The sequence below is a fragment of the Grus americana genome, chromosome 4 (assembly GCF_028858705.1).
Source record: "Grus americana isolate bGruAme1 chromosome 4, bGruAme1.mat, whole genome shotgun sequence".
NCBI classification, from domain to species: Eukaryota; Metazoa; Chordata; class Aves; order Gruiformes; family Gruidae; genus Grus; species Grus americana.
Genome location: NC_072855.1, coordinates 34,707,129 through 34,851,307, shown reverse-complemented (window position 1 = coordinate 34,851,307; position 144,179 = coordinate 34,707,129). Strand labels below are relative to the sequence as shown.

Here is a 144,179-nt window from a genome sequence, read left to right as displayed (position 1 = left end):
CTCTGATCCCCCTCCTGGTCTCTCACTGCTGTCAGTTTTAATTCCTTTATTGCCTCTAGAGCTTATTGCTCCATAATATATATGTGATCTCCAAGGATTAAAGAGTACAAGAAAGTGCTCCTGATCTGAGAGTTCACAGCTGGAGGAGCAAGCCATGTTATCCCAGATTTAACTGTTCAGACAGTATATTTCATGGACATAGACAAAAGAGTCCACAGAAAGACAGTGACATAAGACTTGGTTTACCTACCCAGAGGTAGGCATACCTGAGCGTCAGTAAGCAAAATATCTTTCTTCTAGTTATTGTCTAGTTGGCCAGTGACAGCTGCATCTGCATTATATACTTCCCTGTGCTTCAAGACTGTAAATCACAATACAAATAAGGATAAAGTACAGTCAGTCCCTCTACAAAATAAATGCAAAATCTAAAAAATAGAAAAGATAGTTCCCTCATACCCATAGGGGAGGCTTTCAAAACTCTGCAGACTGCAACATTCTGCATTGTGAATGAAAACATTCATTTAAAGTCCTATGAGTCATTTATTCCTGTGTTAGAAACGCTGCTTGGCAGATGGATCTGAGCACAGCTATGGTAAAGAAAGGACAGTGACTGCTTCTAGCGTGAGTGGCGGCACTTGGTTAATAAGTTTCTGAATCAACTGCTCTTAAAGATGTTGCCTTTCTGGAAATCGCCTGATTAACAGACCCTTAGGAGGTCTGATTATTTCTCAATGTACTTGTTGCTCTTAGGCTATGGAACAACCCTGCTACTGTTCTCCTACCTATTTTAATACATCTTCCATTGTCTTCCCTCTGGAGAGTCACTACTTCATTCCTAATAATCAAAAGAGCAAAGATGTCAAGTTTCTTTTGAAATAAGAAATGGAACAACTAATGAAAGCATGGGTGCCTATGCACTAGAAAAATAATTTAAAAGAGAGAAAGTGTTTGTGAATATAGAGTAGATGGTGCTAGGTTCACTGAGATTGACCATGAGGCATGTGAGTAGGCACACAATTGCCTAATAGAGTGGGATGAAAGCATATTAAGTAGATAAGTAGAAGGGAAAATGAAAATATAGAAGGATAGATGTTCACATAAGATCCTATGTTGTTGAAACCTCCACCTCCTTGAGAAAACCTCACCAAACAAAATTTGAATAGCTCTTTGATCCACAAGCTTCATGGATACTGACATCCCCCAATCCAAACATAAAAAAATATTTGAGTAAAACTCATCAGAAAAAGGCAGCATACTAGAGATGTGGCCAATGCTGTAGCTGTAATAAACCACCAAATATTGAGATGGCTAGTAGAGGTACGAATTGCAACATTAGAATACTATCTGAACAGCAAGGTAAGAAAACAGCAAAATCTGTGTCTGTATAAGGGAGTAAGTCTTTGCAAAGCAGAAGCTTTCCTACCAAAGAACTGGGAGCAAAAAAAAGTGTTTGCAGGGCTGTGAATCTTTCATCAGTCATTTTACAGAGAAAACAAGATGAACCAGGACTCTGAAAAGGCAATTTCTCCATATTTCCTACATACAGGAGGAAGGGAGAAGAAGATGGAGGGAGGATTCCTTAGGGGCTTAAAATAAACTACTCACAAAGGAAGTTGATACAGGATACATATGTATGTATGTATGTATGTTGGCCTTTGCTTTGTCTAACTTTGTATTGTTCTGAGACTGTCTAAAGACAAACCTCCCTAATTCTGAGATACTTTCAGAGTGCTTTCAGACTCAAATACTCATCTATTTAATTCAACCACATATTCTCAAAAAGCTGAATTGTAAAGAACCGAGAAGAGTATGTTTAAGCTTGTGGGAAGTTCTACATTGAGTTGTAAAACAATAACAGAAAAAGAGCCCTTAAAAATGTGCTGAAGAAATAGAGAAAAAGTAGTGCTTCAACAGAGCCATAGAGGAAAGATTAAACCATAAAGTCTACATCGATGAGGACAAAACTGGTCTTCCAGAAAAAGAATTTATTCACTGAAGTATGTAGTTTTAAGGCTGTTCAAACTATTTGCTGTATAATTCCAATAAATGGAAAGAAAAATATTTAGGAAAATAGCATAAAAATATGTTATTGCTGACAGATTTTCAAAGGAAAGTGTCTCAAGTTTTTATTTGAACTGTAATTCCCCTTTTTAACTTTAAATTCAGTTATTCACATAATACTTGGTGGCACAGAAACATAGCAGCCTCAAGAATATTCAGTTGGTAGAATCAGCAGACAAAGCAGACTCTTGCGTGAGATGAGTTTTACATCTCTCTGTTTATCAAAAGCATCAGAGCTTCAACTAACCTAAACACTCATTCATACCTTTCAATTTTTTTGAAGTTTGAAGTTAAATAGAGTCACTGTACAAACCACAAAGCAGGGATATAACTGATATCTCAAGTGTTGAAACATGTTTGCAAAGTGTTAATACACTGCACAACAGCTATTTCACAATCATCATTGAGTTGACTAGAAAATTAGGATGGTATTTTCAATGTGAATTATGTAGTTAATTACATTGCATTATGAACTGCAATATTTCAAAGATAATATGAAAAAAAAAGGATGCTGTCACAAAATAAGAATTTTCAGGGTAAGATAAATATCAAGAAAGTAATTCATTCTAAATCTAAAGACATTAATTCTGTTACAATTATTTATTAAAAGGACTTTATTCTATTACAAGTGATGGATAGAAACATAATTTTCTTGTCCCATAGGTGATTGCAAAGTAGCACAGTATTTTCTCAATGGGTCATTTTTATAAAGACACATTTTAATTGGTCTGCAGAGTGAATAGCACTGAAATGCAAGTATTTGAAAGACTCTCCACAACAATTGACTGTTTTTTTTCTCCAAGGTATACAGCATATTTTCTTGTGATGAAGCTCTGAACAAATTTACTCTTCAGCACACATATCCATGACAACCCCTGCCCCCGCCTCAGTAATTGATCTGAATGGCTAGAACAAGTGCCATCTTTTTATCTAAACGTTATCTGTAATTTTTTTTTTTTTTAACCAGATAACCTCCAAAATAAGTATATTAAAAGTTCCAACTAGCAGTGCAATAGTTCTCAGAGAATTTCTTAATTTGTCATGGCTTTTGCAGGAGAGGGAAATCTTTGAATTAGTGTTACATTCAAGTAGCATTTGCTAGTTGCAAAATGCTCTCTTGTCACATGATTCAACTATTTTCCAGTGCAGGTTAAGTGTTTGGGAAGGATACTCAGCCACATGCCCTGAAAAGCAAACTGTGGTCTCAAGATAATCATATGACATGTAATTACCTGACATGACTTTTCATGCCATTACTTTCTTTTTATCAGTCCTCAAGCAATCATAATAGACTGTGTGACTGCTGCTCATGAGCTTCTGTGAAAATCCAACAGGGTAGACACAAACCTTTAAGGCATCAGGATTGAGAAATGGATTGACAGCAGCGCTGAAGAGAAGGACTTGGGGGTATTGGTGGACACTAAGCTCAACACAAGCCAGCAATGTGCGCTTGCAGCCCAGAAAGCCAACGTATCCTGGGCTGCATCAAGAGAGGCGTGACCAGCAGGTCGAGGGAGAGGATTCTGCCCCTCTACTCCGCTCTCGTGAGACCCCACCTGAAGTACTGCATCCAGCTCTGGGGGCCCCAGTACAGAAGGACACGGAGCTGTTGGGGCAAGTCCAGAGGAGGGCCATGAAGATGATTAAAGGACTGGAGCACCTCTCCTGTGAAGACAGGCTGAGGGAGTTGGGCTTATTCAGCCTGGAGAAGAGAAGGCTCTGGGGAGACATTATAGCAGCTTTCCAGTACCTGAAGGGGGCCTACAAGAAAGCTGGAGAGGGACTGGTTACAAGGGTATGGAGTGACACGATGAGGGGGTAATAGTTTTTAACTGAAAGAGGGTAGATTTAGATTAGATATAAGGAAGAAATTTTTTATGAAGATGGTGATGAGACACTAGAACAGGTTGCCTAGAGCAGTTGTGGATGTCCCCTCCCTGGAAGTGTTCAAGGCCAGGTTGGATGGGGCTTTGGGCAACCTGGTCTAGTGGAGGGTGTCCCTGTCCATGGCAGGGGGGTTGGAACTAAATGGTCTTTGAGGTCCCTTCCAACCCAGACCATTCTATGATTCTATGATCAGAATTACTTTACCTCAGAGTTTTAAGTTAACAGGGCTAATTTTGCAGTGGAGTGATGAGGACCACTCATTTCATTCTGCTGGCTTTAATGAAAAAGTAATAAAAACATCTGGGGTAGGCTGCATATCAATTCTTGTCTTGCTGGTGAAGATGCTGTTACTTCTTGCTACCTGCAGCATGTACAGGGTACTGAGTCACTACAGCTGTGTAAGCCCTAAAGTGAACACTTGTTAACCCTGAATGAGAAGATGAATCAATTACTTGTTTCAGTACTGTCAAGGAAACACAGCGAAAACTGTGACTAAAAAACCTATCTGAAGTAAATATTTCATTTCTGTTGCCAAATCTACATATGTTTTATAAATTTTTAACAGCAAGTGTTAAGACCTTTGGATATTTACAGCAATATCTAACTGTATTACATCAGATTTACTGTAGTATGACATAGTATAATTTGAAATAATGTAATGAAAATGAGTTTATTTGCTAGGTGTCTGCCATTAAGTCAATAATTACTAAAATATTGAGGTTTAATGTTCAATGCACCAATAAGTGGTGACTATTTGACATTGGAAACTATGTAGATGAAAGATGGCTATTTCATTATGCGCAACAGAAACAAGACCAAACACAAGTGCTCTTTCGAAACATTGCATCTAGAACTGTAGCTGGTAAGGCAACCCTTGAATTAACTCATAATAATAATTTTCTGGACATTAAAAATGTTCAGCTAATTAAAATGTGAGCTGCCCCACTTGGTTGTGCTCTGGCAAATGCAATAACAGCACTGCAGGCTAGACTTGGACAGCATGCCTTTGTAATTCAATATGCCATGAATTTCCTATTGACTAGCTTTGTTGCTCTCTATCTCCTGTGTCAGCCAACAAGTAATTGTAAAATACAGACTTCTCTGGTGGTTAAAGTGGTTAAATTTGCATTTCAAAGCTTAGTAAGAATTAACATTCCTTTGCTGTGGGTGTACCATCTATAGTCTTAATTATTTAACAATAGCACCTATTGTACAGGGATTGAATTAATCCAACTGTTTGCCTCAGGACTGCACAGACTATTTAAATTTTGATTGTAATCAATTTATCTTCACATTTAATTTTATGTTCATGAAGAAGGAAGGTATTCTCTGTCCGACTTGAATATTTCTGATTATGAAAAACTTTAATAATCACACAAGATCTCCAGATATTTGGCTTATGGAGGTGTACCAGCTGTTCCAAAAGAAAATACCACTCCTCCTTGATTTTTCTTCTCTCTTGATTCCTTTACATCTTTAAGCCATGACTACAACATGATATGCTAGGACAGTGGGAAAAAAAATCCCATTGAATAGAGTGAAAGGTTTAGTGGAATAAGAGACTTCCTCTGTGAAGATATTAAATAAATATTATAACCAGCTCATTTTTATAATCCAGCTAAGACTGTTTCTGAGCTCTTGTACCATTATATTCACTTTTATTTTATTCCACATGAGTCATCTTACTGTGATTTAAGCTTCCTCAGTTATCTCCGTAGATGTTCCCTTGGACAGAAATTCAGATCAACAAAATTCTTCCATTTGTGGTGTAGAATATTTTTTCTTGCAATCAATTCTAATTTATTTCTGTTGTATTCAAGTCCCTCTCTTTTTCCTTTGATTCTGCCCTCTGAACTAGACTGAAATTTCCAAAGTGGATTTACACTTTCTTTTGGCATTTCATATTAATAAGAAATTCCCTTGCATATTCTGCATCCTGTTTGAGTATTTTTTCAGTGTCTTTTTCAATTTACACAGAGAATAGTATCTGATCAGTTGTTAAATGCATGTTGGGATTTTGTAACATCTGTTTTTCATGTTGCAGCAACCGGATAATCAATAGTACTTGTGAATCAACTTGAGTCAGTATAGATGCTACTAGAGTATTTTCATTTGTAAAATCTTCCAGGTTGTATTAATATTGACAAGTAGTGTTTTGGGTTGAAATTTAGAAAACAGGTTTCTAGAAAAAAACAAGAAAGCTTCTTTAAAAGTAAAACTATTGAAAAACTTGAAAAAGATTGTGTAAGCAGTGAAGGGCAAAAATTCAGTCCTTATTTTATTTTTCTGTGGTATTTTTCAGTATTCTTCTGACCGAAAATGGCTTTGATCTTCTTTGAACAAAAGGTGTTGCATAGGTCTTTTGTTGCAGAGTGGTCTACAGGGGGTCTTCTCAGGGGGCAAACATTTGCAGTTGTAAAACTATCAAACGATTTATTTGTTCTTGGGTGAAACCAATATGAACAAAGAACACCAGTAGATACACTGTACTTGCTACATACTTCTTATAACATTTCACAGCAATAGTATTGCATGACAGTAACTCCACGAAAGTGTGGAATAGATGTACCTGTAAGTACAGCAGGTAGTTAGTCCAACTCTCCAGTAACTTCATGAGTAATTTCTATAAGGGCTAAATTGGTTGATTTAATTCAGGAAAGTGAGTCTCATGCATTCAGGGACAATAATCACTGCTGACAAAAATGTCCTGTGGCTTTTTAGTACACAGAGGTTTAGAATATTTGAATTGGTAGATTAAGTGTTCTATACATTTTGGTGTAATAAATCGTAATAGTTGCTTTTGAAGGAAAAAAAATGAATAGCTGGGGTAAAAAAGAAATTTCAATGCATGGAATTTTGATGGGTGAGGGATTTTTTTGTGGCATACTGTTGACAAACCTTAAAACCACTTCAAACAAGTCTGCTAATATATCCCAGCTAAGATAGTTATTGTGTTTTCTAGACAAAATGAAGAGGCAAATTATCAAATTATAAGAATCAGTCTTATTCTTGTTTATTTGTTATTGCAGTTGTTTAGGGAGTTCTAACACAATGTTTTGGGGAAAAAAAGGAAGGAATGTTATGCAGGCATTTTTTCCCATGGTCAAATGGATGATTTCCCTTTGAATTGCAATTATTACCTTTATGGAAATTTTTTCTTTTGTGTGGGAATGTCCATTGCCCAACCTTCTATTTAATTTTTGCTATATTCTGTTTGTATAATACTGAAGATGAGCAATTCAACATATGGACCACAAAGCAGTTCACATTTCAGATTTTTCTGTGAGCCTCTCTTGCTTCAACCTTTGCTGATTCCAACAGGGAGGGGAAAGGGTGCAGTTAAGAACTACAGTTCATGCTTCGCACTATTTAAGATACTATAAACTTCTGGAAGCACTATGATAAAATTACCTTTCTATCATTAGAAATTATATGTCTCCAGTCTGGCCTCTAACTTACTGTAAATCTGGCCTTCTACTGATATAATTCAGAGCAGACCAACTGTCAATAATGGAGCATTGCTGCTATAGCCACCTGGCAATATTTGTTACCTCCAAAACCATATTTTACAGCTACTGGAATGCAAAAACTATTGCATATTGGAAGCATATCTGCATACTGTATGAATTCATGTTGAGTTTAAGCAAATATTTCTCATTTTGTGTTGTCCCTTGTTTTGCAGGAGAAACAGTTGTCTTGAATGTCTTGCCAGTAACCTTTACTACTTCAAAAATAAATAAAGCACTATAATTGCTATTAAAATGTGAGGTTTATTTTAAAATTGTCACATTTGATTTCATGTCTGGTTTCAGTCAACCTAAGCCTGTCTTGCTGCCAGAAGCACAAGTCCAGCCTTTCCACCCCTATCTGGATATTCTTGTCACCTGCTCGTCCTGGCATGTCTCGTCCTGTGGTTGCACTGTTAGCCGCAGGAGAGAACAGATCCACATAAAAACTAAGAAGTAAAACAAAATCATTCTCAGGTGTGGTTCTAATTCTGATAACTAAACTGCCACAAAGTGCTAGGAAAAAAAGCATCAAGAACCTGTGATGAGGATGGTGACAAGTGAGAAACTGTCTCTTTGGCAATAGCTTGAAATATAATTGGCTTCTCTGGTTATGAAATCATATTCTTGAGTCTATTTTTTTAGACTATCTTGATAGGTAAACTTGGTGGAGGCAAAGGTACAGCACAGCTAGAGCACATAGGCGTAAATAAATAATAAATACAATTTACATCGAAGACTACATATCAGGCCCTAAATTTTGTAAAGCACTTGCATGTGTATTTAAGTCCACCTATAATCTATAGCATCCACATGTGGTTTGGATTTGGAATTTATTTACATGTCCTTAAGAGAGTAGGAATTAAACATGAGCTTAAGGGGGTTTTCAGAACTGGGACATCTTCCTGAATGATGATTAAATGACCCTTTTTTGTGTACTATTGCCCTTGTTTGTACTATGATGGCTTATACAATAGCAAATTGCAATTGTTCCTCATAGAGGATCCCTGGAAAACTTTTGGCGTAATAATAACTCCTCAACTGGGTTTAAACAAGTCTGTTTTCACTCAATGTCTCCCAAACCACTCCAAAAATCTTAATCAGGAGCTAAATTTTTTGTTCCATTGGGTACTGGACCTACTAGGAGATTTGTTACTAATTTCAGTAAAATGAAGATGCATTTTTTACTACCTACAAGACATTATGTTGAGAACTAATGCTTGGGCTTCAAGTAGATCAATTTATATTAATGTCCTTATTTTTGCATAGGCAGCAGGTCCTGGAGATATTTGAGCTGTTCGTGTGCTTTTGGTACACACTGCCTCCTTTACTGGCTTAGCCAGGTGCTTCTGGAGAGCGGAGAAGCAGAAGAGAGCAGATCAAAGGTAATCAAGAGTGAGTGGAAGCAGAAAGAGGACGGATTCAGAGACAGAGTATGGGGGTGTGAGCATGAGCATACATACACAGTCACTGTCTAGCTTGTAGTCTGGGCTCTGCAGAGGGCAGGTTAGGGAAAGCCTGTTAATATGAAGCTAAGATTGGGGGGAAAAAAAATCACAATTTGTAGTAAGCATCTGTTAAATTTTCCTGCTAGGTTTTTCCTTGCACTTCTATTAGTTTTGCAAGATATTCCCTGCTGGAGCATCTAATTTTATGTCTCCATCTATCAGTCAACTGTCACTCATTGCCTTGAGTTAAATCCTGCGATTCTGTTCAGACAGTACTCCCCAAACAATTCAAAGGGGATAGTTTTGATGGAAGAGATAGCACAAGACTTGGCCCTCGGTTTATAGTCTTCAATCTCATTTGTTTTTTTCCCTTGACATCAGCGTAGTTTTTATCACTATTTCTGATTAGTAATATTTGGTTGAAATCAGGTTATATTTACAATTCAACAGCACCAAATCCTTAGTAGTACAGTCTTGTTCTTATCAATTAAGATCATTGCAAAAGACTGACTGTACCAGTACTTCTATCTTGATACATCTGCTTTCATTTGCTTTTCTTTGAATTGCTTAAACTAGGTTTTTCTTCATTAATAAAAAAACACTTCCTTAATTTACTGTAAGCAAACTGAACTATATGAAGCAGTAATGACACAACCTAAAATTGAAAGTCTAATAAGATTCCTTCAGCTAAGTCTGAAGTATGCCTCAAGTAAAGTAAGAATGTGAATGTGGTAATAATTAGCACACCTCAATGGGAATTTGATTTCCTTTAAAGCTTCTCTATGTTCAACCTTTATTCACCACAGAAGCAGGTTTAATTATTTTTTACCATTTGTACACAGTTTACAGCTGCTGCTCTAGCAATTATGCAAAGCAATTAACTGCTCTCTTTGCTATTTAGGAACTTGAAAAGCAGTGGGAAAAATGGGTACCAACCTTCCTATCACTTAATTTTATTGAGAAAAACGTGCTGCCATAGGGGTCAGTCTGATTGTGCAACTGTAACATGCTGTCATGCAGAGGATTCGAATTAGGATCTTAATCTTCAACTGGTAGTGATGAAAAATAGACAAAAAAAAAAGGAGCAAATGCAGGGAAGAAGTGTCTAATGTCCAGTGATATTTCAAACCAAACCAACCCCCCTACTAAATCACTAATTTGAGATTGACTGTCAAGTTATAGAGTAAAAGAAATTTGAAAGATGATAAAATTTGGAGAACTATTTTTTATTCCTTCACTTTAGACTAAGAAGAAAGAACAAGGTACTGGGCAACAGATTCCTGACATACTTTTGGAACAGACACAACATTATGTCATTGCTTGTACTGGATTTAGAAAGGCTGTACACACAAATTTGACATAAAAATATTAATTGGTGTTTCTCAGTGCTATTTTTAATGCAACCTTCAGTCTCTGTTAGCAGAGGCAGAAGTAGATACAGAAGAGCAGATATAAAAGTATTTCCTATCAGAGTAGATATTTAGACATCGGTTGGTGCTGAAGAAAGTTAAGACATAGGAGATCACCAAAGCTATACCCCTAAAACTTAAATCTGTTCTGATTGCTAGTCTGAGACACAGTTTTTCAGTTCTGCTTTAAGGAGTAGATTGAAGATGCAGATTGAAGTAGATAGTCATTGCTAAAAGACTGTTTTTGTTCTCTGAGCAAAGGACAAAGTGTCCCACTGACATTTTACTGTAAATACTAAAGAAGCTTTCCACCTAAAGTTATTTCCAAGGGGAAGTACAAACTACTCTTATAATAAGTTGGTTGATATAAAAACTTTATTGTCTGAAACCTTGAATCTTTCTATTTTTATTTTTCCTGCAACTATTCTGATAGAAGTCTCACAGCTACACAGCTTCTCTAGGAATAAGAATAGGACTTCCCTAGGAATGCAGGAAGAGGTGGTAGCCATCAGGTATTACACTCATTTCCAGTCATATGAGATGATCCTAGCTCCCAAATGGAATCATATTATTGGGATGCCTTCATATAGCAAGATCACAAAATATATGGCAATAGTATGGGATAGGATGCACCATACATAAATACTTGAACACACTTTCAGGCGTTATGAAGTAGCTTTGAAGGAGTCAAAGGCCATAGTGCTAAGCAGACACTGTGGTGGTGGGTAGGCAGGAAAGAGGATTAACTAGGGGAAGGGGGAAAGGCAAGGAAAGTTAAAGTCCCCTTAGACCTTTCCATAAAGCTGCAGTTGAAGTTATCCCTCCTGGAAAAAGAAAGAGGAAAATAGATGGGGTTTATGTGTTCTCCTATTCTATGTAGAACAGGCTTTGGAAAGTTACATGCATCCTATGGCACAAAGCAACCTTTGTAGAATATAATATTCTCACTCAAAGTGACCTACAGCTTCAAAGCCTTTATAAAAGGTTAAGTTTTGAGTGTACATAGCTAGTGCATCTAACTCAGATCAAATGAATCAAGTGAAAAATTATTTGCATTCTGTTTAAATATGAAAAAGAATAGTAAGGTTGACAGATTTTCTAAACAAGTTCTTCGATAATAGTAACCACTGAAATTGGTCATGACTGAATTAGGCTCATTGAGACTGATTCAATCATTAGCAAGTAAAGAGTTACGTTGTCTCTATCCCCAAACAGTTGCAGAGCAGAACAAGGTTAGACAATGTTGTATGGAAACCAATCCATGTTTAACAGTAAAATAATATCAATGTGCTGATACCTACATTCCTAATGAGCTTCCATTCATGCTTTCAGTGATCAAGGTTATAAACTCTTCGTAATGCCAAGAAAAGGGATGAAAACAGTCCAGTAACAACATTTGCAGTAATTCTGATTAGCCAAGTCCAGAAGAGCTTCTGAGAAAATTTTGAGGGACCCCTTGAGGCAGGTGAATAGGGATGAATACAGAATATGTTGATAAACACATACTGAAGAGCGAATAAAAGGATTCATTCTTTCACTTTATAGGATTCTAAAATGTTGGTATTAATTCAGTAAAGGGCCTGGGTATCACTGCAGGCAGCTCAGTGAAAACTACAGCTCACTGAGCAGTTTCAGTCGAACAAATCATCAAGGCTACATGAATGCGTGATGTAGAATGTTATTACGCCTTCAGAATACTGGAGACGATGGGGGTCTGCTCTCCCTACTCCCTCAAAGGAGAATTTAGCTTTGGATTAGAGATTCAGAGAGTGCTAGTGAGAAAGACAAAGGGCATGGAGCAATCTCCTGTGATGACAGACTGAAACTACTGGATTTGTTTACCTCAAAGAAAGGATAGATGAAAGGGTATGTGCTGAAAGTAGTTAACATTTCACACACATTCTCTAGCAAAAGACTTAAGATGACAAAACCAACCACTAGGAAGTTGGAAAATGCCAAAACTAATAATACTTTAACAGATGTGCCCCCCAAAGAGAGAGAGGTAGTACCGAGAAAAATAGTTTGCATGAAGTTGCTTTCTCAGAGATAAAAGATTTCATTATTTAAAAATGAAATTTTTTTTTTCAGGTCAGTTTCTGCAATTTAGAATCTTCTTTATAATATTTGGATTAGGAGAACTCTTTTTAATGATGGTTGTTTTTACACTTAATACACAGACTTATCTATGTTGCGTAATTAATGAATGGAATATAATCTGTCACACAAACATGCATCTCAAGCTTCGTGTTCTTTCAGAATGCTAGCAGATGGGAATTAAAAAAAAATCAATTGTAACACTACACAATATTGCAAATGGAAATACTTATTCTCAAAATGATCACCAATAAAACAGTTTTCTTAGATTCTTTCTTAAACCCTTTCATTTTTTTTCTCTTCTGATGGCAAATCAACAATTTTAATAAGTTTAAAACGTTGCTATATTCCTTCAAAATTTTAATAGTATTTGAATAGCTTTTGTTATATAAATATAGGAAGGAGATATACAGCATACACTTTTTTCATAAATGGAACCATCTCTGAAGCATAAAAGTAGTTTACCAGCATGTTAATCCGGGAAAGTAATTCAGCCTTAATTTATAACTAAAGCTAGTGACAGATGCAAAAGTTAAGGTAGGTTTACAGCTTCTATCATATGGTCAATTTTCAACTGCCAATGACTATTCCTCACTTCAGATCTTTCAAATGAAAAATCGGTAATTCTCATTGGTTGGTTCCAGCTTAATATTTTTGAAAAATATTCTAAGATGTCATGCTTAAAGGTTTCTGAGCATTAGGTTAAGGGAAAAACATTTAGAGCAAATTTTATCAAAAAATAAACACAACCAAAATGATGGAGATAAATGGTAAATGGGGCCTCAAAACCAGAAGACAACCTCTCCTGGAAGGAGGAAACTCCAAAAATCTTCTGAAAATATTGTTGGGACAAAAGTAGAAGGGACAAAATAAAATGCATTTCATTTCAGGAGACATTGCCTTTGCAGAGTGGGAGCAAAATATCAGAGAGAGAAAACACTGTTGGTGAGGACAAGAGTAATAAAAAGGAATACAATGTAATGATGTGAAGCATACAGTATCACTTCTAAAATGAAAATTATTATTTAGAAATGACATGACAGAAGGGAGATTTAGGCTTGGAAATCCTAGAATGAAACTTTTATTTCAGATCATTTGGTGACCTGAAAGGCAGATTTTAGTGGGCTTATTTTGAATTCTGAAAGTATCTGAATTTCCTTCTTTCATTTTTTTTATATTTGATTTCAACATCTTCAGACAAATTAGGCATGAAGCATTTCTTCGAGTCATGCAAATCATTGCAGTTGGGTTTGAATTAAACTCTCTTTAGCAAGTTTGGAAACTAGTGGTGGTGGAGAGTGATGGCAAAACCTAAAACTTATACTAGCAGCAGTGGGAATATTTGTTGAATGTGTAAGACACGCAAACTAAGAATCTCTGTTACATCAAATATCTGCCACACAAGCCAGCTTTGGAAAAGCTCATATGGTTGCATCTGACTGAAACGGCTTTAGCAGATATGCTACCAGAGCATAGGATAATGAATGTATTTCACCTTTAAAATAATAGATGGGTCAGTCACTGATGCAATAAAACTAGTTTTTGTAACAAGACTTGTTTATAATCTCAATAGCAGAATTGTTCCCTATAAGAAGTTTCCTTTGAAAGCTCTTCTGATTAAATCTAATTAAACTATAAAGTTGCAAATGATAAAGAAGTCTTACTATCATGCATGCAATTTCACTGGCACACACAAATTGTGTGAACCATTGAGACTAAATCAAAATTTTGATTAAATATTTAGCATCTTTTAGAAACAGTAAGATATTTTAAAATATCATTAAGATTTCTAAAGTATTTACTTTGAAAGCATACAGGGGTTTTATGTGAAGAGAGAACTACTGGCTTTTCTAAATCTATTTATGTCAAAGCCTACTAATATGGTCACTATGTGAATATTAAAATCCTAAATTTAAACAGATCTGACATCCTACCACTGTGGTAGATGCAATTTGGTTTTGAATAAGGCCAACAAATGATATCATGTTTTACAAATAGTTTATAAAATTATTACTTGCTAAAATAAATGACAGAGTGAAAGTCTTTTTATCCCAATTTCTCATGTTTTTAACAGCAGTACTACAAAGGGAGATCATCTTTACAATTTTGCAGAATGATGACCTTTTAAAAGATGCCATCTACTTATTGCATTAATCTATAAAATATATTTTCCTTACAGTTATGTGATTCCCACCCCCACAGTATCTCAATTATATGCTTATGGCTAAGAAATTATCTGCAGACGAGATAATTGCTTGCATTTCTCTCTGCATGCTGAGTCTGTTTGCTGATTGTACGCTGAATACACAATTCCGGTTCTTGTGTCAAGCTACATTTCATGATTTCTACTGTTGCATCTGACTGCTTATTAAGGACTGAGTTTAAATTAATTCTATTTTCAGGTGCAGTCTGCAGTTAAAATAAAGCTTGAAAGGGAAATGTCAGTGGTAAATGCAAGGTGCAAGTTTCTCCTATATATGGTCATCTTCTTTTGACATAAAGTTACCAACAATCAAATGAGATTTATGCCTCTAATTCCATAGATCTTTTGAAGAGACCAAATCTGTATGTTTTACTTTAAAAGGTACTTATTCAAAAGACCTCCATAACACCTGAACTCAGTCTTGTTTCATCTAAGTATTAGAGAAAAGAAATTAAAACCTCATTTTTATTTGGCCTGAATTTTTCCTACTTTTTGATGTAAAAGCATATGGACTCCTGAAAGAACTCACTTCAACTACAATAATTTAATACTGTAATTAAGAATAGGCAGATAAGAATTTCTTTCTTACCCTAATCAAAGATGGTCTTAACTTGCTTCAGCTGATAAGCCTAATTCCAGAAAGTCACTATTTCTTTTTCATGTACTGTAAAACTAGTAAAGTGAGAGTAGATAAGACAGAAACCGTAAGACTGCATGTACCAAAGTAAAAACTGGAACGGAACAACTTGGTATCATCTATTGAATCCTAGAGTTGTCCTCAAAATATAGCCTTTTGTTTTTTTTAAAAAAATGTCACTGTCCACACTACAGAGGAATACTTAACAATATAAATATGAACTGTTTGCATTTTACCCACAAATAAATCAGACCATCAGTTCAGTTTTTTGGTCACAATGTTCACTTGAAAAACCCTGAGGAAAGACTATGGACCAGTGTGTGTTTCCAATTTCAACCTAGATTCCTAAATTAGAAAAGCAGTATCCCAAGAATCCTTCTTTAGTCAGTGAAGGGATTTCAGAACTTTAGCTTATATAAATAAGTAACTGAGCTGGGATTAGCATCCAAAGGAACCGGTTGTTCTTCAGTTATTACAGACATGTGAGGTGGGTCCCTACGGTCTATGTTATATGTAAGAAAAAGTGGTAAGAGAAAGGGTTCAAGTATCACAACTATTAGTAACTACCACTTCTGAGTCCATTTGTGGATACCAACTTTCTTTTCTTGAGAATGATAGTCCTCTCTGCCCTGTATTTCCTTGTCTTATGTTTGTTTCGCTGAATGATGCTATGCTCCACAGAGTTGTCTCATCCTGTCACACTTTGCTGGGAATCTATTATGACACCACTCTGTCATTTTTTACACTTTCACAGTTATTATTCCTTCATTCTCTGCTGCAGTAATAAAATTCCCCATTCCCATTTCCAAGTAAACTCAGGCATCTCCCATGCTCCTTCTTTGTTCTTAGTGAGACATATCTCCTTCTCCCACCAAATGCACTTACCATTTTTTGCACTTTGCATGTCTCTCCTGGTTTCAGCTGAGATAGAGTTAATTTTCTTTCTAGTAGCTGATATAGAGCTGTGTTTTGGATTTAGTGTGAGAATAATGTTGATAACACACTGATGGTTTTAGTTGTTGCCAGGCAGTTGTAGTGTCTACGCTGAGTCAAGGACTTTTCAGCTTCCCACGCCCTGCCAGGTGCAGCAGAAGCTGGGAGAGCACAGCCAGGACAGCTGGCCCAGGCTGGCCAAAGGGATATTCCCTACCATATAGTGTCATGCTCTGGATATAACTGGGGAAGCTAGCCAGAAGGCGGGATTGCTGATCGGAAACAGACTGGGCATTGGGGTTTTTTTTCTGCATGAGGTGAGCAAATTCATTTGTGTACCGCTTGTGTTATTGTTATTGTTATTGTTATTGTTATTGTTATTGTTATTGTTATTCTTCTCTTTTGTTATTCTATTAAACTGTCTTTATCTCAATCCATGAATTTTTTCTGATGCTCCTCCCCATCCCCTTGGTGGGGAAGGGTCACCGAGCGGCTGTGTGGTGCCCAGTTACCGGCTGGGGTTAAACCATAACAATGTCACAGCATTTACTCCTTTCTCTTCCACTCCAGTTAGGTCTTCTGCAAATTAAAGCAAAGTAAAATATTTCATTAAAGAAAATCTTCTAAAAATACAGTTATAAATGTAGGGAATTATAGTTGATAAACTTCTGTAGGTCCCTCAAAGTCTGTTGCTAACATATTCACCTATGAATATTTAGGTACTTAAATTTCATATCAATGAAACCTATATATGATGGAAAGTAGGACTGGCATGATCTGTGAAAAAGCACACATAAATAAAAATAGCAGAAGAAGGAATAATTTGTCTTTGTGGTTCAGCAACACAGGGTGGAGCTCTGTGGTGGTAAGTTAAAAAGCATGTCTTTTGAATATGTGGTGTTTTTAAAACAGGCTAGATCTTCCATGGAAAAACCACACAGTTTACCCACAATACTTCATGATGTTTTAGAAACAAAACTAGAAAACTAGAAGAGAGCCATAGATTTCAGCAGTGTAAGTAAATTAAAATAGCTCCATTATTATTTGAAGAAAGTACAGCACCAAAAACCCACCCCAAACTAAGCAGTATTTCTGTGACTTTCTGAAAAACTTGAAAGACATATTCTGCCTGACAGAAATGGAAAAAAGTAAAATTGAATACAAACCAGAAGCTTTTTAAATGCTTCCTCTTTCTAGTCACAAACATACCAGTGAAGCAGTACTTCCAGCATCAATGCATACAGCTGCCTAGGTAATAAAGAACAGAAGAAACTATTTCAGTATTTTTTTGCAAATCCATATAATGTTAAGCATAAATGTGATCCAGAAAATATTCTCCTATTACAAAATCAGTAGTATGCCATTTTCTATTATCTCTGTTATGGTCATGTACAAAAGCTTTAATCAAGGATAAAAATCTCATTCCCTGAGGCACTAAAAACCCATCCGTAGTAAAAAGTCAGCTATTTAATGAATTAAGTACCTGTAGGCATAACTACTGGTAAAGTTAAAGTAAATTAATATGTGATGTTTTAATCATGATTAAATTTAGTTGTGTTCAATGCTGTGCAAACACACATACATCATGGTACGTAAAGACATTCAAATTTCAGTCACTACTTACAATCATAGAATAGTTTGGTTGGAAGGGACCTTAAAGATCATCTAGTTCCAATTCCCCTGCCATGTGGGCATCTTGATGCAAGATACCCGAGTTGATGAATCAGTACTGATGTATCCAATACCTTTAAATGAATCTGTATGTCTGTCTGAATGTACCTGTGAAAAATAATCATATCATTGAAGAGAAACGGATGATCCCCTATCAAACAGGCAAATCTACAAAGATGCTAATAGATAGATCTATGAATGAACGCTTGCATAACAAAGAAACAGTACACAATGGCAATAATTAGGCAAACCTTAGAAAATATACATCAGACAGAACAGTGGTTATGTTTAGCCTGGAGGGGCAAAGTACAGAGGGAAAAAAGACTGGAAAACAAGTCTGGTAAAGAAAAACTACTGAATGTACATGGGGTAGAGGAATTAAAACGGCTTCTAGAGAAACAACCAGGGATGGATAAAGCTTCTGAAAAGATATTATGAAATCTAATAACAGCTTTGAAAGCCATTGCAAGGTATTAAAATAGATATTAGATAGCCAACTAGAAAATCTTGAAAGCCCCATGCCTTCGGTGGGGTTTCCATCTGCCTGGCTGATTAGCAAAGTTCAGCTCATACAGAGATTTTGTGTGTTTGTGGTGTAGACAGAGAACATATCACCCCTGCCTGTCAGATGGAAATATGTGAATCTATAAATACGTATCATATATGATTTCTTTTTTTCCTGCATATTCTGACCAGAATATGAACAAAATACCATGAATATGAGTGTGGTATACACAAGGGTGATGGAAAAAACTCTGCCACAGGGCTTTGTCATACTTCTAGACCAAAAGAATAAACAAGCATAGAATCCTGTGAATTTTATGACAGCAAATGAAACTTTCTGCAATTTGAATCATGACATGTTGAGTATTCTCATTCCATTATTGTATTTTACAGTGTAAGGAATTAAGTATAATTGCTACCTAGAATAAATTTAAACATACGTATGTCAAAAAGCAGTGAGACATACTCTTAACAAAATTCTTGCAGGCATAAGAAAAACAAAGTGGATAAAATGTATTGAAAAAATAGGAGTCACTTAAAAGTGCATTTTTTGTATTGACTTGTTGATAGAGATGTTCTGACTGACGTGTAAAAGATACTCTATATGGTAACAGCATACTTGGACTAACTTCTATTCTAAGGGAGCAGAGAGTCATTATTAGTCCTTTTCTGCAATTCAGAATAAAAAATTAAGAATGTTCATTACACAGACTGATTATCCTGATTTTTCATATGACTTGTAAAGACTGAAGAGCTGGGTGCTCATATGTGCTGAAACGCACGAGCTCTATATAGCTGCCATTTGAGTATTTGGGATTACACAATTAAAATGTGAAAGGGAATGGTAGAGAGGAGTACCTGAAAGGCTCTGCAAACATCAGCTTCATACCTCAATTTTTTACTTAGAGTGTAAATGACTTGGTGAAAAGCACAGTTCAGAGGCAGTAAAATTTACTGATGACAGAAAATAGGAAAAGGAATAAACCTCTGCAAATGCACAGGAACAAAGCAGACAAACTAATTTGCATGGATTACCCTCAAGTGGCTCATCCATCTCAGCAGAGGGAAGTGCAAAGGAATTAGACTAGGGATTCAAATAATCGGACACCACCAGGCAGGAGTCACAATATTGAGCAGCTGTGTGGTTTGGATGCATGTAATAGTAGGCTTGAGCAAATTAATATATGAAGCTACGGACTACTTTTCATCACTTTCATCACTTTATATCATTGCATTGGACAATGGGAGCTATATGAATTGTAATTTTGCACAACTGCCAACTTACTTGATTTTAGTTTTGCAGTTTGTAATATTTATTTTTACAGCTTCATAAATCCTTGTGACTTTTGTTTGTGACTATAGTTCATGACTATAAAATCCCTTATCCTCTATGTATTAAAAATACTCTGAAAATCAGTATAAGCAACCTGAAGATCCTGACATGGAGAGAAAATCAGTGGTTTAGATTCTGAAATCTTAATATTAACATCTCTGGGGACAGTATGTACAGAATTTTGAGATTGTATTTGGTTTATCAGCATGGCCGGAAAAGAAATTGGCACTCAATGCTTCCATGCAACAGATAGGGCTACAATGGAAGTGCACCAGAAAAAACTGCATAATGGTGGTTGCTTTGGTCAAAAAAAAAAAAAAAAAAGAGAAGAAAGGGTCTGAGATGTGATTCGTGCTTTTTTTTTTTTTTTTTTCTTTTTAACTGGGAAAATTATATTGTTAAGAGCCTGATTAGCACTTGATTATAGGTATACAAACTTTCCCACAGTTCTGGCTGTTCTGGCTATATTTAAGATGTAGGATGTTATTTTAAACTGCAAAATACTATAAATTAATGCTAACTATGAAGTCCTGAAGAGATCATGATTTTAATGCTAACTGTTATAAAATAAAGATCATAGGTTTCACAGGAAATAACTAAGTTCAGAAGTTATTGTGGCTATGTGGAATAGTACATTAATTTATAGCTCATTAAATTATTGTCTCATCTGTCCAAAAAATATGAGTGAACAGCTACTCTAACAATGGTGTCTGATGAACAGAGGCTGCTCACACTGTTGTAAATATAATTAAATGCACAACAAAGCAACTGTACATCTGTGACATGATGAACACAATACTGGAACTGCTACACACAGCATATTCATCTGAATAGCACAAAAAGTGATTTGCAGAGATTTTCAAGATTTATCTGCATTTCTCAGAGAATTATGCTACTGATTATTATTTATTAATATTCATATGGTCATTGACTTGTACCTGGAAATGCATATTACCAAGATGTGACTCATTTGTCTAATTCTAGTGTAAATGACAGCTTGTCAGAACACTCTTAATTAAGTGCATCATTTTCTAAACTATTTATTTGTCCTTTTTTCATTTAATAAGGGAGCAGAAACAATGCAATGTTAGATGAGCAATTTGACACAATAAATAAAAAAAGAGAATGAGGAAAGTCTGCAAGAGTAACAAGTATATTATGATGAATTCATTATCTTACAATTACACATATTGTGTATTTACTTACGATTTGCAGAAAATGTTTGAAAAAAGTAGGATTTGTTCATAAACAGAGAGTTAAATGTGAAATATCAGACCCTATGCATACCTTAGTTTCATTGACCTGTTCGATGACTGAAAAAACAAACAAATAAACTAAATTAAGTGATGAAATACTATGTCACTACAACCAAATGTGTCTCTAGACTTGCGGGCACAGCACCTATGCTAATATGACCCTATTAGACCATGAGTCTTATCTAATTGATGTGAAAGTAGGACGTAAAAATGAAGTTCCGTTTGTTACTCAAATTGTCAGTGTCTGTAGCATGAGGCAGGTCTGGGAAATCTAAGGAGAAACAGAAAAACTGCATCATCAATTCAGAAGTGCTCTTAAAGCTTCTTGTGGTAGAAGGAATGTAGGTAGAAAGGAAAGAAGGTAGAAAGCCAAAGCTTTAATAAAATTTGACTTTGTGCCATATTCATTTCCTGTATGACAAATACTCAAACTCCTCTGTAAGCAGTGTGATATTGTAGAAGGGTAAGGCAACGTCACAAGTCATGTAGAAGAATATGAACTATAATTTTTAGAAGACTTGTGTAGGTAAAGAAAAAGAACTCTAGTACATATATGCAGATAATATTATGATTTTTTCACTTTAGATATTTAAGGGAAAAATTCAGCAGGGTTACTTTACAATTATGTCACAAAATACAATATGCTTCTTTATCACATTTCATTATAATTTTTTATCTGAATTGGTTTTGCAAGATTCCTGACGTTCATAATTTGCACTGAAATTAACTTTTAAAAATTTTCTAAAAAAGCTAAAATATGGAAGTTGCAATTTTTACTCTTATGTAAATAGTAGTACATATTCTGCAATGAGACAAAACTTTTTAATTGCTAATATGTTTCCTAGCCTTTGCAAAACTTAAATAATAAACCCCCTCTCAAATCCACTAAAACTATTCTGATGTTTTGAATTGGAAAAAGAAAAATAAATTTTCAAAATTTCCCAGTAAAAAATATAAACAAATTTTGATTCAGAGATCTTGAAATACTTCATTCTACATGATTTCATTATGATATTTTCAAATCGTTAGGATATACCATATTATATATCATTAAGATTAACTTGTCAAAAAGCTAGTTGAAAAAAATTGAAGATAAATGTAACTACTCAAAACACTAATTATTATGATTATTGTTTAATTGAAATTATATATTTCAACTGTACTTTTAATATTTAATTTTAAATGTGCTAGGTTATGCGATTAAAAGTTTTTCACAGGGAACACAGCTGCGCAGCAAGGATCATGGGAGCAACACAGGCAGAGGAGCCCTGGTGACCTGATAAGTGCAATGACATCGCAGAACCAGCTTCTCCAAAGACCATCAGAGGTGACTAATTAGACCATTGATCCCAGTGGGAAAGCCACCAGGATGAGTCAGCCAAAAGCCCTCCCTCCATAATGCCATCCAGGCTATCAGAGGTGATTGCCTCAGTGGGTATAACACTTACTATGGATGCAGGAGGAAGAGCTTTATGGGACTGTGTAAAGCTTCTGAGATGGCTTAAAGGTATTGTGGGAATAAGCAAGACTCATTATGGGATGCTCTACTGGGGCTGGCTGCACCGCAGTTAACTTCTTCCTATATGGTGCTGTGTTTTGGATTTGTGACTAAAACAGCATTGAAAACACACTGGTGTTTTGGCTGCTGCTGAACAGTTCTTGCACTGTGATAAGATTTTTTTTCTTTTCCTCACCCACCAGACGCTTTCAGTCCTGAGCAGCCAGAGGAACTGGATCATGTGTCCTTGCTGCTCACACTTCTGTGAGTGTGGTGTGGTGGTGTGGGTGCCCTCAAAGGCACTGTTTTCTCCCTGTGTGGGTCCGTGTGGCCAGCCACGTTAGCAGTGTGTGTGTGCTATCAGGAGTACATGCTCAGCCTTGCCACTGGCTGCACCTGGGGACATGGGGCCACAGCAGCTTCACATCTATGGGGCTGGGACCAGGGAGTACCACCTGCATCCTAAAGTCCACCAGATGTGGCATCCTCTGACAATAAAAGTCCCTGCTCTTAACTGAGATGCCCATACCAGGGGACGCTATTAAATTTCTGGAAACCTAGCTGTATAACTACTTACCTTGGTGTCCTCAGTGCTCTTGTATATTCCAGAAACGGAGCACTGTATTTTACAGTCTTCTGTCCTGAACCTTATTTTATCTCCTTATTTAGGTAACTCTTGCATATAATACAGTCTCCTCTCTGACCTGTACAGCAAGTTCCTCTCAGTTTCAGCTGATGTGGCAACTAAAGATTTCCTTTCAGGTAGGAAAAAAAAAAAAAATAATCCTTTGTTCATTCTTTGAATTAACCTCTGTTTTTAGAGGTCTTCACTAGCCCCTTGTCCATTTCTTCTTTGTCTTAAGTATTTTTCCTTGCTATTCTCCTAAGCCTCTGAAGAGAAGTACTTTATTTCATGTTGGAAGTGCCAGGTTTACTCATTTGTTCATGGACACGGAATTTGTCAACCTATAGAATAGGATGGTCAGATCTATCCTAACCTAAACTTACTCATATCATATTAATAACTAGAAAGATTTGCAAGAAAAAATACATTCCAAGAAATACGTGTATAAAATCAGAAATATGGGACTTTTTAGGAAGGTGAATGAAATTCTTATGCCAGGAATTATGATGTTAATGATTTAAAGATGATTGTAATTTCACTCTAAATGTTTGTATATGCTTAATTAAGTTAGTGTTTTGCTATCCCATTTTTCCTTTAAGAAAGAAAACCAGAAAGGTATATATTTAGGAGTCAGTAATGAACACCAGTAGAAGCTGGAAGTATAATTTATAGTAAATCATGGGAAAAGTTTCCCTTTTCAAAGGAAAATTAATGAAATCTATTTAAACATTTTTCATTTTTCTAAATGCTGTCTAGATTATACATCAAATATTCTGTGTTTAGAAGGTTTACTTTTTGTCCTTGAAGATGCTATAAAAATACATTTTTCTGAACACCCAATTAGAATGAAAAAAACAAAAAACTTTTTCATTATTTTGTTCCAATGTAATCTATTTTATTGTAAGGCCAGAGGGTCAATAAGTGCTTTTAGGCAGAGTGTAGTGGTTAGCTACCAGTAAAATAAGTTCAGAACAATGATACAAGACATCATTAAACAGTACCTGAGCCCTCTGGGACTCTTTTTTTAAAGAGCTATTGTAGTGTCTGGGTGCATTACTTTTCTAAAGGTGAGAATTGACTACGCTCTACAGTAACTGAACCTCATGAGGTCGTGCTGTTCCTATGCTGAGTCTGATTTTCATCTGAAGCTATTTTTTTGGTGGATTTTTTATGTCAGGAGCAAACAAAACCAGCTCTTTGTGGTTCCTGGCCAGTAGTGGAGCTGGAAGATACACATATTTCTGTTCATACTTTGTGACAGCTGATTGGCAAAGGTTGCTTTTCTATGCTGCACCAAAGTCCTATTGAAAAAGTGTCAGGAAGGTTATGTGTTCTGTTCAAAAGGATTATTGAACTACTTTTGCCATATCTTTTACTCCATATATCAAGAAAATATTTTATAAAAGACACTGTTTGGGCTATTTATAAAGGGCACCAAGTAAGATTTAGCCTGTATGATCATATATCATACCTTTTACGGTTTTTTCTTTTTGTCCCGTTCAGAAAAATTTACAAAACAGCAGACTCTTAAAGAAAATAAACCCAAACTATCTACTGACTTCAACAGGTTGAGTTAGAAAGAACATAGAGGAGAAAAAAGGAATTTAAAAAGAGAGAGACATTCACCTATGTATTAAAAAATGTTTTGGACAACAGAAATACTTCATGATATTAGAAATTATGAAATGCAATGAAAGAGAGATGTTACAAAACATTATAAAAGAGAAACTGATATGAACATTTATGTCTTTTACTCCTCTACAACCAAATATGCTTGAAGTCATTCAACTATCTACCAGCAGGCACCTCCCTTTGCTACTCCAGAGCACCACTGTGGACACAATGCAGCAACGAAGATCCCCACTAGATGGTAGTGGCATCAGTAATTGCTGATCCTTCACCTTAAAACTTTTTTTTTTTTAATTACGTTGACACTTGCACCTTCAAGATTGCAATTAAAACACTTTATTTTTAAAGCACTTATAAGCCTACAAAAGTTACTAATAAATTTAACAAATACTGAAATTTGCATCCCGTGGGAAAACATTTTACTAGCACTTCTACGATAAAATATGGAAACATTTGCATGACTGAAAAGTACTGGGAAATTCAGAAATCATGACAATAAATGAATATATGCAAAAAAAAATCTTTTCACTTTGAGTCAATTCATGATTAAACTACACTTTCCTATAATGTCCTGAGAATCATAATTTAGGGAATTGGTACTCTGTTTTTTAATGTCTTCAGTCCTTGGCTGAATTATACTTTTCAAGACTCATTATGCTGCTTTATCAGAAAGAAATGATACACTGTAATTTAGAAGAAAAAGTAGTCCCAGAAAACTCATGAGAAAAAATGGTTCAAACCAGAATTCTCAAGAAAAATTTATAATCAGTTCAATAAATGGAAATGTTTCAATTCACATCTAACTGTTTGCAGAGTCAGTGAATTGGGTTTATTTTCCAAGCAATTACAGAAAAAGTATCAGCAATTTTTTATACACAAAATAATATTTCCTATTAGGGAAACATTGAAGGGGACATTCCCAGCCTGCTCTAGTGGATATCAGTTGTATGTTATGTACTTTGGCTTCTCTTAAAGTTTTTCTGCTGTTAACCATTATAGTGTGTGTGGGCACTAGCTATCCTGATCTGCCATGTTTTTAGAAGGGCCTCTGAGACACTCTGGCCTCAAAGATAACCTTCATAAACCTTTTTCAAATTTTTATTTTTATTTTTCTGAAGAACTCCTATTCATAGCACATTATTTTTTTACAAAAAAATTCATATGAATTTGTGACTTGCTCTGCAATTGTATTAGTCTGCTCATTTTTTAGAAGCTTTTGGTAACTCAAGATTACTGCTTCCAGATTTTTTGGTGCCTGACAAACTGGAAGCAGAGGAGGCCAGAAGCAATAGCAACAAGCTAGGAGATAGTACCAAGGAGGAAACAAAATCAAATTAAATATGTAGAGTCCATGCCTTGGGTATAATCTGGAGATCCTAAGTCAAGTAAAACTCTACTCACAAGTAAATCTAGTTCCCCAGTGCACCTACAGATTAAGAATGGCTTGTCTCCTCTTCTAGAAATTACACTAATTGTTTCCTCAGGGAGGAAAGTGATGTATACACGAGCTGTTAGGTCTGTGGGCAGACGCTTTCTTTCATGGGAGAGACTTCAAGAGGAGCATTCTCTTTTCCTGGCTGTAGCTATTGAAGATCACCAAAATGGAGTTACAGTAATCTATTGTGCCAACTTCTGTTACAAATAATGCAGGTTTCAGTCTGATTTATCCATCTTTCCAGGGTACAACACAGGTAGTAAAACCATCCACACAGTGAATTCTCCACTAAGCGTTTAAGACAGCTTTTGCCCTAGGAAAGAATACAAAGTGTGGCCAGGAGGAGGTGCACTGTCTTCAGATCTCAGTTGAAATAGCTGCAGTCTGTAATCTGTGAAACAATTTGGTTTCCATGAAATACTGACAAATGTGGAGAGTTCCCTGCAACCGAGCGGTGCACTCTGTTGAATTTCTCTTTCTGAGAAACAGATACCTAGCATTAACAGAGCTTATTATTTTTCTGATTCCTTTTGTTTTTCTGCGATTTATGTTGTCAGAGGATGCCACATCTGGTGGACCTCAGGACCCAGGTGGACCCCTCTGGTCCCAGCTCCATTTCTGCTTAAAAACTCAAATAATAAAACTCTGCATAAACTCAAGTAATGCCTGAATTTCCATTAGTATCTAATGTTCCATTTGTGTAAATAACCATAATATTTCAGGCTGGACTCTGTGGGGCAGCTCATTGCCTATACGGTGCCTAAATCTAATCCACATCTACAAACTCAATGGGGCAATGCTTATCTACCAAAGGAGAGTAGAATTAGTAGCTGTAGGATGCAATATAGTTCGCATGGAATATAAAAGATTTATTTTAAACTACTGGCATCACAATGACTACGGGTCTCACTCAGGACCACAAGACCTGGGTTCAGTTTTCCTCTTTCCCTGGGGAGACGTGAATTCCAATCACCTGCCTCCTTGATTTGGAAGTAAACTGCTCCTGTTGAAGCCATGTAATTGTGAAGAAAAGCTGGCTGGGCCAGAAGGAGAACTGTTATGTGTCATTTAGTAGTCATGGCAGTCTCCTGGACTGTGATATTTTAGTCTGTAAACCTACGAAGGGAGCTCAGACTGCACCAGCTCTAGAATGAGTTATAAGTTTTTCTGTGGCTCTTTTCTTCTCTCAACCATGTCCTGAAAGGAAAGAATTGAACGTTTCATTTGTCAAAGAAAAATCACAGACTTCGGTTTTATGGAGACATTTCTGCAGACAGTCCTGCAAAGATGTATTTACCTTTTTGAAATAATGCACCCTAGTTCCGCAGAGAAAAGGCATATGAGCTTAGTTCAAATTTTCCATCTCCAGGTGCTCAATACCTAGCTTGTCCAGTATTTAACTTTCTTCAGGCATCATACTGAGGGTTTTGATCCTTAACACATTAGTCTGGATTCTACTCCAGGAAGCAGGAACTGCAGGAATTGCATGTTTAAAATCTCTGCATTGTGGTCCACAACTTTTTTTTCGGCCTAGATCCCTTTGATCCGTTATTATGTACAGAATGTTCTCATCTGAGACATTAATGGATTCAGTTTTTAGAAAGATGAGTGTGCAAAGAAAAGTATAAATTATGTCTCAGAGTGATCAGTTTGGAATTTCTCAAAACCCTGCCACAGGTTTTAGAAGTCATAATTGCAGAATTATCTAAACCAGCTAGCACTGTACCTAGAAACTGTGAACAACAAAACTCCCAACATTTTTCTCAAGGGTTATTAAAGCCATATACGTAGTATGGTTCTTATTTAACTATAACAAGACACTTTAGTATATAAGTTATACTTTAGTGTAAGTTCCTACAAATAACTGATAAACCTGCAGTCATACAGAAAGACTGCTTAACTCAGGAACTTATTCTAAATATCTTGTAACCTAAGAAATTTAACAGGGGAATATGACAGCCTTGTGTAGCAATTTATATTTTGTGGTATAAAAGAGAAGATTTTTATAATGAATATTGTTTATTTTCCATATTTTGATATTTCCAATGGAAAGATAATTACAAGTTTAAAAGATTTAAAATTTTCCTAAGTTTAAGATTAGATAAAATACTTATACCGCTCTTTTGCCTGAGGATAAGAAAGTGACTCCCCCGCACCCTTCCCACATATAGCTTCATGTTTATACTAGTCACTGACATTAAGGTAGGTGCCAATAACACTTTTCCAGATGGCTGTCATTTTAAGGTACAACAAAAAATATAGATCCTAGAAGCTGCTAACACCCTCCATGATTATTCTTTTGGAAGTCCTCTGTGAGGACATTGTAATCACTTAAAGTAGAATACCAAAGGGGACTCTGAGTGGCACTGAGGACTCCTGAGTTGTGACGGCTTAAGAAAATATTTCTTACCAGCTCTCTTTTATTGTGAGACAAGAATCTATGCTCTTCTCCTTTCATACCACAGAGTATTGGAGCTCTGGAAAAATAATGTGTAATGAAGGTCTTACAATACTTTGTGGTTTGTACTATTTTTTGCTTTGCTTCTAGAATTGTTAAATATGGGAAAATGTTTTCATGTTAAAAAATGCTTCTAGCCTCATGAATGAGGGAAAAAAGTGGAAAATTAATCTATTGGGGGGGGGGGGGGAGGGGAAGAAAAAAAAGGGTAGAAAACATTATCTGAAGTACCCTAAGTGCTCCAAAACCAAAAAGTGAAAGAAAACCACTCACAGTTTATTTTTTCATCAATAATACATAACATTGCAGTAAATTTCCTTAATTTTGGAAAGCTGTTTCATGATTTCTGAACACTTTAAGGTGGAAATACCAAAGAGCTATGAGATTCAGTGTATCAACTGTAAAAATTTTGAATTGTTGGTTGTTTTCAAATGAAAAATACAAAATAATAAGTAAGATCCCTGAAAATCAAAGGGAAAGTTTGATTAATTTGTCATTTCAGCTTATGCTTATTCAACCTTAAGGATTTTCCATTAAGTCTTCAAACTGTGCGTAATTAGAAACAGCTGTGAAAGATGATGTTACTTGCACAATTTTTACCCCCTTTACTGATATCAAGCCTTGACAAAAGACCATTATCATCAAATACGATTGAATACCTCAATACAGAGTCATGTTTGTGGTAAGAGAGTCTCAAGCTCTGTCATTGGTAATTATGTGGATATAATGTCAAGAAGACTAGACTAAAATGTCAGGAAGACTAGACTAAAAAATCTGCAACTCATTTACAGATGCACTCTGCAAATTACTGCACCATGGGAAACCCCTATGTTTGATAGAGGGCTGTTTGTGACTAATGTTTTTAAGGTTTAAAGTCTCACAAAATGTTGAGAAACATCTTTCAAATATGTTTTTTTCACCTAATATGAGAAGTAGAGATGAAGAAGTTATAGATGAAATGCTTTTTTTCCTTTTTTTCGTTTTCCTTTTCCTTTTCCTTTTCCTTTTCCTTCCTCTTCCTCTTTTTAAATTTTCTTCTATTTTGTATTATTTTCTGTAAAATGCTCACACATTAACATGGAAATGACCACAAGATTATATAAACAGACCCAAATAGAACAGAACCCAAACTCCTTCCTTTTTCTCAGCAAAAGCCAAATTCTCTAAAATAAACAAAACCAGAGCAGGCTGGGGATTAAAAAGAAACTTTATCATAGAACTTTTTTCTTTGGTTATACCTGTTTTTTAAAATCTTTTCTGGAAGCATCCAGTTCTAGTCACTTTTTAGAAACAGGATACCGGGGTGGGTATTAACAAATGATGGGGTGATGACTGTAGCAATTTGGAGCCATTGTAATGTACTGGAAATTCAGATTCTGTCTGTTTGGGCAATTATTGTGTTCTTCTAAAAAATATACTTCACACTTCTCTAACATTTCTTTCCTGTTGGGGATCTGAAATTACTGTATGAGAGTGTATAAATAAGATTAGCCAGTTTGTTATAGTCAGAGAAACTGGGGCACTAAGTGGCTAAATGGCTTGCTTAGCCTGTGGCAGAGTTGAGAATTAAACTAGCATTTTCCAACTGCTAGTTTCAGTAGAAAATATGATCTCCTGTATTTGGTACCTTTTATTTATTTATTTATTTAATTTTTAATTGAGGATTTGGGAGTTTTTTGAGTCTTTTAATGTTAATTTAGGTTTTTTTCTAGTAATTATGTAGCTACGCTAGCCAGCTGTAAATTACCAATGCAATAGCCATTTCTCCCCATTTTTTTTTTTTTTTTTAAGATGTAAATAGTAAGCCCAGGGCTATCTCAGCTACAGATGAAATAAGCAGACCTGAGAGAAAGTTTCTGATTTGCGGACACATACCATGTTATTAGAGTGTGCATAAATCCTTGGGTATAAGATGCATTTGGGAAAAGCCTTCAAATCTCATCTTTCTTGGCTAAAGGAGTTAACTTGTTTTAAATCACAGCATAAATAATGTTTTCCATAAGACAAATAAAACAACATTAGTCTGCAAATACTTGCAGAAATTCAGCTCTTAAGAAACTCATGATAAAGTTGTTTAGCGGTTTTCCAGTTTATATTCTTAAATTCTACTTGCCAAAGAAAGAGAATAATACTTGATTCTTTCAAATATTTTCAAAAACCCTAACCTAAACTACATAACTGGTATTTACAAAAATGTTTATATTCTATAATGATTCACAGTGCTAGAAGACTGTAAATCTTTTCTTTAACTTAGATATTAGAATACATACTATCAAAGCAGTTAAACAGTTGCGAAACCTTATAACTACAGAACCATGCATCTGAGTGCGGTATTCAGGAGAAATGCAGAGGGGAGACAGAAAAAGAGGACCTATGGAGACTCAGTATGCCAGTACACCTGTGCAACTGAGTAGGTGAAACAAAAAAATATTGATGCATCAGTCAGCTCCATGTATAGACAGATAAAGACATGAGCTTATATATTATTACTGTGGAATACAGAATTTGGGCAGTTTGCTCTTTTCCATCCTCAATGTAACAGCCACATTTATATGACTCTATCATTTTGCTGGACCTGAGGGATCACCCATTTTCTCATTTATTTTCCCTGACTCCAAAGACACCCTTTTATCTCAGCTGGAAGCTATGATGCTTTGTCATTCCCTTGGAGTCTTCCTTCCTTGTCCAGTGTAGTGGTTTAACCCCAGCTGGTAACTGAGCACCATGCAGCTGTTCACTCACCCCTCTACCGCAAAGAGATGGGGAGGAGGATGGAATAAAAAGTCCTGGGCTGAGATAAAGAGAGTTCAATAGAATAACAAAAGAAAAGAATAACAATAATAGTAACAACAATAAGAAGAATAAAAACAAGTAACAAATGCAATTTCTCACCACATGCAGAAAATAAAAACCCCTATGCCCAGTCTGTTTCTGAGCAGCGATCCCGTCTCCTGGCTAACGCAGGATTACTAATAAAAAATTCAGTAGTCTGTATTTTTTTTTTCTTTTGTAGTTATAGTGGAAGACTTAAATTGAAAACACAAATTAGCAAAATGGAAAACAAAAGTTTGGGATAACAAAAAGAAAGACTCAAGAATTCTTTAAAAACAGAGAGGCAAGGGCTGTGGTCTACATTTTTAAATGGGCCCATATTCTTGTTTTATTGATGTTGCAGTAGCAACTTAAGACACATTAAATGGATGTGATTTTCTGGGAAGTAGTGTACTGCATTTTCAAAGCTGGACTCCCGTAAATGAGCAATCTAAGACCTAGAATAACTTTTGGAAATTAAGGCTTACATGCTGATGATTAGAACAAAGATGTTAGGAATCTTTGTGAGATCTCCAACGGATTCTCTGGCAATGCAAGAGATACACAGCACCAGGCAGGTCCTGGTCTTCAAGATTTGGCTTCAGCATGCTGTGGTGCTCTTAGAGCCCAAGTGGAGTGCTTTTCTTGACAGGGAAAGAAATGTGTGGATGGGGGCTTTTGTGCATCTGATCTCATTCTGATATGGGATTAAAATATGCCTGAATTGCTTACATGGGCCTAGGACTAAAATGGATCGTGTACTCCAAATATAGCTCATATGTCCTAAAAGGAGCCACTTCACCACTCCAGTTCCATCTGTTTGATGGTGCCTCATTCCACATCCAAATTCAGAAGAAATTTTGTGAGGACCTCCTATTGTCCAGCTGAGTCTGATAAAATGCTGTCAGGCATTCCTTTCTTCACCTGTCTATGCAAGGTGAGTGTTTAAGTGTGCAATAGGTTGATAAAAGAGATCCATTGTGATTGAGAGAAAAGATCTATTAGCCTCTGTGAGAACACAGTTTCCTTGTCTATACTACTCGCCAGCACTTTATTTAAAGAAAAGAGCATTAAATTTCCTCTGGTATACCTCTAGAGTGTCAGTTAAACAATCTCAAGTGTCCTCAAATGCTAATTGATGGACCTGCTTGGAAGTGAGTTCGGTTGGTTTAATCACATCATCTCTTCCAAGCTCATTTCTCTGAGCATGGGATAAAGTTCTTGTAGCTGATCTGCACTTTGTTTCGCTGGTAGTGTGTGTGTCTTAAAAATACAATTCTGTACCTGTATTCCACATACTCATATATTCATATGGGCTTTTTATTTAACAACATCCCTGACATTAGAGGAGGAAATTATTCTTTTAAAAAAGAGAGAGAATGAAAGAGAGGGAGCACGTGCTCTAAATTAGCAGTATGTGCCCGGAAAAATTATGTGGCATTTTAAGTGGAGAGGAATACTCTACTAATTAGAAAATGCTTGGGAATATTCAGCCAATGAGATCCAGTGATTGACTGCATGTTGCTAACCTACTAGATTTAGATAGATGTTGACTCACTGCAACAGTGGTCATAGCAACAGATCATTCCATTGGGAAGGGAGAGGGATGTAGAGGAATACTGTACTTGAAATATGTTTATACTTAAACAAGCACAGACACGCACAGAGATATATACATAAATATCTAAAAACATGCTTTCCGAGAGCCATATAATCTTTTTACAATCTGTTAGGAGCTTTGCCCTTGGCAGTACTTGGAGTCTACACACTCAAAGATGTAAAAATGAGAATAGAACCATTCAGTTTTGCTCCATTTTGTTCTGCTCAGCAAATAATCTTTAAAGCTTAATTAAAGATTAATTATCAAACAAAGTACATAAACAAGATTGTATGAGAGTAGGTTAATACAATTTATATTGATTTTAAATATATGATTTTTTTAAAGTGAAATCTGAACTTGTAAACAGAAAATTACTTCTGATTTTCTTTTACTCTATGTTTTGCTTAATCAGAAGGGCTTGGGTTGTAAAAAGTAAGATGGTAACATACCACCCACACAGTGATATTTTAAACACTCACTACCACAGCAACACAATGCACTCATCGCTGATGATTTCCTGAGGTAAATTGCTTCCGGAGGCTTCATTTATGAGCCAAACCAATTTTTTTTAATGTTACAGTGACAGTTTGGGACTAAAGATTCCCATTTCAGCAGGCACATCAATAAATGAGAACAATTATAGGTGTGTACACCAATCTTGGAAAGCAAAATAGATCAATTAAAAAACCAAAATGCTTGAGAAGATGATACAGTAGTGGAACCACACTCATGTAATCAGAATAATCCTACAGGAAGCTTTGATGCTACATCTAGTTAAGATACTTAGTACCCTTTAGCATCTGAATTGCTTGCTGTCTTTATTATTCTGGTGATAATAATATTAATAATAATTTTTAATAATTGATAATAGCACCATTTTACACCTAGTGATCTAAGAGTATGGAAAAATGAATTGGCCAAAGACACAGTAAGCCTTTTTCCCGTCACAGTTATGCAGTTCAAAAGTTGGACTATTTTTCATCTGAACTGCTGCTGGAAAACGTGAATGCAAAATTATTACAAGAATGTAGGACTTTATCCCACTGACTGAATAGGTTTTGCTTCAGTTCGACTGCTCATAGCAATGTTTAAAATGCTGCCCAGAATCCTCAGTTCTCTTTATAGAAGAGCTACCTCGTCTTATTAAAATTAAGGAAAAAACTGGTATCAAATACATGCTCAGAATGTCTGTCTTTTCAAAGAGAAAATACATAGTATCGTGATCCTATGAAAACAAATCACTCACTGATTTAAACTGATTTCAAAACAAACATAAAAATCCACTGATCTTTGGCAGAGTATGGAAAAGATGGATCTAGTTTTGTATAAAAAAAAAAAAAATCCCCAAAATGGAGCTGTTGTGATGACTCATTAAAAACTCTGCCAAGGATTTCCTGTAACTTAGAAATTTTTTAGTCTTTGCTGCAGCAATTTGTTAATTTATTACATATAATGGTTCACAAGTTTGGCAGACCAGAAGACAGAAGTACATGTGGGTATTTCTTCTACCCTGTAAAGTATATAAGGATGGTGTGAGAACACTACAGGAGGAAAAAAAAGGAAAACATTAGCTGTGATCTCTCTATAGAGCTTCCTTAGTGGTTATTCAGTTTGGATAAGCACAGCTGACTGCTGGGGTCACGGCATTCCCAAATGGTAACAATTACTGTGGTATTTTTTTTCTTATTAATAGCCTGAGACAGATATTTCCCTTCAAACTCAGTGAATTTGTCTATCAAAGAGTTCACTTACCCAGACACAGAGTGCAGAAATTCCCCCAGAGGGAGAATGCCTGCTGAATAAAAAGGTGTCACTTTTCACAACAATTGCTTTAATGATTCTAATAAACTTTGAGACTGTGCAGCTAGTCACATATAGTTTAAATATATATATAATTACAATATAGAAAGAACATATCTAATATTTAGAATTATAATATATATAGTATACATATACAAATAAAGTTTATAATGACTAGTGCTATTTGTCCCTAAAAGATTAATTTTTCTTTAGAATTTTTTTAGTATGCATTCCTATATATTTTGATACCTGAGATCACCTTATCATAGTTTGAAAAATCTTCATCAATGAATCCTCATTAGTTAAGACTAAAAAATGTTTGGAAGCACATCCCTACGAGTCTGAGAATGATTTTAAGTAAGTCATTAGTTAATAACATGAAGATGTAATCTCATGCTATGGATGGAAACAAACACCACAGAAAGCGATTGCACAAATCTGCTGACAGTAGCTGTCATATCATTACACAGTGTAACCTCACGTGAGAGGAGCTGGTGAACTCCAACAGCAATACCAACAGAAATCTCTAAAGTCCCCTTATCATTCCGACCAACGGCTTCCAGAGTTTTCTCAAAGGGAGCTTGGAAACAGTGCTTACTATTTAAAGTATCTCCTTCTCTCCCTAAATAGATCCTATTCTTTTAAAGGTAAATTTCAATATCCAGGAACAGGTTGCACTTTTAATACAGTTTAACCTTTCCAACACTGCCAGTGTTGGAAACTACAATACTGCGAGTCATACTGAGAACAACCTACACAGTGCTACAGATTGTTATCAACCAAAACCATCGCTTAGTCCTTTTCTGAATGATTTATTTTTTTTAAAAAATATATCTTAAAAATTAATTGTTCCATACTTGTTAAGAACTTAATGTTATTCCCACAGAAATATTTAGTAAAGTTATATCCTTTGTGTAGGATAGCTCTATCCATTTTCACAGCTTCTAGCCTGCAAAAACACTAGGATATATAAAAACCCCTTAAAAAACATAAGACAGCTTTCTCCCAAAAATTACAGGGCAAAGAAAGTTTACTTCATGGTCTTGAAGTAGATGTATTCATTCGTTATCACTGGTTTTGTTACAGTATTGATGTACTCAACCATAAAACCATAAGCTTCTCTTATGAATACCTCTTTGGAAGATAATACTAACAAGGCTGCAAGCTGCTGTCCCCTTTCTGCTAAGGACCAGATCATTAGTTTCAAAGGGTGATGGGTTCCTGTTCTTATTTCCTGTGTAACCTTTTGATGCATCAGAATTGTAAAATAACAAATCTCTACCACATCATTTTTCAGCTCTTATGAAAATGTTTCTATTACTAACACTTCAGTTTATTGAGATGGAAAAACAGTCATAGGAAATCTTAGATACGCTTAGGACAGAATGTTTGAACTAGTTCCTCAGAATGCTTTAAATATTAGGATGGAGATTGATCAGGAAAAGATCAATCAGGGGATTGATCAGCAGAAAAAAAAAGACCGTTGTGGTAACTTTTTGGCAACTTGGGTTTTTTATGATGAAAACAGGTTGTGGCATTTTGTGCCAGCAGGTTGCATGGGTAGATAAAATACAACTGTAGTAATCAGTTGGAGGTCATAAAAGTATGTCAGAGTTGTTAGCATCTGCCGGGTTAAGATAACATTTCCTGACTGGTCACCTAAGGAAGCACACAGGTTAGTGTAAAGCTATACTAGCTACAAGGAAACTCAGTAAGTCTAAGGAGATTTCAATGCCAAAACCTGAAGATACAAAACTAATCACATACTTTTTCAGTCCTGCAAAAAAATGGGATTTTTTAAAAAGATCTACCACTTCTGAAAATAAGACTTTAACTACTGATTAACTGAGGCATAGAATAAGTGGTGGAAAAAATCTTTAGCTGGATAAACCCTGTGACTAGAGAAGTTATAGCAGAATCTTTGTAAACAAATACATACATATGAAGAGAGTAATGGAACATTGGGAAATAAAATACATCTGAAATGATAAAGTGATAAAATGAAATGGAAAAATAAACTCAAGTTCTGAGCACAGTGATAATTAAAAGATACAGTTGGTAGAAAATGGGTTGTATTCTCCCATACAGATAGTAAATTTGAAGAAATTGTGTTGAGGGAAATGGATTTATAATAGAATTAAAAAAAAAAAAAGATTTTGTGAAATCAGAATTTGGTCAAATCCATGAAATAAAAATAGAAGAAAAATGGCAGATATGTCTTTCAAAGAAGTTAAAGCAAAATACGGAAATAAGATAGTGAATATGTTATATGGGACAGCAAGAACAAAAGCAATGTTTGTTTTATAGGCATGTGAAAAAATTATATAGTACTATAAAAAACGTATTCTTTTTCAAGCAATCACTCAAGTAAGATATGCTATATGTGAAACTGAGAAAAGCCAAGAAAAGCCAGTTGCTTAACTATTCCAAACTACTATTTGATAGTACTTTTTATTTGTGGATTTGTATCAAAAGATACAAGGAATAGGATGGATCAAGTTGACTTTCAGCAGGACAGTAGCACATAGACTGCTTCATAAGAACATGCATACAAATTAAAAGACATCTATTGCCGAGTAACTGTTCTTTGGTTAAGACAGAACAATGGATAGATATTGGTGGCCAGACCGTGTTGCTCAATATTAAATTACAAGGTATGAATCTAATTCAGAAAGGATACTGCATGGTGATAAGGATGCATATGAATGACATCGCACAAAAGTTGACTAGCAGTTACGAAAAGGGAGAAACAAAACTTACGCAGTAATCAGACAGATACCAGGGGAATATTTGATGTATTGTTGGGGAGAAAAGAAAGAGAACATTATGCAATTTCTTAAGGTAATTTTCATCTTCATTATGAGGAAACTATAGATACAAATGATTAAAAGAGAAACACAAGTCTAAAATAAAAACACCCATAGTCTTTGAAAGAAGAGGCATCATTCTGTTAATCTGCTGCATGTGTACCTGAGTTTTAAAAAGTTACTAAGTAACTTTTGTTAAACTTGGCTTTTAAGGCATAGCTTGCCTGTTGCATATCACAGAATAATTCAGAGCTTTTTTTTTGATCCATCGATTTTGAAAGTTAGTTGAACCTATTTTTTGATCTTTTTTAAAAAAAATTTAGATTGATTGATTTTCTTTCCTACTTGTACCTGTCCCCATATTTTAAACCTGCTTAACATCACTGGTCTGTTGCTCTCCACTGTTGCACTTTACTAATTTCCTGATTTTGCGTCACAGACTTCCCTAGGTTCTCTCTTGTAGATTACGCCAAATAGCAAACTTCAAGGCCACAGATTCTCTCTTTTTATTCAAATAAGCACTTCAGACAAGAGAAAAACAGCAAGAGGAATAAATATGCAAATATAATTACCAAACCTAATAGGAAAATCAGAATAATTATTTAAAAATCAGTTGATATTTTGTTACCTCACTCAGCAAGAATTATACGGAACAAATTGCAATGACTGGAAACAGGAAATCAGGCTATTGGTATTCTTATGTTTACTTCCTTGGGATAGAGACTATGTGTGTTGGAACAACATATACCACAACAGAGAAGACCAAAGAGCATTGTAATCTCTATTTCTCACTGATGAGATCCTATGGCAGAGCTTTGGATTGCTTTTCAGAAGCCTCTTTCTCTTCCACAGATTCCTAGATAACAAGTTCACACCAATCTTTCCAGTCAACTGCTTGAAATAAAAAGCCCGAAAGATCTCATTCTTCACTCATTTTATCCAAGTTCTGATAATGCAAGAAAACTGCATTTCCTAAAAAAATTGCTCTCTCATGGTTGATATCTGCCCAAATTTTTAGGCAAGGAATCGGACCATACAGTCACAAAGGACAATATATGATGCAGTACCAGGATATGGTCTCAGTAAAACGGATGAAGCACATATTCCATTTGAATTTCTCAGGCATTCCTACACAAAGATAACGTACTAGTATCAGCAAACATATGTCATTACATTATAAGCAAAGCAAGATATGTGCACAGATGGCAATCTAAAACACTGTAATCTGTGGAGGTATGATGATTTATATGGTTTGAGAGCAAAGTCATATCAAACTCGGCATGAAAAATTCCCAATCCAGACAGAATCTAAGCACTTGCTTGTTGTAGATTGAAAAATGATCTAGACACAGCCAATGCACATAATTATCTTCCTGATTTGGATGCTATAGAAACTGCAGTACATTTCCAAATAAGATCAACTGTAATTTATTTAAAAACCCTAAATCTCCTCTGTTTCTATCTGTAGATTTTAAATATTATTTTTGCATTTTTAGAATAATTAGAACTCACTCAGAATTTAGAGATAAATATTTGATAAAGTATTAGCAAATGTCAAATGGAGATTAGACATACATGAATGTAAATACTGATGCCCTTTTATGCATTCCTTCAAGAGACTGATTCAGAGATAACATCTAATGTACTTTAAAATAACTAATCAGCACCAATTAAAATGTATGGAGATGTTTATGTCAGAAGCTGTCAGAAGACAGCCAATCTTTTAGTACAGAGAGGGAATTCTCCTTCCTCATCTTTTGAATGAGACCGAAGCCTTAATCCAGGTATTCCCAGGGCTCAGGCTAAAACAGGTCAGGCAGCAGCTGCTGACGACCGCACGGTGTTAAACCAAGCCACAACCAGCTCAGGCCAAGGCAAGCGCAGCCACGTCAGTGCAAAGCCTGGCTCCTTCTCCTCGTAATGGTGTTTAGCGGACTGACTACACGGGGAGATGTTAAACATGTCAGTAGTTAAGGTGTTTTTATGATCCCTTTACAAGGAAGTCCTATGACAAGAATAGAAGAACAAATTTGTATAGTTCATGGCTTTGCTCCCACCTGCTTTCACAAAAGGGAATACGCCACTTTTTGATTTACTTCTGGTTCAGTCTTTTACAACTTTTCTTCAAAACCACTTGCTTAGAGATGCTTAAAGAAAAGCCCCACACCTTACAGACTAGGGTAGAATTATTCTGCAAATTCAAACAGAACAACCAAGTAGCGATTTATAGATTTTCCTGATTCTCCACCTGATTGCATTATGCACGGAGCTGTGTGACATATGCCAGCTCGGCAGACCACACATTGTCTAGTCACTTTTCAGCAATGAAATGATAAACACAAAGTGTCGCTTGTGATTCAAGTGGTTCATAATGTACCAGTGCTTCAAGCTGATGAAATAATCACACGTTATCAAAGTGAGCTCTCAAGAAGTTATAGTATTATCTCTTTCACTATTGGATTCAGGTGAAGGCAACTAATCAATGTATTAATTGATCTAAGACATTGGGTTTATTCATTTTTCCAGAACATCTGCAAGCTGAAATTCCCTTAAAAAAGGCAAATATAGCAAAGGTTCTGTGAACTTCTAATTTTTTTTGAGATTGCTGGGGGTTTTTGTACAGTGTTAGCTGTACAACTTAAATAAAATTGTAGTCTATGGCCTCTCTCCAGGTTCTTAGGTGTATCATTACATTTAGAAATAACAATTCAGACATCTCGTGATTTTCCAATACAATACCTTAATTAATCATTTTTCTAAGTGCAAAAGCAGTAAAAGCAAATACAAATCAATGTATTATGCCAAAGCAGAGTTATATAAACTGCTTTTCAGTCCCCAGTTTATCCCATATAGAAAGCCCCTAGTCTTTTGCAAAGCTTACAAAAAACCAAAATAAAAAATTCTATTCCATGCAGGAAGACAATAAAAAATTCCAGGTTCTTTTTGATTCACAGAACCGTTGCAAGTTCTTAATTCTGGAAAGTATCCTACTAGTAATCCCTTACCATCTGATTTTAATGATCACAACTAGAAATATTATCACAGATGTTTTAGAAATTTGTAACATTAAAAACAGTATCTTAAACTCTAGACAGACACTCTCCTTGATCAGATAAGCCCATATTATCTCTGCCAGCTACTTTCCTTAAATCACTAACAATATTTCATTGTTGGCTGATTTAAGCCACATGCAAGTATAGTATATAGGACAAATCGGATTATAACGCTGTGCATTGGTGAATTTTAATAAACAGTATAATCAGTAGTAACATAAAATTATTAATATAACATTCAGTAGATTTTTGGGGTATTTATCATTATTAAACTTGAGTTTATAACAACCTGCAATTGTATAAGTCACAGATCACTTGCATTCTCGAAAGAGAAAATTTGCTTTGGTTTACATGATTTTGTTGATCTTAATATACTAAATAATGACTTTATTTGTCCACATTTAGTATTGAGGTTACATACGAGAAACTGAAGATCACAAAAGTTTTAGCCTTTAGATACTGCAAAGTCCATTAAGGATATTTAAAGTATTCTAACTCGAGGCTCCTCAAAAATCACAAGGTTTAGACAGACCGCTTAGGAGACTGTGACCACAACACATTCTGATTGTGTTCTCCAGTTTATGATTTTTTTATACATAAGGAAAGTTAATTAATGAGCATGCTTAAGATACAATGAACAAATCTCTCAAAGGTCCCTACACTCTGGTAAAGTCCCTTCAATCATTTCATTTGTATGTTGAAAAGACAATGTGAAAAGGGTCTTCAAGGCAAGCCTAACCAAAATAACCAGTCCCTGTGTAATAAACAAAGTGTGACCTCAGAGATTTGTTAACTACTTAATTAGAATTGAAATCTAAAACATACATTGAATTAGAATGGGTAATGGGAATAAAGAGGTGATAAAATCAAAGAAAATGTAAACGGCCTTGCTGATGAAGGATCAGAAAAGGCTAAGAGAGGACAGAAAGTTCTGTGACAGACATACTGTCCTGGTGAGCAGAAAAGAGTTATTAGGTTGAAACTTAAACTATAGCTTTTGCAACTCTGTAGAGTACCTGGCACTACCTTACAAAACACAAAATGTTTCAGAATTGGCTTCTAAAAAAATTAAATCAAACTAGAAAAATTTCAAAATAAGAATAAGCACTATGCTTTGAAAAAGTTAATGTAGTAAGATCTTCTATACTCAAAAGCAGAACCCCTTTCTGTGCCTCGGATTCCCTATCTGCAAGAGAAACAATGCTAATCATAATGGGTTTCCCTGTATAGCACTTTGAAATGTATATAAAAATGCCCAGTTATTTCTAGTAACAGCTTAGTAGACAGCTTTCCAAAAATGAAACCTGAATGTTTAAATGTATTTGCAGAGAAAGACTTACATTTGTGAACTCTGGAAAAAATACAGAATTTTTTTTTTTTTTTCCTTCAAGGGACTATATAACAGTGACGAATTAAGGAAATTCCCTTTCTTATAGACCATTATATTCTTTTTTTGAAGTGACACTCATGTTTGATAGGTTCAAGTAGCTTTTTTAAAAAATAGAGCAAGGCAATGAACTGCACATTCAAAGAGAATAACAGAAGCTGAGGCTGTCAACCAGTTGTTCCCTGTAAGTGAAAATATCAGTCGATAGATCAAGAAGGGATTAATAAAATTGTTAGGAATAAAAGATAACTCCTTGGATTAATGTTAGTAATAATTCTTTTGTCTAAACTCTCAGATTAACACTTCTCTATTATTGGATCAAAGATGAAGCAGATAGGAACTATCTGCATGTTTTTAGAAAAATCATCAATAAAGCTAGAGTATGTGGGGAGCACAGGCCAGGATGAAAGAAAGGGCAGCGGACCTAGTGTTCAGGGTGAACAGCCTGAGACAACTGCAGCTGGGAACCAGGCAGCACAAGAAGTTTCCTGCTGACTTTAACTGCTCTCAGACTTGTTTTATATGTTATCTGATGGGTGCGCCATATCCAGCAAATGTATAGGGACAATTTTTGATGCAGACTGGACACAACAATCTGGAAGGTGCTTTGCTGGATCTGCTACTCACAATCAAGGATGCATAATAGTTGATGAAAGTCTTTGCTGAAGTGACCGTGAGGTAGTAGAGATTTAATATCCTTGGGGAAGGGAAGCAGGAGACTTCAGCACAGCAGACTTTGGCGTGGTCAGGGAACTGATAGGCAGGAAGCCATGGGATGCTGCCAGGCAGGAGAGAGGGGTCCAGGACAGCTAGTTGATCTTCTAGGAGGACAACCTTCACAACGCACTCTCTAATGGTCCATTCCAATGTGCAAGAAGCTGAATAGGCATGGCAGGTGGCCAAACTTGTTGAATAAGGAATCGCTGACTGAACTAAAAAATAAAAAAATGCTGTATGGAAGGTAGAAAAGGCGACAGGCTACCAATGTGAAATGCAGAAGCATCACCTAAATTTGCAGCACTGCACTTGAAAATGGCGAGGATGTGAAAGGCAGCTGCAAATATTCTTATATATCCAATGAATCTGTATAAGCTTCAGATGGGCCTCCCAAATCTTTTCTCTAAATGTCATGAAGCATTGTTAAAATTGGCCCTAAGACTAATCTTCATCATATGAAGAACATTTTGGGGGCAGAGTGTGCAAGGGGCACTGAAGTTGGATCAGTATAGTCAAAGGTGCATGCCTCTAAATCCAAGTTAATTTTGTTGGTTTCATTCCCTGGAAAGTAAAATGGGGGAAAAAAGGGAATATATACTGTGATCAAATGAATTCAAGTTACTGAATCACATCTTAGGACTTAGAAAGATCAAGTGAATTTTTACCCAACAAAGCATACACTTTTTTGATATAGGCAAAGATTAGATGGCAATTTAGACAAATCTGAGTCTGGGAAAGCTGCAGCTGAATCCACAAGTGAGAAAGGAAAATTTATAACTTGTCAATCTCTGATAGATTTATCTTCTGTAAAGTGTTTTAAGACATTACTGTGCTAACCTATCTGAACCATCTTTCTGTCAAAGGTTGTTGGCCTGTAGAGACAGCAGAGAACAGACTGCATGTTCTTAAAGTTGTTTTGGTTCACAGTCTAGCTGTGAGTCTCCAACTCCTAAAAGGAACTTTTTATTAATATGTCAAAGTGCAGCAGCTGACAAACACCCTATTCTGCTGTAGCTGCTGAGATGGCGGTGATGTCCGGCGAAAGGGCAAGGAAACTGCTTCAGCTAAATCCATACGAATGCATCTGACAGAATTTTAAATTAGTATTTCCCATCTCAGACTGGACAAACATTGAATTTTTCTCTCTTCTGATTGGGCTCTAGACTCCCTTTTTTCACATATGTCTGCAGCAACATTTAAAGGAAAAGTGAAACATAATTAAGGGAATAATTTTTAACTACTACCAGAATGAAATATATTTTCAATCTAATTGTTTGTGCCTGTCTTCTCATACTTACGTAATGTTAAACTTGCTGTCTTTTTAATGTTTCATCTCTGAAGTTGTTGCTACAGGCTTTGAAATAGCAGTTAACTGCATTTTGGAATTCAGATGAGCTGTGACTTATTCTTCCCCCCTCCCTCCCCTCCACCAGTGCCAAAAGCACTGCCTTTCAAAACAAGCTGTATCAAATCAAAGATTTGCTGAAATTTATTAGGGAAAAGTGTTCACTTCTAATTCATCAATGCAAGCACAGTACTGTAGTGCATAATAATGAATACACAGTGGTTTGTGTGAGCTTCACTGGTGAATTTGGTGGGTGTTTTGCCCACGTACATAATCAACTTCATGGTAGGTAAGATTAAGATGCTCATGTTCCTGTCAGAAGACTTCTTAACTACTATGGAGAGTTGCTGTCCTTGTCCAGCAAATGTAGATTTTGTGGGTACTATTCAGAGCTAAAAATGGTACTTTTGTTTATTCATTTAAAACAACAAAAATCCAAAGGTGACGCTTTCATTTGTAAGAAATCATTTGTAATTGGGCTCTGCCTTTCAGTCAGAATAATCTGGTAACAGTGATGAGTTTACATACTCAGGCAGATCAGCAGACGTTATTGCATATTTTGAAATAGTTCTGTGGCTGCATTGGCTCACAGACTGAATTAATGTACCAGTTGAAAGGAAGGTAGTTAAGCACGATCATATCCAGGAGATCAAGCTTTCCTCCAGGATTCCTGCTGGCAATTTCTTGGGGCAATTCTCTTTGCATCAGTTTGGTAACTATAAATGTGAGATAATAAGTGTTCTTTTATTCTCCCATCCTGTCTTTTCTGTTCAGATTGTAGGCTCTTCAGTTCAGCAATGTGTTCATATTGATCTATACACTGTGATATATATATGTGTGTGTGTATATATATATTAGGGCCAGTTCTCTTTAATATCTTTATCAATGATCTGCACGAGGGGATCGAGTGCACCCTCAGTAAGTTTGCGGATGACACCAAGCTGAGTGGAGATGTTGATCTTCTTGAGGGTAGGAAGGCTCTACAGAGGGGTCTGGACAGGCTGGATCGAAGGGCTGCGGCCAACTGTATGAGATTCAACAAGGCTCAGTGTCAGGTCCTGCCCTTGGGTCACAACAACCCCATGCAACGCTACAGGCTGGGGGAAGAGTGGCTGGAAAGCTGCCTGGTGGAAAAGGACCTGGGGGTGCTGGTCAACAGCCGGCTGAATATGAGCCGGCAGTGTGCCCAGGTGGCCAAGAAGGCCAACAGCATCCTGGCTTGTATCAGAAACAGTGTGGCCGGCAGGACTAGGGAAGTGATCGTCCCCCTGTACTCGGCACTGGTGAGGCTGCACCTCGAGTGCTGTGTTCAGTTTTGGGCCCCTCGCTACAAGAAAGACACTGAGGTGCTGGAGCGTGTCCAGAGAAAGGCAACGAAGCTGGTGAAGGGTCTAGAGACCAGGTCATATGGGGAGCAGCTGAGGGAACTGGGGTTGTTTAGTCTGGAGAAAAGATATTCTGCCATAGTCTATGGGAACTTTAATATCTCGTACCAAAGAAAGTACATACAAGCCACAAAAAGGTTCAAAGTAAATACTACAGAAATTTGTATCATTACTTGTTCATGGAAGGAAAGCAACCTCACAAAAACAGTACGTGAAAGAGGGCAGGCATTTATGTAGTACAGGAATGGCCCTTCACAGGAAACAGTAAAACTATTATATACAGAGATTATGGTCAGAATAAGAAAAGTGCTTAAAGCAGACAGTCATGACACTTTTTGCAATGAGCAAGGGAAACATTAGTTCTGTCATTTCAAAACATATGAGCTCCCCCTTGGAATTACAGCATTTTTGCAAAGTACTTTTGTTGTTATTCTAGCTACATTAAACAGAAAAATGCAGGATCTGAAGTGTTACATTCATAATTAAGTACTTCGTATTTGTAAAAATATAGGACAGTTACTTGCGTTCTTCTGCATTTCATGAATCTGTTTTTAATTGACGAGGACAAATCTCTCTGTGACGTTTTTAGGGAAAGGATTGGGATTTTTTGACAAAGTTTTAAATATAACACTAGATAAAAGATCTATTGTATAAATTCAATATACATTTTCTTAATATACATTCTGTTTGGCTGGAAACTGTGTAATGAACTGCTGAGAAAGTTTAGCTTTAGTCTGTGGAATATTACTTCTTAATATCTGCAATAACTACATCTGTAAAGAACTTAATATGTATCCCTCTGATGAATTTTATGTCAAAGTTATGTCAAAAACTTCCATTACTTTGCAGAAGCATTTGGCTAGCAGCCCATTTTTCAATCTCAAGAAAACTTAGAAGAGCAGATAAACTCTGGGTAAAAAATGAAAAATACAACTTCTTCAGATGTTTTTGTAGTGATAACTGCTTAACTTGCTAAGAAAAAGAAGCTTTGCCTGCTTTTTACTCCTACAGAAATTTAGAGTCAATATAGTTAAGAAGGCAGCAATTGAAGAGAGAATTTAATGTCAGTTCAGGTGTCCTGGCTTTGAATCCTGGAGACAGACACTGCCTTGCTGGACCTGCAGTGGTGGCAATAATGAAGAAACAGGAAAGCTCACCGTTAACTGCAAAATTCCAAGCTGAGATTGCAAAACTGACACAGAAAAAAAAGAGAAAAAAGGCTCCAACCAAACACATTTCCTGACTTATAGAAAGTATGAAGTAGAGAAACAAATCTATGAGACTTTGGAAACTTAAGATCTCATGATTTATTTTGAAATAGTCACTCTAGTAACAGAGTTAATCTTTAAGGATGCATTTCTACTTCTATTGAAAGCACTAGTCTGGAGTAAAATCTGGGGCAAGTGTCAGAAAATGGAGTTTGAAGGAGGGGGATGAATAGGTTTCTTTCATATCAGAATTACTATTACCAGGTCAGAAAGCCTGTATATATTATTTATCCTTTTATTAACATTGTAATAATGCTATAATCGGTTAAGCTTCAATAGTCACATTAATATGTTTGTCATTTGCCACGGCATTCTTAGGAGGTAATCTGATCAACAAAAAGCAATATTGCACACTAATGCAATTAAAAATACAAAGTCTTTTGCTAATGCAGGGAAAAGAACACCAGACTTCTCCTGAGCCTTCCGTGTAGACTCGTTTTTTCATGTGAAACAAGATATTGTTGGGCTCTGACTGGATACAATAACTGTTATTCTTTTCCAAGTTATAATAAGTGTTATTCTTTTCTAGTGTGCGTCATTCTGTCTTCAATTTAATAATACTAAAAAAAAAAAGTAAACAAGAGGTTGGGCAGAGGGGGTGGTTCATACTATTTTTACTGGTCACCAGCATCACTATATGACTTTCAATTCTGCTTTAAAAAGAATTTGGCAGACCAGGATTTCTCAATGCTTTGTATCTCTTTGGTAAGGAAATTGCATCTTTTAGGTAAAATGATGAAACCCTTATGTTTTAAGTTTTATAAATTCACAAATTGGTGAATTCTCTTGTGTACACCATTCTGAAGTACAGTAGGAAAGGAATTAGAAGAATTATTATCCTAAAAGACTTTTCATAGTACTGTTCATTTTTAGATTACATCAGATGCTATCATCAGAATAAAATGTCACTGCAGAGATGCACATATCAGGAGATAAAAACAATCTTCACAAGCTGATAAATCCACCTGTATTACACCTAAGTTTTCTCTCAAAGGAATTACAGGAACTAGATGATCTTTAAGGTCCCTTCCAACCCAAACCATTCTATGATTTTATGATTCTATGAGCCTTTTTCTGCACCCTTGCACTGCTTCTGTAATACGTGCGTTTGGAGGTACTCTTTTGCATTGCCAAAAAAAGCTACAAAGGAGCAACAGCAAAGCATTTCTCACAAAGACCATTACTTCAACTCTGCAGTCAAGCATACCACAATCATACTATAAGTGAATTGTGAAAGCCATGTAAGACACTTTCTATGTGACTTTTGCATCTCTCTAATTCCAGACATTACCACCTGTTTTTCTTTCCAGAGATTTTACAAGTGTAAGGGTTTCTTAGTTGTCAGAAGATCATATCTCATTATCATAAGATCTTTGAAAGTCATTTAACTTCCACATAAGTTGTGGCCTCCATCTCCAGTATGAGCTTATTTTTTGGACATTTAACACAGCTGCTCAATTATGTTAAGCTTGAAGAGCAATCACACCTCTGAATTTGGCCAGCAAGCAGACACTACCAAAATCGCTGGGGAAAGTCTGCATGTACTCATTTGCAATACTAGATTCATGATATCTGCATCATTCCACCCGTGCTCCAAAATTACTGGATGCCAATGCATTTCTGAAGACATTGTACTATGTTCCAGTAAACCTTACTGAGGCCAAAGCTACAGGGCTTGATCAATTTTCAGCACAGGCAGGGTCAGTGTAGATCTCTCCAGAAAAGTTTGAGAGGACAAACTGGATCCTCGCACTCCATAATGCATTTGAGTTATGGCTGCATCTGAATTTAAATACAAACCATGGGGAAGAAAGAAACATATAGAAAATAGCAATAGTCAGACACAGAGTAAGATATCGCAGTAGTCTATTCTTTGAGTTTCAGCTACATTGATCTTAGATAGGCTGCCAAACTTTCAGTAATGAGATATAAGGAGAAACGTTTGGAGAAAAGATATCTGTAATAAATTTGGATCCTCAATGCTAGAAAACACTGCCAATCATTTAGAGTAAAAAGGAAAAGGCAAAGCCATTCCTCTTTTATTGCTAGCAATCAATGTACTTTACTAAAATAAATAAGCTACCCCATTTGTTGCACCTCCAGATTTTCATAATTTCCAATATATGTGACATATTGAGATGAGATGTAGAATTTTTATATTGATTAGGGGAAAAGCAGTAATCCTAGCCAAAGTGCAATTATCCAGAACTGATGGTGATCTGGAATTCCCTGGCCCTTAATTATATAATTTCTCATCACCCATTTGCAGTGTATCACAATGGTCCAATTATGATCCGTTGGTAAACTCTTACCAGACTTGCTTGCAGCCAAGAATTATGTTTTGTGTTATGTATTTGTTTACATACTATTACCACATATTACACCCAAATTGCCACTTTTCATTAAAAAACAATCCTATGAGAACAATTACCTGTTACATATGCCAGTAAAAAAGCATTGTAACATAACAAACATAATACAGAATAAACTTTACAGCTTTTGCAATCATTTTAGCATGATATTTGACATCAGTATTTCTTAGTAAAAATGGTAAAAATACAGTTATGATCATCCAAAAATGAAATATGTTAATCAAAACAATTTTATTTTGATTTTTGAGAAAAATAATAAATAGGTTTATATCTGTCTCCAGCCCCTATGTATTCCAGAAGACCCACAGCCATTTTTCAGTGCCATAGTAGTAAACAGAGAAGAAAAATATCCATTCAAAATGGTTTTCATAAAGACCTTGCATTTTAGCAGTTTCTGCTCAAGTCCTATATAACTCAAAACAGGTCCTCAAAGATGAGAATTTTAAAAAGAGAACTGTAATTAAAATTTCAGTTCACTTAGTATTATATCTTGTTGACTCCTGTTCATACTGCTTCTGAAACCTTTCCTGACTTTCCACACAAAATCTTTATCTGCATTCTGGACATATTACCTCCAGATACATCTTGCCATATGACACTTAAACATGCTGTGCATGTGTTTGCTTTGCATATTAAGCCATGATTGTTCCATTTATCTCCTTGTTCTGAAGTCTGAATAAAAACGTATCATGTGAACAATCCCCCTATTAAATCTTGTACGTACCTGGCCTGTTGTTCAGTATCAAGTATTTATATAATTTAGACTATTCTTAGAATTTATGTATCAAAATTATTTCAAAATTGAATAGATGTTTCTGAGCCAGCTGAGAAGCAGTCTGTGAAATGAAAACTCAGGTGTGCAAATCTTCTGAACAGATGCACAGGCAAGAAGAATAAAGTATTGCAAGTCATCATAATAAAAGGAACAAAGACTAATTTCTGTACCATAGAAAAATATGAGAAAGAGGGCCAAAGGGAAGCTAGGTGGAAATTTTAGCACAAATTTTAACACAAGGTGGGAATATATGGCCAAGGCAAGATAATGATGTTAATGCAAAAAGATAAAGTATATAACCAATAAAATGAATCAAAACTTCAGATGTGAAAAAAAAGTGAAATGCCAACACATATGGAGAAAATTAGTAAATTCTGAGGATTTGAACAAGATACTGAGAAGAATGGAGAAAAACACAGTGGTAAGTAACAAAATAAATGAGAAATCAGTAAATTCAGATGTTTGAAGAAATGACATTAACCTCAAATGTTTAATCCTTATCTGAAGTGACGCTTCTTCTAGAAAATACAGAGAGTCCTCCTTTGATTCCCTTCCTATCCTCAATCTGCAGTGATTCTTGTAACCACACAGGCTGTGGATTTATTTAGGGAAGGCTTTCTACTCAAGTGGTTCTAAGGTTTTGTTTTGCAGCAGCTAGGGCTCATGGCCAGTCTAATCTCTTTAGTGCCAAGTCCTAAGTTTGTGGAATGGTTGCTGGAATAATGATGTCCTGAGCAGACATATGGCACTTGGAAATTGGCCGTCCCGTTACTGTGGCTGAAAGTAACTATTGCAGGACTTCATGGTCACTCAGGCAGGTCATGTAGGCAGGAAAGTAATTTGAATCACTGTATCAGAGAATTTTGAAGAGGAATGAGACCTTGATTTTGAACTTGTATTTAACTGAAGGCCAGTGGAGCATCAGCGGATACAGTCTCCAAGACCTTTTTGAATGAGCTTTTTCCTAATTAAAGTAAACATTTTGCTCTCTATAGGCAGAGGTTTAATTGCAACATTTACTGCAATAATCAACCCAGAAGGCCACAGAGCTACAGGTTTCCTAAGTGATAACACACAGCCAGAGCAGTATCCAAATTCTGGAAAGACGCTGGAGACCTGGCAGGACTTTTGTAATTTTTGGGAAGTGAGAGTCATTAAAAGTGTTTCTTTTCCATAAAGAAATGAAATATCTTACTGATTTCAAAACCGGAATTATGTGACCATAACAAATTTTGCATATTCCAACTCCTCACATTTCCTTTTCTGTTTTTTTTTCCTTTTCTGTCCAGTAAAAAAAACCCAAAACCAAAAAAATGGGGAAATCAACAGTGGGAAGAAAGAGAAACAATACAGCTATTTTAGGGTTTTAGTAGTTTTTATCTGTTTTATGAGCTGTTTTAACTCTCTCCAGTATTTTAGTACAAGTAAAGTATACAATTAAAGGGAGAAACATTTTCCATTTCACTCCAGTTTCACAGTCTGAAAGATCTGACAAGATCAATCTCATTTCTTTCCCCGCTAGATAATAAGGCTTTTTTTTTCCCCCCCTTTTTTTTCGCTAGTGCAAAAAATAAAGCCAGTTCTTAGAACCTGGGGGAAAGGATATATGTTCTAGGTACAATATCTATCACCATGTGAGCATGGACAAACTGAAAACTCTCCTAGGATCTTTTCATCCTATAAAAACATAACAATAAATGTGAATATGTGCAATACAGGGAAACAAAATCATTATTGTCTACCTAATAGTAACTAGCCCTGCTTGTAAATGGGATTGAGGGGTCCAATGAAACAAGAGATATTATTAGCAATCATACTATTTAAAACTGCCTTAGGAAAACTAATATCTACTACCAAAAATCATTTATATAAAGACATGATATCTTGAGCTGAATGAATAATTCATAATGAGTGATTTAATTAGCTAACTTACTTGCTTCTTTCTGCCTGAGATTTGTCCAGAAACAGATTGCCATTTTCACACATTTATTTCTTATTCAGAATAATTTTTCTTAATTAATCTTTGGGTGAGTAGTTGTTTGTTAAAAAATGATCATAAATATCAACCATTTCTCATGAATTCAAACTACCTTGGCTTAGTTTTCTGTCGAAAAAGCATTTGGTTCCCTTTTTGGGGAGTAATTTTAGAATTGTGGGGTTTGTACCAATATGAATGTTAGGTAACATTTTATATTTGGCACTAGTCTTCATGGTGTCTGTATTGGACATACTTCTATAAATAATAGAGTAACTGCACAGAAATGGATGTCTAAATAACTAGACATCAGTGATGAAAAATAAGAAAATTGTGTCAGAGAAAGTTGCTTTGATCACAATTACATCCCCCCAAAAGACTGACCACCTGATTTTGGTCATTACAGTTTTTGCCCTTTAAAAATAGTTTGTTTGCAATGGATAGATAAGAATTCAGAGGCAGCCCTCGCTGATGACCTACCTGCCTGTGTTTAGTCGTATTCTCTGGGGACAACTAGAGAGGAGATGTGATGGAGGGAACTGGCTGGGCTCGAAGCATGGAAGTTGACCTAGCATGGCTAGCCCTACTCTCATCAGCCATACCGGCATGGTCTAACTATCTGGCTGTGATTTTCTAACTCACTCCCAACCATATTGCCTTATTTATACAACAAGACTTCACAGGCAGATTAGAGACTAATCTTTTGTGGGCATATAGATGTAAATTTGTTCACTAGTCCCTGAGACCTGTCCAGTGTATACATCAGCATTTTGTAACTAGTCACCTAGACTTTTTCTCTCTGCTGAAAAGTTAGACACTATGCTAAACTGGGATGTACCATTGTCACACAATGCTCAAGAGAACAGAATAAATGTTGATTATATTGCAATACACGACTGCAGCATACACTGGGTAATTCAGTTTGAGGGCCTTCAATTACATATAAGTAATTTAATTAAGTTGTCATGAATATGACTGTAAGCAATGTTAGATCTATATAAATATGTATGCAGGATCAGAGACATATCCTGGAAAACTGGTTTAGTTCAATGAAAAGTCCTAGAAATCGTATAAAGTAGGCCACTTGCATTTTCATCAGCAGTAATCCCATACTAAGCTCACTAAAGATTCTACCTTTGTATGTGAATTTGACATAGGACTACTTCACTGTTTTTAAATAGGGGAATACATTTTCCTGAAATACAATCCCAAAAGAATCGAAACAATCCCATGATGCAAATGAGTGAATTAATGTTTCTGTACCTATATGTAAGTCATGACATTTTAAAGGTGGCCTGTCTTTTCCAGTTTTTCCTTCCCTTCATTTTATTTTTAAATTGTTACTTACAGAGGTGTTCAGTGTCCTGCCAGTGACGAGAACAAGACAGCTTGGTAGAGCACCATGCTCTTGAAAGCTGTAGGAACTAAATATGTCCTCCTAAGTCTAGAAAATCGATTTATACAGTACCAAATGAAAGCACGAGACTTCGTAGATTGAAGTAGCAGAAATAAAATATTTACTTTTGAAATATACTTGATTTAAGAGATATTGTATGTGTTAACTTTGTAAGAACAATTGCATTATGCTTTAAAATAAGACTGCAAACTGTTTTCCAACAGATTCAGATTGAAAAAAAAATATTTTTTTATTTTATTTCTATGCATAATCATGAAGGCAATAGATATTATGTTTTTCTACTGTGCTGTAGTGGTTTCTTACACAGCAGAAAAGAGACTAAAAATAAATGTTGTATAGATTTAATTCCTGAATCATATCCAACAGAAACAGTGACAATAGCAAAAAAATACCATTTATTTGTTCTGTAAGATAGTAGTTCTTTAAATTTCATGTAACATAAATCACTAAGGATGCTTTTGCAATGCAAAAGTACCATATCCCACTAATTCTACTCCATAAAACAGAGGTACATTTAGATTACAATATAGTATTAAATTACTTTGGATGTAGCACCCAACTGGAAGACAAAACTGAGACCGAAGTTTCAGAAAGTGACATCTCACCTTCAGACTGACAAAGCCCTCCTTGGTTCAGCATCTAAGCTGTAATAAGGGCTGCATCAAATGATTCCTGGTACTGCAAGTTTCTGGCTGATCTCAGTGTGGACTGTGACTGCCAGAGAACTGAATGTGGTGGAGTAAAAAAAAGAACTGTTAAAACACAGCTCTACAATGACAGTGCTGAGATGACAGCTCCAATTAAGACTGCTGCCAAAATACTCCTCAGGAGGTTGGATAATTTGCTAGAACCATTGCTGCCCTGTTAGCAAGCTCAGTTCAATCTTCTTTTACAATCCAAAACAAAGGCACATCAACATATGGCGTAAATCTGTATTATGTGTGCAATTCCCATCATTAAAAAAATTAAGTGGACTGCCTTCTGCAATGACTGAGAAATAAGGACCTTTATGGACAGGCTTCTCTTTACTGCTGGCTTGCCTAGTTTAAGCCTGACACACTCTTCAGAACTACAGTGATCAAAAGCCACATTTGAAATACCTCTTTTTCTTCTCAGGAAAAGAACCTTCTCATTCTCTTCAAATTCCAACTGCTAGCACAGGCACTGCTGAGCAGACTAATATATAAAGCAATCAAAGAAACAAATAAACAAAACCTAATTCAAATACCCAAAAGAACACATCACTCATTATCCCCCCAACAGCTTGTCTAAATATCACAGATGTAAGAAGGTTCTACCTAACCTGTGTAATTTAAGGTCCATAGCGACGTTTTGTTAGTACTGTTTCCTTCTCTCCTTTTTTTTTAATAGCTACACCAATTAATTAAACCCCATCCTGATTGGCACTGACCTTCTTTAACTCTTCAGGGTAAAAGTAGTCTATGATCTCCTTTCCCTCACAGTCTTTTGTCTAGTTGAAGGTTCTCTGTGCATGGCTAATAGGATAGGACAGCTAAAAGTTTCATTTCTTTTAAAAGATGTCTGCACTTGTTTCTTTAGACATCATGCTCTGAGGCTCATCGCACTACCTTTTTGCTTGTTGTTTGAAACCTCCTGAAAGCCTCAGAAAGCAAACCATATCCTTTTGATTGCAGAGGCAGTGTGGAATTTTTTCCATCTCTCAAGTCTGTGCAAAATCTCAGCATGTTCCAATTTTCTGGTAGTGAGGGTGTGCAAGGCAGACTGCAGCCTAGTCTTTTCTCATAGCACCAAACCTGTGCTCCCGAAAGCCATCTCTTTGTGTGAAGAGCATCATGACAATTTCTGTTTATATCTTCTTTCTGTACAGAGGATCCTACGTCTGGACAACATCTGTTTAGTCACTCCTTTAGTTGAGATTTCTGTCTTAATACTATTCATTCTCTGAGCTTCAGGGGTCTATTTGCAGGCCTGTGATCCATATTGGAACCTGGCCCTTGTCTGACTGAGGCTGATACCTGGCATGAGCGACCAGATAACCTCTGGATGTCCCTTCCAACCTCAACCACTCTGTAATTATGTGAAAAGTACTATGTTTTGCACCACTAATTCAGAATATTCTGTATGATAATTTCAAAGCACCACCATGTATAAAAATATCAGTGCAAGAAGCACCATTCACTGTATTTGAAACTATGATAATGTGCATTATATCAGTGTATTTAGCAAACACAGCCTTTTGACACCTCCCTGGTGTCTATCACAGCTATGCTGATACAAAAATGCTTTTGCCATTTTAGGCTTTGCTACGCAGGGTAGGTAGTGTTGTTATGACAGCTGGGAAGGTTCTCCTGTCAGTCTGTGCTGCTTCTCCAGCAGCAGCTATCTGTGCGCATGGCTATGCCAGCATTGGCTTTATAATGTAGATGTGTTCTGAAGTATCAACAGATGCTGGGAAATGGAAAGCCTCTGGAAGCTGGTACCATTGCTGGTAGAAATGGGATGCTTTGTGTTGTAAATAAAATTAATTCTTTTTCAGAAAATACGGAGCCATGAACGTTTGGTTGCAGGATGTGGTGGTGCAAGCCCTCCGAGAAATTCTGGGCATTGTGTAATTCCATCCAGACACCATGCCTTGCTGCGGGACAAGCTCATTTTGGAGGGTATTTATGGGGGTATATATGCATTTAGGTGCCTGCTGCTTTGAACCCCAAGGCAGAGACTATTTGCACCAGATGGCCTTCTTCCAAAGAAGACTCTAACTTGGCAGCTGTTCACATTTCCAGCTGTTTCACATTTCCAGCTGTTTCACATTTCCAGATATGTTTAAAAACTGGAAAGGATTCTGATAATATATTTTCAGGTCATGACAAGAAAAAAACCCAGAACAGTAAGGAAGGAACTGTAGTTCATTATATTTCATCATAAGCATGGGGAAACCCTGTCTGAAATGCTGTTCACTAGAAGGCTCAAAAGCTGATTTGCAAATCACATTAAGCACTGATGTTGAAAATACTAATAAAAATCAAACAGGAAATTAGCTACCAGTACATAGCAAATGACATAAAACCTTTACAGTTGCAATATGCAACATATGCATGCTGGAAAAACAAATCTGAAATTACAGTCCTTGTGAAGTTGTTTCCTCAGTCCTTGAGAGACAGTCCTGGAAGCTGGGCAGACATGTAGGTAGCATTGCAAAGCCTTCGGCTTCTTTTGTAAAAGGGGGAATCTGAAGTTTCACCTGCAGCTTAAATTATGACAAATAAACATTAAAATTTCTGAGACAAGATGGGAGGAGAGGGAAAATCTACTTCTTTCAGCCAGGCTACTTTCCCATCCTCAACAAGCAAGGCAAATCCACCGTAACTTATGTTGTGTAGTTCACACTACTGGGAGCTAATTGTCTTTTCAAAGGGTGTATGAAGAACATGGAAAATTGGAGGCCTATTTCAGTCTAAAGGCATTTCAAAGTTGAAAGCTCGTACAGTTTACTTGTGCGGAAATGGAGCAACAGGCTTATGGTCTAGCCTCAGTACAGACAAAAGTGATGAAGTAGCAATGTCCCATATACAGGAAAGAAAGGAACCCCATCTGAATGTATGCTAGGGCATGCACAGCATCTGAATGCTCTGCATTGTCTGACATAATTTCCTGTCCACACATACTGAAATCCCTTTGCTCTTGCAAATCCATCTCTTTGGATTATATACAAAAAAAGATTCAATATGGGAAACAATCTCGAGTCATAACAAAGATGTTGCAACCTGTGTGCCTTATCTTGTAAATAATATACAGACTGGAAGAGCAAATTAATTCTTTTTTAAGAGGTCTATTTCCACAGTGTGCACTTTAATTGTCACTATTCCCTCTTCCATTATGTTTCTGTATGCCTTCTTTTGCTACAACATATTGTACATTCCTAAAGTACATGTGATGCAATTTGATGGGAGGGGAGAGGGGTGGGGGCAGGCAGCTGAATATTAGACTGTTGGACAACTGAGAGTACCAGAGTACCAAGATTTATGGAGTCCACAGACAAAGCAATTGAACCTGAAATGCCGTTGAGTTTCCCGTCTGGTAAAATATCCATTTCTTTCAACTAATCACACAATGCACATAAATGCAAGAAAGATAGAAACTTGATTGAAAATTTTACTCCCAATTCTACTTACAGATGTGAAATAAAAATAAATTATTTCAGTCATTTCTCCATGACCACTCGATAGACCACACTTCCAATGAGCACACATAACTTGTATCCCACACATTGTTGCTAAGATCCTTTTACTGGCGCCTACAGTTATAGCTGTAGAAGCCCAAGAGGATGACACACATCACAGCATATAGCTGTATGGACATGATAAGCTTTTCTAAAACTATGATAGTCTTCTATCATGTAAATTTTTAGGTGAATGAATGCATAATATTTAATGCTGTATAGACTACATATTCACAGTTCAAAGTAGAAGGCTTCTTTGCAAGACATTTCTATTCACTGTGCCAACTCAGAATATTTATTACTATTTTTGAGTCCGCCTAGAGTTCAACTGACAGCACTTCACAACTTATGATATTATAGGTAAGGGAGAAAATAAAAGGATGACTAGTGCCCTATTTGGCCCCGTCTGCACAAGGACAGCATGTTTTGCTCTTCATTCATATCATGCTATGGCTAATTATAAAGAAAAGTAATTGCAGCAAATCTTTGCTTCTCTGCAATCCAGTATAACAGCAACATAGCTTTAGTAGTCACTGCCGAATGTCCTGAAATCCTGTGTATTCTAGCTGATGGTCTTTGAGCCAACCTTATCCTCTGGGCACAACTTTCAGTCTATGGTCTGTTGTTACTAGACAATGGTTTCTTATCTTAGCCAGACTGTATAATAATGTGAAAAAAGTTATCAGATCAGATAAACAACAAAGCTCAAAGATAAGTGAAATTTACATGAAATAAATCACATAAAGGCTCTGGCAATTCCAGTGTTCTCTGTGGGTTTATAGAGGATTTAATGCTAAATCTGCTTAAATGAAATATTGAAGTTCTTGCATATAGAGAGAAGAACTACGGGAACCCAGGGGAAAGAGAGAAAATCACTAACAATGCCATTATTGTCTGATATGTGGGACAAGTTGGAGAAACTATAAAGCTGGGTTTTTGTTTGTTTGTTTGTTTTGGGGTGTTTTGTTTTGTTTTTTTTCTTTTCTTTTCTTTTAGGCCAAAGACCTGTGATCATGGCAAGGAAATACTTTGTTTCTCTTAAAAAGGGCTTTTATGCAGGGAGGTACAGAAGTCATGTAATTTAAATAAAGTTACATTTTACATGTAGGGCATATAAATTAAGCTAAATCCTTGTTAGAAAAAGAAAATTTCTCAGAAGAAATTCTCTAAGTGACAACCTATAGTACTGAAGATGATGATGAATAAGTGCTGATGTTTCCACAGAAGTCAGACTGTCATTCTAGTTGCTTAGTTTTTGTTACTATTTCCCTGGTGGACCCATTAAAGTGGTATATTATGAAGAAAAAAACCCACCATCTTAATAAGACCAGATGTTGTCTATGCAGTACTAGCAATATGCATAATTTTTGTTCTTTAATTCTTATGTTTAAGTTTGTGAGGTTTTTGTTTTGGTTTGGTTTGGTTTTTTGTTTAAACAGTGAAAAAATACTATTTAATGGTCATTAAAGATATAATGCTAAATGTTCCAGATCTGCTTGGCTCTTCTGGTTTCCTATGCAGATGCATAATTTTCTTATTCCTCTAATTTTCTGGATGAACTGTATTCAGGAAGAGTTATTTAGGTGGAGGAATTGAATGTGAGCAATTAGTTTACCCATGTTCCATGTCTAGTTACACATCTGAACATTTGTTGTGTTGAACTATTGTTGATGACATTTTTTGTAATAAGCAGGCCATATAATTTTTTGCTATTAGTGGCAGCTTTGGAAACTACCTGCTTGCTAAAAACTGGCAGTATGATTAGCCAGTGCTTGCTCATTTGAACTGCATTTTATGTTTTTAAAGCAAAAGAGAAAAGATGGCATTGATACAAACTATCACTGTAGGGTTTATTTAGTGCACTTACGCTGTTTCCATCTGCACCTCATTGCAGGGATTTCCATCTCCCTGTACAAATAATGATGGGCAAAGATGAAAACTGACAAAATTAAAACATGACAGTTTGCAGGCTGCAACTCTTACTGGCATTGGAGTAAGCTAGGGTCTAGGGCTGGGAAGATGAGGTGAAGAGATACTGGATGGCATTAAGTCACTTTAAGTGTCATGATTCCGACACAGCATCTTCTGTAAAGTTTCAGAACATCATCTTATACTGTCTTTGATGTGCATGCAATTTATTTAAGTCACACAGTCAGTGTACCTGGTAATTCTCCATCAGAAGCTGGATACGCACACTGAGTCCCAATGTCAGTGTCAGCAGAGCCAAAGTTTATAGAACAAGGGAACCATATCAAAAGCTCTGAGATCCTCAACCACAAAGATAAGCTTCTGAACTGCCATGATGGATGAAAGTCTTGACTTAGACAATCTACCTGCCTCTCAATATGGGAAAGCACTTCATTCTTGGATCACAGGAGAAACCTGTAAGTTAAGAATGACTACTCCAGGTGCCCTTTTATTTCTTCACAATGGCCAACAATATAAGAAGTGTTAAATGTAAACTTAAACTTCTCTGAAAGTAATAAATATTGCTTTTTCTTTTAAAAATGTCATTGTATATACCACTGAGAAGCATCGGCTTTACACTATCAACTGCTTTTTACCAGATTAGACTCAAATACTTAAAAGACATCTAACATACTCCAGTTGTGGAATTCCTGTGCAAGGCTGGGGGCAGCCCTGGCTGCAGTGACCATGAGACAGTGGAATTCAGGGTCCTGCGAGGAAGAAGAAGAGCAATAAGAAGGATTACAACCCTGGACTTCAGGAGAGCTAACTTTGGCCTCTTCAAAGACCTGCTTCAGAGAAATCCATGGGTTAGAGCTCTATAAGGTAGGGGGGTCGAAGAGAGCTGGTCAATATTCAAGCACCATTTCCTCCAAGCTCCAAGATCCGTGCATCCCTATGAGTAAGAAATCAAGCAAAGGAGGCAGGAGACCTGCATGGATGAGCAAGGAGCTTCTGGAAAAACTCAAAGGGAAGAAGAAAGTTTACAGAGTGTGGAAAAAGGGACTGGACACTTGGGAGCAATATAGGAATGCTGTCAGAGTATGCAGGGATGCAACGAGCAAGGCTAAGGCCCACTTGGAATTAAATCTTGCAAGGGATGTCAAGGACAACAAGGGCTTCTTCAAGTACATCAGCAGCAAAAGGAAGAATAGGGAAAATGTGGGCCCGCTGCTGAATGAGGTGGGTGCCCTGGTGACGGAGGATACAGAGAAGGTGGAGTTACTGAATGCCTTCTTTCCTCCAGTCTTTACTGCTAAGGCTGGCCCTGAGGAATCTCAGACCCTACAGGTAGGAGAGAAAGTCTGGAGAAAGGAGGACTTTCCCTTGGTCAAGGAGGATCAGTTTAGAGAACATTTAGGCAAACTCAACATCCACAGATTCATGGGCCCTGATGGGATGCACACACGAGTGCTCAGGGAGCTGGCAGATGTTATTGCTATGCCACTCTCCATCATCCATGAAGATGATCAGAGGGCTGGAGCACTTCTCCTGTGAAGACAGGCTGAGAGAGTTGGGGTTGTTCAGCCTGGAGAAAAGAAGGCTCTGGGGAGACCTTAGAGCAGCCTTCCAGTAGCTGAAGTGTGCCTACAGAAAAGCTGGAGAGGGTCTTTTTACCAGGGTAGGTAGTGATAGCCAAGGGGTAATGGCCTTAAGCTGAAGGAGGGTAGATTTGGATTAGACATAAGGAAGAAACTCTTCACTATGAGGGTGGTGAGACACTGGAACAGGTTGCCCAGTGAAGCTGTGGATGCCTCATCCCTAGAATCATAGAATCACAGAATTGTTTTAGTTGGAAAGACCTTTAAGATCAAGTCCAACTGTTAACCGAGCACTTGCAAGTCCAACCACTAAACCATGTCCCTAAGCATCACATCTATGCATCTTTTAAATACCTCCAGGGATGGTGGCTCAACCACTTCCTTGGGCAGCCTGTTCCAATGATTAATAATCCTTTTGGTGAAGAAATTCTTCTTAATATCCAATCTAAACCTCCCCTGGAGCAACTTGAGGCCATTTCCTCTTGTCCGAGAAGTCCCCGGAAATGTTCAAGTCCCTGGAAATGTTCAAGGCCAGGTTGAATGAGGCTTTGAGCAACCTGGTCTAGTGGAGGGTGTCCCTGCCAATGACAGGGGGGTTGTAATTAGATGATTTTCAAGGTCCCTTCCAACCCAAACCATTCTATGGTTCTATGATCCTATGATTCTGTGATATTTCTACTATTCTTATGGCACACTATATAACATAGCACACCCTGTGGGAATCACTGGCACATGGGCTGCATTAACCTTTTGAGATTTTGCACTTGCTACTGCAAAGCCACAGCTTTGAGCAGGGGCACTGGAACCTACCAAATTTTAAATATAAAACATTAATGAATTACAGACTAAATTTGGGTCTGCAATCCTCTCAACAAATGGAAACTGATGATTTAATGTCCACAGATCTATGAAAAAAAGGGAAGAAATGTCACATCTGAATCAAATTGCTGTATCGATTTTTCTGAACACAGCTGCAGATCTATTTTCTAAGTATTATATCAGCTAAAGACATGACACTTGCATTTAAAGCTAATATTTGAAGCTCTCCATATTGAACACATCTTACAGAAAACATTTCAGAAAAATACTGTGTGGCCTCCAAAATGCTAATTTTTTTTTCACTGATGTTTATTTTTTTTCCCTAAAGTCAAAGGGGTTTTATTAAAAATAAGACTCAGCAGTCCTTTCTTCAAGGGATGGTGTTTATATTATTTTTTTTTAATTTTAGTCAAGATAACAGTTTTTAAAGTATACATAAGGTGATTAATAGGAACCTTGGAAAATTGGTACTCTGTTCATGTGCATAAACTCAGATTGAAAAGGGCCAAGTAAAAGATCAGGCACAATTGAGATCTAGTGACAGCCCAGGCTTCCACTTGCATCTGGACTTTGAGATACTTAATGCAAGTGAACGAGGCACTCATAAAATGAGGGAAGATGGCTCTGCTGAACCAGACTTATCAGCAGAGAAATCAGGTGGAACAAACTTCATTAAGTCAGCACATGGTGGCAATGTTTGTAAAATGGGACAACTGTTAAGGCTGATGTCTCTGATGAAGGACTAGTATCCACTTAGTGTCAGGTGACAACTAGGCACAAGCAAAACTAAGGAAATTGAGTCTTTTCAAGAGTGGGAATAAATACGGCATATATGTTGGCACGAAACTTGAACTAGACAGACCTAGCCTGATGGCAGCTAAGGACAATCAGATTTGGTGGTAGAGGCAGTCTAACTAAATTCATAAGAGAGTCCCATGTGAGTGAACGCTACGTTTGAACGCTAATGTGAAGTAACTGAGCCAGCACAAACTGTGCAGGCTGTCATCCATTTCTTTTAGCCTTGCTGATTTCTTTTTATGAGAACAGTTATTTACCTCCCACTCCTTGATGAGGTGTTCATCTTCCCAGGAACTACTAACTAGATTGAAAATGAAAAGAAAACATTCGTTCTTTGGATTTAGAGTTGAAGTTCCTAACACCTGAAAGTTTCTGGCTCAGGAATAAAACCCAAATATTTTGTTTTATTTGAACAAAAGGAACCACTAGACCTCGTACTTGAATTGATTCTTGGTTTTGCTAATGACACCTACAAAGAAAGGGTATACATCATGGTTTGCCTGGTTTCTTTTTACAGGAGGTTGCCAAACTCACTTGCCATATTTATAGGAAACAGTTTCACTGGTGTGATTCTGAGTAGTCTGCTCTGGAAAACTACCACTCCATCAACTGACAGTCAGAAGTTGTTTAGATAGGGTTTCAAGAATATTGTTCCAGTATGGCAAACTGACGTTTTGCAAATCACTTTTACATATAGCTGTTAATTCACTTGCGTATAGGATTTTGCTACATTTTGTGTACAGTTTAATACATTTTACATTTTTATAAACCTAAAATGTACAGTGTATTTCAGAGGAGAAGGAGAGAGAGAAAGACAAAATACAGTTTTGATATACCTCCTTCAGTCTTACTCAGGAAAGACCAAAGAAAGCATTACTGGGGAAAAAAACAAAAGATCAGATTCTGGAGCCACACGCCCTAGTGGAGGGTATATCGTTCCATGACTTTAATGTAGTGGTACATAGAGATGGTGCCTTCTCTCCATTGTAATTTTTTCCATCTCTTAAGCTCAATATCTGTGATAACTGTCATACTGGTGCATGGACACAAGTGATCCTGGAGTCTGATCACTCTGTAGGTAAACTCAGACTTTGAATTTCAGTGACGATTTATATGTTATTCTTAGGCACCACCGGCGCTAATCACAAACCACTCAGCAAACAAAGAACATTTGCTCAAAAAGTAAGTAACAAGGCTGCCTCCAAATCTCCCTAATGAGGTAACAATTTATTTCTTTCTCCCAGAGGATATTGCACTAGTCGTTTGACTTACAGAAACTGAAGCTGGGCTAACTTTGTTGAGGTAAAATACAGAAGCCACAAAAACATAAGTGGCCATTGCTTTTGTAAAGTTTGGGAAAGCTCAGTCTGGCTGTTTTGGGAATTAGACCAGGAAAGCAGAGGCCAAATGTCTTGGTTCTTAGTACAGGGCAGGTGTAGAGAAGGTTAGAATCTGAGGGTGATGAAGAGGAAAGGAGAGGCAAGGGGAAAATGACCTTTTAGAGTCTGAGAGGGAAGCTAGACTTGTAATACTTTTGGAGATGAGGAAAACAGGAAAATAAAATCCTGCTTTAGAGTTTGCAAGGGAAATGGGTGATCATTTAACACTATGGAATTTTTATTTGGTTCCTGCTGTCTGATTTACAAAACATGTTTGCAGTGTGGTTCTCCTCCTTTTGGTGGAAAAATCAAAGCCTCTTTCATAACTCTAGGAGAGAAACACAGTGTTTAAACAAGCAAGGCTTACTGCTGGAAGCTTTCTAAAGAATCTGCGATAATGCTGTGTAACAAAGACATGACTGAATCACTAAATACAATAAAGAGCAAAAGGAACCTTAGCATTCCTGGAAACAAATTATGTTTTCTATTAATTTTGTTTTTTATTAACTTTCAGTATAATGACAGAGAAACAACCTTTTCTGTTCCTTTAAGACAAAAAAAGGTACTTTAAGTAGCTTCCTATTTCTAAACTATGGCAGGCAGAAAACATCCTACTGAGTATTGATTTTATTGGATGCAGGACTAAAACCTGCTTTCAGATGGAAGTAAGGAATGTGAGCTTGGAGTCACATGCAGGGGCTGTTTGACAGAATGACGCGAGGGATACGTCCTTCGGTTGCTATGGTGATGGCTCATCTGCTTATATGTCCAAGAAATAGGGCTTTTCATTATTTCCTCTAAGAAGAAAAATTGCTAACTCATAATAACAAAGTGATTTGTTTTTGCACTAAAGCACAGCTAATGCAAATACCATCGCTCAGTTTTAATTTGGACATGAAATTAATTTCCTAAAGCAAATAATATGAGCAAATAACTTTTCTCTCCTCTACCTAGTTACTCCTGTAGCATTTTTCACCACAGCAACTGTTTACCTCTTCCATGACCCTCCAATGTATCTGCAATAAATTGGATTTCTGGAATAACTGACATGAGGTCCCAGAATACTGTGGTAACTTTAATAAATTTTATTTCAAAGTAGGGTTTAATTTATTTTTTTTTTACGCAAGTCATCCAGATGTTAGAGCTGGACAGATTTTACCAGCACTTTCTATTAGTAGTTTCCTGAATATTTAAGTGAATTCTGTTTGGCTATAGCCATATTCTATATCTGTTTATTTTCTTCAAGTACCCTCTGACCAGTCTCTCTAGTGGGAATGCTTACAAGAAGCTCATACGAAAAATACACAGCTGAAGCTCTTGAAAATAACATTTTTTAAATGTACACAGGGAATATTTTTGTTAGAATTGCCTGCATTCACAATCCAGGACCAGCAACACCACGATGTGACTAATCAGATCAATTTCATGTGTCAACCAGAAGCAACTATTTGGTAGCACTTGATATTTCAGCTATTTGATTTGAGATGCTATGCTATGTTTCCTTAAGCAGTAGAAAAATAAGTAGAAGAATGTTAAACAAAAAAGCCAGAGGAAATCATGTTCTCTCTGCAAGTGTTCCAAAAGAAAAATGAAATTCTCGGTTAAGGTTCTTTGCAGATACATTGGCTATGCCATAATTAAATGTAGCTGTCGCTTGATTTTAATACTCCTCACGCTGTTTCAGAAATCCACATAAAATAAATATCAAGAACAACATGATATGAAAAGTGTTACAGAAATTACAGATGTATCTGTGAGGTATTGAAGCCATCCTCTCATTCAACTCATTCAAAATCAGAATGCATGACCATGTAATTATATCAAATGCAGTGAGGGACTCTGTGGCCTCCAAAAAGTATTTTTGTAGATTAGGATATCAGTAATTGCACTGTGACACTTATTTCCAGACGTCCCCTTGATAAGTATGCCAAATAGAAAAAATAAGAACTCTAAAAATACACTTTAGTTGGCATGCAGCCCCAAATCTGGAGGCACCTGTTGCAGAATAAGCCTGTTTGGTTTGAATTAATTGTGATATTTGTTTTGAATGATTTGTCCTCCAGCTATATTGTATTACACAGCATGTTATAAATAATCTTGTTACAGTAATGCACAGCTATACATTTTGAATGGCAATAGTCTTCCCTGATATAACAGGAATTTCTTTTTTTTTTAAAGGAAAAGAGAATGCATGAATTTTTGCAAATGCCTGTGAACCTGAACCTCCTAGTCATCATCTTAAAAGCAGACACATCCTTACATATTTTCTACAGATGGTCCATTTTATTATTTTGATAGTTCTGAGGTTGCAAAAAATACAAGACTAGTTTTATGCAAATAGTAATGGTGATGACACATACAATGAAGCAAGGACTAGGATTTGAGGGAGCAACTAAGGATATGCTCCCAGAGCCATTCCCACGGCAAGGCATCTGTGCAAATTCTGTGACATGGTAGGCTCTGTTAGGTGTTGGATAGCATCTCAATCTCTCTTCCTAGTTTATAAAATATATTTAAAATAAGTAATCTGTTTATAAATTTGTGGTTTGTTTTCCTCAAAATTTTTTCACCCCAGACTTCTAAGTGTGGGCTGCAGTTCCTACCAATTCACCCATTTTAATAGCTAGATTGAGGTGAACAAATTTAAATGCTTAAAGGTCCCTCGCCATCTAAACTATCTGTCTCACACAGGTTGAGGACTCTGCCAATATAGCTCTCTAGACCATGTCCAGCCACCCCTGGCTAAATTTCACCTGGTAGTTTGGAAGCAGAGCTTCTGATCTGGCAGGGAAGCTCTCCTAATCGCACAAAAGGCTGACACCCTCACCTTGGTGCTGACGTTAGCAGACGTACACCAGGGACACGAGGGCCATCTGTGGTATCGCTTGCCTGCGCTGAGAGATCTGTGCCTGGTTCCCAGCATTGACATTTCTGTTTCTAATCTAGCCTCAGCTCCTGCTTTAGCAGAGGTGATGTCGGTCACAGCTGGCTCATCAGAATGCCTCTGGGCTGCAGCAGGAGCAGGTGCTCTGCTTGGCCTGCCATGTTTTGCCTGAAAGAATATGCTGGACTTTAATTGAAAATTGCCTTCTTGTTTGTCTCCCCATAACAGACTGACCTTACCCACTTTTCTGTGATCTACATTCTTATCAAGCACCCACACCCCTTCAAACCCCACAGGAAATTGCTATAAATAAGCCATTGCCCGGCTTGTGGCTTGATCAAGCTGAAACCCACTTTTCCATGGGCTGCGCTTCTTATTTACTGCTTCTCTTTAGCAGATGCTTGTGGATGCACACCATACTTCAGCTTTTGGGTAGTACACACTCTGCAAAACAACCTTAGTCTTCATTTTTAACATCCTGATATTCTTCTGCTTCATGCAAACAGAGGCTGTACCGGGCAGTGCACAGGAACATTTTGCAGCCATCCCAGTCAAGGTAAAAAGCATGGGCCTGGTGCAGAATCATGGCATTGCTAGCTGAAGCCCAGGTATTTGGGTGGATAGGGGAACCAGGCATCTGGACAAAGAGCAGTGAATTCCTGTTAAAGGACAGCTACCCAGCAGCTGGCCGTCAAGGAAATCCTGGGCCCAAGCTACCTGAGGACAGCCATTTTGCTGGGCTCCGGGCTGCCACAGTGACAGGGACTCCTGGCAGCGGGATGCCTGACATGGCGGCACTAGGTGAGCCCTTATATCCAGCTCAGGTGAATCTGGTGCTCCTGAATACCCTCAAGCTCTCAGGGACTACCCAACTAATCTGAGTGCTGAGTGCAGGAAGGTGATTATTCATTAGTAGGCTGAGGCCTTTGTGGGCCTATACCTGGGCAAGGTTGTATGTGCCTGCTCGCATCTGCCTGCTGCTCTCTGAGGGCCTGAAGCGACTCACGGGGCTGGCACTCACCATGTGCTTTTGGCTTGGGTTGTGGTAGGAGTTGGTGCCACACAGCTAAGGCACCGATAACCATCCGGAGAAGTGGTGATGGACTTCCAGGGGTGGAGGTCTGCACCCTATGTGCTTGCTTGGGGCACGCAGGATTAACATGGCCCCAGGGCCAGCCACCCCCTGGGGATCCGCAGAAGCTCCAGCATAGCCTTTAAAACCCTAGACACGCTTGTCAACTCCCATATTCTGCAGTTGCAGTGGTATACATGGCTATAGTGGCAGGGTGTATATATAGTGGTGTATGTAATTATATTTATCTTGTGGATCACTGTGTGAAAGAGAAGAGATCCTCAGCCAGTGGTGGGAAAACTTAGTTAGATAAAGGCCAAGATTTCATTCTCTGCTGCGGTAGAAAGAGCTGTTATCACCTACACAGTGAGTGAATTTGGCCCTTGGGACTGATTCATCATTCTTCTACCTCAGTGTGGCTTTGATGTAAAAGCTAGGGATGGTTCAAGATAGGACAATTGGAGAGCATTCCTTCCTACTGTGTTTTATTATGGTGCTTCCTGAGGTTGCCTTGTATGCTTCACCTTATGACTGAAAGCACAGCAATAAGTTTCCATGAGATCTTATCAAAGTTTGGTTTCCTTCAGAGGAGCAAGCTCATCAAACCTTACTCTTGTAATGCATATCCCAGATCCTGAAGCAAATGTATGCATTTAGAAGCAGACTGACAATGGCAACATTTTCTGTGGCCTCTGAAAAGGGCTCTAACAATTTAGATGGATGGGATCTTTCCAGTGCTCTTTTGAAATTTGCTGGCTGGAATAAGAAAACCCAAACCACCACAATATAATTTCTACCCATTAGATAAAAGTGCATTCTGGAATAAAAATAACTCATCCCTGGATTGAAATAGAGTTGTATTATTATTTCTGAGTAGCGCTTTTCATTTTTATGGTACCTATGCACTTGTAGGAAATGAAAACGGAACTATTTACACTTTTTGAACAATTTTATTTTCTGTTCTCTAAATCTTCAAAAAACCAAAAAAGTCATTCATATGTTCGTTATTTGAATTTAGCGAGTTTTCTTAGGCACTCTGAGCCAGCAAATTTTTAAACTTGTACTTTAAATTAAACAAGTAATTTGTCACAAAGCTTACTATAATTTAAATAATCTTAAATGACAACATACATAATACAATTAAATCCCAGTCCCAACTGCATATACATGTTATTGTCCTCTGCACTCTAGTCTGTATGTCATCCTGTGATGGAAATATGGGCTACAAGTTTTATAATTGCACACTAGCCAAACACATTGAAATAAAACAAAAAATCACTTTAATTAAAACAGGCAATAGAAAGGAAATTAAATGATAATTTTATTGGGATTGAGTCTTAAACATACATTTACAAAAATTTTCTCAGGTTCAGTAAGTAAAATTTCTCTCACAAAGATGTCTTCACCCTTTTCTACATTAGGAATATTCAACTTATGCAGGCTCTATAAATTCCAGAAAGCTTTTAAAAATTCATGTGCTTTCATCAGTGGTGTTTCACTAAGCCAAAAGTTTGCAGTAACACCACTCAAACACAAACACTTGACGAACCTATGCCTCAGTTTTCATATAAATCAGGTTAGAATCCTGCATATTACTGAAGTTTCCTAAGAATTCAGAAAATAATAAAAAACATAACTGATTTTATGACATATTGCAGTGTGACATGAAGAGAGATTGTTAGTAATCTGTAAGGAAAAACTAAGATTGCAACGATTACAATATTAAGTTAATAATGAGGAAGTTTTAAATTTTCATTAATTTTGTAAAGTTTTTAGTTAATGTTGGATAGCTTATATGCTAATATCTTGTGGATAGTTACAGTTAAATGGATATTTTTAGATTGATGTTTTAGTAAAAAAGATTAGGAGAATGATATGCAAGCATCTTGGTTTAAGTATATTGGGGAATGCATGGATATATTAGCAAAAAGAGAAAAAAAAAGAATAAGGGGTCTTTGGTTTAATACCAATAGGTCTAAGAAACACTTGTAGTTGTTGGGTTAGTTTAGAAAAGTTTGAACTTCCAAATAAGCAGCAGATTAATTATTCCACTCCTATACCTTGAATGTCTCCAGCCTTGATTAAGTTGATTTACAGTGCAAGAATCTTACGGAGTTCAATGCTTACTACATCATGTGAGTAGATGTGCATTTGCCAGGTGAAAGAATGACTGCACATGAGTCATATAAGAATTTGTGTGCAGTTCCATACTGGAGAGGCTGCAGTTATGAGCCTTATGCCAGAACAATTTACTTAGCACATGGCTCACTCTCTTGCTATTTCTGGAAAGGTCCTACGCAAGCTTGGAGGCTTCTCATCTACAATACGCACAGGAAACAATTATCCATGTGAATTTGAGTGGATAAAAATAGTGGCTAGTGCTTCTCATAAAGAAAAACAAGGCTAGGGAAATTATCTGAGAGTTTGCTTAAGGCTAGAAAAAAATCATACTGGCTTCGTGAATGCAGGTAGTTGCATCTTAGTTCTCAAGAATTAACCAAAAATTGCATATCTTAAGCATGTTGGACTGCCCCCATAGAAGAATTTAGCTTTGTCAAAAACAGACTGAGTAGAATTTTTATTCAAGAAGGCATCCTGAGTTTGATTTTGTTTTATTTTGTTTTGAATTCTTGCTTCAGTTCTAATATGCTGCTGTATTTTTAAAGTCCTGTTTCTTTTATATGTGTACATATAAAAGTACATGAAACCATGTAGTTTTTAGGATTGCGAAAATGTAGCCAACTATTGTTATGCATAAATTACTGTATATTATTGGGCTGTTTTGGTTTTAATTTTCAAAGCAATAATTTGGAGACGATGTAAGAACAGTGATAAGTTGATCCAAATCAAAACTGATAGCTCTAAACCACTGAAACTTTTAGAAATAATTCCTAATCCTGGGACTGTTATGTAAGGAGAGTACAGATAAAATTTGTCAAGAGTTGGATGCTGCTGCAAAATCCTGAATGATCTTATTAAACCAAATCCACAAGATTCTCTTATTGTACTGGCACATATATCTTCTCTGCTGGTTGCTACCAAGGGCTGTCTCCCTGTGGAGTCTTGAAGTACCCTCATGCTTCCACAGTCAAGACTTCTGGGCCTGACTTGCAATAAATACTTGCTGAAAGGGAATTTCACAACCTGTCACTAGCTGCTGCTCTGGATTTGTACAAAAGGTTGTACAGACCTGTACAAAAGGAGAGTTTCATCAGTATTTTTCTCATCCAGATGTGCACGTGTGCTGGAAGTGATGTATGAGCTAGCTGAACTTAAGCCTTTCCTCCAGGTGTTCCAATTGGCATGTGCTCATGATACCCTATAGGCCTTATAGGATCTATAGGATCTATAACAAAAACAAGTGAATTTTGTTGTACAATTGTCTCTATCTTAATATTCAAATTATTCAGAGTGGAGAAAAACACGATTAGAAATTATCTAAGGGGAAAAAAAAAAGCCCTAAATAGTTGGAAGAATAACAACTGAGTTTATTTTTTATTAGAAAATATTTTTACTATGTGTAATATACCTAATTCTTAGGTGACTATTTCAGCAATAGTGTTAATTTTATTTTATTATTATTTTATTTTTATTGTATTTTAATATAAAAATTTTCCTTAGTACTGAATAGCAATAAAATTTTCAGCAAAGATGATCTACATGCAGTTTGTTCACTGTGGTTTCCTCACACTGCCTTATCCTCCCTAGGATTATTTGCAAATTGTACATGAAAAGACTGACAGAGTGGAGGTGTTAAAAGATAGTTGGGTGATTTATCCACCCAACTATTGACAAGCTATTTTGCATTCAAGTGATAAAGGAACACTGAAGTTTATTGAAGCTTCTTGTTGTGCTGTGGAACATGAAAGAAGTACATGGAGAGTGCTTTTCTTGTTTTCAAATATGTATCTTAGTATAGGTCTTCTAATTTCAGCATGATTATATTTGGTGTTTTTCACCTACAAACAATTACAGAAGAATATCACTCTTCACTGGAAAAGAAAAAGTAAATGTCTAGTGCTCTGGGTTTTAAGGAAGGAGTGATAATACAAATAATATTGCATCTAAAAGACCTGAAAATGGAAGACAAATTAAAGTACTCTATTTTTATTATTATTTGAAATCACATTTTTGTTTGATGCCATTCTTAGGCTTTTGTGTGCTTGATTCATGTTTTGTGAAGAATTAAGGCTGGCAATCCGAAATTTCAAAGTGACCCATGGGACCAGTTGCAAACTATTCCTTTTAATTCTGATTAAGTATCACTTTTCCAGAAAGAAATCAAATTCATGATGTGGACTTGAGTAGGGAGAATTTATTCTACACTATTTGCAAGCAAAAGCATATATGTATTTGAAGGCTGGTTAAAGGAACGATTTGTGCTGTCTCTGTGATTTGTTACTGAAGTATAGCCATCCTGGGACTGTAATTCCTGTTGCAATGGAGTAGTAATGCATATCAATGTTAAATTTTTGCTGCATGAAAGGAAGAATATACTAGGTTAGCTCTAAAACAGAGGAGAGACCTTCAGGCAGGGAGAATATAACTCAGGCTTGAATTTGGACATAACTTACCGATTCTTTCATGGTGTGTCCTTTAAAAAAAGACAAATAGTGGTGCCCTGATGATACATTTTGTCTGAACCACAATGTTTCCAGTCTTCCATAATAAAATTGAACTAGTATTGATTATCATGACTGGATAAAATTCACTGTTAACACTTGAAAAGTTTTCATTCATCCTGTTCAAATACAAAACAATTCAAACTTGCTTTATCTGCAAGATATGCTGACATAAATGTGATATAGCAAATTTCAACAAAAGAAATGGTGTTATTTTAGTATAAATTACTTACATTCTATTTCAGTTCAACTCCAGAATTAAAATACCTGCTTTTTAGAAACAGCAAACTCAGAAAATTCTAAATTTCCCTGTCTGAAAACTAATGAAATTCTGCCAATTAGATTGGCAAGCCTTGAAAATAAGAAAAAACTTCACAGGATCTGCTGTCACGACTCAGTTCAAATCCACTAATACCTTGATCCCTGGTATTGGCAATTGTGCTTTCTGTTGCCTAGGAAAGGAAGGAATTAGGACTAGCAGACAGGAAAATGAAACAGGGATGGCTTTTACTAGGGGGTTAGTGTGGTCCATGCCCACCAGAACTTCATAAACACCAGCAAAGTTGTTTCCCTCTTGCACTAAGCATGCACGGTGCTTCTGCTAGCACCAAGCCCAGCACTGCAATACATCAGATCAGGAGGTAAACCCTGGAGCTGGAAGTCTGCTCTGCCTGTTTTGCCTCTCCTCAGGCTGGCAGAGACAAGCATGGAGAAAATCAGGCTAAGAGAGAAAGGGAGATCCACTACAGGGTTATCTACAAGGTACCAGCCATTCTTTTGTGGTTTTCTACGTATAGCACCTAGCAATTATTGTCTTATTGGTAACAACAAGTAACCTTGCTGTTTTAGTTTATAAGATATTGTTCTATCCCACCTCCATAGACCATACATGTGCACACCCACACAGACACACGTGTAAAGTCCACCTGAAAATTTTATGTTGACATCTCCACCAGCTAGAAAGCATTAGAGTTGAATGAAATGAAATGAAATGAAATGAAATGAAATGAAATGAAAAGAAGGATAACGGGAAATGCAAGTCCAATAGTTCAGTATAGTTTGTTATTTGGTGTTGACAAAACAAATGTAATACATATGATTTTCAAATGCCTTAGTCATTCCCTATGGCTGTTACTTACTCTTTACTGAATGGAAACTTAATTTTCATAGCTGCCTACAATTATGTATACCCAGCTGTATCCAGACGTAGTTGGAATGAATTATCAGGGTTCTCTTTGAACATATTCTTCCACCAAAATAGAAGGAAGAACTGAAATCAAGAATGTCCCAGACAGATGCTAAACTGCTGTTCTCAGTATCATGGAACATTGTCCATGGGTTGTGATGCTGAAGAAGAAAACTAAAAAAATAAAGTAACTGATGAGACTGAAACTGAACGCCTGTTTAAGAATGCATTCATGTGGTTGCAGACACTGCTCTGAATTTCCTTATTTGTGTATTTCTACTATGAATGGACCTTTTTCATTCCATCTGACCACACTATCATCATTCTACTCTTAACTATGATTACATGGTTAGTTCATAATAACTAATATTTGTCTTTAGATGTGACCCAATAACACTCTGCAGAATTATTTATGAGAACATTCAACAGTGTCTTGGCTTGCCTTCCTGAACATACATACTCATCTGTGAAAAACAGTGACAGTTGTTTTTTTGATGACTGTGTTGGTGTTTATATGCAAGCTATGTCTTAAATAAGGAGCGTATGAAAAATTATTCTCATTATTTGAAAGTTGTTCTGGAGATTTGATCATATTTTATTTCAAGTTTCAATACAAATGTTACTCAGCTGTTTCTTTGACAACCTGTTGGATTTTTTATTTTGAATTCTTCTACTTGCTTGTATCAGGAATAGTGTGGCCTGCAGAAGTAGGGATGTGATCGTCCCCCTGTACTCGGCTCTGGTGAGGCCACACCTCGAATACTGTGTTCAGTTTTGGGCCCCTCACTACAAGAAGGACATTTAGGTGCTGGAGCGTGTCCACAGAAGGGCAATGAAGCTGGTAAAGGGACTGGAGCACAAGTCTTATGGGGAGCGGCTGAGGGAACTGGGGTTGTTTAGTCCGGAGAAGAGGAGGCTGAGGGAAGACCTTATTGCTCTCTACAACTACCTGAAAGGAGGTTGTAGCCAGGTGGGTGTTGGTCTCTTCTCCCAAGTAACTAGCAAAAGGACAAGAGGAAATGGTCTTAAGTTGCATCAGGGGAGGTTTAGATTAGATATTAGGAAAAATTTCCTTACCAAAAGAGTGATCAGACATTGGAACAGACTGCCAAGAGAGGTGGTGGAGTCACCATCCCTGAAGGTGTTCAGAAAATGTGTAGACGTGGCACTTCGGGACACAGTTTAGTAGAAATGGTGGTGTTGGGTCAATGGGTGGACTTGATGATCTTAGAGGTCTTTTCCAACCTTAAAGATTCTATGATTCTATGATTCTTTGATTCTATGATTCTACTTGCTGAGAAATAATGCATTAGGTAGTATTATCTGTATTTTGCGAACACTTCTTAGATATCAAGGAAATATTTTGAGAAGATAAATTAACTGAAAAAATAGAAAAATTGTTGCTTTTCTGTATTAATAAAGAAACTTACAGATTATTTCAAGATACTGTCCTAATTGCTCTGAAAACAATTTCTAACAGCAGTGAAGTGATTGCTTAAGATGGATTCTGTCTTTGGATTACTGTTTTCCCAGACAACAGTCTTCTAGCAATTTGTGAATGAAATGCAAGACATGTCTTGAAGGAGTAAAACAGAAACAATAAAAGAAAAGAGATAGGAGAGTCTTATTTAAGACCAGACTGCCTGGCCCTTAGATTCCAAATTAATAGCAGACATCTGTGTAATAGACCTTTAAGTCTATTCAGGATGACAAAATGCCTACTCTGTATCTTCATGTTTCCTGGGCCTCACATGACAAAAAATATCCCAGTAAGCATAGGACTTTTCACTATGGGCTGTCACTATTGTGTTTCAAATGCTGTCTCCTGTAGGATGAGGGAATGACTATTCCACTACTCCTTTCAGCTGTGCTGTTAAGAATAAAATCAAAGAAGTGTTATAAACAAATTTACACACAGAGAAACTGCACCCATGCTGGTCCTTTCCTTCAGGCTTTGAGGTTTCAGTGGCTTTATGGGTTGCAAAAAATTTTATAGCCTCTTCTTCATCTCAACAGATAGGAGAATAAAAATGACCCAGAGGAACTGTAGAAGGATGAGCACAAAAACAGGAAAAAGGGGTAGATGGTAGGAAGTTTTATGTATAAAACTATACTTAATGTGTAGACAGATACATGACTTGATCAATCATCAGTAAGGATTTTCTGTAATAATTAGATGATGTGGACTTGGAGTGTTAGTTTAATTGTAATGGGACTAAGAATAATTTGCATTTTTTTGTTAGACCATTAAAACATTAATTAGACTAGCAATAAAATCTTGGTTTCATATAAAAGATGGGCTCCCCTTTTCCCATAACAGCCTTTTGATGAGGTATGATTCCTTACTAACTATTCCTTATTGCTGAGTTTTTCCTGAAAGAAGGAAAAGAAGAAAGAAGATTCCTTTAAAATCTTAGGTGACACACATTTTTTTGTCAAATGCTTCAATACTTACTGGTACCTACCCTGAATTTGATTTCCCTTCTTGTCACAGCTCATAGGAGACTTCAAGTGCAAGCCTTCTTCTAGTGACTATTTAATCCCTCTCTCAGTACAGAAGCTGGGTTCTTGACATGCAGAGAAAAAGATGGGAGCAATAATGGTATTCATGCGCATTTAAAAGAAATAAAATTATGTTGAAGATTATAAGGCAAGGGTTATATTTAAAGAATAGAACCCTGTGCGGGTTTATTCTTGTTATAAATTGTTATGCTTGTATTAAATCATAGATTGTTGAGGGCGACTAGTACTGAAACTATTGTATTTAATTTGTCTGTAAGGTCTTTAATTGATATAAAACTACGCTTAAAAACCATAAGTGGTCATAATAGATCACAATAGGACAGGGACATTTCAGAGTCAAGAACATTATGGCATGCATTCACTGGTATGGATAGATGGAATAGGGACAACCAAGCTGATAGCTTGGTCAGAACTGAGGAAAGAAAACACGTCATCTGGGATCAGAAAGGAGAAAGGATTAATTTGGGAAGGAGATGTATTTCTAGGAGTGGTCTGGAAAATTGCATTAACATCAGAATTGGTTGGGAGAGATTATCTGTATGAATATAAATATTAATGAAGCAGTTAATATTTCTGCTTTCAAGCTAGGCAAAATTTATGGTGAGAGAGACCTTGAATGTTATTAAACTTTCAGGAAAGACTAGAAAATAGTGAACAAATTGTTGGCGTATTAGCCTTTCAGCCAGTCTGAAACAGAAACCTGGGGATCTGGGGGCTTTATAGTTGGTTTAATGTGCCTTTGGTAGCTATTTTTCCTTATATTGGATGTAAACATCTACTTGAATATAGCATTTGTGGGACGTCTTTTTACATGACTTGTAGACCATGCATATATAATCCATAGATCTATATAAATTTTTTATGTAACTTTAAAAATAATTAAAAAGGGCTTAATGAAGTTCTTCCATGTGAATTTTTAAGCATCTGATATTGTATCATTAAAAAGTGAACAAAAGTATCTTATTAATTTACTCTTAGTAGAAGTTAATTATGATTTTGATGTCATTCTTGCCCACATATGTATTTCTGTTGTTACTAAGCCTACTTAGTAATTTGTAATTTGAGTGGCTGTCCTGCTCTGTCCTACCCTAAACTACCCTACTTTCCTAGGATTTGACTGTGCTATATTTTTAAAACATAGTTTCTACAGTATTAGCAGTTATTGGTTATTAGGCAAATTATTGGTAAAAGTTGTACTTTTGTGCTTGCTATCCCTAGGGAATCTTCTTGCTGTGAATCAGTGCAATTGTTTTTTGTGTACTTATTTAGAGTTTGTATAGGCAGTGCTCTGTGGCAAAAAATTCCACAGCTTAAGTTGTGCGGAAGAATATTTTGGTTTGAACCATACACCTGATAATCTCATTGCATTGCCCTGACTTTTATATACATTATGAAAAACTGAATATTTGTACATATTGAAGAAGAATGAAGAGTATGTGTTTGAGTATAAGCACTTGTAGAATCTGGAAACAAACATGCAAAGTAAAATTCTTGTTGCCATTAAATGAAACCCTTGTGCATGCATACAATATAAGCAGAAAGACTAATGGTAAACTACTGTTCTGTCTCTGGATTGCCCAAATCTCTTGTGTTGGTACAATTTTCTGCTGAAGAGATACTATTTATACTGTTAAGAATGAAGCCAAATAAAAGACTGCTGACTTAATATGTTTACTTATAAAAATGACAAATCACAGAGACAGTTCCACTGGATGAGGTTAATTTTGCAGATATTTAGCAAGCAAATTCACATTCTCCCACAACCTGGACAGCTGACAATTGATGAGTTCCTTAGAAATGAAACATATATTGCTTGTGTAATAGTGTAAAATAGCCATTTATGAATAACATGCTTCTCAAAATATGCATATTTTGGTCAGTGTTTGGTAATAGGGATGGTTTCAGTGATGAGTATTTTATTGAATTGGGAAAATATTTTCTGTGACCATTATTAATACACGTACTTCTTTGCCGAATTTAATTTTCTTCTATTAAAAATTCTAAAGGCTATTGATTTGTACTGTGAGTCTTTTCCACTCTATTTTTATTGCAATCTCTCAGACACATATTTGAGGTAGGAATAACATTTTTAATGAGTAAATTCATAAAATCACATAATGGAATTCTTACTTAACACAGGCAAAAATTGGAATTACAGTACATGGGCTATAAGCCAGGCCACTACTTGAATACTTTTTCTTCCAAGAAATTCGGCTTTAGCACGTGTGATTTCCCAAGTCTCAGTGACAAGATGACAGACATTTGTAGTTCTTAATTATTTGTAAACCATATTAATGATACTTAGAAAGTGCAGTTATTAGAAAAGAATTAAAGAATAACAGTCCATCTGTATTACTACAGTTTGTGAACAAGATGTTCAAATAGAAGAGTTCCTGAAATTCTATTTTAAATTTGGTGACCACATATACTTATGCACTTGTGTATTATATTTTAAGGAGATTTTTTTATGATTGTTTTTTTCAGTGCAGTTTAAGGAAAATAACAGTTCCCTTCAGTATGTCATAATTAATCAGATTTAACATGATACCATTTCAAAAGTGGTCCAAAAGAAGAAAAAGGTGTGATATTAACCAATTATAGAAGAATGTGCTATACACTGCAATACAGACTGATTACAATAGTATGTTTATTATGGATGGCTCAAAGACTTACCTTCTAAAACAAATAATAAGAAAAAGAAAAATAGTAAAATAATTTCTATATATTATGCCTATTGAAATAACATATATTTGCTTCATATCTATGAACTTCCACTAGCCCAGTGGAAGAAGAAAATGTGCAAAGCACACTTAAGCGATCTATTCCAAATTAAATTACATTGTTGCATACAGTTACAGTTTAACTACAATAAATATGCTGTTAATTGATATTAATATATTCATTAATACTCTCTTTGCTGGTAAATATGAAATAACGCCAAACTTCTCTGTTAACGTGAAGTTTGCAATGAAGGTGACCACCGGTAAAATTATCTATCTGTAAGGGTTCAAGATGTGTTGATATAAGATCATATTCAGATCGTTAACATAATCAAGATCGTGATATAAGAAAGAATTTCTTGTAGGATAAGGTCGGGGTCAATTAGGCTATGAGTCTTCAGTGTTTTGCATACGGGTGTTCACCACTCCTTCACAGAGGTCCTTTGGCTTCACTGGGACTCAGACCAGAAATGGATAGCAAATAGGAAAAGGATGGGTCCCTGCAGATGTGGTAGACTGCCAAGACTCATGTTTTAGATTTAAATCCATCCAGGGCTGATGACTGCTACAGGACAAGTACACTATCTAAAACTTCCAGATAGAACTCTAAATAATGCATTTGTGCTATGCTAGCCTTTCATACAGGGGAAAATGTAATGACTTGTAATGTAAAAAACACATCATGGCTCATCCACTTGCACAGAAGCTGCTAATTTTGGGTAAGTTTCTAACTCCATCTCCTTAGAATGGATGTAAATCACAATTATTTTCATCATTTATTTTTATGTTGACCATGAAGAGTCTGATCTTGTGAGGTGCTGACTTACGTTGTCATACTTATTGTCAATGAGCAGCTGATGAGGCTGCTGATTGTATTACACGAATCACTTCGAGTCCTTTGAAGCAATAGAATCTGATTAAAAGAAATGATTACTGCAGAGTTAAGCATCATTATTCTTTCACTTTTGCAATAAGTGGTTTTGCAAACCTTACCTAAAACATACTTCAGAATGGCAGTAAATGTAAAGTTAATTTGAAGAGGGCAGCAGATATTTCTTAAATTTTTCATCCATATTAAACTAAATTCTAAAGACTAGCACTCTTCCCTCCCCCAAAGAAGAACAAGAGATTAATTTCTTAAAATTATTGCTATATTTAGCAGCTCATAACATCACCAATGTGCACATTTCTGTGATTTAGATTTAATACAAATATTTCAAAATATCAGATCTGAAAAATGCTCTCCATTTTTATTACAGGCCTATTCAATAAAATATATACCTTTGGTATAATATGTTTTATTGCATATAGCAAACCATTTTCATTATAATCAAAAATATATTTTAGCACTTGTGAATTACAGGGGACTTTAATTCCTCAGATAACCCACAATATTGGATACAGTATCTTGAACCGGCTCATAAATATGTAGACATGATAAACACGTACATTTTCTGTTGGAAATGGCAAGTGAAAGATCTTTGAGAATTCTAAATTTACTCATGATTAAACCACTTAAACTATATGCTACTTAATTAGATGCATCATAAGACATTATTTTCATTGAAAATATGCTTTAAATAAGGCAAGTTTTGTAAGAATTTAAATAGTGTTTTTTCTTACATGAAAAACTTCTTTTCTTATAAGGTGGTCATGCCTCCCTTGCTATTCTGAAATCACTACACACAAAGCAATAAAATTACAGAGCTAAGCATCCTCCAAGGATGAAATCACAGTGAAGAAAGCTGTGATATACTTTATGCTGTTAATCATGTTGTATCATATCGCATCATATGATGATACCACAATAGAAGAGAGCTGGTTATTTACACAGTGGTTCTGACTGGCAAATGTAAACAAAGATGAGTCAAGCACCTCGGCAATGCATTGACTTGCTAGGTCATCTCCGGGTTTTACAATGTTGTTCATTAGTTCCGTTGTCCACTTGACATGAGGCACCTATTTTTAAGGTAAGAAACTGGTCAGTTGATGAAGTGTTAGTGGGGTTTTCAAGTAAATATGAATCTGTTCTCTTTTAGTTCATTACTGAGTCAAGGGTACACTAATCTATGATCCAAGAAAGATGAAATGCTGTTAGATTTGTATGCAGTGTAAGGAATTATATGACATAAAGTGACCATTTCTAAGACATAGAAGCTCAAGAAAATCTCCAGTACAGCAAGTAATAATTTAAATTAATTGTTTAGGTAAAGTCCACATTTTAATATAGATTAACAGAAGTCTGATGGCTCTTCAGAAACTCTTAGTCCAGATGAAATTATTGGAATTGGCTTGGAAAAGCTCAAGTGTACTTGAACATCAGTGTAGGTATGAACACTTGAGCATTAAAAGGTATGACAGTTGGAGCACCTTTCCAGAAGCAAATGCTCCTTTTTAAGGTCAATTTGAAGGTGAATCCTATTCTTGTGAATTGCTTTTATCCACCAGAGGACTTCATTATAAGCAGAGATTCATTGTTGCAGGAGACAGCCTGTCTAGCTACTCTTCCTCACTTCACAGCATGCTTTCCCTCACTGAAGAGGTGCCTGCTGTCTGTGGAAAGTTCACATAGCAGGCCCTCTCCTGAGAGTCATGTATTCCTCCTTGTACTGGGGTCATAAGTAGCATTTTCTCCTTTCTATTATTTAAAGGTGTCTAATTCTTCTAGGTTATTAGACTATGTTCATCATTGTGGTGAACACCTATTATTTTGAAAAGCTTATTTGTGGCAGATTACAAAATAACCTATAGTCTCAGGCTATTCTTAGGAGATCAAGTTGAGAAAGATGTTGAATGTTCATCCTGTAAATATTTATCATTTCGCAGGATTTCATGAAGTTAATATTCCACTAACCAGACAAAACCGTCATCCTCACCCACTGTTCCTCTTGAATGCATTAAACTTCTTCTCACAGAGGTTTAGAACTTCTTGAACACAAGTGAGAAATAACAGTCCTCCCTCGTTTATGTTTCTAGGAGGTTTTTCCCCAGAAACTCCATGGGGCACTTCCTGATTTTGTGAATTACTCTCTTCAGAAAGAATGGTGGCTTCTATTTCTCTTCCCAAACCTCCTACACCTTTTTTCATGCCCAAAAGGCTTGAGCTGATGAATCATGACTCTCTTCTTGCTGTATATCCTCCTGCCCTTGTAGCTTTGAAGATAATCAGTCAGATATATTTTTCCTCCTAAAAGCTATTTTAAAATTGTTAAGTCAATTGAGAATGCCATTCCTAGGAGGGCTGGTGAGGCTTAATCTCCAAAAAAATGAAGAATCGTATCCATGTTAAGAGCAAAGCAATATAGGTAGAGGTACTTGTCAAACATCCTACTGAATTTTCAATTACCTTGATTTCTCATTTCACATTTCCTAATATATTTCATAATGATCTGATTTTGTCTTTTTAAAGAGATTCTCAGAGGTTTTAGAATCAGGACCATAACCTGGCCAGAAGAAGCAGGCGGAAAGTGGTAGGAATAGTTTTGTGATTTCTTTTATTGAGCAGGGCAATGTGGATACTTCTGTTTCAGTCTCTTTCTAGTTGTTTATCTCCATTGAAGGAAAAAAAAGTATCCATGCAAAATTTTGTAATTCCCTCAAGGATATCATTGTGTTGTTATATGAAAGATATACCATTGTATAATAGGATCTGTATGTCAAGGCTCTGTAACTTGAGTTCCCAAATACCATGCAAGGAATTCGATCAAAGTGCTTTCAGTGTAGAAGAGATATTTCACTATAGTATTTAACAGTAGGTCTAATAAAACAGATACGTTATTTGGATGCTGTTGAGTAACAATAATAAGATTCCCATTTTCAGACAGAGTCCACCTTCACTTGATTGTTGTTTGTAATCAATGGAGAAGGTTTACTTTTCATCCTGTCTCCAGCATCATTAGAACTGTCCTGGAAAAAAACTTTTGCTGTACAAAAAGTGACAATAATTCTCTTGTACTCTCTTCTGAAGTTCTGGTTCAGGAGTCCATATATGATAGCATTAAGGCAGCTGTTGAAATATGCCATGTAATAACTAGATACAAACAACCACTCTGGAATCTTAGGGATTACAGTTTCTGGGTTGACAGCCACAGCAAGGCCTATAAAGTTCAAAGGAGCCCAGCAGACTGCAAACAGTACAAATACCACAAACATAGTTACAAAGTTTCTGAAGTCATGTGGTTTCAGTCTGGGGTTGTTATCTGGTTTAACCCTTCGCCTTACCTGAATAACAAGGATCCATATTCTCAAGTAACAGAAAGTAACTATGGCTATGGGAAGCAGGAAATGGAAAAACACAACTGCTATTGTATATGCTGAGCTCACAGATTGTGCAAATGTACATGAGTAAATCCTGGGGTCGTATTGTAGCGATCCCACAAACAGGTTGGGCACGATAGCAACAAATGTTAGGACCCAGATAAGAAAAACATAGCACAATGAATTCTTGTCGCTGTACAGCTTGTCATATTTGAGACTGTGGCAGATATAGCAGTACCGATTGATAGCGATGCCTGTAATATTGAAGATTGATCCAATGACACTTAGGCCCATCAAGAAGCCACTAATCTGGCAGTGAAGGTATCCCAGATTCCATCCGTTGTGAAATACAGATGTCAGGACCAGCGGATATGGGTAGATTGCTACAACCAAATCTGCAACTGCCAGGCTTACCACAAACACATTTCCTGTAAAATAAATATAAAAAGGCAAATATTAGTTTTTCTTTTGCTCTCTTCTGTCACTTCTTCTCTCAATATATTAATGACCAGCCTGAGTGGAACACTTTAAATGTAATTAGTTTCTACTTTCTAGATCAAAATTCATCATCATATATCAGAAATAAGACACTCATTTTTAATCTAAAAAGGAAGTAGCTTAACTTAAAGATACACCTTTTAAAAGAAAACTCTCTTTAATTACCATGACCTAATATTTTTATAATCTCATTTATGTGGATTCTTCCAATCACACAGACTCAGAATTTATATCAAATTACAATATTCATAACTCTGAGCCTTGCTTTCATTTTAAATAGATAGCTTCTCTTGAAAAATCAGCAGAAATAATATGATTACTAATAAATTTAAAAACATTTACCTTCCATATTTAACTTAATTCCTTTTCCTTATATTACCCCTTAATTTTTCCAGTCCTGAAATGAAAATTTATTTTCCATTTGTATTTCAAGCTCACTAGTGTGACTTTTAGAGTGACTGTTCTTTAATCTGCTGGATAACACTTAACTAAACCATTGCAATTCATATTTTGGGAAGTAGCATCTTTGGAATTTTAAATAAAAATTTCTAAAAGTCTAGCTGAACACTAACTTAATTGTCTCTTCTAAATTGAGAGACATACTTTTCAGTAAAAGAAGTGGTGCTGGGCAGTGAACAAGACAGTTCCCAGAGACTAGTGATGCCACATTTTTCTCTGCCTCCCAACAGGAAACTTAAGCAATGATCCATTCCCTTGGTTATTTTTTTAATTTAAACAAAGAGGGATTATTTTAGATGGTTTTAATTCTTGATAAAACCCCTCTCTTTTCTTCAAAGACAATAGAATCTGTCATAACTATGTTTTGAATTCATCTTTTCAGCATAGATTACATATTCTTTTTTTAGCTGCTTAAATGATAACTCATCTGAATGCCTCCCAGCCATTCTAGTTTCTAAGAAGTTCACAAGATACACTGATATAGCTTTTATTCATTTTTTAAAAATAAGTACTCCATGTATTGGTCTAGTTATTCATGTCCCTATTTACAGAAGGCTACAAATGTGTATCTGTACATACATGTGTAGGTATATAAATGCATGTGTATCCACGTATACATAGGTATGTGTGTGTTTGAGATTATATTTTGGCATTCCAAGATTATTCAGTGAAGGTGAAATATGAGCTCTTATTGCAACCTGTAAGAAAATATATTGCTAGCTTTAGGTAACGTAGAATTTCATTATTAATCCAAAGTGAGCTCGGTGGACTGTTTTATGCATTTATTTTCAGCAGATAAAATACAAATAGATAAAAATAGGTTAAAAGAAAAGGTAAAAGTCTCCATGAACCAATAGGGCATTTTAGCTGCTATAATTCTCAAAACAACATTTTTTTAATATATTATCTCAAACATCTTACAATGCATATTCTCTCACTAATTGTATGCTTTAAATGGCCAGGTAGAAACATTAAATCTGCAAACACTTACAGAGAAAAACATAGAAATTATCTGGCTCAGGATGCCACTTATTCTCTTTTCTTTAAATTTTAATACATGCATGAAGTACCATATTTGATATTTATACTAATGGCAGCTGGGACAAATAGCCTCAGTTAAAAGATTGCTACACTAGTTTTCATAGATTTTGTATCTGGTTTTATAAATAACATTCTCTTGATGGTGGCTGTAGTTGTTTCTTCTTTTGCCTGGGAATTCACTGCCTGACTGAAATATACTTATCCTGAAGGCTTTGGCAGAATTCCAGATCATTTCAGCACAAATGGAAGAGCTCCTTTAAGCAGAAGACAACAAGGGAAAAAACCATTGCTTTCAGAATTTACCCTTGACACAGTGGCAAGCAATACAAGAATGGATAAAGAGACCATATGAAACTCAGAGCTTTGCATTTATATTATGAATCGAGAAGTGGAAAGTGAATGAAAAGTTGCTGTTGGCAGGTTTTTCCCCACCTGGAATATTGCAGGTTTAATGAGATGGCACCATAAAACTCCAGATGGGACAAAGAACTGGACACTTATTTAAATGTGATAATTAAAAGAATCCTATTTACATTTGCTTATATATTTTCTGCTTAGCTGGAGACTGTCTATCCCAAGCTTCTCTCCCTGCTATACGCTGAAATTTCTGCTGGTGCTCTACATTAATAATGCTAATATTAATATTATTTACACACTTGAGCCAAAAGGTTCAGCTAAAAGAGAAAAGCTAAAAGTGTGGAGAGGCTTTCCCTTTGTTGAAAGAAGACAGGTGGTACACTTTTCTCTGACTAATTTTACCAACCCTGTGCTTTGGAAAGAACTGAGTCTAGGAAGAGTAGGCGCTCTGTCTCTGAATCAGCCAAATTTCAGACTTCCACAAACTGGTGCGCCATGGTTGTCCCAGCTTATCTTCTCAGTCTGCTGCTGTGGAGCGACAAACTGTGAAAGTCTTGGAAATACAAGCTGCTTCATATGGAAATTGGTGGCTAGTAGGATATCCTGGGAGCCTGTCTTAAAAAAAAAAAATCTTGAGCTTGGAAACCAAGTCCCAGGCTGCCAGCTCACAGTTAGCATGTCAGCTGGATGACCAAAGCATTGATCTAGAAACTGCCTGGAAAACAGATACCTGCTTGCAAAGGGGACTTTTAACCTGCCTTTCAGGAAGGGTTGTCTTCAAACTTGAGTTCAGATACATTTTCCCTGAGAGCACAGATGCGTTGTCTTTAACATAGAATAGAAAATTCAAGTAAAAATTTATTTGGAATTAGTATGTTTGTTATTTATTTTGAGGTTCATTGTTTCAGACTCCGAAGTCTGATCTGAAATGATATTGAGCTTTCACATGTTGTATAATATAAGCTTTAAAATTATGGTCCTAGATTTAGGCACGTACCATTAGTGGAAAATATTGATATTCTATGAAATTCCCATATATTTAATGGCATATTGTGAAATTAAACTCTTATGCTTGTGGAACACTTGGTATTGTAGAGGTGAGTACCATAAAAAAAGATATAGGAAAAAATTAATTTTCATCTGCAGAGTTGGGTTTAAGCAGGATGTTATAAACGAAGCCTGAAGTTCCATACTGAACCCTTTAAAAAGGCACAAATGCAAAATCTTGAATAACTCTTCCTTGAACAAAAACTATTCATTCTCTTTAGAGAGTGAGATCATGTTGTTGTGAAAAAAAATGTGATTTATGTAACTAAAGAATGCATTACTGTGCATTAACACCAGTTGGCTGAACTGAGAAGGTAGAGGTTGAATTTCTTGACTTTGACATCAGTCAAATAAACTTCAGTAAAGTTAAGCAGATGATATGCTACGAATGTATGTGGGAAGAAAGATAATTTACTGGTAACCAGCTTCAGCAGGCTATGCTTTTAGATGCAGTCTAAAGCAATGTTCCATTAAATATTTTCACCACTCTTTCTGAAAAAGATGCCTTTCTGTGCAGCAAACACATAGCAACATCAGACCTACCTGCTGAAAAAAACCTGCTTTAAAGCAACAGAAAACAAACAAGTGCTCTCCCAGACAATTTGACTTTTCCAAGAGCAAAATACAACATAAACTGAGTGTAAAAACTTTGACAGATTATGAAAAAATGCTTATGGGATTAGTTGTCATGATGTCAAAATAAATATAAGATAATCAAATAAGTACATGATGTAGTTGGTGTTATGCAAATACAAGTAGCAAGATGTATCTGCATAACATAGACAAATTACTATGTGGGTTGTTACTCCCCTAGATTTAGCGCTAAGTATGTCCTGCAGTTAATGGGAATTAGAAAGGTTCCAGAAATTTCTAGCAACTTAAATAAGTGCAGAAAATTAATGAGAAAAAATTGGCAGTTACTTAGTCTAAGTGGTGCTGAATGCCTCCCATAGACTTAGACTGGAGGGCTGAGCACTTTGCCAGCAGATGAAAAAGGACGAATTCTTTCTGCAATATTAGGAGAACTGGTCTGCAGACCTCTTTCCTCAAGTTTTAAGACTATGAAGTATTTTAATTCTTCCAAAACTTTTAGCTTGGGAAAAAAAAATATTGTAAAAAAAGGGAAACAGCCTATCTATGGAACAACATAACAATGTTTTAAAGGGTTACGGACTCCAGCTAGAATTTTTTGGAACTAAGGAAATCTGAATGAATTTTAGAGAAGATCTCATTTTGTTGGCAACATTGGTAAGGCTACTATTTCTCCTCCTTTTTTTCCCCAAGATATTTCTGTACCTTCTAATATGGGTGCCAGGTCCCTGTTTCTGTTCACCTATTTCAAATTATTTCCCCTATAAATAACGTATTGGCTTCTTACAACAAATGCTTTCCAGACACCATCATGTTGCTACATTTCGAACTATATAACAGTACGTTTCCTGTTTACACATTAGTGCTTCAGGTTGCACTAAATTTAGCTAAGAAGAATATAGAGACTTTATGCTAACTGGAGATGCTTTTGCTTTTAGGTAAGACTAAACAGTACCTGCAGCTATCATTGAAGTCACGTACAAAGCTTTTGTTTCAGTGGCTATTGACTCAGACCTCTAATGTTTACTTGTTAAGTATATCATTAAGGAACGAAGATAGTGTAAACATTTGCAGTGGTGGACCAGTTACAAGATCAAACTTAATTTCTACCTACCAGGTCCATGCCATTCTTATCTACTGTCTTCTTATTGCCTGTCAGATATTTCCAGATATGCTAACAGTCGTTTCTGATTGTTTCACAACTAGGCTTAATTAACAGGATGCTTTCCTATAAATTTAGAAACAGTTTTCTAGAATTTGTAATATATTCAAATTTAATATTGCCAAGATTGTTATGTCCACAGTTTTTATATATTTAATGGTGCCAAAGTTTTTATTTACATTTTAAAGCACTGATTTCTGATCACTCAAATACTTCTACTGATTTTCTTCAAGGATAGCTTAAAGATTTTTTTTAGCATTTTGAAACGTTTCTTGGTAATCCAGTCCTTGCTCAGAATGTGAATCTGGGGTTTTATGGTGATAGCTGAAGACAAGACCAAGATTAGGTGCATGCCAATGAATGCCTGCAGCAAGAAGTAGAAAATTTAAATGTGGTACCTTATAGTTATAACTGAACACAGGATCATACTAATGCATCTAGCAAAAGTGACAGCATTGATAGATAGCTGGCAAAACACTTGGTTTATGAAACTAGTAACTCCCCTTCACAACTGAATGATAGAAGCAAATAAGTCTCTGTAGGATATGTCATCACATGAAATAAGGCATTGGGCTAGATTATGAAGAAAGCAAAATTAGGAGGCTAAGCATAATATTCAATACAATATGCTTCATTTTACCACTAAGAGCTGAACTTTGTCCTTAGAAAGACATTCCGTCAGGTGTACCTGTTGGTCATGTCTCTGCTTCTGTCATGGCTGTTTCCATGCAAAAAGTGGTGTCTCAATGGCATGTTAACATTAAATTTGTTTCATATTCCAGGAACATTTCTGCCCTGAATGTTGTTCCATTAGCACTGGTATTTCACTTTTAAAACTTCACAAGCAACTACAAAATCAAGGAGTGAAAGCTGGTTTTGTAAGTGCCTAATCAAATTTAATAAAATATTCTTGTTCATGTACCTGGAGACAGAGCTTTTAGCTCTACAGGCTCAGTACTTCTCCCCGGGACCTTAACCAGTCATAATGTTTCAAGAAAAGGAAAATCTATCCATAATCTTTCTAGGATCAATTTAATATTGGAAAGTTGCTGTATCTGGCAGCACAATTTGCGATTCCATGAAGGTCACGTGCAATAAAAATTATTAAATAAAATACTTGTAAGTGGGGTCAATAGCCACTGTTTCTTAGGCAAAAATCCCAAAGCCAGGTAAGGTTAACTAGACAAGCAAGCACACAGATAGTCCCAGCATCACTGAAGAAAAATTTGAAAGGTTTAAGAAACTAACAGTCCTTGCAGCTCAGCATCAAAATGGCACAAAACAGCTGAGCAGAAACGTAGGAATAAATATTACATAAGCTGCAGTTACTCCTGGGAGCATCATTCACTTTACAGATCATAATATCAACTCCCTTAGATCTGAAAAGCCTATTTTTAAACTAAAGGCACTATTTATAAACCTGGCCTGAATCAAGAAGTCCACGTGCACATTAAATTTGAATAGCGTGATGGGCCTGTGGGTTTTGCTTCTCATTAGCAAATTAACCCTGATGCTGCAGGTTGTGATGCAGGGAAATTTGAATTGCTTAAAGCCCACAATGAACCTTTTAGCTTTAAGCACATGCAGGAAAACCATTCTCTTTCCTTTTAAGCTGAAAAAAGACCTTGTATCATTCAGCTATTTTCTTAAAATCTCATTTAAATGTACACCCCTGTCACAAAATAGAAAGGATTTTCAGACCCTCTATCATCTAGTCGGGGCACTAATGAAACCAGATGTGTAATTACAGACATGGCAATTGCCTACAGCTGTGATGATGTCAGGCAGGTAGCTTGTTAGCACTGAGGAGAGAGTATTAAATATTTATTGCTGGAACTCATTTATAATCTTACTAAGGTAGAGATTCTGAGTGTTCAGGTACTGCAAGGACCTAAGTAACCTCAACTTTTAACTGCAGTTGCTAGAAATTCAGGGTGCTGAATCTTGCAGGTCTGGATAGCTGGAGAACTACGTAATGGTATATTTGAGAGATATGGAAGAATAGATTTGTTAAAGACCATGTTATCAGAATAATCCATATTGTGATACTTTATCCTAGTGTGCTGTAAGTTGAAGAAAATTTGACATAATCAGCACAGCATAAATGAAAGTTCATTCTGATGCACTCTGAAAAGAAAATGTTATACTGTATTTAGATTATAATAATTATCATACAGAAACTTCCAGTGAAGCTGCAGCAACAATTTAATTTGAAATGCCTATGCCATCTTCTGGCCAAGAAAATTAGATGCATGAAAGAATAATTAGTGGAAAATGGCAGTGACGAATTCGTAATACTCAGAATAAAGGAATGGAGGATTCTGGTGTCAGGTCCAGGTTGACTGTAGCCAACCAGTATGTAGACGCGATTAAGTAGTTTTGCAGATATGCCAAATGGAATGCACTTTTCTGGGACTTTATCACCTACCATCTTTTTCTGCAGTCCCATGGCACATGTGCGAATGAGACAGCTACTGCTCTCCTTCTTACTGTCTAAAAATATTTGTCAGCGCTATTCTTGGTGGTTCAGTCATGAGAGGAAAGTGATGTGAGTTTTACTGTCAGGCAGAGAAAGGAGTTGAATCCATATGTTGGATGAGTGCTACAGACTCGGGGATGTACCTTGCCTCTGGCAGTTTTGTATGACATGTCAGGGCTGCCTTGAAAATGTCTCTTGTATTGGACCGCTCACATGATAGGAGTACTTAGTTTGTACTAGGCAGTAGATTTAGTAGGTGTATGGGATATGAATATCTCAGTACTGGCAAGACAGGCATTTCTGGGTATGCCAAGAAGGGTAGTGCTATCCACTGAATGAGTTTATGTGACGTGAAATATAAAGCACCTGAGAAAAGCAGCAGTGAAGAAAAGGCCTAGACTACCATTGCACATTTAGGCACCCAATGTAGGAGTAGACAGGAGCTGACTGACAGTCTTTCATGGACCTAAATTTAAAAATGTAGAGGTGGTCAGGGTTTGGGTCATTTTTAAGGATTTTTAAGAAGCGCAGTTTTAAAAATGACTTTAAATAATAGCAGTCAGACCTACCAGTGAGCCTCAAGATACACTCATCTTTCTGTTACGTTATGCAGTGCCATGCAATATTTTGCTTTGAGACTCTACATAGTAGGTTCATATCCAAGATATTTTGCTTTAGAAGCAGCAGCAAATTGAACAAGACTTCTGTTCTTTTATGGAAACCTCTAAAATTTTATCAGAGTAATATCTAGCTAATACGTATTTACTTTGGTAACAAGATTTTATTAAACTGGCACTGTCATACAGTTTTGTAGTTTTATAATATATACTATATGAAAGTGACTCTTGTTAAATAGGTAGTCCTGAAATTGAAGTGAACATTTCAGTATTTCAAACACTTCATTGACAAATCTCCAGTAGATGTCGATAAAATAAGTAGTTCAATTGCTGTTTGACAAACGTTTGAAGTGCCATATGCATATTTCCTGATACTCAGAATGAATATTACTATAGTTATGTGCCCCATTCAGTGTGTAAATACATGTTTTTTTCAGTTCTATGGGTGTTTTTCACCAAAACGCAAAGTCATGACAACTAATCCAGTCAGATGTAATTCTGTTTAAATCATTCGTAACTTGGAGTTTTTTTGTCCACCCAGCCAAGGGTGAACTGAGACATAACATAAAAGAGCAAGAAGGCTTGTAATGACATTGAAGTGAATGAACAAACCCTGCTGTCTTGCAAGTGGAAGTTAGAAACCAGGGCAGACAGACGTAGCGGTGGATGTCTTGAGTTCTGCGACCCTGGCTTTGGCTCTGGTATCTTCCAGGACTGTTCTTTCTACAGTTCACTGGGCTGGTGTGTTTTCAAGGTCAGGACATCTATTCCCTTTGAACATCAGCTCCTTTTACCATGATGACAATATTTCAGAGACCAAATAGATTTGCCTGAGTAACTTATCCACTTTTACAGAAGGGAATTATATTACCACTTCTGATTTGATCTTTTCTATCTCTAATTTCTATGATTCATTTGGGAGGAAAAAACTCCTGGAGAACAGCCTATTTTCCAGCAGGGTATTGCCTAGATGCTTCACAACACTAAGGTTGTCATCACAGTTCAGCAAGCTGTATGAAACCGATTAGAATAACAATACTGCTGATGTCAGAGGATCACGCTACTGAACTGCATCGCAGCACAAGCAGCTAAGAGTACTTTTTCCCCCTTCAACTGTATTTGCATTAGAGACTGGAAATAAATGGAAGGACAAAAATGGTACTATCACAGTAATGTCACAGCTCAGATAAATAAATCTAATACAGTTCAGAGACTAAAACAAATGAAAGCGAAAAAGCAGGAAAAGGCAGAGAGGGATGCTTGTGAAATATAATTGTTCTGTATTTGTACAAAATCTCATAGATCAGTCAGGATTGGTGCTAGAAAATGGGAAGATACAGCCTATTCCCTACCAAGTTCTAACATGTATTTTGAGAAAACAAGTAGGAGAAAGCAAGAGAGTGAGGTTGCAGCCACATAACTGACAGTATACTTCTATACCATATATAATAGTGCAAACATGAAATCCCTTTCCTGAAGCTCTTTGAACATCACAGTTTTATGTAACAGGATTTTGTGGCTGAATTTGTCCATAGAATTATTCACGGGAAGAAAAAGAAGTTGAAAAAACTCTCAAGAGTGCAAAATAATCCATTTTCTTTCAGTTATGACTTCTAACATTATAGGTGGTCATTCAGACAATTCCACATTTAACTATGCACTAGACACCAAAGCTAATGAAATGAGTTCTTAAAACAGTCTTCCCAGTTTTTTCTCCTAAAATCAGCATTGGTAGGACATCTGCCAGGGAACTGGAAAATAGCACTATAAAAAATATCACTTATATATAATTAAACGTGTATTTACTCTCCCTTCCTCTATCCATTCTCTATTTCTCTATTATTTTTCTTCCTTCTATTTATTCCATCATCACATCTTTTCTCTCCTTACCGCCTTACAACCCATTTCTTCCTGTCTCCCTTTCATTTCTTCATTTTCTCTATTGTGCTACAGCAAAAATCCAAAATTTGAATGGTTCCAGACTACAGGGAGGTGAGTGAAATGATATCAGTATCATGGGGAATTCACTAGAATAAGTGCTATTTTAATTGTAATAGTGGGTTTTGTTGATGAAGGTAACTGATGGTATCAAGAACTCTTGCTTTTCTATAGCATCACAAATGCATTTAGCACTGGAAACTAGAAGAAGGATGAAGAAGGACAAAGAAGTGGAACTTGTATATGCATGGCAGCAAGGCCAAGGATCTTAAAAAATGCTAAGAAATACAAATTAAACCTAAACTGGTTACACCGAGTGTCAAGAAAATTCAAAATATGACAAAGCAACAATTTTGGTTTCAGACAACTTTTTCAGAGTATGTTGGTGTGAGAGATCCATTCAGGATTGCTGCAGCAAGCAATTAAAATGATAGCCCTGACAATATAAGTGTGTTAAAAGCTTAGAAGCATTAGTATATTTTCCCCCTTTGTATTATTTTAAATAACATGGATTTATATATATGATAGATTTATAAGAAATTAAGGAAGTAGGTAGTTTATTCATTATTACCGTGATTCATACAGGTAATTAAGTATCACATTTTAGCCCCTGTATAGTATAATTGACTCAGAAACAATGTTTGTTTACTTATATTAGATGTGTATTTTAAAATAGCTTGCCGATTAAACCTCAGGCTACAGCTGAAATTTTGTATTAAAGGAGAAAGCATGAAGGCATTGCACTACTTTAAGTAAAACCTGTATTTAAAATCTGTATTTTAATTTGTATCAAAAAGTTGGGGGAAATATATAATTTCTCTGCACCTAAACTTTTTTTTTTTCTCTGAAGATCTAATTTCTAGTGCTCTAACAGAACTAAAATGGATTTGGACAAAACAGTTTCTCAGTTTTCTAATACTATCCCCATTGCTAGTACCAATAGTCTATAAAGATCTTAAGATAAACTTTAACATTTATGACATTTGAATGTCCATAAAAATACCTTCATTTATTTTAAGGCTTCTCAGGATTCTTATCTTTGTACAATTTAGTTTCTTCATTACCAAAGCAACTGGCAATACGGATAAAAATAACAGGGACAAATTGACCATAAAGAATTTATAGAACTTTAAAAAATATTCTTAAGTCATTATTGCTTTAATTCTTCAGACAAATAAAGACACAAGGGTTTTTTTCAGTATTTCTTCTGGGAAATAGACACTGTGACTTCCCTGCAGGCAAACAGTGAAGCTACCCTAAATTCATACCAATAGCTTTACAATATACAATGATATCAGGAGTACAGATGCACATGTGCATCAGCTAGTTTTCTGCAACAGGATTCATGATGGTGTTTAAAAACAATAAAATAGTTTATATAATTTTAAATATAATATTTAGAACAAGAATTATAATCCTACCTCAGCTTTTCATAGTACAAAACGTTTGGAATGTCCTCCATTTAGGCATCGCAACCTACAGGTCAACTGATAGTTACTGCTTATGACAGAATAAGACATAATCGTCACAGAATCATAGAATCATAGAATGTCCTGAGCTGGAAGGGACCCATAAGGATCATCAGTCCAACTCCTGGCTCCACACAGGACCAGCCAAATCAGAGCATATGTCTGAGAGCGTTATCCAAACGCTTCTTGAACTCAGTCAAGCAGGAAACAGGACTCTTGGCTTGGATATACTGTTATACCTGTAGTTAATGAATATATCTCCACTTAAATCTTAACTGAATAATCTATTTTTTGCTATCGGACTGAATGATAAAACTTCCACAGATGTTGACTATAGTTTGACCGGGCTCTAGAAGTTACAGTGAGGAGGGGAATTCATTTATTGCTTGTTGCTTTCTTTTTTTTTCCTGCATGATTAGATTTTTCACACAACACAATAAATTTTCCAAGCAATAATTATTTGAGAGAAACTAGTGAGATAAATAGGTATGATTGCCCTTTGACATCATAGAAGACTTCAGATATTTCCACAATGTACCCTGATGAGCTTATGTGAGGTCAACCTCTTAAAGGACTTTCCTTCTCTTTAATAAATACGGACATACAACTCCAAAAATTTTCAATATCCTCTTGGTTAGTTAATTAGCAAATACATGACTTTTATATTTAATGCTTATTAGAAATGAAATGCAGTTTGGATTTGTGCCTTTTATCTTAAAAGTATTAAATGAAGTTCTTTACTAAGAAGTCACTTACGTGTAATTTAGCATGCTAGTGAATTTGCCAAACCATTGTGTCCTTAGAAGTAGGCTTTTGACTAGAAGTAATTGTCTAAAATAATGATTTAACTAACTTCACTGACTTCAGAGAACTTGAAGTAGTGTAAGTGAGCAAATAAGTGGCTCCATGGATTGAATATATCTCATAATTTTATTATTGAATTATTATTTCTCTCCGTCTTGTTTTAGTTACTTACCTGTTATTCTGGGTTTTTTCTTTCATGAAGAGTGATGTGGAATTTTTCAGAAAGCATTTATTTTCCTATCATTTAAGTCTAAACTGTCTATTTATCAACAAATGTAGTCAAAGGACAATGAGGCTATGGCAGTAACTAATAGGAAAGAAATATATAAATGCCGTTGACTTTCAGTACTTACATATGTCTTCAGAACTTATCACTCAGGGTTCTTACTTAACCTGTAGCACCAGAAAAATCTGTCCAGTATGATGAAATAAATTGCTGAAACCAATACTTGCTGTCAAAAGTATTGGATCTTTTATTATGGTAATTTCAGTATGGTAGCATTCAAAAGTTTTGTTATGATATCTCAGCTGAAGTATTTGTACCCACTGATTATTTTTTTTTATGACTCAGAAATATCCGAACTGCTCACCTTGAGAATCCAAACACAATTTGTAAAATCAAGTTCAATACCTCTAGTGCAAAAAATGTGAAACCTTTCTCTGTTTGAAAATAAAATATATTTGGAAAACTATATCACCAATATAATCTTAGTCTTTAACATTATGTATATATTAGCTGTTGGAGCTCCTTTACTTTTTTAATGCCATTTTTTCCTCTTATACTCCTTTCTATCTTTGTTTAAATGTTAGAGCGAATCTTACAAAAAAAAAAAAAAAGCTTTTAAGCAAGCTGAAAAGCTAAATATAGACAGCTAAAAATAGTATCCTTTCAAATATTCAGTAAAAACTTTGCCTGTTCTCCCTCTGAACCCTACTCCTGAGTTCTTCATCTTTTTTTAGGTACAGTTTTTAGTGTGCCAACATACTTCATTATTTAACAAAAATTAACAAACCTGAAATCAACACTTCTACTTAGGAAGCTATAAATAAAGAAGGCACCCCAAAAAAGTTGGGATAATCATCTCAAGGAATATTAAAAAAAAAAAAAAATCCCTATGCTGAAAGGATGCCAGAAAGAAGAGGTTCTGTACAGTCAGTGTATGTCAAAGATACAGTGTATTTATATTGTGTTGCAAAACCTGACATGAGGTTTATTATGAAAAGCGTAGAGTGGTGAGCAAGTGGTAAGGCAGCCTTAGCTTCAGACAGCACTGAACAGTCCCTTTGCTTTTCTTTACTTTGGTCTATTAGGGAATAATCACCTCATTTTTTAAACATTATCCTCGTAAAATGTTCTACAGGTGACTGAATGCTATAAAAAAAGGGGGAAAAAACGTGTCTTCCACATCTCAGCTAAAGCCTCCTAGATTTTCTTACTTTAGTCTCAGAAATATCTGTATTTAGCTTTGTACGTGAAAAGATTCCTTCATCAGTTTTGAAAGTGAAAGATGGCTTGGGCTCCTCAGAGCGCCACTTTAGCTGTTTCCATGTATGAGCACAAAAGTGTCTGCTTTAGCAGATTAATGGATTTTGTAAAGCAACAGTAGAAGGGCTTCCCCAAAAGATCTCAAAATTCTTCACTCTTTCAAAATATATGTAAACCCAGACTAACAGCCTTCATTTGTGTGAAGTAAAACTGGCCGATCCGTGATACAGAAGGAACTATTTTGGTGACACGTAAAAAAACTCCTTCAAACTCTTTTATTGAAATTGTGTGTGTCAGTTGCAATCACTGATGGGTAGTAGTGTTATTATATTCATTTCCTGATAGACTTGAATACATATTTTAGGAAAGTCCAAGGGGATTTTTTTTATAAATTCCAATATCTGGAATAGGACAGTGTCAGTTCTTTATGTTTTTAGGTACATTTTCTTAACAAGGTCAAGCTTCCTCTAAATTTGGTGTGGCAGGATGTTGAGCTGGTCAGAGCTTTAAAATAGATCAATTAACCTCCAAACAGTGAGCTTGATGAAGAAAAACATTTAATACAGAGAAGAATAAAAATAAACTGGTTTCTCCCTGCCTTTTTTGTTCTTTCAAGGCAAATCCTTTCTTCCAGGACTGATTTCAGTCAGTTCAAGGACTTTGATGGTCTCCTGTGGTCCTCTTCTCCCCATTTCTTAGGCCTGATCTGTTTTCTGTTCTTCTCAGCCATCTCAGTCCCTGCTGTAGCTGCAAGCTCTCCTCTTCTTGATGCCTTCCTGTGCCTGGTCTTCTTCTTGGCCAGTGCTTGCTTTTATAAACCCTGCTCAGCTGCTTCTGAGAGAGCACCATCTCCCCTTTCTTTTGGGGGATCAACCTCACCTAGATATGCCTTTACTAACAGAATGTAGCACACAGAGTGAGAAAAAAGGGAAACACATACCTTTAGTTGGACTTAAGGGAGAAAAGAACAGTAGTTAAACTTTTCATCTTCAAGCCAGTTCCTGAAAAGGTCTCTTTTAAGTCAGCATGGAATTAAAAACCTATGCCAAACTGCCAAGTAGGAATCAGATATTAGCTTCTTACTATTTCCCTCCACCAAAGAGAGAATTTGATTGTGTTCCACAGACAAAGGATGCACCAGAGTCCATTTTTTTTGGTGTCAATTTGCAGTGGTTGGCTTGGTTTCTTTAATCTGTTCTAGGGAATAGTTTTTTATGGAACGAACTCTGTAGCTCCATGTTCCATACCCAGCTCTGAGTTTTCTTTGTAGTAGACAAGGAGTAGAAAAAAAAAAAAGAAGAAAAATGTGAGCACCTTCACATAAATCCAACAAATTGCTCTAAATATATTTTTGTTACAAGTCAGAGAATCTACCCCTTATCACATCTCTAGAAGGAAATGTAGCTGATCATTTATTTACTATCTCAAGTAGGACCAGCACTAAACGGCAGACACAGGACTGGATTTTGTCCCTGCCTCATTGTGCAACTTTATAATCCCTTTTTGTCCTACAAAACTATACTCTTCCCTAGCATTTGTATTCCTCCTTTCCTCAACTTTTTCCCATATTCCTCTTTTCCAATATCTGTGTATTATGTATTTCTAATCACTCTGTGGAAAAAATCTGTATTCTCAGTGTTACATATGCATATTGTATCAACAGTATACAGTTAAGAAAAACCACTTTTTTTTAATTTATTACTATATTTACATTGCTGTCTTCATATAGATAATTAACATTTAACATACAGAAATCAACTTTTTTGTGACAATGAAGCTCTCCTCCCTGTTCTACCTATATCTGAATGAGCAAAACCAGGCTACAATGCACAGGCTGCTAATCACCCAAGAATGATAAAATTCTGTTATCCTTAAATGACATAGAAATTATATTTCTGCAGTTTATTGTAACAATTGGGATTGTAATACTAATTAGTTGCATGAACGTTTGTTCAGCATCCGGTTTGTTGTTGAAAAGTGCTAGAATCCAAGCAGCAGAGGCTTCCTTTTCACAGTGAACTTGGCTGCTCTTGCTCTTTTTCTGGAGAGACTTTCTACAATATAGTTTCCTGGGGGCAGGAGAGAAGTGGAGCAGGTCTTTCACAATTGCATCCAGGAGCTAAAGCTCAGCATGGTAGTTTAATATGTTTAACATGCTGACATTGTTTTCTGTGAATATGTACATGCATATATGTAATATTTTGATCTATATGTACTGCTTGTATCAGTCAGCAATTATTGATTTGATACAGCTGAACAGATATATTCCTATATAGACATGTAATGACGACTATTGAACAAATATGGGCCATACAAGGCTGGAAATAATCTTAGCTATATTGTGGAAAAGAAGCATGGACTGCTATGCATTTGTGGTTCCCTAAGTAGGGAAGATTATTTGAAATCACTGTTGCCTTTCGTTCATAATGAAATTGAAATGTTAATGTAAATTTGATTATAGTTAGTACAAGATTTAAGGTGTAAAAATCATGCTATCCATAAATTCAAATTACAAAACAACCTCAATGCAACTTCTGTTAGTTGTACAAATATAGAGCATTTGAACTATGGTTTATAGTATTAAATGAGTGCATTAGTATTTTTAATATGATAAGCCTATCATTCATATATTAAATAATTCTCTGAGAACACCAGTTAATATACAATGATCTTTTAGTGTTCCCTACAGCCCCCTTGCTCACTGAGACTATTAATCTTCATAAAAATGAAGAGAGGGAATCCCAATCCCAAAAAAGTGCCAATGACAGAAGCCTAGTGAAATTAAGCTCTTCAAGGAAGACACCTGCAATTTTCCATTAGCAGTAATAGCTGCATTGTATTATTTTAGTCACTTTATCCCAAGAAAAAATAACTACAGTGAGTTCAAAGCAATGCTTTTCTAGAAGAAAATTCTGAGAAGAAATAGAATTAAAATACTAGCTGTTGGCTATTTAAAATGTTGCCATAGTCGACTGCTTCAAAAATTTTTAAATCAAATTCAGAAAAAGTAGCATAATTACAAAAAACTTTAATGGGATTTGAACAGCTGTATTTTTCAAATTCAGCATAGTATCTTTTTACGTTTTAACATACTGATTCATTATGATGCAGTCTCCAAAATTAACAAATCAAGCATAAGCTGTTTCCTTGTAAAGTTAACTATTCTGCAAATGGAATTATTTGCACTCAAGTGTGTTTAAGAGTGAATAAAAGCACCCCAACAGATTTACTCATATAAAGTACTAAACAAACCTTTGAAGCAAATTCAAGGGTAAAACCCCAGATATCTCAACTCTTTGGTTTTCCTGGCAAGAAGAAAATAAAGAAAATAAAATAGTGCTTTTTACAGAAAGCAGAAATATTTCCCTAAGCTGAACTTTGTTTGCAGAAATAACTTGAAATTCTATGTGGAAAAAACTCACACAGAATACAGAGAAATGGGTGATAGACCTGTCCCTCACTCTGGAAGATATGTTTCAGAAAAATTGCTGACTAAGTGTTTATGTTAAGTGTCTTTTAGACACTATATACTTTTGCTGATGGATGGTGCTTTGCCTTGCTATATTGTAAGGTCACTGCTTACTGTAGAACTTCACCTAGTTTTCACAGTTCATTTTCTGAGCAAAGGTATTATTTTTTAAAAATCTCATAATTACTAGGCTGGATTGAGAGGTTAATTTAAAAATCCTAACATTTAGTACAGCCCACTTTGTGTCTTGTGCATTTTGCTAAAAGGTCAGAAAAGCAAACCTATTTTCAAAAGAGTGGTGGCATTCATAAGGACAGAGCTGTAACAAATTCTGGGCTTCCAGTAATCTTAAGAGAGCTGCAGCATGGCCATGTCCAGCCTGACCTGAGCCAGCAGAAAATATTGAAGATATATAACTTCTGCAGACAGTAAATTAATGGATTGCTTCCAAACTGATGCTGGCTTTTTGTCATTCTTCTTCCTTCTCTGTTCTTTGATTTCTTCTTCCCTTCCTCTTCCCTCAGTTTGAGAAACAAGTAATGGAAAACATGTTAGCTCCAGAAGATGAGCTCTGCTTCCAGGGCACAGATGCTCCAAACCCAAAAGGAATGAGGCATTTGGAGATACCTTAATCACACTAGGATCAACTCTTTCGCTTCCTTTCTTTCTCTTACTGATAAATTGCTGGTGGATTATATATGGGGAAAGAGAGTCTCTGAAGAAAAATGTTTCATATTCCCTAGACTAGTATATGTGAAAGGATATCACAGCGTCTATCGCTCAGTGATGGACAGCTTCTTGTCCTGAAGTTTTCATGTCATGCAGTTAAGAAAAAATAGGTGCCTTTGCCAATGGCATGTGTCAAGCTAAAGTGAATTTGATTGTATTTCTTATATAGCTGCTGGAAATCTTCAGAAACTATAATATAAATATCCTATACTGGTGATCTTGACATTGTAAACACATGGCAATGTCTTATGGAGGTTGTACTAGAATTACTACAAAAAATATTACAGTTGCTACATATTTGAAAGAGTAAAAAAATCTGTATGTTCTCTAGCAGAAGTTTACCTCAAATCTACTTCCAAATTTTCTGGTATATTTTATTCTAACTGGCAAATACTTTATATGTTATTTAATGTTGATGCCATCACTGAAGTTAACAAATCTGTCAAGTCTGACATCTTCTTTTGTAAAGTTAACTGTTCTGTGAATAGAAATGACTTATTTGCTCTCGGTTGTGCTTCAGAATGAATACAATACCGCAGATTCACTAGTCTGAGTGAATCTTCCAGTGATAGCCCTGTATTCTTATGGCACAGACCCGCCACAAAAGAAAACAAAAAGTGAAAGATCCAGTGTCTGTGCTAATATGCATTCGTGTTACCATCTCTAAAAAGGGCTCCACGCTAGAGGGGAATTGTAACTGCGATGATCATTGCAGGAAAAGTACCGCTATTGGATATGTGTTCACCTTCTGGTACATTCAAGACAAACAGAGGTGATTCTGTTACATGCCATTTCTGTGTCTTTACTTTCAGGTCCAATTGGGTTTGCTTGAGTTAATCGACACAATCACAGTAACTCTGAGGAAACCATACAGCTTTACAGGCACTGAGAATAAAGCTGTTTTGCAGTTTCTCAAATTTAAAGTCACATACATTTGACAATGTGTCCTTACCAAGGCCTAAAATCAATCATTACTATTCTCCCATAGACTTTCCAAAAAACCAGACAGATATGCTATAATTTTATTATATTGAAATCTATCCTATTATTTCAGCATAATACCTGGGTGAAAATAGAAACTCTTACTAAAAATGATGCTCACATCCTTGGCAAGTTTAACTTTTAACTTTTATTTAACAAACAAAATCAAACAGCAGGACCATTTTTAGATCCATGCCTGTTGCATTTTCAGAGTCAAGAGAATATAAATAATCAACTGTTTCTCTGGCCTCTTTCTCAGCTATATTGTTCTTTGTATGTGCAGACACTGGGTAATAATGTTCTTTAAGTCACCTCATCTATCATTATGAGACATCCAGATATCTTGGTCCTTGGCTATTTAGGAAGAATATGCACCAAAAAAAAGAACTCAAAAAAGCATGTGTAATTCTCAATTCATAATGACATATGCTACCTACTCTAATATAACCTCAGAGGTTACAGTATTTCACCATAAGAACAACTTTCTGTTCTATAACCGGAACAGATGTTCATTTTATGAAACATTGAGCTTCTAGGGGTCTATTTATTTCTGGTACTCATAAATCCCAAGCTATTGGGACCTGCAGCAGTTGAACATATATGAAATTTCTGGCCAGTTGTTTGAGCTGTGAAATGATAATTTTTATTTATTTGCTACGCACATAATACTATAGTATTTCAGAGGATATTGTAATTATGTCAACAGTTGGAACCCTGATCATTAGCAACATTTTATTTTGGCTCAGATGTTACTCTGTATATTTAAATTAAAATAATTTAAAAAAAAAGAGAGAGAGTTTATAATTTAGGAAAAAAAATCTTTATTTTCTTAGCCACTATTGCTAATCCATACTACTTTTCTTGGTAGATGATGGTGAACTGCAACAAGGAGCTATACGCTGAAAATAATAAACAGTCCTGGTAATCAGCTAAAACAGAATGACTCAGTGTAAGATCTGCATGGAGGGAAGAGACAGACAGTAGAGGTAAGTTGTTCAGGGTCCTCAAGGCATGTCTGTTAGCCACAATATGCCTAGATACTTAATATAGACAGGGATCAAGGTTGGAGGAATTTTACATAAGCTTCTAAACCCTTTCCTTCTCCATTAAGCTAGAAAGTGTACAGATAAAGGCTTTGGTTCAGGTCCAGATCATATCTATATGCAGAATATTTCTCTGGAATTAATCACATCCAAGGGAGACTAAATCTTCAGGATCTTCAGTTACTTTTAAGTTTTTCTGAGACAAAATGATCAAATCTGTCTGAATTTGCATATTTGACAGCAGAATTCTGCCCACTGATTTTTTGAGAGTTAGTAGCATACTAATGAAACACTCTGCAAAGACCCAGCCAGAGCCATCATTAGAAACGTGTTTTATTTCATTCAAGGATGCCATTAATTCAGTGAATAATTTTGCCATAAAGAAGATTTCTGTTGCTTCATGAAGTTTAAACTTACATTTGTAATATGTTTTTAAAAAATCCAAATAGTTTTCAACTGTGGATTAAAATATATGGGAAGACGTTATTCTAGGCACTTCTTTTCTCATGCAATAAATTACACATAGTATATACATACCTGCCAAGCTCCACTCATTTCAAGTGAGACTAATAACCAGCACGCTCTCAAAATTCAATGCTCAAAGAAAAGTCAAGTATAAAGGAGTGATGACATCTCTAAAAAACCAAAACTTTGTTGGAAAAGCAGATGGGTGTCCAAGTTGAAGTCATGAATCTTTTCTGAGCCAATATTCTGTAAATTTAGCATTCCAAATGTGCATCCATGAATGGGTCCACAAAAATATTTTAATAAAGTAGTAACTTAATGATTTGCACACACTGCAGCTCTCTGCGCTCTCTCCTCATAATGCTTGCGTCTTTAGTTTAAATGCATTCCATCTCCAAAAGATCACAGGAGAGATGAATTGTGAATATGCAGAAGTAAATAACTGGATGTTTTTGATTTTTGGTAAGAGAAATTATATATTGGATACCAGTTGATCAAGTAGTCACTAGTCTTCCCTCTCAAAAAAACCTCCAACAAATTGAACTTATCTACAAAGTACTTTTTTAAAAAAAAAAAAATTACTATAGAAAACTCTTTAATAGTGTTCCAAAATGGACCAAATAAGTGTACAAGCAGCAACTTAGTATATGGTAGCACTGAATCTTTACCATTACTTTTTAAACTAGGGTGTTATGAAAGCTGTGTGTAATATTTGACAGTGCTTAGTGTGCTATTCTAAGGAGTAAGCAAACACACTTCCTGCACTGTAAGCTGCAGTGGAAAGATGGCTCTACATCTTCTATAAAAGAAGTACTCTCCAACCTATTTCTTAGCCAGGACACAGACATCACTATGATTCTTACTACTATGTGGGGAACCGACCGAAATAGTCTGCAGGCAATTTAGCTGCATTTGAAATGGCCCTAACATACGATATAGACTTCAGAAAGGACCATCCAGCTGTGCTAGGAGTATGCATAATGTAGGCTTTAATTCTGTACATACAGAACAAATGTTTAGTCTGGCTACACAACCAACATATAACATTTGTAGAGTGGGTTTAGTAATTATTTGACAGTAGAGGCAACAGTGTCAAGAAACTGCAGGAGATTAAATCATAGCCCCTTTTTATAACTTTAGTTCAAATTTTGAAAGTTGCATTTAATGTTTTGACTCACATTGTCCATAAATTTTAACTAGAATTGGCCATCTAGCAGCTTGAAGTGGCTTTACAAATATTACCCATCAATTACTATTTTACTCTAACAGTAGCTTGTGTTAAACTGTCCTAGCTGTTATATTAGATGCTATCCTGAAGTTGCTGGGTTAGAACCAAAATGACAGTACAAAAAAGAGTAGAGGAAAAATATTTTCCCATCTATACGGAGAAAGCATAGTAGATTTCTGGAAATTTTTCATATTTTATACCTATTGATAGTCTTTTGCTGTACAGACTATGATGAAAAACAAGATGAGGTAAAATCTAGTGACAAATAATGGGGTAGCAGAAGGATCAAACTTGGGTTCTAAACATTAAGAAATCCTATTTTTTTATGTAATATCTTTAGATATCATAAAGCCTCAAGAAAAATGCTTTAAAGACACTCCTGGATGACCCCTTTACCAATGCCTGAAACTTTTAAATCAAATTCGAAAGAGGATCTCTAAGACGCTGCTGCAAAGTTTCTACAAGTTGCGTGAAAAATTATAGCTGGCTGAAGGAATAGATAGGCAAGCCAAGGGCCCAAGGTGATGGGAACAGAAGGGACACAGCAATCAACAAAGCACCAGAGTTGAAGTGGAATCCTTTTGAGCATAGGCATGTAAAGAAGGAAGTGCCTGCAGACCAGCCTTGAGGGCAAAGCTCTCAAGCCTGTACTGGGGAATTAGCACACTTGTGTGCCTCTCTGAAATCCCTCTATGGCTTACATGGCTGGAGTGCTACAGTGGAGGTAAACAGGCTTTTTAGGAAGGGCAGGCTGAGAAGGCAAGGAGAGAGAGTTGCCCTTCATAGAATCATAAAAACATGAAATTGTTTTGGTTGGAAAAGACCTTTAAGATCATCAAGTCCAACTGTTAACGTAGCACTGCCAAGTCCACCACATGTCATTATGTGACAGAAAGCAACTGGAATGCATGGAGCCCTGCCTTGGGATAGGTCAGGAGTCAGTTGAGAGCTTATGGGTGAGGATCAGTGGGCAGACAACATGGCCTGCTGTAGTTGCTATCTGCTACAGACCTCCTGATCAGAAAGAAGTAGATGAGGTTTTCTTCAAACTAGATGAGGCCTCCAAACAACTGATAGAAGTCTAACATTCACAGGCTCTGGTCCTCATGGAGGCCTTCAACCACCCTGATACCTGTCAGAAGGACAATACAGCAGGGCTCAAGCAATCTAGGTTCCTCAAGTGCACTGAAGACAGTTTCCTGGTGTAAGAATTGAGGACCCAACAAAGAAAGATGCTATACTAGACCTGATACTTATGAACAAGGAAGAACTTGTTGGGAACTTGAAAGTCAGAGGCAACCCTAGATGCATAGGCCACGAGATGGTGGAATTCAGGATCCTAAGAGAAGGAATTCAGCCTAGAGAAGAGAAAGCTACGTGGAGACCTTATTGTGGCCTTCCAGTACCTAAAGGGGGCCTACAAGAAAGCTGGACAGGGACTGTTTACAAGGGCATGTAGTGATAGGACAAGGGCTAATGGCTTTAAACTGAAAAAGAGTAGGTTTCGATTAGATATTGGAAAGAAATTCTTCACTATGAGGGTGATGAGGCACTGGAACAGGTTGCCCAGAGAAGTTGTGGATGCCCCCTCCTTGGAAGTGTTCAAGGCCAGGTTGGCTGGGACTTTGGTCAACCTGGTCTAGTGGAGGGTGTCCCTGCCCATGGCAGGGGGGTTGGAACTAGATGGGCTTTAAGGCCTCTTCCAACCCAAACCATTCTATGATTCTATGAAATGCCAAAAAGCAGGATCACAGCCCTAGATTTCAACCTTTTCAGAGGATATGACCCTGGAGAGAGTAGTAGTCCAGGAGATGTGGCTGATATTCAAGGATCATCTCCAAGCTCAAGAAAGGTCTGTCCCAGTAATTAGGAAATCAAGCAATGGTGGCAGAGACCTACATGGATAAGGAAGAAGCAACATAAAAAAGAAGTGTACAACAAGTGGAAGCAAGGGCAGATCACCTACAAGGAACATAAGGTTCCTGTCCAGTCATGCAGGGATAGGGTTAGAAAAACCAACTGGAATTGAATCTGGCAAGGAATGTGATGGGCTACAAGAAAGGATTCTACAAGTACATAAACAGCAAAAAGAAGACTAGGGAAAACAGGGGCCAGTTGCTGAACGGGGCAGGAGAACTGGTGGCAAATGAAATGCCAAAGGTCGAAGTGTTCAGTGCCACTTTTGGCTTTACCAGTCTTCACTGGTAAAACCAGCGTTTAGGAAGCTCAGACCTTCAGACCAGAGGGACTGTTCAGCCTGGAGAAGAGAAAGCTCAAGGAAAGACTTATCAATGTGTATAAATACCTCATGGGAGGGAATGAAGATAAGGAAGCTGGACTCTTCTCAGTGATGCCTCATGATAGGACAAGAGGCAGTAAGCACAAATTTAAATACATGGAAAGCCCTCTGAACATAAGAAAACACTTTCTTACTGTAAGGGTGGTCAATCACTGGCAGAAAGATTGTGGAGATACTCAAAACCCAACTGGACAGTGTCCTAGGCAACCTACTTTAGCTGATCCTGCTTGAGCAGGGTGTCAGACTAGATGATCTCAAGAGGTCCCTTCCAACTTAAATGATTCTGTGAATTTCTGTTACTTAACAAAAACGCATTATCTCCTTGATAACTGAACACAGAAAACTGATATGAGTTGGTCTTCAGTTCCTTAAACACAGGGATCCCATGTCACTTGTGAAACCCTAGGGTGCTATAACTTGCTTTGTGCTGCTGCCTCAGGAGATGGTTGCCCTGCAGGTTCTGTTTATACATGCATAAACATGAACTTCTAAGATCTTGGCAACCAAGTTGGTTTGTGCCATATCTACTCAAAGGTGAGGAAAATTCCATTCTTGGAAAAATGAGATGGACTAGACTCAAAACAAACTTTCCTAAAATATCAAGAAACAACCTTCTTTGTAGAAGTACTCTGTAGAAAGTACTTAAAATAGACAAAGAGAAATAGGTATTTCCGTATAAAGTATGTATGTCACGCTGGGTGCATCAGAAAAGAACAGAACACTGTAGTAGCAACATGGAGAAACTAAAACTGCCAGATCTTTCATTTACGCTTCTGTACTAATTCTCAGCTACTGTACTACTAATTCTCTCAGTAACATTTTGTGCCATTAAGGATTATCTGCAGTACTATGAAACAGGAGGCCTAACCCTGAGTACCACAGAGTTCAATTTTGTGGAATGCAGGTTAATCCAGCTTGAATTGCACTTAATCTTTGTTAGTAGATTAACAAAATATATTTTCCTGTTTCTTCTAGATTACACAGAAATGTTTGTAGAGATTAAGAATTGACATAGCTTAGAGCTCAATAACAAAAGCTTTATTGGTTATGACTTCAAGACTGGAAAAACACTGTATTTGCAATTGACAAACTCTCTAGGAAATAGGAGAACACAAAAAAATCAGAAGTCACAGAACAAAATGAAGGTTTTCCTGGATATATGCAGTCTTTGCCATAGGGACCTCTCTTTGTTCCCTTCTAGGTAAATGATTTCACAACTTCTATATGTAATTATGCAACTGCAAGAGAAAAATCTAAGTCTTTGATTATATACATATACATAATCACACTTAAATACACATATATAGTATTACATGCAAGTACATGATGACAAATTGTCTCTGGTATAAACATAGCACAAGAAATAAAATGCAGATAGCTGTGACAGATACCTCTATGAATATCAGAGAAGTTCAAGTCCATATCAAGTTTATGGCAGAAGCCTGACTCTAGTACAAACCAAGTTGAAGTCTGTTAAATTTTTTAGGTGTGTTTATTTGATCAAAACTCATAGCATAGCCAAAGTTGTGGAATAATAACGTTAGAAAACAATGTAATAGAATAGTACAAAATTAAGCTATTTTACATATTCAGAAATCTCAGTGACAAGTCTCATTCATTAGGGATATATTTTCTCTTTGTTGAGCATATATCAGTCTCACTAATATTAACTGGAGTGATTTATGCAAGTTTGACACTGAAGATGACATTTAATAACTGCATCAGCAAATGCACAGATATGTGTTCAGATAATCTGACTACTCGTTTCTGGAAATCATTGTCTGGAACATTTCAGCCTTGCTGAGTAGTCAGGTTTGCTATACATTATGTACGAAGCTGTCCAAAATATATGAAGTGCTCCCTTTTATATATACTGCCATCGTAGATATATTACTTTTACATATGTGGTACCTTGTTTTATCTAATTAGTTACACATTTTGATTAATAATCAAGCCCTTACTTTGTGAGAGGCACTGGAATTTTATGGCTAAGAAAATTGCCAGAAAAAGCTCTAAAGTCCCATCTGTAAAAGGATAAATAAAAATAACCAATCTTTCCAATTATTTAAAGTAGCTGTATAGAATCCTGTCTAAACTGTATTTTGCTGTCTCTATATAAAATGATCTACTTCCAGATGACTAAACCAACCGATCTCTTTGTAGTGCTCTTTTCCCTCATGTTCAGATATATTTACACTTTAGAATATAACCTCATCAAGAATTTGAGGACTTCTGAAAATCTTGCCATTCTTTCCTTTTTATATTCCTTAAAAAAACCCCAACAAACCCAAATAATTTTTGGGAAAGTTGTCAATCTTTTGCTTTTTATAATCATCTTTTTCTCCCTCCCTGCCCCTGAATGTACTTGCATCCTTGCCTTCTCACGAACCAAATGAGTATCAAACAAAAGTACGTATTATTCTTCACTTTTTAATTAATCTTTTGTCACCTAGTAGAACTAGCACAGCATCATCTCTCACTGTACTGTAGCATTCAGACAAGGGGTAACCAATTACATTGAGTAATTCTCCCAGCCGACACTTCTATTTATCTTTCCTCCCTTTTACTCTGTTGCTTACATCTATCAATATGAAAAACAGATTAACATGCACCTCTGCCCTACATTGAGTATTCCTACACCTTTTCCTGAAACTAACCCACTGAGATTTGGTCAATCTAAACAAAGAAATCAAAGTAATAACGTAGCAGATGTCTTCATAGGAGAACCTTGGGGTGAGGTTCTAAACTGGGCCTCAGGGATGTGGATGCCCAGATCTCACCCAAGTTCAGTGGGAGCCAGAAATCTAGTTTCTTTTGGCTTCTTTGAGAATCTCAATCACATTTTTCAGCAGTACAAACAGCAGGTTGTATTAAGCAGTTGTAATAGGAGCAACCATAGGGACAGTTTATAAAACTATAGCAATTATAAGGAATGAGCAAAGAAATGACTAGCAAGTATGATTAAGTTATGGTTCTGAAAACTGTGGAGATATAACTGAACTTTAACTTACAGTACATAGAGAAAGAGAGCAGATAACATGCCACTACTTTTAACTGTCCCATAATGCCATATGCCTTTTACTATCGGAGACATTCCAACATCTGGTTGAGGATGTTTTTTGGCTTAGTTTGAGGAGTACACTCGCACACATCTGTTGTGCTCCCTGTTACCCATGACTGTTACATACTTCTGCCTTGTGTGCCTGTCTGGGAGAAAACACCACTGAATTTTCCAAAATCTCCAGATTATTTCAAACAAAGTGTATTTGGATATATATTTGGATATATATATCCAAAATACTTGGAATCTGCAAAGGTCTGAGTATGCCAAATTTCATTTTTTTTCTTTTTTTTTTAATTTTGTGGAAAAGCAGGACATAGAGACTATGCAGTTCAAGAAGAAAGCTGGAGGACTTGCTTGGAGAAAGATGATCACAAACATAAAATTCTTTGTGTTCATGAAAATTAAGGCATGTTTCCTACCAAAGATGAACTGCAGTTTCTGTGAATGAACGTGCACCTATAAAATGTTTATGAGAATTTCATCTGTAGATGAGAATGAAATGAACCAACTATCGTTACCTGGACAAAATTATTACTGTACTGTAATGGATTTTCAGCTTCTGTAAGGATAAAAAGTCAGACTGTATCACGTCTTAATACCAGCTGACTGCTTAGTAAAGACTACTGTTATGAATCCCGTGTTCTCTCAGATCTGAGTGCTAATTCAATGACTCAATAACAACATTACTGCAGTATAATTAATCATTTCCTGCTACAACTAGAAAGTCTTTTACAAATGTTATTATAAGAGACTGCATTCTTATTCTGAGAAGTGAAGCATAAAATGGAATACATTAACAGTTTGGTTTGCACCTTAATGGTCTAAAAGCACGGAACATTTTTCCCCTCTAGTGTCTAGTAGTGGAAATTACAACTAGCTGAATGCATTTTTGAATAATTACAATATTTTAGTTAATTTATAAAGATTTTTTTTTTAATTATGAGCATGTTAAAGTCTTAGACCTAGAGGGTTATTTTGAAATTATTTCCTAGTGAAGAATTAATATCAGACCCAATTCTCATACTGAAATCAAGAAAAGTTTTATTGGCAGCAGGCTTTAACTTCCTTATTAAAATGAGAAACTGGGGAGAAGACACATCTTCAGAAATTTCAGATGAGTTAAAGTAACATCATACTACTGAGTTAGAAGCAATTATAGCAAATATAGATTGGAATTCACATTGAAAATGTGGATATTTAACTTCTGGAAAAGTCCTACACTTTCACTTGTATCAATATCATCTGCACTACAAAACAATGTTTTCTGGGAATAACCAACATCTGTTAACTTGCAGCCAGAGCCTGATCTGCCCCATCTGAGCTTGCCTCTATAGGTTGTATAATCTTTTTGGCCTACACAATGGTGATCTATAATCACATGCAGGGCTTTGCACTTCTTGATGAACTTCATGAGGCTCCTCTCAGCCAGCTAACTAATTCAAGCTAGATTATCAAGAAGCATGTTTTCCTCTTATTACTCCTCTGCGTTTAATCTTCTGCTTTTAAGCTGAGGATAAGATCAGTATGAAATATAATTGATCATCAGTCAAGAGCAAAAACGAAAAAGAAGGTGTTCATATTATTTAAGAAGTAGTAATATTTATTTCATATTATTTGAAAGGAACATTACCAAAACCAATGGTTTACTTAAAAATATATATTCTGCAATCAGAAACATTTCTTTATAAAGGAAAAAGTTCCAAAAAATCTTTATCCTGGACTTTAAAGTTTGCACACAAGATTCCAGAGGCAAAAAATAAGAGTGACAGCTTCAATTATTTTATTTTCTAATGAATTAAAAAAAAAAAAAAGTAAAGAGAAGCAAGAAGTCATATCTTTCTCTCCTTTGTCCCTCTGTACCTCTGCTCCAATTTGTATAACATTCATTGTTCTGGCTTCTGATATCTTTGTAAGGGTGTCCCATATTGCCATATATTTAGTGGGAAAAATGAAACTTCATACATTTTCAATGAAACCTCTCACCTTGCTCCTTCTCTGTTATAATTAATAGACCTTCCTCTTCCTCTCAGTGATTCAGGCATGCCATATGTTTATAAGAATGAGGAGTTATCCCAGTAACAAAACTAAACCCCAGATATAGTTACTAGTGGAATGGAGCAAATAGCAGCCAGATGTTTATTTAATGAGAAAAAGATGGCTCTCAGAAAAGTCATAATAGTGCTCATTATTATCAACCATCTGTATGGCACTCTTATGAACCTCTGAGACTTTGTGCAAAAACATAATGGACCATGCTCTCTCAGCTGACCAGCTTTCTGAGGTGTTTCCATTGATTTTACAGAGAACTCTCATACTATACTCCTAACTGAGATACTTTGTTTGGTACTCTACAGCAGAATTTTGAATGACACTTCAAAAAAGAGAGCAACTATGATATAAATCATAGATACAAGAAAATAAGAATGCCAAATACTACCCATTCTTGTTTAAGAAGCAGAGATATAAGATTTTGAAATTAATAATAAACAAATGAACAAAGCCATTAAACCGAGTCTAAAATAAGATTTCTACACTGCTGTTTAATCTCACAAACATATTACTCAAATTTCAAAAGTTTGTAGCTGCCACAGAGGTGTAGACTTTTTGGTGCCTAGTCCTTTGATACAACACTGTATTTTCCCTGTTCAGGCAATTGCCTAAGTATTTTCTGACCTAGAAAATACTTGTGGAGGAGGATACATTCAGGAGAAAGAATGCCTTCATATGACAGATTGTTTTATTATGACTCTCCTATGAAGGCAACAAGAAAAGGTGTACAATTTTTAGAGACATTTTATAAATAAACCTGAATACAATACTGAGGACCAGTATTGTTTAAAATGTTTAGCATTCCAATATAAGAATGAAATCAAATAGCTAGTCTTCAGTTAAAGAGGATGTTGGTCATCCTAATGGAGACATTCTACAAAAGTATATCAGGCTTAACAAAAATGAAGAAATTGTATTCCAAGAGAAGAAAGTTTCAATGCCCTGTAGCAATTTCAGAAAAATATGCTTTATGTACATCAAGTAATTAATGTCTCTTACAGAACTTGCAAATTGAAAGATGCTGCAACTTATTATTTTTAGTGTCCTTTAATGAAGATAATTGCCCTACAGGGAAGAAAGTTCTAAACAGTTCAATGCAATAACATACAAGATTTTTATTGTGGTATTTACCCACTGCCAAAATCACTGCTAATGGATTACTTTCAAAACCATAAGAAGCAAAAAATCTTACGAAGCTTGGGTGAGCTGTAAAAATCTGACGTTTGTTGAACCTTTGGCTAAATAGTGCCAAAGGAAGTATAAATCAAATACTTTGCCTAAAATGGCTCTTTTACAAAATCCCTCAGAGTTTGCCGTAGATGAATTAACAAGCAATTGGCTGCAGAGGGAGTTCTCTGTAGATGGCAAGCTAATGAATTCTGACAGGTTGAATGGTGCAAAGATAATGGGCTGAGCTGTCCACTGACTGTAAAGCAGAAGCTGATTAAGGTTAAGACTCTCGGAAAACACCCCAATAAAACTGGATCAAAAGGAATGATATATTTGATTTAGGAGTTGAACTGCAGAGGTTCACTTTCTTACCTAAGGATTGAAGTGCTAGTCCAATTCAAGCATTTGAAGTTTTACAATGGCAGCATGACCAGGAACTGACTGAAAGCTTACGGGTCAGGATTAAAGGGAGGGCAGGGACAGGTGACGCTATAGTGGAGGTCTGCTACAGGCCACCTGACCAGGAAGACCAAGCAGATATGTAGACAGAGAGAAGCAGCCCCAGGTTCACAAGACCTGGTCCTCAAGAGGGACTTCAACCATCCTGATATCTATTGGAGGAACGAGACAGCAGGGCATAAGCAATCCAGGAGGTTCCTGGAATGCGCTGATGATAACGTCCTTCTCCAAGTGATAGAGGAGCCAACGAGGAGAGGTGCCATGCTGGACCTTGTTCTCAGCAACAAGGAGGGGCTAGTGGGAAATGTGAAGCTCAAGGGCAGCCTTGGTTGCAGTGACTATGGAATGGTGGAGTTCAAGATCCTTAGGGCAGCAAGGAGGGCACAAAACAAGCTCACAAACCTGGACTTCAGAACAGACTTTGGCCTCTTCAGGGACCTGCTTGGTACCATGGGATAAAGCCCTGGAGTGAAGAGTGGCCTAAGACAGCTGGTTAGTATTCAAGGATGACCTTCTCCAAGCTCAGGAGTGATGCATCTCAGCAAAGAGGAAGTTAGGCAAAAATGCCAGGAGGCCTGCATGGATGAACAAGGAGCTCCTGGACAAAGTCAAACACAAAAAGGAAGCCTACAGAGGGTAGAAGCAAGGGCAACAAGAAGAGCTTCTATAGGTATCTCAGTGATAAAAGGAAGACTAGGGAAAACATGGGCCCTCTCCAGAAGAAACGGGAGACCTGGGTACTTGGGATATGGAGAAGGCTGAGGTACTCAGCGACTTTTTTTCCTCAGTCTTCACCAGCAAGTGCTCTAGCCACACCACCCAAGCCTCAGAAGGCAAAGGCAGGGACTGAGAATGAAGAACCACTCACTGTAGGAGATCAGGTTGGAGACTATCTAAGGAACCTGAAGGTGCACAAGTCCATGGGACCTGATGAGATGCATCCATGGGTCTTGAGGGAACTGGCAGATGAATTTGCTAAGCCACTATCCATGATATTTGAGAAGTCCTGGCAGTCCAGTGAATCTCCTACTGACTGGGAAAGGGGAAACATAACTCCCATTTTAAAAAAAGGAAAAAAGGAAGACCCGGGAAACTACAGACCAGTCACTCTCACCTCTGTGCCCAGCAAGATCATGGAGCAGATCCTCCTGGAAACTATGCTCAGGCACATGGAAAATAAGGAGGTGATTGGTGACAGCCAACATGGCTTCACTAAGGGCAAATTGTACTTGACAAATTTGGTGGCCTTCTACGAAAGGGTTACAGCATTGGCGGATAAGGGAAGAGCAACTGATGTCATCTACCTGGACTTGTGCAAAACATTTGACACTGTCCCGCATGACATTCTTGTCTCTAAATTGGAGAGACATGGATTCGATGGATGGACCACTCAGTGGATAAGGAATTGGCTGGATGGTCTCACTCAGAGTTGGGGTCAACGGCTTGATGTCCAAGCAGAGACCAGTGATGAGTGGTGCTCCTCAGGGGTCAGTACTGGGACATCTTTAACATCTTTGTCAGCAACATGGACAGTGGGATCGAGTGCACCCTCAGCAAGTTTGACGACAACACCAAGCTGTGTGGTGGGGTCGACATGCTGGAGGGAAGGGATGCCATCCAGAGGGACCTTGACAGGCTGGAGAGGTGGACGTGAAGCCTCATGAAGTTCAACAAGGCCAAGTGCAAGGTCCTTCACATGGGTCCGGGCAATCCCAAGCACAATTACAGGCTGGGCAGAGAATGGATTGAGCGCAGCCCTGAAGAGAAGGACTTGGGGGTGTTGGTTGATGACAAGGTCAACATGGCCCAGCAATGTGTGCTTGCAGCTCAGAAAGCCAACCCTGTCCTGGGCTGCATCAAAAGAAGTGTGACCAGCAGGTCGAGGGAGGTGATCCTGCCCCTCTCCTCTGCTCTTGTGAGACCCCACCCGGAGTACTGTGTCCAGCTCTGGGGACCCCAGTACAGGAGAGACATGGAGCTGTTGGAGAGAGTCCAGAGGAGGGCCATGAAGCTGATCAGAGGGCTGGAGCACCTCTCCTGTGAGGACAGGCTGAGAGAGTTGGGGTTGTTCAGCCTGGAAAAAAGGTGGCTCTGGGGAGATCTAATTGCAGCTTACCAGTACCTGAAGGGGCTTACAGGAAAGATGGTGAGGGACTGTTTATGAGGGAGTGTAGTGACAGGACAAGGGGGAATGGGTTTAAGCTAAAGGAGGGTCGATTTAGATTAGATGTTAGAAAGAAATTCTTTACTGTTAGAGTGGTGAGGTACTGGAACAGGTTGCCCAGAGAGGCTGTGGATGCCCCCATCCCTGGAAGTGTTCAAGGCCAGGTTGGATGAGGCTTTGGGCAACCTGATCTAGTGGAGGGTGTCCCTGCCTATGGCAGGGAGGTTGGAACTAGATGGTCTTTAAGGTCCCTTCAAACCATTCTATGGTTCTATGATTCTGTGATTCTATGACTCTAGGACTTGCTAAGTAATTCATGATTGTTCTAAAATTGCCATTTACTCCTCCTTCCCAAATACGAAAGGTCATACAAAGTTGCCTTCATCATCTTAATACTGTCTTTAAAATACTGTCAGATTCAATTAGATATAAAGTTATTATTGCATAATTTGTTGGAAAACATTTTCAAAACAGAGTACTTGAAATCAGATTTCAGGGGATGAAGCAATACTAAATAATAGTACGAGTTATCTACCAAAAACTGTATTAAAGTTTTCTTCCAGAAGAAGTGTCATTTTGTGTCTTTAAAATAATGGCTGATGAAACTAAGACTTTAGGTAAGAAAGGTGGCAAGGTCTACCTGAAAAGGCTGGATGACTTTTGTCAGGCCTAGAATCAGTAAAAAATATGTAGGGCTTGTTAAGTAGAAAAGAAAGTCTTGATTCTAGGGATATTAATTTGTTTTGTTTATGCACAAAACAGATTAATTAAATCTCTCAGAATACAGCAATAGAAGAAACAACATTTACCCTTTCTATCATCAGCAGAATGAGAAGCAATTAAAAAGATACTTATTTTCTTTCCTTTTTTCTGTTATTTTTTTAGATGTCATCTGCAAAAAGGAGACTGAACTGTTCTAGACAGTGACTTGTGTAATCAGCCAAGGCTGGATCCAATCATCACTACTCAAGTATCAACAGACCAATGTGATTTTCTTGGTCATCATTACAAACACTAAAAAAAATTCCACAAACCTAAAACAGAAAAAAAGAAACAGAACCTGAATCTGAAGGTGAATTTGGCAAGATATCAAACTTACCAAGCTTTCATAATGAGGATCTGAAAATTCTGATAGACTTATGGATCACTAACATCAGTAGGGTGCTGGAAACAACTTTCAGGGAAAAAAACCCAAACAAACAAACAACAAAATTTCAACAAGACGACAAAAACTGTTTTCAATGGACAAATATGGAACCTTCACTGTTAACACTCAAGGTTAAGCCATCTTACCACTCTCAAACTATAGATAAAAACCCTTATTCTTCTCAAAAAAGATGTAATAACATTAAGCAGTTTTTTCTTTTATGAAACCCTAATCTTTCCTGAAGCATAAAAATATAATATAGTTTGAAATTAAGAATTTTGCCTTCCAAAACTGTAAAGACTCCAACATATGCAGACGTTTTTTGTTATAAACCTCAGTAAGATGATTCACATGATCCAAACTAGGTTTTTAATTGGTCAAGATCTTTTGAGAATTTTCTTCATAAAATCTTAGGTGAAGGATAAAGGATGAGTGAATATTTCTGATATTATTTTATTGGAAGAATGATTATGTGTTATTGGAAAATGACTATGTGTTTTTAAGCTTTGTACGTGACACTGACATATGACAAAGATAGGCCCCTTGGAGACTGATGATAATACTTTTGAGCTCTCTTCATCAATTCCACACGTCATTAGAAGCAGGAAGAGAAACACCACTTCCTGAAGGGAATGAGAAAGTAGTCACTGTGTGTGTAGATGCAAAGTCAGTCTTTACTCCATAACCTTACTGCACAAAAATAAGCAAGCAGATTCTGAAATACAGTAATGAATTTACCTAGGAGATACTTCTTCAAGGGTCACTTTGGTAGAGCTGATCCTGTGTTAGGTAGGATGAGAGGCAGACTGGATGACCCCTTAAAATTCCTACAACAGCTATTTGCTCTCATCCCTCTAGAATTTGACATAGCTAGTATTTTGAGAGATATTAATATTTCATTCTGAGGGCACAAAAGACTAAGAGGTTGAAGGGAGATAGAGTGGAACAGATCAAAATTTCCAACCAGGAAAAAAAAGTCAATATATATTGTAAGTTCCTAGGCACCTGAAATTACTTGTTTTAAGGTCATGCTTATGTGTTCCATTCAGAATTCAAGTGCCATTATGTCATAGATCATTTTTCAGCCATTGCAATATGCCAGGTAGAAATCAGACATCAATCACTGTGGCTATATAGTTTCCAAACTGTTGAAAATACTGACATGAGACATTTTTCCATTCTGGATAACTACAATATAGATGGAGTCTAAAAAGATTTTCTGCTTCATGCAGGAGTTAGTTAATGATATCATTGGCAAAGCATACATGTCAGGCAGATTTGGCTTGACACTCCAACAGGTAGTAACTTCGTCTCTTTTCTGAAGAGAGATTCTGTTCTCTTACGACAGTCATGGTCCTGGAAATTCTGGGAGGAAAAAATCTGCAAACAGTGCCATTTAGCTTAAAAGACATGATTAGTGAAGGGAATCGCTGGCACAAAACAGTGAAGTCGCTTGCTGGAAGTGGTAAAATTTGTCTTTTGCAAACAATCCATTTGCCTTTTGAAACCAGAAAAAAACCTGGCTGCTTAATAACATCAGTAAGAGCTCTCATGTGACAAACATTCAAAGATGAGGTAAAATGGATACTAATATTGTGGAATAAAATCACCTGGAAATTAACTTTAAAACAACAGACAAATAAACCCCAGAAAATTTAGCAGCACAACCTCCTTCTGAACTTTGGATTGCAATTGATGTGCACAGCTTTGACCTGTCAGTACTCAAAGAACAGCATCACAAACTTTATTTTGATGAAAAACAGCTGCCTCTATTAATATGACTTTTGTGACAACTCAAGCAGCTAAGGATAAGCCAAAGGGGAATGCAGTGTGTTGGAACTGATTTTGATTTTAGAAAAATTCATGGATGTGAGTGACTGGAATGTGGACATACTAGGCATGTGGATACAGTGACATAAGAAATCTTCCAGTTACCATTGCTAAAAACATGTCTTAGGAACTTCATTTTGAATACTTTGTTTACCAGAAGAAGAGTTGAGTCATTTGAGCAGAAAGTGCCTTAAGCATCTGGATAGAAAATAAAATAACATTTGTCTCTTCTTCTCAAGTGTAACTGGCACTGAAGCTAATTTTTTTTCCCTAGATGTTTAATACATCAATCATGCTCTTGTGGAGGTGTTGCAATAAGATTAAGACAGAACTATCTGAAGTAACTGAAGTATTCTTGGGACTTGTTGTAAATTCAGTGGCAGCATTTTGTGTGTCCTGACTATTTTCTGCTCTCAAAAACATCTGAATCCTAAATTCAGTTCAGACAAAAAAGAAAGGAAGAAAAAAAAAATCTTTATAATGGCTTTTAGTTCCAGGCATTCCAATAGTGACATACACAGCTGAGCCCCAGACCTGCAAAGCATTTAAACGTGTCAGCTTCAGGGATAAGCATTGTTAGACTGGGGCATTCATATCCTCAAAATGTTTGTGTTGAAATGGAACTGCACAGGAAAAGAACATTGAAAAAACAACAGCAAATAAACCAGCAGTGACCACATTCTCCCTTCTTCACTTGTACAAAAATGGTCATGTGAAAAAAGAAAAAGAAACTTCATCTGAGTCCCCTGTGAGGTGATTATATTTGAAAGATGGCAGGAATCAAGTTTCTAAAAATGTCCTTAGCAAACGTAAAGCCTTGCTAACCTACCCAGCTTTTCCTGAAGTGGACAGAACGGACTGTTCCCCAGTCAGTAGTTCCCACAACACAAAAAATCCCTCCACCTCAGGGAGAGAAAAAGACGACACTCACTAATACTTCAGAACCGTATGCATGCCCATAACAGTACAAGAGGTACGTGCACCACAGACCCTTCACCGGGAAAGTTTATCTCAAGAATACTCCTGTAGAGCTCAACTGTCTTGCTGTTCTCTCTACTCCGCTTTCCACCTGAGTTCTTCTAAACTGCAGAGCCCGAGTGTGTCAGGAAATTTGATAAGGGGATGGGGAGAGTAAAAGGTGATGCAGGGCATGCACATGGATAACACGCATTGCAAAGCTCCAGTTCCTGGCATGCAACTTTGTCTTTTACCTCTAGCAGTTTCTCATGTGCATATCTTACTATGGGTGATTCTCATCCACCCTACACGGCTTGCAGCTGTAAACAAAGATGTCTAAAGGACTGCTTGGCCAATCTCAATGTCCTCTCTGAAGCCTCTACAATGATGTAAAGCACACTGAAAATGTGTAAGGAGTTTTAAATGGCACTATGTGGAAATGCTGGAAATACTTTTTGAAGGGAAGTCACTTAATCTACCTGATAGTATCCAATCAAGTTCTATTCTGGCTTGAGTAGGCAGATGTCTTATTGAATAGTAAAATACCCTAGCTTATTATGGCTTGAAATTGAATTTAAATAGGCAGAGATCATTACAGGTGTGTGTATTACATCAGTTAAGGATCTGTTTGTTTGATTTAAAGCATATTAAGAAGGAAACTACCAAACTCTGTGGTGGCACAGACACCCCACTTTCACACAACAAAATGTGAGCAATGCTACTGCTATTAAAATCTACTGTGAAACTCTCAATTCAATGTAAAAAATCAGCATAGCTGATTTCAATGGGGCAGATGGTTCTGGATTTTCATCCAATCATAGAATCATAGAATCACAGAATGGTTTGGGTTGGAAGGGACCTTAAAGATCATCTAGTTCCAACCCCCCTGCCATAGGCAGGGACACCCTCCACTAGACCACATTGCCCAAAGCCCCATCCAACCTGGTCTTAAACACTTCCAGGGAGGGGGCATCCACAACCTCTCTGAGCAACCTGTTCCAGTGCCTCACCACTCTCACAGTAAAGAATTTCTTTCTAACATCTAATCTAAATCGACCCTCCTTTAGCTTAAACCCATTCCCCCTTGTCCTGTCACTACACTCCCTCATAAACAGTCCCTCACCAGCTTTCCTGTAGGCCCCTTCAGGTACTGGTAAGCTGCAATTAGATCTCCCCGGAGCCACCTTTTCTCCAGGCTGAACAACCCCAACTCTCTCAGCCTGTCCTCATAGGAGAGGTGCTCCAGCCCTCTGATCAGCTTCATGGCCTCCTCTGGACTCGCTCCAACAGCTCCATGTCTCTCCTGTACTGGGGCCCCCAGAGCTGGATGCAGTACTCCAGGTGGGGTCTCACAAGAGCAGAGTAGAGGGGCAGGATCACCTCCCTCGACCTGCTGGTCACACTTCTTTTGATGCAGCCCAGGACACTGTTGGTTTTCTGGGCTGCAAGCGCACACTGCCTGCTCATGTTGAGCTTCTCATCAACCAACACCCCCAAGTCCTTCTCCTTGGGGTTGTGCTCAATCCATTCCTTGCCCAGCCTATAGTCGTGCTTGGGATTGCACTGACCCACGTGCAGGACCTTGCACTTGGCCTTGTTGAACTTCATGCGGTTCACATGGGCCCACTTCTCAAGCCTGCCGAGGTCCCTCTGGATGGCATCCCTTCCCTCCAGCATGTTGACCACACCACACAGCTTGGTGTCGTCGTCAAACTTGCTGAGGGTGCACTCGATCCCATTGTCCATGTCACCGACAAAGATGTTGAACAGTGCCGGTCCCAGTACTGACCCCTGAGGAACGCCACTCGTCACCGTTCTCCACCTGGACATTGAGCCATTGACCCCAACTCTTTGAGTGCGACCATCCAGCCAATTCCTTATCCACCGAGTGGTCCATCCATTGAATCCATGTCTCCAATTTAGAGACCAGGATGTCATGCGGGACAGTGTCAAATGCCTTGCACAAGTCCAGGTAGATGACATCAGTTGCCCTTCCCTTATCCATGGATGCTCTAACCCCATCATAGAAGGTCACCAAGTTTGTCAGGCATGATTTGCCCCTAGTGAAGCTGTGTTGGCTGTCACCAATCACCTCGTTATTTTCCATGTGCCTGAGCATAGTCTCCAGGAGGGTCTGCTCCATGATCTTGCCAGGCACGGAGGTGAGACTGACCGGCCTGTAGTTCCCCGGGTCTTCCTTTTTACCCTTCTTAAAAATGGGGGTTATGTTCCCCCTCTTCCAGTCGGCGGGAACTTCGCCAGACTGCCAGGACTTCTCAAATATGATGGAGAGTGACCTGGCCACTTCATCCGCCAGTTCCCTCAAGACCCGCGGATGCAACTCATCAGGTCCCATGGACTTGTGCACCTTATGGATGAAATATGACACTGAAGTGAAAAGAACAGCTTGAGATAATCCATTTGAAATTAGGTTTGAAGACAAATACATCAGTAGATGTATTATCACATACTGAGAGGGCAGAAAATCTAAACATCTGCAGCCAAAGGTATGCAGGTGTTAATTAAAAATGAAATTATTATTGTAAGGGGTGCTGCTCTGGGAAATATAAAAGATGTCATGTAACAGGGCTATATATTTCCCATAGTATATGATATGCATAGTATATATACATACTATATACACTAAACAGGATTTCAGTCTGCAACATCTCTTCCCCAACAAGTTACAAGCCCTGACACACATCTGGAATGAATGATCAGCAGAGGATTCCAGAATATTGCTGTGATCAGACCTCAAATAATAAATAACTGCACGAACCCAATTCCTAATTACTTGATTGCAATTCTTTTAATAAGGACCTCTTTTTTGGTGCTTTTGCAATGTTTACTACACAGATGCTCAATCCATGACAGGGGCAGTATACATAAGCATGAAATCCGTAAATATTATTCCTATTGCTATGTAATTTCATTTCTGTTGTCATAAACATAAGTCTCTCTCATCTTTTTCCTATGGTTTAGAAAATACTTTTTCAAATTAGTAGATAAGGCTCACGGAAATGAAAACAAGAGAGTGTTTCCAAATTCGTGCTTTCCCCTTATACTGGTCATGATAGTTTCAATATTTAAACGTCTGTATATCAACAGAGGGACCACTCCAATGCTTTTTAGAAAATCTCTGTTCACACTTTACAGCTGTATTAACAAATCTCTGAGTCATATGCTAGCAGCTTGATTTTTGGTTTGCTTTATGTGACCTCAGCTTTGCTATTTAGTTTCTTCAGGGACAAGATTTTTTCAGGAGTCTGATTTGCTGTTGCTTTTATGAGAGAAGATATTTGGCTGCTAGTCCTAGACTAATATTTTAATATAAAAAGCACGTTAATTCTATGATAATAGAAAGTCACTCATTGTCTCTTAAAATTAACATCAATGTGATAAAAGTGTCAGCAGAACAGAAACTTTCTAGAAAGTTTTGATGTCTGCAGTTTATGTGACAAAGACCATAACTGTAGAAGCAAGCATTGCTAGCTTTTCTTTTAGTGATTTTAGAGCTATGCCATGCCTATGTATATGTCAGCTCTATAGCTGTCAGTAGAATTTTCACACACGCATAGTCACTGTCGACAGGTATTTCAACTTGTTTACAAGGACATAAACAATTTTATTAGAAGCTTAAAAATTCACAAGCTAAAGGAGACCTGAATTTCTTGCTATAAATCTATTCACAGATAACCTGCAGTCTTCTGAACATGGTCATCAGACATACTGTCTTAGGAGAAAACAGACGAAGCTGCCTGTAAGTAAGCAGCGCTGTAGGCTTTCCCAACAGGTACAGCAAAGTGGTTTTTAGCCATACTGAGGGGCTGATCACTGATTGCACATATGTACACTTTAAAACAATGTTAACTTCATTGATGTGAGCAATCTTTAGCAAGGAGAAAAATGCAACTCACGCTCATCTCCTGCTTTCAGCGGAGTCCAGTATCGTCTGTGAAGTTTCTGATTTCAACAGTATGGAAAGTTATGAAATGTGGTGGAAGAGATGACAACACTTATTTCACCTGGTAAAATGGAGATTTTAGGGCCAGCTCTGTGAGAAACATCATGACCTTTAGGCACCAGTGCAAGAAATGAGAGAAGATGCATTCTGGGGCATATTAGACATTATTTGAACTGTCATTTGAGACACAAAGAGTGGAAATATCCAAAAGCTGTATTCTCACTGAAGCGATGCAATATGAGGCAGAAAAGTCAAGCAAATGGCATGGCTAAAGGGGCTGCCAGAAAGCTAAAAGAATTCACATGAGCTTTTGAACTTTGTATCACTAGTGACCAACTCATGTGTTTAATTCAGTGATCTTCATGATGTACCTAGATCAAAAGAAAGATAAATGGAAATAAGAGTTTTAAATGGCTTTATATGGAAATACTGAAAATAAAGATTTTTTGAAGGGAGGCCACTTAATCTACCTGATAGTATCCAATACCTGTAATCCAGTAACAAACGTTTAGTTACAGTTACACTGAAAAAACTATGCTGTAGTGGAACACAGAAGGTAGGTGAATCAGTCTTGTGAACTCCACTAGCTTTGCCATCTAACTGATGCCTCTCAAAATGGTACGTTTTGGAAAAATTCCAGAAAAAATAAACCAAACATCTTTGAAAGTTTATCTTCATTATATCATCTCATCCAAAACCAGCTGTGCAAACTTAAGTAGGAAATTACCTCAGTACATGATCATGATCATGATCATGAAAGAACATCTAATTACACAGTTCATTTCAAGGTAGTTTTTTGAATGTGTATTGGACATATATTCTCTGAATAAAACACTTTTGTGAACAAAAGGCATTTATAAGGAAGGATACTTGGAGAACTCAAGTGTTTTCTTTTAAAGTTACCATGCGTACAACATGCAAGGTTCATTTTCAGAATTTCACAAGCTGCACAAAAACTGTTTTGAAAAGGTAGGGGAAGATCAAGACTGAATTGCAGATTGAACTGAGTCTGAACTGTCAGACTCATAGACCACTCACAAAAGAGCAGGGAGGATACCGAACTTGAAAGTCAGAAATTAATATATGTAATTATATATATGGAATACATACAATAGTCCACACAGCTGAGTCTATATACAGAGACAAGTTTTAAAGTAATGGTCACAAATGTGGAAAAAAATAAATCAATAAAATATCACAATCTGCCATATTCAGAATAGATGACTTACCCAAAAAATAAATTCACAAATTTCTGGCTCAGCTCTAAAGTACTACAGAATAAATCACATATAAAGCTTGGAATTCAGAGAAACTTAGTATCCTTCACTGTATTTAGAGAATGTGTATTTCAAGCTTTCTAAAGGGACTGAAGCCAATGTATTGCATTATTATGGATACTCACTTTATAAAGATAACAGGTCTCCCTCAGATAAGGTAGTCTGACATTGCACCTGTAAGATGTGAAGGGATCCAAAAAGCCTGGGGTGAGATGAACTTAATGGAAGCAACAGTCCAGAATAAGGACAGTTCTTAATACTTTTTCTTGAAAAGTTCTCCAGTGCCACTGAAGCTGAAAGCTTCATTTTTGCTCAGCCTAAATATGCTAAACTAGGCATGCTCTGAATAAATGCATCCATCACTGAAATAAATCTAATTGTGCAGTGTCTGAAATTCTGCGAGGGGCTAGGGGCATTCCTAAGCATTGTATATTTGTAATGATTCATGTACTCCTTTAAAATACACAAGTTTCAGAAAAATGGATTTTGGTCAATAGACTCAGAAATACACCTAGAAAGGGAAGAACCGTAAGTAGTGTGAGTTTGTCATGACAAAGGTTAATAGCAGAGTCCTAAGTCACCCTCCCAACTATAATTTGTGTTGATCTTGAAGATCCTAACACAGCTATTAAGAAATAAGAAGAGTCTGTGCACTTAACTACAAACATTTAAGATCAAATAATCAAACAGGTGGTGAAAACAAACTATTCTGGATAAGGAAAATGGATATTGACAAAAAAAGATGAACAATCAGCTAAACGGCATACCAGATACACGGCATTACACATTTTTTTCAGTCAGATCAGATAACATCAAGGACATAATGAAAGAAATCAAATGCATTAACTGTTTGTTCTCTCCATGGAAAACCAAGTCAATTGACAGAAAAGCTGCAGTCATAGTCTGGTACAAGGCTGGTATATCGCACAGAGGTGCTGTTGAAGATTATATTCCCTGCACAGTTATGTCAGATGAAGAATCACTGACTCCTCTGATGAGACAAAACACTGTTCCAGAATGAAGCTGGGAAATGTTCATGGGAACATAACAAACTATTGGAACAAGTAAATTCAACAGCAGAACTGGGATGCTACACGCAAGCCAGTATCATTCAAACAGTGAAGTCCAAAAATGGCTTAGGAACTGGGCTCTTACAATACTACAACAGTAGTTGTAACAGGAGACTGACAGTTGTAATGTAAGAAACAAACAGATTCTCAGCTGAGAAGAAATTACTTATCATTGCATATGCCTCAAAGAAATATCAATAAATATATAAACAATTTTACTCAAAATAAAACAGGCTGCAGTCAATTCCAGATGATATTTAATTTTCTTGGAAAATACTTCCAAGGTAATGCCAAGCATTACTTCACTTGAAAACAACGGATCTTAAAGTCATAATCCTATTTCAGTTTGCACAGAAGGGAATCAAAGAGGTCACCCTAGTCCTTTTTCTTCTTCAAATATATGATTAACTCTGCCTATGGCATTCCTATACATAACTGCCTATTCCATCTGTATCTTAAATCAGCATGTGATCTAGTATCTTTTTTGTCCTGGACTAACTTTTTACACTGTCCAAGTCTCGTTTACAAAGTATTACAGACTCTTACAGAACTTCACAAGCTCTGAAATCTAAGTATCTCTAAGATCCTTTGGCATCTGTGGCATCTTCAGTTCCAAAGCCAAAGGCCTTGAGTCCAATGAGGCTTGGGCAGAATCATCCAGGGAATACACTGGTCCTTAAAAGACAGTCACTACTTTTAACTACAGCCGAGTCGAGATTTTTCTGATGCTAGAATTTTGAAAAATCTCATATGGTTGAAATTTTTTATTCCATACTTAGAAAGGCCTTACTCATTTCATTACATACTTCTGTCACCAACTTTTTGGTGTCAATAGGTTGTGTAATGTATACACTATTACTGCTCAAAGGGCTTTACGGTGTATCAGAGGAAACAGTTAGGACCAAACAAGAGTTAGCTGTATAAGTCATTGGCGACAGAGGAAAATTGCAGTGATTTTTTTCCTTCTGGATTCACAAAACTACCAGAAGGGAATTTCAGGTGCCTACAAGTTTCAGGTTCAAAATTATTCTACCATTTGCTCCACTTAACTGAGACTAATTTCAATACTCATATTAATCCCTTTTTCCATAGCCCATCCTCTCAGAACAGTGCCAGTACACCATGAAATTTTGAAGGCAAGGCTGAGTCATTAAAATAAGTAATCTGCCTGGACAATTAACAAAGCTTTAGGTACCGGTTTAAACAGCTTAACTCCAAGCAGACTTTTTTCCCAGTGGCCATAATCCAAACAAGAATTTGAAAGAGCAAGTGAAGAACACTTGTCAGTAAATCTTTCTAAGACACTTGCAGAGTAATACTCTTATTTCAGATGGTTCCAATTTATTTTTTTCTCTACTTACTATAAAATTCTTGTCTTTTGAATTTGTTTTGACTGAAGTTATGTTATTGCTGCACTTTCTTTCAGATACTAGCAGTAGTAGTTATTAACTGGACTGCTATCAAGCCTATCTACCTATGTAGAAAAGACTTACCTTCATAAATGAACATTCCTGGTATTTCAAAGTGATTTGTAAACTGAAGGGATCTGATATTGAGGCAGAATAAATATGAAGTGCTGAAGTGTAATTTTTAAAGTCGTTTCCTAAGTGTAGTCACAGTTTAAAATGACGTTGGGTTTGATGTAGAAAATACATGTAGAAAAAATTGCCTAGGGACTGCAAAAAACAATAGAAGCCAATGGATTTAACTATTTTCTACACAGAGCTTGAAAATCATGACATAAAGCAAGATCTATGAGGGCATCTAATGAAATATAATGAATTATAAGCTTTGGCTAGGAACAAATATGGAAGCAAAGATATGACAAATAGAAGGACAAAAAAGAGGAGGACAGTACTAAAAGCAAAAGTCCCAGGGAGAAGAAATAGTGGTCACATATACACAAGTGCTCAGAAATTTAGTATGCAATATATTGACACAGACAGAAAGAAAAAGGTCACTTCTGAACTTTGAGTATGGATATAGAGTCAATGAAGTCTACAGAGGACTGGGAGGATGGCTCTGGAAGACAATAAGGAAAAGGACAACTGATGCCCTCTCGTTAGAACCTCAACAGCAGATCTTTTAAGTCTAATCTTCTGAAGGAGCACAAATAACAGAAAGCTTGCTGCCATTTATTGTTGAAGAGATGGAAAAACAACCTAAAGCTGCTTGAAAACTCCAGGGAAATAAAGGGCAAGAAAAAATGACAAAATGAGCTATGCCCACTTGCATTTATTATTCAGTACTTCAGAGCATTCTGGATAACATGCAGTTTTGTTTTAGTTATGAGCAGCAAAATGTTCCATTATCCTTGTCAGATAATGAAGAGGTAGGAGAACTGAATCAAATGGATTCCCTCAATACTGCAATCTAAAATGGTCAGAAGTCTGGTGGAATCAAGATGTCCCGAACAAAGGAGCAGGTCCTTCTGGAAAGCCTCCTTGTGACAAGGATTATGATGGAGTCTAGTATCATGCACATCCGTCTCTTACGGACGGTGCAGAGGTATCCTTGAATTAGCTGTACTGCTCTGCATGGTGGCTGAGGAGAACTCCAAGTTGGAGCTAAAAACTAAGTTGATTAATTATTATAACCAGTAAATTAATTTCAGGGCAAATACTTACCAAAATCAGGATACTTATCAAATGACATTAACTGCAAAAAAAACAACCCAAAGTGTTCTGGCCTCTGAAGGATTCCATTTCTTTTCCAGGAGCAAGAGAAATAAAAGAAAGCAAGAAAGCATGAGAGAGAACAGCACCATTTTGAGGCTGCTAGCTGAATGACACCCTGTGGACTAAAATGACCTTGAATGACTGAAAATTTGCAGTGAGGCCCTTTCTGTCCACCATGAGTAGTGTAATTACCGCAGCTGTAATCACTCTGTGGCGTGTGGGGCTTCTAATCCTGAGAACAATCTCCAGCAGGACAGACTGACTCCAGCCCTAAGTAACCATGTAAGTACACATGCAAAGAGAGTAGTAGCTTACTTCTAATACCTAACTCCACACTTACACCTGTGAGAGAAAGGTTGGTTTTAGGATTACTGCCCGATTAGTGCCCTACTATAGCTGACATATTAATCTAACATTTCCAGTTATACTGCATACCTAACCTAGCATCTCAGTAGAGACTCAGAGTTTCCGAATAGAGAAGGCATAATATTACTTTATTTTACACACAATCATTAGACAGTCATTTATTTCCAGTAACATTCCAATGTACTAAAAATGTCCATTTTTTAGTGTTTCTAGAAAGACTAGTTGGTCACATTTGTACTTATGACATGAATATGTAGAAATGTTTCTACAAAATCAATTCTTAAAATAATGTGAATAAATATGTCTTTGGAACGGGTTTTAGCTTAAATTAAACATATACTGGAGCTGCCACTCAGCGTTACTACTGGAAATTCCATTTACTTCATTGGAATACCTGTATAAGAGAGTAGACCAAAAAATATCACAAGCAAATTCATGGTTTGGAGATTTATTTGCAAGACAAGCAAGTTTCATGTTTTTGAGTAAAGTAAGCAAACCTTCTGTCCAGTCATCACAAGGAATGGTCAGCAATTCAAAAGACAGAAACGGGTGAAATCTCTGTGAAATTTGAATCTGGTCAAGAAAGTTTTTTGAGTAAATATGGGGACAGGAGATAATACGAGTATCTGAATACAAGCAAAAGATCTGAGAAATCAATCCACTGCTTTGGTGGTAGTCTATGAAGTTATCTCTGCACAAGAAAGATGTGCTCAGGTAGCTAGACTCCAGTAAGCATTCTGGCAGCAAAGCCCTGTGACTGCAATAGCTTGAGAAAAAAAGTAAAAGACCTACTAGAAAAGCTTACAGCAAAGGGATGCATCACTATTGTGACAAATGGGGTACTCCAGTACAAAACAAGCACTGACAACTAGCAGATTGCAAGTTCTGCGTCCACTAGGTTGCTTCAGCTTAGCTTATTTCCTTCTTTTTTTTTCCATTCATACTTCTGCATTTACATGTTTGTCAGATTCAGCCATATCTTTAGGGCATGTTTTAGATAATGATTGCTGCAAGGAGGATTAACAAGGTGCAAGTGCAAGCTTTATACAACTGTATAATCTCCCCTAGATTTTCACTAAGTATACATTAGAAATTCTTACCAGGAATAATTGCAAAAGCAGCACTCAACCTCCTTTTAAAATGCTAGTATTCGAAATGCCCCTGAGAACAGTGCAGCATCTGAGTATTGTATTATTACAGAGTGTATAAAAACCAGCTTTCACAGAATGTGTAATGGATCCCATAAGGGAGAGACCCAAGTCAGTAACAACTCTAAAACAAGAGCCTTTCAGACAAAACCTGACAGATGTACCCTCAATGGAAAAATGCAGAGGAAAAAAAAAAAGAACAAAAGAAGAAAAAAAAAAACCTTCAGCAGCAAACAATTTAACAAGGATAGTGCAAAGTTATTCTTCAATACAGGAGTGCTCATCTTCATGCCATCTTCAGAATAATACCCAGTGGGTATGGATCATCCAAAAAAAAAGTGGAAATGTATGATGAGCAGAAGCAGGAGAAATTCCTAGGAATGTCAAAAAATAACTGAACAGAAGTTGGTATGTTAGGTGGATCCAAATATTGCTGGATGAGAGCATCTATAAACAAAACAAGTATTATGCCATAAAACCTATGAAAATCAAGGCAGGTTTCCAGCAACCAACAAAAAGTTCATAGCTGACAATCTTATCAGGCACTGCAGAGACTTCCAGTAGTGGGATACACTGAATGGGCAAGAGAAAAAGTAATCAGGAGAAGAGCTGCAAAACACAGGAGTAGGATAGACACAAATTTGTAAGAGAAGCTGCAAATGAATTGCCCAATTATTTGCTAAAAACAATGTTTGAAAACCTTTGCTGCAAGAAAATCTGACTGCATTTTGAGCTCCCCATTAGGTATTTAATATATGCTAAGACACAAACTTGGTTCTGATGTCTTCTCCGTACTTACCAGTATACAGAGGAGATGAAAAGCTGTTTTACCCAGCCTGATGGGGATTACTGTGTTACCTTTGCAGTCCTGGACACTTACATGCAGAATAGTTAGAATGAGTTTGGCCAGTGAAAGCTATGTTTACGTGAACACTCACCAATACAGAAGTCCCTGTGGGAGCTGTTTCAATAAGCAGGAATTACAGAAACACTGAAGCTGTTCTAATTTATACCATGAACTAAACCCACCACCTATGTCTAGGTGGAGGAAAGATAAGGAAACATTACCGTCCTTCCTTCCTGTCAGACATGCTGAATATTGTTCTCCTACATATGAGAGATTCTCATTTCTAAAGATAGTATGTATATTCACAAGCAATATACAAAAATATGTTACAATGTGCCAGTGGATGCTGCATTAGGAAAAAAAAAAAGAACAAAATTAAAAGGTACTTTCTGCAAAAATACCCAAATAATTAGAGGAAATGTTTCTAGATGCATCTACATCTGTAAATTCATAAAACAAGTCCCTTTGGGGGGTGGGGAGGAGAACATGAAGGAAGGTGTCTCCCTCATAGATTGGCTCTCCAAGGAAAAATGTAAGTATAATTATTAATAATTTCTGATAGATGGCTCCTGAAGTACGGAGATGACAGCAATGCTGAGATTAGTCTAGCAACTAACAAGTTTATCATATCATAAGTCAGTATTACAAAGTACAGCAGTGATAGCCTTGACTCGGTTCGCTAAGATGGCAAACAGCATGACAGGGAACACATACGGCAAGCAAGGTGTTACGTAACACAACTCTGAGCGTGACAGCTTTGAGAGCGAATGAATCAACATTGTGACCAGCAACTATTTACCTAATATAATGAATGCTTATTACAAATTTGTTTTAACACACTCTGGTCAGATCTGTCATTATCTCAACCCCTCGAGCCCCATGTTGGGCACCAAAAAGGACTGTCATGGTTTAACCCCTGATGGTAACTGAGCACCACGCAGCCACTCGCTCACCCAAGGGGATGGGGAGGAGAATGGAAAAAAACTTTGTGGGTTAAGACAGTTTAATAGGATAACAAAGGAAGATAATAATAACGATACTACTAATAATAAATGAAATGGTGATGCACGAATGCAATTGCTCACCACATGCAGAAGGAAAAAAGAAACCTGATGCGCAGTCTGTTAGTCTGTTTCCGAGCAGCAATCCCACCTCCCAGCTAGCCACCCCAGTTCTATCTGGAACATGATGTTGTATGGCAGGGAACATCCCTTGGGCCAGTCTGGGTCAGCTGTCCTGGCTGTGCTCTCCCAGCTTCTGCTGCACCTGGCAGGGCGTGGGAAGCTGAAAAGTCCTTGACTTAGTGTAGACACTATAACTGCCTGGCAACAACTAAAACCATCAGTGTGTTATCAACATTATTCTCACACTAAATCCAAAACACAGCACTATACCGGCTACTAGAAATAAAATTAACTCTATCTCAGCCAAAACCAGGACAATGGTCTTTTGTGTTTTCTTTATTCCCAGGGGTGTTCTTGAAGCATCAATTCTCAGACTTAATAGCTTATATACCTACTATACATGAAGTTGTAAGTGGTTTCCCATGATGCACCCACCTCAGGATACACAGATCAGGCACTGATAAGAGTACAATGGCCCTGATCTGCAATCAGCTTTATTGCAAGGATATCAGTGATCCAACAAAAATCCTGTTCTGACTCCAAAGTCATGGTAAAGACTTCTCTGCTTAACACACTTTGGATTTAAGGCTGTTAGCAGTATAGCAGCCTTCTTACTCGTGGGCAAGCATTGCAGCCAAAAAAGTGAAAGGAGACAGGCACTGACCTTGATAAGAGGTTTGCTACTGATTTCAGTAAAACCAGGATTTTGCTTTTAGGGAAGGTACTTCCAGAGATTAGGCATACTCCTGGGGGTAGTGCTCTCACAGAAGGGGAAAGGTTATTTTGGAAACAGACTAATAGAATTTGATATCTTTCTTGGACTAGAAAAATGACAGCCAAGAGATGATATTTTTATTCTCATCTCTCATTACAAGAATAGAGAGATGTTAAGTAACATTGGTACAATAGCAAAAGCATATCAACTGACAGAAAATACATTTAGGCAGTGAGAATAGCCTTGTTGAGTTGGAATAAGGAGAAAAAGCTATAACTTAAGGTGAAGGGCAATTCTTAAAGGATTTGTATCAACACCTACTACACCTAGAAATTGGACTCAATGACCCAAACTCAATACAAAACTGGGAGCAGTAGCTGATACACCAGAAGGCTGTGCTGCCATTCATCGAGACCTGGTCAGGCAGAGAGTTGGACAGAGAGGAACCAAATGAAGTTCAACAAAGGCAAGTGCAGGGTCCTGCACCTAGGGAGGAGTAACCCCAAGCACTAGTACAGGTTAGGGATTCACCTGCTGGGAAGCAGCTCTGCAGAGAAGGACCTGGGAGTCCTGGTGGACAACAAGTTCTCTACATGAGCCAGCAATGTGCCCTTGTGGCCAAAAAGGCCAATGGTTTCCTGAGGTGCTTTAAGAAGAGCACAGCCAGCAGGTTGAGGGAGGTTAGCCTCCCCCTCTACTCTGCCCTGGTGAGACCACATCTGGAGTTCTGGGCTCCCCAGTTCAAGACAGACAGGGAACTAGTGGAGAGAGTCCAGTGGAGGGCTACAAAGATGATGAGGGGACTGGAGCATCTCTCTTAGGGGGAAAGGCTGAGAGAGCTGGGTCTGTTTAGCCTGGAGAAGACTAAGGGGATCTGATCAATACTTATAAATATCTAAAGGGCAGATGTCAAGAGGATGAGGCCAGACTCTTTACAGTGGTGCCCAGCAACAGGACAAGGAGCAAGAGGCACAAACTGGAACAGAGGAAGGAAACATGAGGAAAAACAACTTGGAGGGTGACCGAGCACTGGAACAGGTTGCCCAGAGAGGCTGTGGGGTCTCCTTCTCTGGAGATATTCAAAACCCGCCTGGACACCATCCTGTGCAACCTGCTCTAGGTGATCTTGCTTTAGCACAGGGGTTGGACTAGATGATCTCCAGAGATCCCTTCCAACCTCTACCTTTCTGTGATTCTGTGATCAAGAAGGTCCCTTTCAATCCATTATTCTAAGTGAGCACTGATTCAGTAACACAGATTCAGGGAAGGTTGGGAGATGTAATATGGCATAATGGAACTGTGGGGAAGAACCTACGTTTTGTAAAGTTGCAATTATGTGAAACCTGCATGTTAGGTGCAGGCATTACAATATATTACAGTACTCAAATTACAGAAGGCAGACCCTAGAATTACAGAGCCAGAGGTAATCTAGAGATATACCTTTAATGTAAATAATTACTATAATTAAGACAGAATATATTAATGCAAAACACACATAAACTATTAATAAAAAAGAGGTGTGGCTTTTTTTATTTATAGGCAATTAATTCTTCATCCAAAATGAAACAAAAATGCAACTGAAGTAACAGATTCATTCACATTTATGCAAACTTTGATTCTTCATAATATGTAAGTTCCATATTTTCAGCAACATACAGTCTCAAAATAAGTCTGTGGATGCTGTTACTCAAGGAAAAAAAAAAAATCTATCCAGAGTGCTGAAGGAGGATAAAAAGGCATTGCAATTCTTCATTTTACAAGTGACTTTGTGATGTCTGACTGAAGGGGCAAATAGTGGCTGTTAATGAGGAAAATTCACCTAAAGAGGCACCTTCTTTTCAGTATCTCAAACACAGAAAATGTCCATACCCTAACTGTATTGGGCTAAGAATACTCTTTCACCTCTGAAAATGAATCACTTCTTTTGGCCCCCACACAGACAGGAAGAGGAATGTGTCCTTAAAAATCAAGTAAGACTAAGGAGTAGAAAACTGCTCATCACTCAGTCTGGAAAACAGGAACATCAAATGAAATCCATAGCTACTACCAGAGGCGAAAAGAACATTCATGATTCTTCCCCAAAATGTACAAAAAAGGCAGGTATCTGCTGAAACTTCTCTAGGGTGTGACTGGATTCCAATTTTCAAGGCCGATCCCTGTACTCCTGCCCCTTCATCGCTTTGGCCAATGGCTACAGAGTTGGCCATCTTGCCTGGCTAAATAACGTAGTGACTGTTGCGCTATAACCGCACTAGACTAACACTCAGGTGCAGCTGAAATGACCAACTAACAAAAGCAATGTTACCAACTGACCTCACACAACACCAAGCAGCAAGGGAGGAGCTGACCTCTGCCAGCGCAGGGGCAGAGTACCTTGGCTTGGTAACCTCTCCCTGAAGACCCATTAGTTTTGCTAACCTTGCATCTGCACCCCAAAAGCAAAGTCAAGGTGATAAGATATAAATAGACCTTATATTTCAGCATCACATGTATATATCACATAGAATGGGGTTTCTGTAGGCCTAAATGGAAAAATTACATATACCGCCCAACTTATATAACAAAGGTAGCTAAACAGGCTGTTTAAGGGTGTATACAGAAACATAAAATATAATTAACCTGAAATCATCCATAAACTTTTCCAGCTGCTTAAGATGTATTTGAATACAGAATTTGAGTACTTGGTCACAGGCAACAGGGTTTCAAATCAGCTGCTTCTGTTCTCTCTTTTGTTTTAGAGAGCAGAGGACCTTAGGAGTTAGGAGAGATTAGAGAGTCCGAGTGAAGCATGGAGGGACTTTCTTAGAACTCCAGCAATGGAAAAGATGGAGTCTCCCACGATAAAAAAAAAAACCAGCCCTCCCCTCCCCAACCCAGACAACCTAATTCAAGTCCCTAACTCAAGTATAGGACTCTGAGATTGATGATGCAGCTCTTGATTATAAGGTAATAACTATTCTTCAAAAAGCATATTTAACTATATGACCCGGTACTATATTAGATCATTTATAAAATGAAAACAATGAGCTGAAAGTCTTTTAGTTCTGGTGCAAGGTGTTTCTTCAAGGAAAGGGGTATGAGTTTGCCTTCTCTTTATGGATAGTAAACTTCATTAAAAAAAGAACTATAGAACACAAAACTTTGTACACTTACTGGTCAGTTATTACCACAAAACTATTTAGAAGCTACAGAAGTCACTACTGAAAGGCTGTAAGCATGCTTACTGATTATACCTTAGTTTCTGCTCTACTCGAGAAAGAAAAGATTAAGAAGTTTGCAGCATGCTTATCTGAATTTAAGATTATTGGTAAAAGTTTTTTGGTATATTTTATCCATTCTTAAAACTAATTAAGAAGATAATCAGACCTTTACTCTGTCATGCAAGGTAGGAACCTTTGCTATCTTGCTAAACTGTAGAAGTGCCCACCTTTGTGACTTCAGGAGGGCTAGATTTTGAAAGAACGCTTTAGTAGTAACATTTGTATTACAATCCCAAGCACTGCTTATTTGGTCATTAAATAAGCAAACATTAAAACATTAATAAATTGTGTTCTGTTATCCTAAAGAATTCTTAGTAACTGAAACAGAGGTTGGTAATTGTTTCTCAGGAGTGGAAAGTGTGGAATTTGAGGCAGCTGATGGATGTGAGTAGAAGAAAAACTGCCAGCAGCAAGGGTAACAAGGTTCTTATTGAGGCTGCAAAATTAAACTGTGATGCACAGCATTGAATTGACACTGCAACATTTTTATTGCCCTAGGAAAGCAAGCCTCTGTACAAATAGAACGGACATTGTCATATCAGCACTGGATGCCTATTGTTGGTAGCATTTTCTGTCACTAAACTAGATTTGCTGATGATGTATTATGCTAGAGAGACAGAAAAGTGGATAGTGTAAAAAGAAATAGAAAAGGCATAAGAGTAGAAGCAGATTAGAAATTTCTAATGAGAAGATTAAAGATGAAAACATCTTAGAAAAGGGAGAACCCCTAAAAAAATAAACTTAAGAGACAGCAAATAGTATAGCATCTCAGTACCAGTCTGCTGGCAGCAGCAAACTAGAAAAAGCAGTGCCTCTAAAAAACTTTAGAATGCAGAATCCTGCAAAAAGAAAAGATAGACGAGTTTGACAGACCTATTAGTAAGAATAGAGTATTAATTATTTTAAATACTCATCTTTACCTTTGGTCACTGACAGCATAGTGCCATTTAAACAGGTTTCTGAAGTAAACATTTGATTCAGTAAATTATTCAATCAAAGCCAGTCTGAAGAACAACTTTATTTAAACTGTATCTTTATGCTCAGTTCTGTTCAGTAATTGGCAAAGTTCAGCATCTCCACTAGACATTCTCCCTCCTCCCAAACAGCTTACCATTTTTAATACTGGAAGTTATTCATGTCTGAAATAATGTTCATTGCCATCAACATCTCAGTTTTCATCAGAACCCTGAATTTGTGCTACAACTTGATCTTCTACAAGTTATCTCCCTTGAGTCAAATATTTGTCGGGCTACCCATTTTCTCTCGGGGCACAAAAAGAAGTCCAAGGATCACCTGTGACAAAAACAATGATTCCATTAGTCTGAAGTCACAACAGCAATTTCATTTATTAGATAAAACAATCGTTACTAGAGCATTTAACATTGTCATTTTAAAATTAAAAAAACAAAACATCATCAAGAACAATCATATTCTGAAATGGCTGATGAGATGTCCAATCTGATTATCAAAAGATAGTTCCATGCACTAAGAGAGGAACTCTCCAACTAGACTCTTACACAGCTCAAATCAAAACCCAGGGCCAGTTTGAAAAGCCTCCAAAATAAAATTCTTACTGACAGATCCCATCCCCCAGTTCTGCAATGGTTGTACTATTTAACAAATAGTGGATTAAAAAAAATAATCATAAGTAGCTGAGTTCCTTAATTCTTCCATAAACAACTTCACTGATCTTACAGATTTTGGTCAAGGATTACTCTTGAGTTCATTACTCTTTTGAGCACTCAGAACTGTCTCTACAGAACAGTTTGGACCTAATGCAGCTGAGGCAGATTTAGCATACGTTGTTTTCTCCCCCTTTTCATTGCCATCTCATTCAGAAAAGTAGTTACACACACACTTAAGTTTAAGCATGTGTGCAATCCCAGCGAAGTTAACTTTATCTTGCTGCTCTGTAGGGCCCTGGGGCCTCAGCAACGTCAGACTTCCCTTCTGCCTTCTTCACTAGTAACAAAAATGACTTTTAGCAACAAAAAATTTGGGCTAAGGACATGGGAAATTGGGAAAACGTACAAAACCCTGAATGCATCTAGCACGGAACAGAGATGGGTGAGAAGGGGGTGAATGCAGCTTTCTGCCCTGATGGGGTAGGTGCTAGTTACCAGCTTGGCAACAGTCCCTGTGTTATCCCAACTCGTGTCAGGCGTTAGCAGACAGGACGGGCACAGAAGGGTGAGGGTGAGACTGCTGGGGCTTTTCTTGCATGCTGGAGGCTCCCTTCCAACACTGGGGTCTGTTGGAGGGGTAGTCAGGGCATCTTTGGACCTCAGCACATAAGGCACCCAGGAAAAAACAACCCACCAGGCCAAAAGAACAGTTTCGAAAGGAAGAGAAAGAAGAACAAGAGGTGTAATAGCACTCAAGAGAGGTTTTCTTCATTGACCTGAAGAACAATCCAGTCCTGCAATCACTGAGTACCCAAATCCCCCTGTCACCAAAATGACAGGTGCACATTAACTGATATTTTAATGTAACAAGCAGTAAACTAATCTCTATAGTCAAAGACTTACAACTGCTCCCCCACCTTGTTCTTGATGCATTGTTTTTCTTGGTGTGGGTAACAACGAAGGCATAAGGATACTAGCAATCACTGAATTTGTGTGTAATGTTACATAAATGACTTTAAACAATCTCTTCACTTTTCTGAGATGCTCTAATCCAATGTTGACAGTTTCAAGTAAAAACTCCACTTGTTGCAAAAAGTACTACTAGTTCTTTAATCCACCTTCCTTAAGGCTAGTTATTTCATCTTTTCAGGGTGGAACTGTTGAATGACCTTATTTCTGATGTATGAATATTAGCATTGGAAGATGAGACACATTAGGCTGATTTATACCAAACTTCTTAAAATGAGCTATTCTCATTGTTTTAAAAATTAATTATTAAAGAAAGCACATCAGTTTGAAGTTCAAGCTGCATGAATATGCTATCAAGATATGGGCATGAAAATCCTTATGCCTTGAATGTTTCCCTTGAACTTTGTTTCAAAGTTAAAAGATCACAGACATCATAAACCAAATTCAGTCTTCGTGTAGGCCAGCATTAAATTGCAGCTGTTCCCATCAGGACTGAATTGGTGTCAGGCGCCTGTTAGATTATAAAGTCACCATAAAAAAACCAGACCAGAACTATGAAACTTATTACAAGTCAAGTACATTAAATAAAAGAGGATCCTACCAGTTGCATCATCAGCTTCTGTGTCTAGAAGAGCATCTACTGAAGCCATGCTTGTGACTATGAAGGAGTCTGTAGTATCAGACACTCCTCGCTTGCTGAGACAAACTTCTTTGAGATACTGACTTCTCTGCTTTGATCAGTGTCTTTTACTAACCTTCTGACTGTCAGGAAGGTTACACCACTTGTTGAGAAGGATTTTCTAGGCCTTCCTACCATTCCCCAATGCACTTTTTTAATAAGTCCACAGGTTCAATATGTAGTTATCTTCCAAAAATATTTATATAAGAGAGAGTGGGACAGAGATGCAAGATGTTTTCCCCCACCAAATCCACTTTTTTGGTAAAGTGTTAAATACTCCTTATTCCTGTTAGTCCTCTCTTGCAAAGAAGAAAGAAAGTCTTCAGTGAGATACATTTTCTTCAGGAGGTCTCTTCTGTTCCTCCCTGACCTTTTTCCAGTAGAATTTTCATCCTGTGTCCTTTTTCCTCAATAAATGTGCCAGCAAAAGACTTATTAATATAGGTGGTTGTAAAATCAGAAGTTTCTTTCTTATTACAGCTCTGTAAAAAGTTGTAACTGTCTTTATAATGAGCAAGTTACAAATTAGTTATATGTATAAATCAGATTATTTTCCATGTAATATCTTCCTGAATAGTGTGAATTAGTGTAAACAAGACTTAGGAAACTTTCTTCTTCATACTCACAAATATTAGGCCAGGGTTTTCTAAACGCTTATGCCTCATCATAAATTTACTCACCTGAGTAACCACTTCTTAATTCAATGCCAAGTTTAATAGTGGTGCTCACATAAGTAAAGTTATGCCCAGGCATAGGTTTTTGCAGGATTAGTCAAAACCAATTTGCACACCTTTTTGAAGCTTATTGTGTTCTTTCCAAAGTTTCCTTTTATCCATGTACTAAAAATATCTTGACTTTGAAGAAAAAAAAAAGTACTTTAAAACTTTAAAAGCTTGTTACTATTTTTTCCCCTCCTAAAACAGCCTATAAACTATTTCCCATCTTGTACCAAGTATCTACTTGTTCTAATTAATCCTTAATTTCAGATGGTAAACCAGTATCTAGTTTATGTTCCAGTCTAAAATAATTTATGTTCAAAAGAATCCTCTATTCTAGCTATAGGACATAACTATTGTCAGTCTGCTACAGTTCTTAACAGCCACTATGACAGAAAAGGCAAGAATGAGAAAAGCGGTAAGAATGAGCATGTGAGCACGTGTCAGGATTCAAGAGGGATTACGTGAGATCTACAGTAGAGAATATGCACATGCATCGAGCCCAATGATTCAGCTATGTTTCCAGAAAACAGGCCCCACATTTATTTTAGACTTATTCCCAGACATGTCTGTATTGCAAACTCCCCACGGAAGTGCTGAAGTATATATTTAGTAATTAAGGGGGAGAAGAGTATCACCCTTTCCCCCCGGAGTAGCCCCTGTAATATGCCTATCTCAACCCTTTCTCCCGCCATCTGAAAATCTCCCAGGGAACTGGAGTAGTCAAGCACTGACTTGAGTCTGATTCTGGAGTCTGATTCTCCTCTCAAATATATAGTATTGCAGTGTGTAAACCCTGCCAGCTCCAGTGAATGAAACTTCTGTCAATGAAAGCAAGAAGAGAATATAGTTTTTAGAATTTACACCAGTGGCAACCGTAGGGAGAAAAAAATAAAATCTGTTAGCCTTCGCTTTGATCCTGTGGGTTGGTACTCCACTATGGCTGGATAAAACTGAAATGTACAATCCATTTGTATTACCTGACTTAACCTTAGAAAGTGAAGCATGCCACTGTTTGCTGGAGTCCAATATTAGCCACCATTATTAGACCAGCTTATAGCAAAGCCTGGGCTCAAGTTCCCCCTCAAATGAATTTTAAACCACTAGCTAATGAACTTAGTGGAATTATAATGAAGAACCTGCCAGCCAGTTGTGCAAAAAATAAAAGCAGCATCTCAGTTGTCATGGAGTGAAATTCTGCTTTCGTTAACAATGCGGCTGTCTTCACATGCTCCCATTTTTTTTTTTTCAATGAAAGATGCATAGGGTTTTGAGTGCACCGATCTGGTACACGTGCACAGCAGCTGGTCTGACATGATAAAGCAAAATGAATCTGAAGAAGTTCCTGCCTGTCTGACCAATAATCCATGAACTAAGAGGGATTTGCTCAATAGACCATCACAGAATCTATCCTTTCAAAATTAGAGATTTATTTTTTTAAAAACGTGACTAAATCTGTTTTCTGTCAGATGTTTCCCATTCCCCAAAGACTATACAGCAAGTAGGAGGTGAACAAAGAAAATGAAATGACTGTCTTAGGGTGGGGTTTTTTTTCCCCCCTGAATCCTGCAATGTCTGTAACTTAATATTTGCTTGATTTGAAGCTCCAACCAGAGTATTTATTACTGGAGACATTTCTGTAAGTCAAAGAAAATCGATCAGATGAATAGCATCCAGCATGCACGGACACACACTGTATGCCACAGCAGCATCCCCAGTACCATGGCTAAATTTCATTCTTAAATAAGCCTTTACTTGCCTTTCTTTTTTGCTAGGTGGGAACTGTCGAGAGCTAAAAATAGCACCACGATTCGGTGGCTGGCGCTAAAAATGCCCTTACCCGCTCGATCACCGACTCAGTACGAAAGCCGAAGCCCGTGGCATCTGTCACAGCCTGTAACCGTTAGCTGGGGATGAACGCGAAGAGCGCCCAGCCCGGGAGTTCCGTACCCGGGCAAAGTTTTGCCGGCAGACGAAGAGGCCACGGCGCTGCGCCCCGCAGCCGCAGCCTCCCACCCCACCCCCCCCCCCCGCCCCGGGCGGCTCCCCCCGGGCCCCCCGCCCCTTACCCGCGTTCCGCAGCTTCTTGTTGCGATAGACGGAGAGGATGACCAGGAGGTTCCCCAGCAGGTCCACCACGATGGTGAAAATGAGGATGGCGGCCAAGGTGGAGGTCACCCAGGGCGGGCGGCGCGGGGGGCCCTCGCCCGGCGGGTCCCGCGGGAGGACGGAGCTGTTCAGATCGCTCCCGTTCACTCTCATCCTGCCGCCGCCTCCCAGGGCAGAGCCGGGTGCCGGCGGAGCTGGGCCGCCCGCCGGCGCTGCCTCCCGCTGAGACGGGACAGGACGGGGGTCCCGGCCGCTGCCGCCCCTCCGCCGCGGGGCTGCCCGCCCTAGGGCGGAGCGGGACTGGCGGGAGCGGGCGCTCCTCTCATGGCCGCCGCCGCTCCGGCTAGGAAGTTTCCCCGAAGTGTGCACGTGCCGCGGCGGGACACTTTTATAGCCTGCCCCGCGCCTCCCGCCCCGCCCCGCCCCGCCCGCCGCCACCGCTGCCGCCAGGTGACACCGAGCCGCCCCCGCGCCGGCACGTGCGCGGCCGGGGGTTCCAGCTGCCGCGCGGCGGCGGCGGCGGCGGCGGCGGCGGCGGCGCAGCGGCGCAGCGCCCCCTGGCGGCTCCCGCCCGGCGCGGCGGCCCCATTCACTCGCGCGCCTCGCTTCCCCCATTCATGCGCACGGCCGCTCCATTCAGCGCCGGCCGCTCCATTCAGCGGCGGAGGCGCGAGAGGCATCGGTGGGTTTTGCTGTCTGCGGTTAGGCGGTTTGCAGCGCTCGGGGCTATTTTTAGCTCTCCTGCTTAAAGCCGTCTCTTAATTAGGCGCGCGCTGAACTCCCTTCCCCTCCTCCCCCCGTCTTTATTTAGCATCGCACTCGCACAGTAACGTGAGCGTGGCGAGAAACCCCCCCACCGGGGAGCGGGTCGGTGCTGCTATAAAAAGCTCCTCGCGAAGCCGCGCTCGCTGCGCGCGGGGGCGTCTGAGGACCCGCGTCCCGGGAGCACCACGTGCCGCCGCTGCACGGGGGCGGCGGGGGGGGGGGGAGAGACACACCGCCCCACAGCCCCCCTCCTTTCCTTCCTCTCCCGTCCCCTCGGCAGCGCGGGCGAGCTGCACGCCGCAGCTACGAGCCCGGTGGGATCTGGCTCCGTCGTTTCCCAAAAGCAGCGCGGAGGGAACAGGGAGCCATTGCCCAGTCGTGACGAGAAACCGGCTGAGTGAATGGAGTACCCCCTCACGCCCTCGTACGGTGGGTTTTCTGGTGAAAAAAAAAAAAAAAAAAAAAAAAGACTTTCTTCTGACTGTAATAACGGCACCGAATCTTCTCGCTTGCGTGGTATAAAGCCGTTTAAAATATCTGAGCAAACTGGGCGTAGGACTTACTCTCCCATTCAGGACAACAGAGGCTGCGAGCGCG

At 37.3% G+C, this 144,179-nt stretch overlaps 1 protein-coding gene across 4 annotated transcripts; it reads right to left on the bottom strand.

Annotated features, from left to right (window-relative positions):
- Positions 1–82,827: 82,827 nt before the first annotated feature.
- MTNR1A (melatonin receptor 1A) lies at positions 82,828–143,149 on the bottom strand. Of its 4 annotated transcripts, none has more exons than XR_008576890.1 (3): positions 142,778–142,903; positions 139,915–140,474; positions 137,725–138,012 (listed from the first exon to the last, which is right to left on the bottom strand). XR_008576890.1 is itself a non-coding variant. In XM_054824224.1 (2 exons), the coding sequence occupies exons 1-2, from the start codon at positions 142,968–142,970 to the stop codon at positions 82,828–82,830; spliced, it is 1,062 nt and encodes a 353-aa protein (XP_054680199.1). In that variant the 5' UTR covers positions 142,971–143,149. The 4 variants fall into 4 exon arrangements, 1 of the variants encoding a protein (XP_054680199.1); XR_008576892.1 differs by having other exon boundaries at positions 139,915–140,392; positions 142,778–142,887; XR_008576891.1 differs by having other exon boundaries at positions 139,915–140,399; positions 142,778–142,875.
- Between the last annotated feature and the right edge of the window lie 1,030 nt (positions 143,150–144,179).

Coding starts and splice junctions, on each gene's coding strand:
- MTNR1A (XM_054824224.1), bottom strand. CDS start 142,970: ATGAGAGTGAACGGGAGCGATCTGAACAGCTCCGTCCTCCCGCGGGAC. Junction 83,697..142,777: donor CAAGAAGCTGCGGAACGCGG/GTAAGGGGCGGG, acceptor TTTATTTTACAG/GAAATGTGTTTGTGGTAAGC.